The sequence below is a fragment of the Sorex fumeus genome, unplaced genomic scaffold (assembly GCF_029834395.1).
Source record: "Sorex fumeus unplaced genomic scaffold, SorFum_2.1 ptg000047l, whole genome shotgun sequence".
Taxonomy (NCBI): domain Eukaryota; kingdom Metazoa; phylum Chordata; class Mammalia; order Eulipotyphla; family Soricidae; genus Sorex; species Sorex fumeus.
Window position 1 is genome coordinate 54,577,636 of NW_026606104.1, and position 143,521 is coordinate 54,721,156.

Here is a 143,521-nt window from a genome sequence, read left to right on the forward strand (position 1 = left end):
ATGTGATTTACAATACTACTGGTAGTGATAGGGCTTCATACATACAATGTTCCAGCATTGCACTTTCCACCTTCAACCTACACCCCCAACCATGGAATCCTAGTTCTTTAGACCAGTTTTCAGGTACCCTTGACTTTGGTCACTTGTTTCCTTACCATGTTTCTTTACATCTCATTCTGTCCATGTCCCTCTCCTGACTGACTGGACTCAGCATGATACTCTCCAGATCCACCCACGTAGCAGCAATTCCCTCTCTTTCTTTCTCTCTCTCTTTTTTTCTCTCTTTCATTCTCTCTCTCTCTCTCTCTCTCTCTCTTTCTGTTTTGAAGCCACAGCTGGTGGCACTTGGGGCTTACCCTGGCTCAGCATTCAGGGGTCACTCATGGCAGGGCTTCGCAGATCATATGGTGTACCAGAAATTGAACTGTATCGACACATGCAAGGCAAGTGACCTATCAACTGTACTATCTCTTTTTTGTCCCCCACCCCCCACTTTTGGGGGGTTTTGGCCACACCTGGAGAAGCTCAAGGGTCATTCCTGCACTCAGAAATTACTCTTAATGGTGCTCTGGGACCATATGGGATGCCGAGGATTGAACTTGGGTCAGTTATGTGCAAGGCAAGTGCCCTATCCACTCTATTATATAGTTCAAGCCCCGAATTTCCTTAACTTAAACAATTTTATTTGACCAAAACTAACAAACACAAACCAGAGGAAATTGTTACATATACACAATGGAATACTACTCAACTATAAGGAAAAAAATCCTGAATTCTGTTTCAACTTGGCTGGAACTGGAGGGTGTCATGCTGAGTCAGAAGGAGAAAGATAATCCTAAATGATCTCCCTCACGCAGAGTGTAAAGCAAGCGAGCAACGAAACAGGCGATAGCTGCTGCAAACAGCCAGACAATCTGAGATTCTGCCAAGACAATTGAAAACTGCAGCTGCAGAGGGGGCACGGGGAAGGAAGAACCTGGAGACAGTGGGGGTAGGGCTTGTAGTGCATTTGTAGAGGCAGAAAACAGCCCCTTTAACACTAAAAAGTCATGACAGCTCGATAAAAATATAAATAAGTTAAATGGCTCTGAAGTGGCAACACTACCAATGTCCATCAACTGTCAATAGATAAACAAAAGGTGGTGCGGTACGTCCATACAGTAGAATCTACCCGCCAATATAATGGGACGGACTATTGACACAATAGAGCTCAAAGCTTTGATGTTAAGGGCCCAGGGGATGGCTCAGTGGAAGAAGTGCCCACCTTGAAACTTTGAGGCCACTGTTAGGTGCCTGGCACGGTCCCAGCGGCTCTGCTGTCTGAGGCCGTCAGCGCCAATGGTCACAGAGTGTCCGCACAGCCAGGTGTGCTGAGTAGCACAACCAAAGTGTGGTGACACAGTAGCCAAAGAATGTGAGTTAAGTATGTGTCTAAGCCCTGCTCCCCCTTACAAAACAATGGGAAGCAAAGGGGACGGGATAACCCTGTGGTGAGTGGAAGAAACCACATACAGTTGCTGTGTATTGTATGATTCCATTCTGGTGAATTGTCCCGAAAAGACAGATGGAGGAAGACAGAAGGGAGAAGAAAGGGCTCCAGGGGCAAGGGTGGGTGGTGTCTGGGATAAACAGCAGTGAGCTGTTGTGGCCCTCCTTTCTCTTCAGGAAGAAGGAAATATCCAAAATAACATGAGGTGATGGTCACACATAGCTCTGTAATTTTACCAAAAAGACGTTCAACTGTACACTTTGACTCAGGCGCACTTTTTGGAGTATAAATAATACCTCAATAAAGTATTAAGATATTTTGTTAAAAAAGGGATGGAGAGAGAGTACAGTGAGTAAGGTGCTTGCCATATGCCAAGTCAGGTTCAATCCCCACTACCACAAATGGCCACTGTGAGCACCACCAGGGGTCATTCCTGAGGACAGAGACAGGAATAGCTTTTGGGCACTGCTGGGACTGGTCAAACTCCCTTTCTCCACAAACAAACAAACTCAAACAAAGCAGGAAGGAAGCAATACAGATAAGCCTTTCTTTGCAATGAAAAAATTTGTTTCTTTGATTTTCATGTATGAAATTCTCAGAATCTTATATATGCAAGATACGAGCTTTCCATATCCGTAGGCCTTTGGGGGCAAGGGAATGATAAATCAAGTGTAAGAGATGGGTGAGCTTCTTTCTTTGCCACAGGGACCATGAGTTCATTTATCTTAAGTGAGCGTTGTAACTTAAATAACTGCAGTAGCAAACAGTTGACCCCTGTCAGTCACGAGGCCAGGGCCTGCCAGCTCAAATGGAGGGTCTGGCGTCTGTTGACTGGCCAGGCTGTACCCACGTCTGTCCAAGCACTTCTCCTGTATTATCTCTGTGCCTCCTCACAGCATTCCATAGAGGTGGTGTTATTGGCATCCGCATGAAATAGATGTGGGCCCCAGAGGAGGGAGGCGGCCTTGGCACAGCTGAGACCCGGATTCCTCCGGGCCTCCCGGGCGCTGGGCCGCTCGTGTCCACCAGGGGGCAGCGCGGAGCCGGGCACGCCGAGCCGGGCTCCACCTTCTCCCGAGTCGCGTCTTCGCGGCCCTTTGTGGTCCCGGGGCCGGCGATCGACCGGGGTCCGGCCCGCTCCCCTCCCGCCACCGAAATGAGCAGCGCGGGAGGGCGGGTGACCGAGCCCGGCACTCGGACGTCCCGGAGGCTTGGCCGCTGCCCCGCGGCGGGGGACCCGGGCGCCTGCAGCCTGCGCCGAGGCGGGGCCGTGTCAGCCGTGGCCCCGCCCCCTGCGGGCCCTTCCCGGGAAGGACCGTTCCCTGGGGGCGTGTGTGTGCGTGTGTGTGTGTGTGTGTGTGTGTGTGTGTGTGTGTGTGTGTCTCGCGGGGACGGGGGTGTTCAGGAAGGACAGTGGGGGCTGCTGCTGCTGCTCTTCTCACCAGGGTGTGTGTGTGTGTCTGTGTGTGTGTGTCTCTCGCGGGGAGGGGGTGTTCAGGATGGACAGGGGGGCTGCTGCTGCTGCCCTTCTCACCAGGGTGTGTGTGTGTGTCTGTGTGTCTGTGTGTGTGTCGCGGGGAGGGGGGTGTTCAGGAAGGACAGTGGGGGCTGCTGCTGCTGCTCTTCTCACCAGGGTGTGTGTGTGTGTCTGTGTGTGTGTGTCTCTCGCGGGGAGGGGGGTGTTCAGGATGGACAGGGGGGCTGCTGCTGCTGCCCTTCTCACCAGGGTGTGTGTGTGTGTGTGTCTGTGTGTGTCTGTGTCTGTGTCTATGTGCCTCGCAGGGAGGGGGTATCTCACCAGGGTGTGTGTCTATGTCTGTATGTGTGTGTGTGTGTGTGTGTGTGTGTCTCTCTCGCGCCGGGAGGGGGTTGTTCAGGAAGGACAGTGGGGGCTGCTGCTGCTGCCCTTCTCACCAGGGTGTGTGTGTGTGTGTGTGTGTCTGTGTGTCTGTGTGTGTCTGTGTCTGTGTCTATGTGCCTCGCGGGGAGGGGGTGTCTCACCAGGGTGTGTGTCTGTGTCTGTATGTATGTGTGTGTGTGTGTGTGTGTGTCTCACGGGGAGGGGGGCGTTCAGGAAGGACAGTGGGGGCTGCTGCTGCCCTTCTCACCAGGAACGAGAAGTCTACTACCTGGCAGCCTGGGCAGTCCTGGGTCTCTCCTGCCCATCCCAGAGGAGGACATGCATTTTTGGAGCCCACGGGCACAACATAGAGGGGCAGAGTGTGGCGGGACTGAGAGTGGAGGGGGAGAGCATGGAGGGTCTGAAATAGGAGGTTTTGTGAGTGGAGGGGCAGAGAGAGGAGGCGCTGAGAGGAAGGTCTGAGCGTGGGGGTGCTGGGGACCCAGGGACCCTGAGCCCACACCTGCCTCGGGCCAGCCTCTTCCCTTGAGAGATTCTTTTATCATCCCCCTCACCACATGGGTGTGCGGAGTGCCTTGTGGAGCCCCTGTGGCAGTGGGTGACAGGGAGAGGCCCGAGTAGAAAATGAGGCCCCCCAGGCCCAGAGCCCACAGGTAACTTAGTCTGGACACTGAACCAGGAGTCCTGGGTGCAAATTCAGGGTCCCCTCAGCCTGCCCAGGGTCTGCGTGGCTCCCACACAGAATCACACATGTCTGTCTCAGCACTCATGGGACAGTGCTCCCTTCACCATGGCTGTTAGGTCCCTATGGCCTGGGCGCTCTCTCAGGAGTTACTCAGGGCCAGAGGCTTCTGCCTGGGAAGCCAGTCCCCACGACTGCTTCTGGAACCACCCTGGGGCCCCTCCTGAAGCCTTGCACTACCATTGCCTGGGCTGGGGGAGCAGGGACCCCTCCAGAGAGAACTCCTTTGTCCAGCGTGAGGGGGGTCCAGATCAGGAGGATGGTGGGCCTAGGGCTTGGGGACACTGGCCACGGTTTGGACAATCCAGCCAGGAGCACACAGGCTGGTCTGGGCAGGCTCCACTCAGCACCACAGGGGTCCCCCAAAGAAACAGATTCTTTGACAGTATCATCTCGGGCACCGCAGGGACTGGCAGCGGCCACCACGGCAGGTGTTGGGGGCCTGGGGCTGGAGCCCATGTGGACAAGACAGCGCAGTGTGGTGGTCTCTCTCGCCCAGCTCACGCCCCCATGGTCTTGCTCCTAAGAAGAAGGGAAGGAAGGACACAGTCAGCCCCCTGCCCCGCGCTTATCCCGGTGCCCCCTCAGGAGGTTGAGCTCTCTTGAGGAGTAAGATACTCCTTGATCAGAGGCTGTGAGACCCACACAACAGGCGGTACCAGAGTCTTCTCTGCGTTGCATCTCTCAAGTCCCCTCTAAGGATAAAGTCCCCCAATGCCTGACTGCAGCCACATTCGTTTCCAGACTGTTCTCCCTTCTACTCCTGACAAGCTGTTGGAGTAGGCGGGACGGCCAGCCCGGGGCCTCCAGCTGCGAAGCACCTGTCTGGGGCGCCGCAGGGGTGCAGGGTGACCGTGTGCAACAGAAGTGGGGTTTGGCAGCCTGCAGAGCTCCGGGTGGGATGAGGGGCCGCTGTGGGACAGTGAGGGGTGAGGTATGGTTCGGCCCGTGCGGTCTGGCACAGACACTGGATTCCTCAGCCAGGGTGCTATGGGCCCAGTGGCGGCCAGTCGTGGCGGGAGGACGCCTTTGTAGCAGGTATTTTCTCAACGGGCGGCCCGGGCTGCCTGCCAGGGCCCAGGGCGCGGCAGGCAGGGCCCTGGCCTCCCGCCCCACGGGCAGCTTTGCCGCCAAGCCTGGCCGCCTGGCTGGGCAACTCCTTCCCGCGCTCCCTCGGCCAGGCCCAGTCACTGGGTGCGGGTCCACTGCCAGCCCAGGGCTCTTGTCCCCGCCCCAACGCACACTCAGGGATCCTCTCCCAGACATTGACAGAGGCCGTTTTCCACCTTTGCCAAAGTAGCAATTTGAAGCTCAGGGAAGTGTGAAGAGTGGCATGTGAGATGTGGGTTCTGTCTCCACCATAAGCCCCGCACGACTGCGCACACGTGCCTCAGTTTCTTCTTCCTCTGAAAAAAGTTGTGCCTCCCACAGAGGAACATCAGAGGAGCCAACAAGTTCTTACCTGTGGAGCGCTTGGCACGAACTCTGGCCCATGGTCACAGTGTGGAGGCATTGGCTGGAGCCCATAGTGGCCTTGGTGGGGACAGAAGCTGTTCATCCAGGCTCTTGGCTGCCCTGGACAGGAAGCAGGCAGGCAGGCTGGAGCAGAAAAGAGGGTGATTTAACACTTAGCATGAGTGACGTCACTTGAAACCCAGGATGGGGGGCAACCAGGCCTCAAGAGGAAAAAGAATCAACATCTCAAACGCCAGGGAGCTCAGCACTGTGCCCATCGCTCCACCCTCTATAAATCCAGCCAGATGTTATGGTCCTGGCATAGTGATACATGTTATGCATCACTGTTCCACACACACAAAAAAGTTTCAGAGCATTAAAAAAAGTTGAAGTGGGGGGTGGGGTATGGGGACGGGGGCAGGCTCTGAAGATTCAGGAAGCTTCTCCCGGTCTAGGGCTCACTATCTCCCACTTCTCTGATTAATCATGGCCGTCTTACAGCCCTCAACCAGCCAGGATATGGACAGACCTCAGAGCCACACTGATGGGTGGGAATCTCTGACTCCCAGCAGCAAAATCAAAGGCATGAGGGCCACAGAAATAGCACAGGGGTGAAGGCGCTGGCCTTGCACATGGCAGACCCAGGTTTGATTCTTGGCCTGTGGTCCCCGAGCCCTGTCAGGAGTGATCCCAGAGCACAGGAGTTAGCCCTGAATACCTTTGGACATGGCCCAAAACAAAAACAAAAGCTCACAGATGTTAGGTTGCCCACTGTCCATTGGAGGATCATGGACCAAGCACCCCTCAGGTATGACTGAGGAGGACTCCAGGAGGGCCCAGTTCTGCGGGCATTCTGGGGCTCAGAGATGGACATGTGTCAGGGCCTTTTCCTGACACAGGGTGTACAGGGGCTGAGACCTGCCTTCTTGTCCTGGACTGGCATCAGGAAGTTCCCCTGCCCCTGATGGTTCTGTTCACTCAGAGCTGCTCCAGGCCTTCATCTCTGCCCTGCAGCCACTCACGCATCTGTCTTCCTCAGAAGATTGTGACGGTCCTTTCTCCTTCCACTACAGCAGGAGTCTTCCATGCACCGGCCACGTGTTCAGACCCTGAGGAGCCCAGCTTGGTTCAAGCTGCCGTCACAAGGCCCTTGGTGTGGTTTGGCCTGTGGATTGGTCTCGCTGTTCAGCCTCTGTTCAGGTGCAGGTGCCGAGAACTTTCTTCCCCACATCACTGATACTCGGGGGGCAAGAGCTTAGTCTTTGCTTTAGGAATTTCTGAAATATGAAAAGAGCAGGTGCCCTCGGGCAGTGGCATGGGCGGGACGTGGCTTGTACAGGCGTGTGCTGTGTGGTTCAGGGGAGCAACAGTGATTGACAAGAGGCCAGTGCAGTGGCGAGGCCCGGCACCATCACTCACTGCCTCAGGCCAGGGACGGGAAGCACACGTGGTGGACAGACGCTGCCTCTGCTTCCATCTCAGCCTGTTCTGGGGTCCTGCAGATCAACTCCGATCCCATAGGGTGTTTGCCTTGCATGAAGCCGACCCAGAGTGATCCCCAGCAGCCTACATGGTCTCCCGAGCCTGTCAGGAATAATTCCTGAGTGCAGAGTCAGTAGTAAGTCCTAGCACTGCTGGCTGTGGAACCCCAAACAAGCAAACCAAAAAATTCAATGGCCCCGAATAGCCTGGCCGGGTGCAGGGAAGACTAGAACCCCCTCTCTATACTCTCTTGTCCCCCACTAAGGCATAAAATGATGCGCTGCTTCCTTCAGGAACATCTGGAAGCCTCTCAAAAGCCCTTCTCTCAAAAAGCTTGCCAGTTAGCTTTCAAAACTCTCTCCTGGGGTGTCTACATCACAATCCAGTTTGGAAGCGGAAAAGAGAAACAGCCTCACTCATGTCCCTTCTCTTTACATTCTTGCTGGGAAGAAAAAAAAAAAGGATTGTTTCCTGTCCCTTCATGGTTGGTGCAGCGGTCACAGGGGCTGCATCACAACTCCCTGGGCCCCTGCACGTTTTGACTGCGGTGCTCACGAGATCACGCACTCCCTGCAGTGCTCATGGGGTCCTGGAGGTCACAAGTGTGCTCACCGGCATTTTCTCTGTCAGTCGAGGAGCATGAGGTCTGTGGCAGTGCTGGTCAGGGGCTGCTGCCAGTTGGTAGAACCTCCTGGCCATGGTGGTACTCACCCACCTTTCAGTGGTGGTGCTTGTTGGGGGCTGGAAGTCTCTGTGGTGCTTGCATGTCCACTGTCCACTGTCCTCCCGTTGTTCATCGATTGGCTCGAGCGGGCCCAGTAACGTCTCCATTGGAGACTTTGTTGTTACTGTGTCTGGCATATCGAATACGTCACGGGGAGCTTGCCAGGCTCTGCCGTGCGGGCGAGATACTCTCGGTAGCTTGCCGGGCTCTCCGAGAGGGGCGGAGGAATCGAACTCGGGTTGGCCATGTTGGCTGCGTGCAAGGCAGACGCCCTACCGCTGTGCTATCGCATGCACCAGACTAAATTGTAGCTGAGACCAGTTGTGGCAGTGGGAATCCCAGACGGCAGAGCTGCCAGGATCGAACAGCAGAGCTGGTAGATTCTCGCTCAGTACATGTGACAGTTCTGGGGATCGAACTCTTGCCCATGTAGCTTGCAGGGAAGACACTGACTGAGCCATTTCCACAGGCTCCGTAAATACTATTTTTTAAATCTGGTCATACCTGGTGGTGCTTATGGGGCCATGTCCATGGGTGCTCAGGGGTCATGTAGAACCAGGGACAAAAGCTGGGCCCCCATAGCAAAGCATGTGTTCTAGCTCTTCGAGTCAGTTCCCTGACCCCATAACTATTAACTTGGAGACTGGGGTTAAGCTACACCTGGTGGTACTCAGGAGTTACTCCTAGTTCTGTGCTCAGGGTAGCTCCTGGCAGTGCTTGAGAGAGTATGTGGTACTGGGGACCTAATCTAGTTAGGCACATGTAAAGTGTTTTAACTCTTGTAGTATTTGTTCCCTCCCAGCCCCATAAATACTAATTAATGGGAGAAGTGTGACTGCTTTTATCTGGGTCACATACAAGGAAGTGTGGAGAAGAAATGTACAAATATTAGTATTTCAAAATGTTTTCCTTCTGGGGCTGGAGAGATAGTACAAAGGTAAGGTGCTTGCCTTGCATGCGGCAGACCTGGGTTCAATCTCTGGCACCCCCATCTGGTCCCTCAGGAGTGATCCCTGAACTCAGAGCCTGGCCTGACCACTTGGTATGCTCTGTCCACCAAAAAAAAAAAATGTTTCCCTTACACCACATTAACAAATCATTATCATTGTAGAGATAATGTGCTAGAGCCCTGGTTCAGATCTGCAGTGTTCAGACAGCACGTGGTGAGAGGAGACATCAGGGAGGCCTGTGCAGAGGAGGTGGCACTGAGCTAGCTTTGGAGGAAGAGCAGGAATCTCCATGAAATGGGGCCTAGGGGAGAGCATGCCAAGGAGCATCTGGAGGACTGGAAGAATGTAACGGAAGAAAAACTGTGGCAAGCTGTCCTCATGTTTTAAAAATATTACCTCAATCATTCCAATAATTTTTTGAGGGTCAAAATGCTAAAAAGCTGAAAACAAGGCAGTGTGGGTAAGTTGATGGGTCAAGAATTCACATTTGGAAATAAATTAATTAAATTAAAAATAAAACAAAATGGTAAATGGAATTATCAAAAAATAGTTCAGTCAAATAAAATTTGTGAAAATCATTAAAAAAAAAAAAAAGAATTCACATTTGGAAAGGATGGACCTGGGATTGAAGCCAGAGAAGTTTGGCCTCAAAACTCTGGGGCCTAGGGGCTGGAACGATAGCACAGCAGGTAGGGCATTTGCCTTGCGTGCGGCCAACCTGGGTTCAATTTCCAGCATCCCATATGGTCCCTCGAACACCGCCAGGAGTAATTCCTGAGTGAAGAGCCAGGAGTAACCTCTGTGCATCACCGGTGTGACCCAAAAAGCAAAAAAAAAAAAAAAAAAAAAAAAAAAAACCCTCTGGGGCCTGTTTCTCTGCCTTGAGGAACCAACTGCTGCTTTGGAATGACTGGTGGGGACTCGTCGGAGGACAGAGTAGGAGGGCCACAGAAGGTCTTGTCCACCATCAGACAGGAGGCAAGCTTTTAATGGAGAGACACAGAGAGGCAATTAGGAGAACGGGCTGGAAGGGGAGGCCAGGCAGGGACCTGGAGCTGCTAGGCTCCAGGAATGTTACCTGGGTAGGATGGGGTGACAGATACCTGTATCCTCATCACTCAGCCGTGGAAATTAGCTTGTATTTAAAAAAGGGGGGCTTAGCAGATGGAATTAAGGATCTGGCTATGGGGAGACTGCTGTGGATTATCTGGGTGGGCCAGACTAAGTCAAAAGAGAGTGTCCTGAGGGGAAGATAGGAGCTCACTACAGAAGGAAAGTGCTGTAACACCAAGACAGATTGAAGGGATGCAGCCTCCACAGAGAGGGGAGAAATGATTTTCTCCTGGAGCCTCTGAGAGAAACCAGCCCTGATGACACCTTATTTTTCTTGGTGGGGGGCCATACCCTGCATACTCAGTGCTTACTTCTGGCTTTGTGCTTGGGGATCACTCCTGGTGGGGGACTCAGATCAGATCATAAGATCAGGGCACCGTGGGTGCTGAGGATCGAGCCCAGGATGGATGAGTGAAAGGCAAGTGTCCTACCCACTGTACTATCACTCTAGCCCCGGCACCTTATTTTTTTTTCACCTTGACTTTAATTTCATAAAATGCATTTCAGACTTCTGACTTTCACAACTACCAGGTAATAAGCTTATGCTATCCTGTTGTTGTTTTTCTTCTTTTTTTCATTTATGGGTGACACCCAGCAGTGCTCAGGGTCTAGTCCCAGCTTAGTGCTCAGGGGTACCTCCTCGTGGTGCGTGAGGAGACTATATGGTGCCAGGGGTAGAACCTGGGCTTCCTGAGTGCAAAGCATGTGCTCAGCCCACTGAGTGATCTCTCTGGAACGAGCTTGTGTTGTTAACTGGTTGGCTGTGTGTGTGTGTGTGTGTGTGTGTGTGTGTGTGTGTGTTTGGGCTACAACTGTCAGTGTTCAGGTCTTATTCCTGGCTCAGCACTCAGGAATTACTCCAGAGTGGTACTCAGAATATCATACAGGATGCCGGGAATAGAACCCGGGTCGGTTGCATGCAAGGCAAACGCCCTACTAGTTGTACTATCGCTTCAGCCTCGCTTGTGTTGTTTTAGGCCTCTAAATTTGTAGTTATTGAACATGCCAATGATAGGAAACAAAGATCATTAAGATATAGGGACCCGATAGCTAGGAAGCTGAAGAAATGAGGGTGGTCATGGAAAGATTTGGGGCTGGGGGAAGGTTAGGGATAAGATCTCCCCCATGCACACTCCTATTTGGTGGTCCTAGAGATTGAACTCAGATCTCATGCATGCAAGGCATGCACTTTGCCACCAAGCCACAGTGAGATCATTTCAATTTTTATTTGGGGAAGTTTTGAGGTCACACCTGGTGGTGCTCAGGGAACACTACTAGTGGTCTGCAGGAAACCATATGTGGTGCTGGGGATCAGCTGGAGTCAGCGGTGTGCAAGACAAGTGCTTAATCCATGTGCTCTCTTCAGCCTCCAGTGCAATCATCTCCATCAGGACTGAGGGGAGTGAGGGACAGGGAGAGAGCAGTGTCTTCCACTCTGCACACAGCGAGTTCCAAGTGCCCGTGGCCCCAGGAGCCCTGTGTGAAGTGTCAGGAATTGGGAGGCACCTGTTATGGGGCTCTGGCATGAAGGGGAAGACTTTGTGCAGGCTGTTTCCTTCCCAAGCGCACATGCTGGGGCATGGGGTGCAGGGCCTCTCCAGCACGTAAGCTCTGCACGAGTGGCCGACTTCCTCCAGATGGCGGAACCCAAAGTGACTGTTCCAAGGAGGCTGGTGTTGCCTCTCCAGTGCCAGGCCCTCACAGCGCAGCCCACACGACAGAGGTTCGAGTGTTGGGCTCTGCAGAGCGGCTGCTGGGTGAGGTCCACTGGCTCCTGAAGGGCCCTGCTACATCCTGGGGCCACGAGAGGGTGTGATGTAACGTAGGGGAGCCCATTTCACGCAGAGGTGCTTCGAGGGGCCCAGGTGTTTTTGACAGCGATAGAAATATCTACAGAATTTCCCAGGGCTCACTGGACACTGTGACACAGGCTAGCAAATGCATGGCGGGGGGCGGGGGCGCAGATCACAGAGCACTTCAGAGGAAGCCTGATCTAAGAAGGTGCGTCACTCAGAGGAGGTGAGGAGCCCCGGAGGCCAACGCCATCCGGGAGACAGAGCCAGACAGGGCACCCCAACACCCTCCCCCTGGAACCCGCTCCCCTTGCTTTTAGGCCCAGGAAGTACAAAGGTCTGAACCAGACCCAAGGTGAGTGGACGGATCTATTTTTTCTCTTCTGTAGAAAGCCAAAAGGAAAGAGGTGTGCCAATAGGACAAACAAAATGAACAAGAACAAGATGCTTGTTTATTATCCAAATACAGAAGCACAGAAGTGTGAAACGGGAGCCTATTCAGAAAGGACTTAAAATGAACCCATATGGATATAAGGAAACCTCAGGGGTTGGTGATCTGGCCATGGAATAAAAGAAATGCAAATTCATCTATCTTAAGATAACACAGTGGTGAAGTTACGGGTGTTTCATTGTATGACCAGGACTTAAACCCGAAAGCTTTGTAACTGCTCTCACAGTGATTCAATAAATAAAATTATAAAAAATGAAAAAAAAAGTAAGGTGGAGTTTATGCCCAATTCAATCAGCCTAATCAGTTACTGAATAAATAGCAGTACTCCTACATTTAAAAAAAAAAAAAAAGCTAACACACGGGGGTATGGTGCTGCCAGCAGGTCAATCTGTACCTGTGAGGCGAGTGCATCAGAAGCCTGATGGTGCCTTCAGACTTTCAGACACCCCAAAATTGCTGCTGTGCCTTTGGCCAGACACCAAAAACTTGGGGCAAAGTTTAGCAAGAAAGTAAACGGCCAAAAGTTAGGTATGTGGGAGACACACCCACAAACTACCTCTGGCTCAGCTATATAATTGGAGGCATGGCCTCTCTGGTTCCTGATTGAACTGTTTAATGGCCATGATCCCAGATACTCAGAAACAAATCTCGAAACTCAGTGGCTTTTGGCAGAAATGCGTCCGGACCACGCAGTAGGTTACCGGTGCTGAGCCACCCCAGGTTTTGTGCCTTGGCCTGTTCCCCCTGGCGGCCAGGTGACCACCATCCTCCAGAGGCCACTGGACAGTCAGGTTTGGGACCACAGTGACAAGACACGTGGGGCCTCATGGGATGGGGATGGAGCTGGTCCTTTCCTCCCCACCCCAACGAGACCTCGAGTCGCCACCCACAAACGGCCTCTCTGGCTCCTGATCAAGCTGCTTAACAGCCATGATCCCAGAGACTCAGAAACAAATCTCGAAACCAAGCAGCTTTTGGCAGAAATATGTCCGGACCCCATAGTGGTTATTGTCTCCAGGCCACACCAGGGGGGAAGGAGTGCTGTCCCTCCACCTGCTCCCCCTTGCCGGCTCGGTGGCCGCCATCCGACAGAGGCCATTGGACAGTCAGGTTTGGGCCTTCAGTGAGGAGACACGTGGGGCCTCATGGGATTGGGGTGGAGCCGGCCCTTTCCTCCTCACCCCAATGAGACCCCAAGTCATCGCCCACGAATGGCCTCTCTGGCTCCTGATCAAGCTGCTTAACGGCCATGATCCAAGAGATTCAGAAACAAATCTCAAAACCCAGTGGCTTTTGGCAGAAATGCGTCCGGACCCGCAGTAGGTTACTGTCGTCAGGCCACCCGGGGGGGAAAGGGTGTTGTCCCTCTGCCTGCTCCCCCTAGGCGGCTCGGTGGCTGCCATCCTCCAGAGGCCATTGGATGTACAATGGGTACAGGTGAAGGTACGGATGTTTCATTGTATGACTGATACTTAAGCCCGAAAGCTTTGTAACTGCTCTCACGGTGATTCAATAAATAAAATTATAAAAAAAAAAAAGTGAAAAAAAATTAAGGTGGAGTTTATGCCCAATTCAATCAGCGAATCAGTGGCTGAATAAATAGTGGTACTCCTACATAAAAAAAATAACAGAATAGGCCCATAAAACTAGAAAGAAAATTAAAAAGCTGCTAAGGCAGCCTTAAGTGGGGGTTCAAGGGCAGCTGCAGGGGTTTCCAGGCTGTGGATAGGTGCCCTGACACAAGTGCAGGGAGCATGGATTCTGGGCTGAACACAGAAATAGAGTTCAGGACTGGGCCAGAGTAGAGTGGCCAGACTGGTTCGATTCCCAGGACCCCATAGGTTCCCTGAGACCCACCAGGAGTAATGCCTCAGCACAGAGCCAGGAGTAAGCCCTGAGCATCGCTGGGTGTGGCCCCCAAATAAAAACAGACAAATGAATACAAACAAACAAACAAACAAAAATAGACTTCAGGGAGTTGTATGAGGTGCCAGGGATTGAACCCAGGTCACCCCGGGCAAGACAAGCCTTGATCCACTGTACTATCTCCCTGACCCCATGACCATCTATCTTTGAACTTCTAAACTTCAGCCACAGAGAGACAGCTCAAGAGACTAGGGTGCAGACTTTGCATGCAAGAGGTTCAGGTTCAATCCTTATCACCAGAGTCCTCTGAGCACCACCAAGAGTGACTCCACAAGCACCAAGCCAGAAATTGCCCCAAGAGCACTGTGTGGTCCCCAAACAAGAGCAATGATTATTGCTCTTCCCTGTCTCCTTTTAATCTTTATTTTTTTCTCGCAGTGCCAGGGATGAAACCCCAGGCCTCATCCTGCCACCCCGCTCCCCTGCCACCTCACCTCCTCACGCATGCGCGCGCGCACACATACACATGCATGCATGCACAGACACATACATACACACACGCACACACACTAAAAAAAACTTTAAAAATAAAAGAAAATTAAAGCTGGGTAGGCGACATAGCTCAAACGTACGTGGCCCTGCCACTGAGCCAAGGCTCCAGCTCCTCTCTCGGTCCTTTCCCTTTACTAGTTTGTTCTACATCCTGGGGGACCAGCCGCTCTGTTTTCTTGACTCAACGGGCCTACTGTGTCCACCATGGCTGCATTGCTTCCTCCCACTCGTTAAGTTTTTATGATTCGACGGTCACATTTCCATTTTACTCCTTCTCTCAGACTATCGCATTTGCAGGGCTGCTGGTTCCAAGTTCTTTACACATCATCTTATCAGAGCCCAGTGAAGCACACATCATTTACTGCCTAGATGTTCTTCTCCTCTTTGCAGTAGGCCTTTTTCCCTGAGGTAAGTCAGTACATCAAGGAGACACTGGATCATCTTCTGTACGACTGTCAATTCTTCTCACGCTGATGGAGGAAAGTCTTCACCATGACTGACCAACCTGGTTTGTCTTCACCATGAATGGCCAACCTGGTTTGCTGATTGAGGGGTCCACAGGGTGTGGGGCTCCCACTGCCAACACCAAGAAAGTCACAGTGCCCAGAAGGTGGGAGGTCACCCTACTTCTGGTGGTAGTCAGTGTTAAAGATGATGTATCATTCTACTCCAACCATTTGAGCTATGTCCACTACCCAGCTTCAATTCCATTTTAAAAGATTGTTTTTGTGTGTGCATGTATACGAGTGTGTGTGTGTATGTCTGTGTATGTGTGTGTGTGTGCGAGGAAGTGGCAGGGGAGCGGGGTGGCAGTATATCTTACTGCTCAGGGCTTACTCCTGTGCTCAAGTTCACTCCTGCAGAGGCTCACAGGATGTTCACTCCTGCAGAGGCTCAAATGATGCCAGGGAATGAACACAGGCCATCCGCATACAAGGCAAGTGGCTTATGCCCTGCACTATTTCTCTCCAGTGCCCAGCTTCTAAGTTCTTATTTGTTTAGGGGCCAGATCCGGTGTTCTCTGGGCTTACTCCTGGCTCTGCACTCCGGGATCACTCCTTGCGGGGCTGAGGCGACCATACTGGGTGCTGGGGAATCAAACTTGGGTTGACTGTGTACAAGGCAAGCACCCTACCTATTGCATGACCTCTCTGGCCCCTGGCTTCCGATTTCTAATAGTAACAAACATCTCTTACTGAGTTGATCACTAACACCCTCCCCACTGAAATCCAGTCTCTCGCTCCTGACTGCCAACTGCCTGCCGACCCTCCTCCTCATCTCTGTGAGGCCAGGCTCCAGGATTGCCCCTCAATACCCCTCAGTTTCTGGTGCAATCTCCTGTTCCACAGTTTCCCACAGGCCCCAAGCTTCTCTCCTGCCACATTTCCTCACTACAGCCCTGCTCAAGTGACCTCATATGCCACAGCTTCAAATACCATCAATGCTGATGACTTCGAGATTCCTATCGTGGGCCCAGAACTCTCTCTGGGTTCAACTGGAATATCCGGTTCCTTCTCTACATTTCCCATTAAGATTCTCAGCAGACATTTCAGTCTCAACGAGTTCCCCGCCAACCCTTTCTCCTCCTTCAGCCCATGCTGCTCTTCCTCCAGTGCCCCCCGACACGTCCAAAGGAACTTACCGTCCAACTGTGTGAGTGAAAGCTATGACCCTTCATCTTTGGTGGTTACACCTGGCAGCTGCTGGGAGTGGGGGTCGGGGGCACTGGATGCTGGAAAATAAACTAGCATCTTGTTCCCCAAAACTCAGAGCTAGCTCCCTGAAGCCTGAGCCTTATTCCTGACCTCTCCCTCTCTCACCACCGGTATTAACCAAAGTCCTATTAAATATTCAGCTGACCCCTGCCCTTGGAGCCATCTCCCGCCAATTCAGTTTCCTTCCTCATTGCACCAGAGTGATCTCTCTAGTAAACACATCTGAGGCGGCTGTCTCCGGGTTAATGGTTTCCAGGGCCCTCTGTGGCCTGCTTCCTGCAGCCCTCTCCAGTCCTTTCCCTAACACTCCCTGCTTGCTTCCCTCCTATAACTTTTTCCTGGCGTTTGCTTACACGGCTTCTCTGAAAGCCTTCCCAGACTAGGTCAGGTACAACAGTGCCGGTTCTCTGAACATTTCTATTAAAGCATCATCACGTTTATGAGCACGAAGACCCGAGCTCTTTGAAGACATGAACTGTCTTGTTCACTAATGTATCTCTAGTATCTAAAGCAGCGAGTAGTAAGTATTCATTAAGTCCGTTGAATAAATTAACAAACAGACTTTCCTAATTATAAAGCTCTTATCTGGCTCCCAAAGTCCTCTACTTGCCTTCATGTTAGTCCAGGTCAAGTTCTGTTCCTGAAGCAAAACAGAGCTTCAGCATGAAGCAGGAGAGAGAATAAGAGTCCGAAGCCAGGAGACCAAGGCTTCCCTGCTCTTCTTTGTGCTATCAGAGGGGAGTGGTTTGAGGTCTCTGGGCCTCTCCAACTAGCTAACCTAGATGAGTGATTCTCAAAGCATGTCTGTCTCACAGGGATCAAATGATCTGTCCAGATCCCAAATCACTCCGTTTCTCCATTTATTATAGAATGAAGTTCAACTTTATACAGGAAGAACAAGAAACCCAGGACTAAAACAAGTGTGAAACAGAACTGATGCCTGCAGAATTCTCCACGCCCCTGATGGGCTGCCACTGAAAGCCGTGCACTATTCATCAGGAAGGGCAGTTCTGAAAAGCATGGGAAGATTCCAACACAAAGTTTGAAGAGCCTGGATAAACACTTCTGTCAAAAGTCAGTAACACCATTGGTTGTTTTTATTTCTAGGCCACCCTGATGGTGCTCATGGCTTATTCCTGTGCTCTGGATCCCTGTAGTGCGAGGAACCAAGCCAGGATTGGCCTCGTGCATGGCAAAGTATATTACCACCTGTACTACCTCTCTGGCCCTCTCTGCAACTCTACTTCATTATGCAAATCCAGTGAGACAGGCATTTTTGAATCCATAACAGTGGCATAAAGACCTTTATTCCCTCAATTCCTTCACATATGTATGATTTATGTTTTGGGGTTGCATCCTATGTGTTCAGGCTCAGGGACTATTCCTGCCTCTGTGTTCAGGAGTAACCCCTGGTGGTTCTCAGGGGTCCATATGTGGTAGTGGGAATTCAAATCAGGGAAAGGCAAAGGTGTAAGGGGATTCAAAACATTCAAGGCAAGTGCCTTCCTGCCTGTCCTCTTCCCCAGCCCTGTCTCCATGCCTGTAATTCTCCTTCTCTGTTGGCTCATCACCCAACATTTGGTGACTCAAGTGAATCCCAGATTCACTGGCCCAGAGATCTTGCTTGAGACAGAAATGATTTATTCAGGGCCAAAGAGATAGGACAATGGTGCACTTGCCTTGCACACGGTCAACCCTGGTTCAATTCCCGGCATCCCATATGGTCCCTTGAACACGGCCAGAATAATTCCTGAGTACAGAGCTAGTGTGACAAAAACAAACAAACAAACAAACAAACAAAAAAAACCCACACTTTTCCAGACTGGAGAGATAGTACAGCAGGCACTTGCCTTGTGTGCGCCTACTGGGGTTGATTCTCAGCATCCGGTATGGTTTCCCGAGCCCTGTAGCAGAGTGGTGGTACAATGGACTTGTAGTCAGTCAGAAGCAGCTTCAAATTTGAGGTCAGCAAACATCTAGTGCCTTTACTGCAGGGATAAAACAGTTAATAACGGACAAAAATTCCTGCCCGCAAAGAGTTTCTTTTCAGTACTCAGCACAGTCTCCTCTGTGCCAATCACCACTGTGAATATTTATGCCTGCTTATGAAAGGGGAATTATAAATCACTATATCCCTTTGTTCAAACGAATTCATCATCTTAAGATATGCGTGTGCTGAACACAGAATGCCTGAACACACAGCAGGCACTCACTGAGGAGCAGCCGTGAGACGTGCTTGCCATGCAGTCAGGCCTGGCCAGAAGCAGCCTCCGAACCGCTGATGCTGCCCCTCCAAGTCCCACGTTAGTCGTAACATAGGTCTCGTATCCCAGCAGGACTGACTCTCCAATGGGAGCAAGGGATAATTACAGGTGACATTCTCTGTGGCCAAGTAATGAGGAAAGGGCCGTGGGGTATAAGAGCATAGACTCTGGGAAGGGACGTGGCTCAGTGGCAGAGCTTACACCTTTGCATGTGTGAGGTCCTAGGTTCAATCCTTGGCATGACCAAAACAAACAAACAAAATACAGATTTTGAAGCCACTCACTTAGTTTTAAACCTCAGTTTGGCCTCAGGAAAATCACTTATTGTTTTCCTTGATTTCCTTAATTGTAAAACAGAGACTATGACACTGCCTCAGAGGGAAACTGTGAGAATCGAGTACTTAGAACACAACCAGCATACAGCACCTAGACTCCATGGGTACTTGCTGCTATCACACGCACACTCTTATAGAAGCACCTAAGGCAGAGAAGCAAAACCTCCCTATAGGCTGGGCAAGTAGCTTAAGGGACCTATATGGGATCTAGGCCCTGATGGATATGCAGCTCCCTGAGTTGGGGAGAAAGGGCTTTTAAATAAAATTTTTTTTTTTTTGCTTTTTGGGTCACAACCGGCAATGCTCAGGGGTTACTCCTGGCTCTGCACTCAGGAACTACTGGCTGTGCACAGGGGACCATATGAGATGCTGGGGATTGAACCCAGGTCTGCCATGTGCAAGGCAAACACCTTACCCACTGTACTGCTCTGGCCCCGAGGGAGCATTTTAGATGCAGAAAATGATTCAAGGAAATGAGAGAACCCATGGAAAAAAATCATATGTATTAAAAAAGTGACTAAAAACAAGGTGAGTGGCAGATAAAGGCTGAGACACTGGTTTTGGCTATCAGCCTGAGAGTCAACAAACTAGACCATTTGAAGTTCAAGTCCACTCTGCTAACTTTTGGGAATTGATACCATACCATAAATCAACATTTTTATAGCACTGGTAATTTTCCCCCAATGAAACAATGCCATAAATAGTATTTAGGGATACTTCAGTGCCAAGGGCTATGTGCTTCCAAAAGCAACTCATGAATCCTCCTGATGCAGTAAGAGATTACTCCATCTTACACACGAATGCAGGGTGCTTGGCATCTCACACCCAGGTTCACAGAGAGCCTATCAGGTAGGGAAGGGTCCCATTCCAAGTCTAAACTTTGTTTGTTCCCCCCCCCCCCCCGAAAAAATGAAGTCTGGAGATAGGTTTAGCCATTGGTTCAGTTATTACAGAGCCACCAAAATCTCTCTGATCTTTCCTGCCTGCCATGTTCAGTGTTTGCCCACTTGGCCCTAGGGCCACACCGTCCTTCCGTTTCATGCGTCCTATAAGGCTTGTATTCTTATCTTAAAATCTCCCCAGCCAAGATCTTTACTTTTAGAAATATTTCCAAGGTCAGCTCTACACCACTCACTGATTTCACAGATGCGGAAAATGATCTGCCGCGAGCAAGCAATCAGAACTAATTAAACCAGCCAGGAAGTCCGTATTCTTCCCATGATCAGAATTCAGTGGAGCCTGCAAGTTGTCCACCAAAGTCTGTTCTCCCATTCTTTCTTGGCTCAGGGCTTAACTCCATTTCTCAGCCTGCTCTGCAGGTAGGCGTGGCTGCATGACTAAGTTCTTGCCAAGGAAAGTGAGCAGTAGCTTGCATGCCACTGCAGGGCTGAGGCCTTGAGGCCAGGGGTGTGCCACCTCCTTTTTTTCCCTTCCCACTGACTGGAGCCAGCGATGACCTGGCTTCAACCATGAAGAGGCCCGAGAGGCAACACGATATAAGGAAACTATGCCCCTAAATGACCGCCTGGAGCAGAGCTGTCCCAAAGTTAACTCCCCTGAGCTGCTAAGTTAGACAGGAACAAAGGTCTTTGTTCTTTAAGCCACTACACTGTTGAGTTTCTTTGTCACAACAGCTCACCCTTTTACCCTAACCATTACAACCACCCAGATGCCTTTGTAGGTGTTCTGAAGTGCTTGATAAATGGCCAGTTAGCCATCTCTGTCTGTACAAAACAGCCCTGACTGCCCAAATCAGTGATAATCACATAACAAAATTCCTTCCCATGGCTGCCACCCCCAGAGTTCTTCAACCTGGTAAAAGGCTACTTAAATGATTAAAGCAGATTTTCTATGTAGATTTAGTTGATGTTTTCATACAATTAATTCAACAAATAATTTGACTCTTTTTTGGTGGTGGTGGTAGAAACATTCCCTCTGTGCTCAGGGCTTACTCCTGGCTCTATGCTTAGGGATCATTCCTGGTGGGGCTTGGGGGACCATATGGGGGTGCTCGGGATCAAATCCAGGTCAGTCGTGTACAAGGCAACCAATTACTCTCTGTGCTATTGCTCTGGCCCCAAATATTTGACCTTCTAGATGCTGAAATCTATGTAGACATATTAGTCATTGTTTTATAGTGCCTTTAAAAAAATGTGCTGCAAGTTTTAAGCAGCAAAAATCCTGTTGGATGTGGAACAGAAGCTAAGCATATAAATGACTGAGAATTACTAAGGATCGAACTATGTAAAATCATAAAAGAACTGTTTTCTTGCTTAGCCCTAAAAATCAAAATAGTTTAAAAACTGAAAACCCAGGTTTCTTTTCAACATATTCCTTATCCACTTAAAACAGCACTGTCTGACCTTATCAAAGTACTTAAAATATTATCAAGGTTTTTACTCCATGTGCCTAATTTATCTCAGTGAAACAGAAAACTTGACAGAGGAAGGTGACCTTAACTGCTCACTCACAGGGACCCAAGCCCCATGGATGGCAAGCTAGGCAACAGAGACACTAAATACCTCAACGAAAGGCTCTGCCCACCGAGCTGATGCCGAGGCCAGTGTCCGAATCCCATCCTCAGCCTCTCTCCAGGTTGGGCAAATAGCCCATAGTGTCTCTGGTCCTTCCCCGCTCTCAAATGAGATTTATGAGGTTTAGTAGTGAGGTAAGGGAGTTGTCCTGGTTTTGCCACGCTGGGTTGACTATGGAACACTCACTTCAGTGACTCAATTTCCCTATCTGTACAAGGCCTTTGCATCTTGGCCAGGGTTGTGGCTTGGTGCTAGAGCATTTGCCTTGTATGTGAGGCACTGGGCTTGACCCCCAGCACTGCAAAAAAGAATTCTTTCACCTCTACACGTCATTAGGAAGAACCACTTATTTTCCCTATGCTTTCCAGCCAAATCGGAGAGCAACAGGAAGAGAGAGGGCGGCCACTGAGGAGGCCCCAGACTCCCGCCATTCTTCTGTCCCTAGGCTCTACCTGCTGGGAGTGACAGAATTCCCGTTGCTCGCAGGATTTGCCATTCCTAAAAGTAGGAGACCTAATACAGCGCTTTAAACTTAGGAGGTGCTTCCTAAGTATTTAGGCCCTTTGATTTTTTTTTTCCTAAGATGCTCCTGATCTCCACCTGCCAGAGGATAGCAAAGTGTTCAAGAAGTTGCTGCTGCAGGAATTTCAGATGGAGGGATTAGAGGCTTTTGGGGGTTGGATTATTGAAACTAGTTTTTCCTGCTTATCCACTCAAACTTTTTTAAGCTTTAAAACATATTTAGCAACTTGAGTCAAGAGCATTTCAGAGACTCAGGTTCCTCCTAAAACCAGCCAGCTTAGCACAGTGCCCCATGGCTTGTACTCGTAAGTTGCCAGCCTCACTTCAGTTCCCACAATCCTTCTCCTAGCTGTGCCCTCTGCCAGCTGTTTCCCCACTAACTGAAATAGAAAGAGCATCTCCCTCCCAGGGATGAGTGAAGATAATGTCTATAAAACGCTTGGCTCGGTTTGATTCACAGAAATGTTCACCTCCAGGTCCTTTGGGAAGTCACATCTTTCCACGAGCTCCTGGGGTACTTTAGTAAACCAGTTGGGACAATTATATCATGGTTAATGTGAAGAGCAGGGGTAGATGCAATGAGAACGTATTCTTTAACCAGAGTGGGGAAATGTATTGTTGAGAACCTAATGAATTAAAGGAACTTAAAGTGCAATCAGACAAGAACCTAGAACTTCGACAGAGATACAAGGAGTCCGCTCAGCAGTCAAGAGGAGAAGTCAACTCTGCTGGCCTTATCCCTGCCCAGCACAAAGCTGGACTACCTCCTCCACATAGGTCAGTATCCTGGAAACTCAGGTGAGTGAACCACGGGCAGGCAAAGACCTGACAGAAGTGACGAGGGGAATTCGAGCACACCTAGCTATTGCCAACATTTCAGATACAGACAGTAGGGTCTACGCCATTATTTTTGGGGAAAGGGAAAAAAGAGCATGTATTTTCAAATGCCTGTTTTATCTTTGGCTTTGGGGTCACATCCACCAGTGTTCACTCCTGGTTCCACACTCAGGAATCACTCACGGAGGGTTTGGGGGACCATATGGGATGCCGGAGATTGAACCTGGATCAGTCATGTGCAAGGCAAGTCCCCTACCCACACTGTACTATTGCTCCAGCTCCCTCTACCTGCTTGATGTTGCTTGAACAAACTCGAGAGAGATACATAAGCAATCAGTGATTGTCAAAGGAGAGGAGAAGATGGAGAATTTTTCAATGAATGTTATTGGCGTTTGCCTTGCACGCAGCCAACATGGCCGACCCGAGTTCGATTCCTCCGCCCCTCCCGGAGAGCCCGGCAAGCTACCGAGAGTATCTCGCCCGCACGGCAGAGCCTGGCAAGCCACCCGTGATGTATTTGATATGCCAAACACAGTAACAACAAAGTCTCCAATGGAGACGTTACTGGGCCCGCTCGCGCAAATCGATAAACAACGGGAGGGCCTTTACCTTTTACCTTTACCAAGATTTCTTTAAGGTCCAACAGAAACACTCATACCCATGATCCCACTTCCTCCCTTCCAAAGTGAAACTCTACACAGATTTATTAACCATGATATTCTCTTACCTAAAACTGTTAGAGAATATAAACAATATTTACAAGCTCCTTCAAAAAAAAAACCCTATATCTTATCTTTGTATCCCTCTACCCTGGTCCAAGTAGTTCTATGTAGTCAATTCTGAACAAATAAATTGAGTAGGATCTGTTACTTAATTGGGACGAATTCCTGTTTGGAGTGATAAAAACTGGATTTAGCAGGGATGGCTATACAAAGTTGTATATTCAATTAGTGCTGCTGAATTTTACAGTTTAAAATGTTTAAATTTGGGACCAACGTGATAGTTCAGTGGGTAGGGTGCTTGCTTGCACATGGCCAACCCAGCACCTCATATGGTTCCCTGAGCCTGCCAAGAGTGATCCCTGAGCACAGAGCCAGGAATAAGCCCTGAGCACCACAGAGTGTGGACCAACATACCTCACACCCCACAAAGTTTAAATTTATGTTAGATATATATACATACATATACATACTTCACAAGCAGATCTCCAGAAAGAGGTTTCAATGGGAAACAACTTAAATCTCAGGTAAGAAGATCTCTAGACGTCTTCCAGAAATATAAGAGGTATAGGACTGGAGCGACAGTACAGCAGACAGGGTATTTGCTTTGCAAGCATCAGACCTAGGTCCAATCCCTGGCATCCCACTGGGTTCTGAGCAATACCAGGAGTGACTCCTCAGTGCAGAGGCAGGAGTATGGTCTGAGCACAGTCAGGTATGATCCCCAAAAAAGTCAAAACACACAAAAATTTTTAAAAAACTTTTTAAAGAAGAAAAAGAAACATAATAGGTACTCAGTAGGAATCTGGGAAAAACAAATGTATAGATAGTACAATCATATGAGAATGTCAAATCTATCATGTTTTACAAAAAGCTATCATGTTTACAACAGAGCATAATGCATATAAATGACATGAAAGAAATGATCTTTTTAAGGATTAGAGACGCTCTTGCAAACTTTTTTATTTGACTTCAATAAAAATTGTTTCTTAGTTCAACAGGAAGACAGCAGAAATCTTCATACACAAAAAGCTCAACAAATGCCAAAGGCTTTAGTTTTCAGTTCCATGTCACGACCACTTCTGATTCCTTCCCTGGGAATTTCCACCCAGTTGCTTGGTTCACTTAATCATCTCCCTGGAATCAGTCTTTTCTGGACACTTCGCAAATCCAGCACTCCATCACAATACATCAGCCATCTATAAATGGTGGATCGTTCAGTCAGGGAGTATTCCAGGTCTCATGCTCAAAGCCCAAAAGGCACTGGGGTATCTGATATGCAAAGTAGCAACCCCCCTTTTGAGCCATGTCACAGGCCCTAAGACTGTTTTTTGGCAAGAGGGTGCAGGGGAATCTACATCCCATGGTGCTCAGGGCTTACTCCTGGCGCTGTGCTCAAGTATTACTCTAGACACTCAGGAGTCTATATGGGGTGCTGGGATCAAACTCAGGTTGCCCACTTGCAAGTCAAATGCTCTGTCTGTTGTACTATCATTCTAGTCCCAAGACTTTTTTCTTTTCTTTTTTTTTTTTTTTTTTGGCATTTTGGGTCACACCCAACGATGCTCAGGGGTTATTCCTGACTCTGCACTCAGGAATTACTCCTGGTGGACCACATGGGATACCAGGGATTGAACACAGGTTGGCCAGGTGCAAGGCAAATGCCCAACCCACTGTGCTATCACTCTGGCCCCCAAGACTTCCTTTTTAAGGGCTATGGTAATCCTGTTTTTCATCCCCCGTCAAAGACCATCAATATAAGAAATTGTCGTGCTACTTAAAAAATTTAGGTAAAGGCCCTCCCGTTGATCGTCGATTTGCTCGAGCGGGCCCAGTAACGTCTCCATTGGAGACTTTGTTGTTACTGTGTCTGGCATATCGAATACTCTCGGTAGCTTGCCGGGCTCTCCGAGAGGGGCGGAGGAATCGAACTCGGGTCGGCCATGTTGGCTGCGTGCAAGGCAGACGCCCTACCCGCTGTGCTATCACTCCAGCCTGGCAAGCTACCGAGAGTATTCGATATGCCAAACACAGTAACAACAAAGTCTCCAATGGAGACGTTACTGGGCCCGCTCGAGCAAATCGACGATCAACGGGAGGGCCTTTACCTTTACCTTTACTTAAAAAATAGAATTTTGGGCCAGAGAGATAGCTCAAGGGGCTGAGTGCATGCTTTGCATGCAAAAGGCTAAGGTTCAACCCCAGGCACTTTATGGGCCCCAGAGATTCACTGGAAGTGACGTGGGAGCGCAGAAATTCAAATAGTTCCAAGTATCACCAGACTATGGGCCTGGAGACCAAAAATCAAACAAAGAATCTTAAAGGGTAAAAAGTAAATAAATAAATAAAACCCTTCTTAAACTTATTATTAGATACATTAGCCAGCCTTGTAAGGTGTACACCAGACTTGCTATTTCCAAGTCAAAGGACGTGAGACTTCTCAAAGCAAACCACTGCATGAAAGAAATGGTGGGAGGGGTTGGAGTGGTAGCACAGCGGGTAGGGCGTTTGCCTTGCACGCGGCTGACCTGGGCTCGATTCCCAGCATCCCATATGGTCCCCTGAGCACTGCCAGGGGTTATTTCCTGAGTGCAGAGCCAGGAGTAACTCTGTGCATCGCCGGTGTGACCCAAAAAGCCGCCCCCCCCAATTAAATAAAATAAAGCAATGTCCTTTAAAAAAAAAAAAAGAAAAGAAATGGTGGGAGTCTTCGGGACACCACCCCTGAACTCAGGGTGGAATTATTTTCCCTTCCTGAACTAGATCCAGCCATACTGCCTAGCCACTCAAACTGTCTCTTAAACACTGGCTTCCAGCTCTTCATCGTTCAGCCCTGGGGATCTCTTCTCCTTATGCTCGTTGTTACAGTCCGGGGAAATCGTTTTTATGGTGTTAACATCTGAGTCCAGTTTTCTTCTTTTCTTCTGCTGGTGCAAGTGAGATTTGGACTTTATATGTGCTGATAAGACAAATTAAACGGGGGGGGGGGGGGGGGGGAGAGGAAAACACAAAACAAAAACTCATTAAGAATTTCTACAAGCAATCCTAGAAACACATATAATTAACTTTATAATCCCTTTTATTTGTGAGAGGGTATGGGACACCTGAGGATTCCCAAGAGGTGCTCAGGGGGTCTGGGAGTCAATTCTGGAGATACAGGTAAGCGGCTCAATGTGAGGGCCTAAGACTCAGAACTGCTTGGGCCCTGCAGGCACCATGGTGATGCCTGAGGCTATAGTGCCAGGGACTGAACCAGGATCATCTGCATTGCAGGACCTGTGCTCTAACCCCTGCACTATTCTGTTTCCTCCTCTTTAACAACAGCAGGATCAACTAAGAATTAGGGGCCAGAGTAATAGTACAGTGGGTAAGGTGATTGCCTTGCATGCAGTCAATCTGACTTCAATCTCTGGCATCACATATGGACCTACAAGTCCACCAGCCAGCCCTCCTCAAAAGACAAAACAAGATGACTCATGAATTGTTATAGCTGCTTAACTATTTTGTTTGGAGCGATAGCACAGCGGGTAGGGCTTTTGCCTTGCATGTGGCTGACCCGGGTTTGATTCCTCTGCCCCTTTCAGAGAGCCCGGCAAGCTACCGAGAGTATCCCGCCTGCATGGCAAAGCCTGGAAGCTCCCCGTGACATATTCGATATGCCAAAAACAGTAACAAGTCTCACAATGGAGATGTTACTGGTGCCTACTTGAGCAAATCAATGAACAACAGGAGGACAGTGCTACAGTGTTTATTGTTTGGGGGCCACATCCAGCTGTGCTCAGGGCTTACTCCTACTCTGCGCTCACACATCACTCCTGGTGGGGCTAGGGGAACGACCATATGGGATGCCGGGAATCAAACCCATATTTTTAAGGGAAGAATTACTCTACCTTGCCAGTAAGCCAGAGTGGGTATCCACATATCACGTGGAGTATATTGGCTTTAGATCACTAATCCTCCTGATAGTCTTAAGGGCAGTACTTTTCAGGTTCTTCTACATGGGCAGAAACTGAAGTTCACAGAAATCTTACGTTTGCCCAAGGTCACACAGCAGGTAAGCTCTTTAGCTCACCTGCTGCTTCAATGAAGAGCAACATTTTCCAGAATCAAGAACCTAGACCCAATTTCCCAGCATAGGGCTTCCCATTACAGATACACTACAACTCGATCAGCTACAAAACCCCACAAACCCCAATCCTCACCTGGATTATAGGAAAGATGCCCAGCCTTGATGCAGGCCAGCAGCACCCAACACTGCCTTTCCCCACTTGCTCCTTGTCCACACAGGGACATCCACATGCCTGCCAGATAAGCCATTTGAAAGACTAACCCGCAAATGTCCCCTTCTCCAATCATGCAATGAAAATCTTATTTAGGAATACCTAAAAAGATGACTAAAAGAAATTCTCGTATGTATAAAAGAATTTTTTTTTAAAGCTTAGCACTGTAGCACTGTCCTCCCGTTGTTCATCGATTTGCTCGAGCAGGGACCAGTAACGTCTCCATTGTGAAACTTGTTATTACTGTTTTTGGTATATTGAATACGCCACAGGGAGCTTGCCAGGCTCTGCCGTGCAGGCAGGATACTCTGGGTAGCCTGCTAGGCTCTCCAAGAAGGACAGAGGAATCGAACCCGGGTCGGCAGCATGCAAGACAAACACCCTACCCGCTGTGTTATTTTTAAAGCTCAGAAGCAAGAATAAATAAGAAACAGGTTAGAAGTCAGAGAAAAGTTTGCTTTGGGGGAAAAGTCAGCTTTGTTCTATAGCTAGAGCCTAAGGCAAAAAAATGGGCTCTGGCCTGGCACGGGAGATGGGAGCAAGGAGCTGACAGATGGCACCATAGAGGCCTCACACAAGCCAGGCTCACAAAAGCTCACAAATGTTGCTTCTCTATGGCTAGCCCTGAAGGACAAATCGAACCACTAAGTTTCCTTTAGAAAAAAACAATCAGACGCTCTCTTTCTGTTCCCCTTTCATCATTATAAACCAGCAACAATCGAGGCTTCTTCTGCTGCTTGGGCAATCACAGCCATCCCCAGTCTGTGACAATGAACTTCATTTTACTAGAGTTTCCAATTAATAGAATTCATCATACTATTAGTTGATATGGGGAGAAAAATCTTCTTCCAAGAGAATCCCATGCAACACAGTCCTCCTGAACAGAAGGATGACACCACTGAGTAAACAGGCCTAGTGAGCCCAAAACGAAGGCGTTTATTATTATGATAGAAACTCCAGTCTCAGAAATTGAGGCCCTTTGGGCTCTGACTGGATGACATAGAAATACAACAGGGGTCTGCAGTGTGTGATCTCGAAGAGGCACATTCAATCTCCACTGCAGGGAGCCAAAAGCCCGAGGGCCTGGGCTGAGCCATGAGGTTATTCCCCGGCTGCCTTCTTCATGTCTGTCTTGTTTCAGTTTCCCTTAATGCTGCATCGGCCTGTTTCAGCACCACCACCTCTATAAGGCATTGCAGAAGTGACAAGAGCCCCTCCTTTTGAAGATCCTACGAACAAGGACCAACTGCACTTCTTGTTCCCTTCCAGCTAATTTGGTCACTTGGGTGAGCTGCCTGGATTCCTGTGCAATCCTACCTTACCCCCACTGAGGTCTTTAAAAAAAAAAAAAAAAAAAAAAAGGATGGCCAAGAAACTCCTATAGGGCAAAGGAACTCTGGAAAGTTAAACCTCTTCATATAAAATACACCCCACAGTATAAAATACCCACTGAAGCTAAAGCTAGAAACAATCAATCTTCCTCTGAAGTCAGAGTACAAAGACAGTTCTCCAGTTGGGAAAGTCCTCCATGAAAAGTGAGCAAGGCTCTAGGATCAATGTACTCAATCCCTTTACATGGAAGCAGATCATCATCCAACTCAGCAGAGACCTGAAATTTCACGCAGTCAGTGAAATTTCAATGTGACCCGCTCTTAAATATCCCCCAACCTGCAGTCTTACCTGCCCACTCTCGGTCCCCAATAATGATTCGATCACAAAGTTCACACACATGGTGACTTCTCTTGTTCTCTATTTCAGTACATGACACCTTCACCGGAGTGGCTTCAGGCTTGTGGCCCTAAAAGGACAAGAGGGAAATGGAGAAGCATTCAATGGAGAGACTAAACACCATTCTCTGATACAAAAGGGATTAAGATTTTCCCACGATTCATCTTCTCATCCCAGAGAGCAGGTGGGCTCGAGCAGTTTAGCAACCTTTCTAAAAAGCAGAAATGAAGCCTTTGGGGATCTAAAAGCTGTCAACATTCTGTCTCTATCCCATGGCAGAAGAAGGCTTGGTTCCCAAGGTGCCAGGAAAGGAAGTTCTTCAAAAGCCAGGAAACAGTCCCATAATTAATAATCACCTGGATAAAACTTTGCACAATTTCAAGAGCAGGTTCAAGAACAGACTCCTCCCACTTCGAAGCATCAGAAACTTCTAAGCCATATACCGGGGGAACATTGGAACCAGGTCCTAATAATGACAAAGAAAAGTTGTGAGAAATCAGGTCCAAGACCCAATACATTCTGCTCACAGGACTCCAAAACTCTCAAAAATTTAAGAAACTCAAGTTATCATTCTGACCATGCCATTTGTCCTAACCTGAAAAATGAACCAAACAGCAACTACAATCCAAGATAGATCTAGAAAGTTAACTGGTCTGCAGCCAACAAATCTAGGAGTAGAATCTGGAGACTCTGGTACAAGATATTCCAGGTTGGTTGGAAAAACAGAACAGAAAAGCGGCTCTAAGGGCTACAATATAAAGAGAACACACTAGAGGAAGAAAAGCTAACAGCTGGCAAGTGTCTGTAATGTATTACAGTGATGCTGCTCTCTGGTAAGAGTTTACAGCTTTCCTGAGACACAGACCTGGTCCAGGCTTGTATATATCTCTCAGCAGACTGGGCATTCATGAAACTCATGGATCCCATCGGGTATGGGCTGAGGCCATTAACAGTCACGCCAATGATTCTGAGAATTCTAAGGAAGTCTTGGGATTTAGTCATCTGAGCCTCTTCTTTTAGAAAACAGTCCTACAGGACTATTTGAGAAAACATCCCCTACTCAACGCTTCTGGAGAGGAGACTACTTGTAGACAGGAATGCAGCTCTGAGCATTTTATCCACCAGAGCTGACTGTGCACAAAGCAAACTGCCTTCATGGTTTAAAGGCAAAGAGCATCGCCCCATGGAGAAGAACTTCAAAGTCTCAGGATGCCAACAGCTAGCAGGTGCTGGCCTTTTGAATGTGCCAACCACAAATAAGAGTCTTCATACGCTGGACTGGGCCGCACCTGCCACCACATGGAAAGGTGAGACTAGGAGAGTGCAGGCAGCATCCACAGCACACCTGGCCTTGGCGAAGCTCTGCACCTGTTTCCAGGCCACTCTATATTTTCCTTTCCCCTCTAAGTCCTTTGTTGGGCTTCTGTGCCCTGTCTAAGCACCTTTCAACAAGTTCTCGGCTCCCAGCTGCTATTTCTGGCTTGGGTCCAAGACCAAGATGGGGTGGGGAAGTCCCTCTGGCGACTTGCCAGAACCATATCCAAGCCAACCAACTCTGGCCAATCACATACAGCTCCTGATTTCCAGGGCAGCTGTGCCTTTCACTCTAGCACCAGGACTGTGCCGGCAGACACATGAGTAAGGAATGGGCATATGATGCACTGTGTCACTCACTCCCCCATCTCAGAGATGGGGGAGTCTCACATCATCACAAAAAACATCTTTTGTTACAGACTGCCTGTTTGCCCCAGGGGGCAGAGAAGCATTACAAGTATGCAGTGGGGAAGTTCACTTTCAGCAGACTCAAAGACCTCTAACAGGACGTGCAGAGACAGCAGGCTGAGAAGTGTCAGAAAGAGTCCCTTGGCACCAAAAATGAGCTGGCGTGTTCTGGCCAAGGGTGGAATTGGAAAGAACTCAGGGCTCAGCAAAAACGGTGTGGGTGGTCAAGGCCAAAGCCACGAGCAGGGCTGGCAGCCTCAGCTGTCCTGTGTCACTAAAACACAAGTCTAAGGGTAAAAGGTGACATGGAAGTGAGTCAAAAACTAAGTGGTCATATTCCAGAAGTGTCCACAGGTATGACTCCCTGGACTCAAGTTCTGTAACCAAAGAACAATGAGCAAAAATAAAAGGCCCCAGATAAAAACTAGGGTCTTACTCAGGCTTAATACTCTTTAACCATCTTTTGGTTCAAAACCACACAATTTTTAAAAAATTTTTACTAGTGAAACACCGTGAGGTACAGTTTAGACTTAGAAATTTTTGTGCTTGGATTTCAATTATACAATGATCAAATACCCATCCCTCCACCAGTGCCCATTTTCCACCACCACGGGTCCCAGTATCCCTCCCACCCCCCATCCCACCCTGCCTCTGTGGCAGGGCATTCCCTTGTTCTCTCTCTCCTTTTGGGTGTTGAAAACCACACAATTTTTAAACTAAAACCCCAAACTAATGCTGTCTAAAATTAAAACTTCAAAGGTAACAAAATAGTGTGGTTAAAAAGGAGAGTATTGGGGCCATAGTAATAGTACAGTGGGAACGGCATTTGCCATGCATGCGGATGATCCGGATTCAATCCTCAGCATCACATTCTGATCCTGAGCTTTGCCAGGAGTGATCCCTGAGCACAGAGCCAGGAGTCAGACCAGAACACCCCCGGGTGTGGCGCAAAAGCAAAAATAAAAATAAATAAGTAAAGCATATTTAAAAATAAATAAGTAAAGTGTTGACTTTGGAGTCAGGATTGCATTTTTTCCTTGGCTCGGAGACTTCCAGCAAGCCATTTAACCGAAATCTCTATCACATACATGTGCAGGAAAAGAGGAACACCCGTCTTGAGGGCACAACAGTATATGTGTTGCACCAAAGTTTAGTGCGCAAAATGCTGTAGAGTGAAGTAAGTAAAAATATCCTTCCCTTTTCCTTACAAGTGCTGCTATTCAAATAGAATTAAAATGGATACATCTGTGCCAAGGTGATAGTACCATGAGGAGGGCACCTGCCTTACACATGGCCAACCCAGATTCAATCCCAGAGAACCACATATGGTCCCGAGCCTTGCCAGGAATGATCCCCGAGCACAGCTGGGTATAGCCCCCAAACAAAAACAAAACAAAACAGCTGTTACATCTGAAGAACCAGCTTCTAACCTCCAAGAGGATGCTGAGAGAAGCAGAAGGTGATGCAGAGGAAATGATGGTCTTGTCTTTCTCTATTACTTCTCTGGTCCAAGAATCATGTTGCTTTTATTTTGTCATACTCTCCCCATCCCTTCTCTCTGTCATTGCTTTGATGACTGGGGTCACATATACCTAGTGCTGGCAGCAATGCACACTTGAGTTGTGGGACTTGCATACATGCTTGCCAGGGATCACAAACAGGACTGCACTTGGCACATGAAGTGGCGCACAGTACTGAATTTTCAGTCTTACACCTGCAATGTAGGCACTCGAAACCACTGAGCTCCCCTGAACCCCCCCAAGAACCAAATTACAAAGTCTTCCTATAGAAACTAGACTTCTTTCTGGGCGAGCAGGAAGGAAAATCAATCCTGAGCACCAAATCTGCAGAGAGAATGTTAATATTCTGCTCTACTTATTTGCAATCAGCACCACATAGTCAAGACATATGGCAGATTCCCTATAGGGATTTGTTTTCAGAGACGTCACAGAAAACATACCTGGACAATCATTTATGCAACAGACCTTTCCTCTGGTCAGTTCCACCCAAATCTCAAAAACACACCAGGAATTCAGGTTTATTTTTAGTAGGATGTAGGATATATTTATATTTTACTAAAAATAGGGGCCAGAGAGATATTATAGTGGGTAAGGCTTTTGCCTTGCATGCAGGAAACATGGATTTTATCCCCAGCATCCCATATGATTCCCTAAACACCAGCAGGAGTGATCCCTGAGTGCAGAGTCAGGAGTAACCCCTAAGCATTGCCGGTGTGGCCCCAAAACAAGAATAACAAAACTTTAGAGGCAGAGTGATAGTATAGTGGGTAGGGCATTTGCCTTGCACATAGCCAACCTGGGCTTGATTCTCAGCATCCCATATGGTCGTCTGAGCACTGCCAGATTAATTCCTGAGTGCAGAGCCAAGAGTAGCCCCTGATCATCACCAATGTGGACCAAAACCAAAAAATTAATTAGTAAAAAAAAAAAAAATAAAGAGACTAAAGAATATGGAAAGCATGAGACTTACTGGCCAAAAACCGATTTTTAACCCACTGGTTCTGCTTCCTGGCATATCTCTTTGTCACTTGTTTGAGAGTCTCAATGCCTAAAAGATAAAAAGATGTGAGTATACACTTCTCACCCTGTTAAAAGGAAGGCCCTCCCAGCCCCACAGATCAGAAAATAAGTGACAGGAGCACACTTGTGGACATTGAGTAGGCAAAAAGTTCAATTCTGAGTTCTGAAGGCCCTCTGGGGCTCTTCCCATCTCAGCTGTTCCTCAGATCATACCGGCAGGGTGATGTCACCCACGGATGCCCATCCGAGGCTAGGTTAAATAGAGAAATCCACACCTTTCTTTAGGAGCTGGTTACTAGTCTCTGGTGTGCATTTTCCCTCAGTGATCAGGTACTCGTGAAATTCCTTGAAGCCAATTGACTGGAAGATACCATGTTGATAGTCCTGGCTGGAAACAGGAGAGCATCAGCAGATGAGCCACTGCATCTGAGAGCTACCAGGGGCCTTGGAGATGATCTTGCTGAGCCATTTCCTCTCCGATGAGGACACTAAAATCCTTAGCAGTCACTGCCTCTCTGAAATCTATATTCCACCACCCCATCAGAAACAAGGTTACTTCCCTAAAAAATTAACTCCTGAGAGGCCAGAGGGATAGCTAACTTAGAGGCAATCAGGATCCTGAGTTCAGGTTTTTTTAAATTATTTTTGTGGACCATAAGCTCAGGGCTTGTGCTCAGGGTCACTCCTGATGGTGCTCAGGGAACTATATGCGGTAGCAGTGTGCAAAACAAACACCTTAAATTCTCTGCTACCTCTCTGTCTGGACCTGATTTCAAACTCCTGCACCACATGGCACCAGAGCACCACTGAGACGCATCCTCAGGTCCTAGCACAGGTGGTCAGGTTATGCTAGGAAAGGCCCTTCACCCTATGAGCACCACTTGAGGGGGGAAGAAAAATAGCTCCTGGAAAAATACAGCTTATTAGCAAACTTTATAACAACTACATCAAACCTTTTCCCAGCAAGCCTGGCCAACCCCAAGGACAAATTCCAAAGTCAATACTATGTTATTCTGACCACAAGAAAGGGATGAAGAGTAGTTCAGAGTAATAGCTAAAATCTCACCTATTTTCTGCAACTTTCTTCTGATTATAGCGTCTGTGGAAATCTCTGAGTTCATCCAAAAGCCCAGCAGCAAGCATCTGATCCACCCTTTTATCCAGGCGCTCATCTAAAACTTGAATCACATTAATCCATCAATGAGCAAGGCTGTCTTGGGTGCTAAAAAGGGGATTTGTTCAAATGGAAAAAAGGGTTCAGAGATCAAAATTGTATTTCATATATAACTTAACTGTGCTATCTTACCTTTAAATTAATTTTGGATTAAATGCTGTATATGAATGGGGAACTTTAACCCCCAGTCATCCCAGATATATTTTGAACTACCAAGCAGACAAAGGGGCAAAGAGCAAACAGTCACGACCAAATGGTGTCATCTGCTGTCCACAGGTGTAAAAAGCTGGAAAGCACCATCACAACCACTGCAATATACTGGTCAAACAGATTCACTGCGAATCAGATACTGTTTTTAATGAACTGTAGCAGTCATTTTTTATTTACAAAAGTCATTATTACCTGCTTCCACATCTCTACCATTGGTATTTCTCAGTCTAAAATGAGATTTCTTCCTACTTTCCCCAAAACTTAGCAATTACAAAGGACTCTCCGTGTGTCCAGCACATCCTGAGCTCCCTGTGCTTATTACCCATCTATCATTCTCACTTCCCCAATGCCCGAGTTGCTGCAGCTGTTGCAATGAGCAAAGTCACACCATTTGGGCCAAAGCGCTTGCAGTGTGCTTGTCTAGGCACACTCATACGTTCGGCTGTAGCTCACTGGAGATGGCATATCTTGACTGGAACGTGCACGCACGTAGCTGGTGCTCACACACACACCTGACGGTGCACAACTCCTACACTGTGCTATGATGGGAGAGGCCCAGAGAGCGGCAGGGACCACCCTTGGTTCAGTAGGCAATACCAGGGATTGAGCTCATAACTCCACGCAGATGAAACAGGCTTTCACTGACCATCAATGAAGCTATGGGGTTTGTGCTATTACCAGGATCTCCGTATTACAGAAGAGAAAATTCAAAGTTAAACTAATTTGCCTTAAAACTCACCCAGAGGGCACTAAGAGATAGCAGAGGGGTAAGGCACTTGCCTTGCATGTTGGCCAACCCCGGGTAGCCTCCCCTGGGACTCCAGAAGCCCAAAGCACAGCCAGGTTTAGCTCCCCAACCCCACCCAAAAAAACCCTTACATAGAATGAGGTCTGAGAGCTCAAAGGGCTAGAGCACAGGCCTTACATGCTAAGACCCCGTCACCTCACGGTCCCCCAAGTACTGTGAGGGTGGCTCTGGTGATTCCCAGCATCCCTGAGGCTATTGTAGCCCCTATCATGGAACCAAACACTCAACCACTGGGCCCAAAACTGGAGGGCCCCTCTAAAACAAAAGCATCTCACAGAAGATGGTAGAACAGGAATCCGAATCGAGCCCTGGCACAAAGAACATGTTCTTACCTGGTACACTCTAACTGCCTATTCATACAGAAACCTCTTCATTTTGGCCAGTTAGAGCGCCCAAAGGGCTACATATGCTTCACATGCAGCAACCCTGGGTGAAATCTCCAACCCGGAAGGGTCCCCTGAGCACAGCCAGATGTGGCACCAAAACAAAAGTGACCAAAAACCCCTCCATATCTTGCCAGACCTGACTCCCAGGTTCTTTTACCAATGGGTTCCTGAGTTCCCAGAGAATTCCCATCATTCTTCTTGGGGGCCATAAAGAACTTTCTACTCCTGTTATTTACCTTAGTTTTTTTTTTTTTTTTTGGCGCGTCTAAGAGGAGACACTGTTGGAAAAGGGATGTGACTCAAGTAGTAGAGCATATGCCTAGCATGTGAGACTTCCCAGCCCCTGCTGGCTATAGCCCTGGTCACTCAGGTACCACCAAGAATGTTACTCCACCCCAAAAATTAAATAAATGAAACAAAATGGAAAGGGGGGAAGGAAGGGGGAGGGAGAGGGGCAGGGACAGAGAGGGAGGGAGAGAGGAAGGAGGGAAGGACAGAAAAGGAGAGAGAGGGAGCGGGGAGAGGGTGGAGGGGGAAGAGAGAGAGAGAGAGAGAGAGAGAGAGAGAGAGAGAGAGAAAGCGAGCACATGCGCTCATATCCATCCCCCAAATCCAAGTATTGCACAAAATACTTGGCAGTTTACTAAATCTTTTTTTTGGGGGGTGGGGTGTGGGAGAGAAGCCCTCTGCAATGCTCAGGGCTTACTCCTGACTCTGCATTCAGGAATCATTCCTGGCGGTGCTCAGGGGACCATATGGGATGCTGGGAATTGATGCTGCATCGTCTGCACGCAAGACAAGTGCCGTATCTGCTGTACTACTGCTATGGCACCATCACGAAATCTTACTAATGAATACTGAAAAGTTATTACCATCACACGGTGTTACTGTAATTTAGCAAAAACAAACCATTGCGTTAGTTACTGCTTTACAGGCTTACTGCTTCTAGAATAATTAGTGGTGCAGTCTCCAGCCAACACCTCCTCAGAGTGGCTTATTTCCCCTTCTCCTTTGGTCCCTTTCCGGAAGGCAACCTCTTGTCCATCCCATCTCATCCCACACAAGGCGTTTCATCCCAATGTGAGATTTCCTCCCTCTCCAGAAAGGTCTATGGGAATGGCACCGCCTCTAACTAAATCAGTGAAAAAGGATAATGTGTAAAAGCAAATACTTGTTCAGTACTTATTATGAGCTACTTTTGGTTCTAAGCTTTTTCTATAAGAGGGCTCTATTCCTATGAGTCCTATCTCTAACAGACTCTAGGGCATCAGAGGGCTTTTACCTTTCTGGTCAGCATGAAGCCAGAGGATGCAAGGGTTAGGGAACCTCAGAGGGCCTCCAAGAGGACCGCCACCTTCCTCTGCATGTTGGCGATGAAGAAACTCACTATGAGAAATTCCCGTTTCTTCAAATACTTGCAAGCTCCTAGGTCATTTAAAAGAGGAGGGAGAACACTCATAAAAAGCATTAGAAAATGTTAATTCTCACATTAAACAAAAAAGAGAGGCTTTTATAGAATGCCTTGTTCTTGTTTTCACTACACAAGCCCCTGAAGGTCTGAGGATACAGGATCAGTCCAATCCTAGAGTTACTCAGAAGAGCCCTAAAGAAAACGTTAGAGGAGCCAGAGAGATAGCCCACTGAGAAGGGTTCTTGCTTTGCTTGCAGCCAACCCAGGTTCAATGCTTAGCCCCATATGGACCTCGGAGCCCTGCCAAGAGTGACTCCTGAGCAAAGAGAGACGCATAAGCCCTACGCACAGCAAGGTGTGAACCCAAAAATACAAACAAAAGGAAAAAGAAAAAAGACAATGATTTATATAGCAAGAAATATTACTATTCTTCCCAAGATAACTTTTTCTAAATCAGTTAAACATGCTCAGAAACAGGTTTCTTCTACACGAATAGAATAGGACTGACTCACTTTCAGGTAAGCAGGAAAGAGTTTGTTTGGGACACTGTTACAAGCCAACAAGTCTAGTCTCGCTGGAATGCCTTTCCCACAGTACAAAAGTATGTTGTCTATCCAGTTCACCAACTTTCCTTTTAAACACATCTAAAATTAATAAAGAATGCTCTGACTAATTTGGTACTCTAGCAGCCGAAAGATCGCTGAAGAAAAAACTCACACACTTATTCTTAAGCCACATCCACTCTCCTATCTACTATGCTATGCAGCACCAGGTAATTTAATTCCTAAATCTATACTCTACCACTCTGGGTGATTGCAGCTTATCAGCTTGAAAGTGATCTTTCTCTTCCTGACCCAATTCCACTTCCTGAAACCCTAACACCAGAGTAGAGAGCTCTTGTCTTTCTCCATCACTGGCCACTCAGAGGGGACTAGGAGCGAAGAATGTAGCAACAGACATCTCACTTATCTAAAGGTTAGAAGACAACCTCAAACTAAAAGAAAATTGAAAAAAAATTGCCCAATCTTCTCGAAGATTCTTACAGAGTTCTTACTTAGAATCTAATGACATACTAAGATACCATTCTCAGCTCATTTCTTATGTGACAAAATAGGGTGATAAGAAATGAGGTATAATAAGGCAAGAGAAATTGTACAATGGATAAGGAACTTGCCTTGCACAGCTGAACTGGATTCAATCCTGCATGGCTCCTGGAGCCCACCAGGAGTGATCCCTGAATGCAGAGCCAGGAGGAAACCCTGGGCACTGCTGGGTGTGCCCCCAAACAAAAACAGTATTGAAAAGTGACCAAGGGGCTGGAGCGATAACACAAAGGGTAGGCCGTTTGCCTTGCATAGGGCTGACCCGGGTTCGATTCCCAGCATCCCAGATGATCCCCTGAGCACCGCCAGGAGTAATTCCTGAGTGCGGAACCAGGAGTGACCCCTGTGCACTGCCGGGTGTGACCCAAAAAGCAAAAAAAAAAAAAAAAAAAACCTAAAAAGTGACCACTTGTGTCTCTCACTGTGATTCAATATTAAAAAAAAAAAATTGATCATGGCATTCTTCCACTGGGCTGGAGCGATAGCACAGCGGGTAGGGCGTTTGCCTTGCAAGCAGCCAACATGGCCAACCCAAGTTTGATTCCTCCGCCCCTCTCGGAGAACCCGGCAAGCTACCGAGAGTATCTCGCCAGCACGGCAAAGCCTGGCAAGCTCCCGGTGACGTCTTTGATATGCCAAAGACAAGTCTCACAATGGAGACATTACTGGGCCTGCGCGAGCAAATCGATGAACAACAGGAGAACAGTGCTTACAGTGCTTATTCTTCCATTAAAAAGAAAAAAAAAACAGCAAAAAAAAACCCATCTTTTTCTTTGGCAGGGGTGAAGAGAGGATTGTGGGGGTTACATCCAGATGTGCTCAAGGACTGCTCCTGGTTCTGTACTCAGGGAACACTCCTGAAGGGGCTTCGGCATGTCGGGAACTGAACACCAGTCAGCCACATGCAACACAGGTGCCCTAGCCTCTGTACTATATCCCCAGCCCCTGATAAACCTGTTGAAAGATTTCCACTAAAATATTTGAAATAAACATTTGGATACTTCAAAGTATAAATTTTGCTTATCTAGACTATGTATCTTCACCATCCTAAAGGAGGAAAAATAACAACTGAGACACTGCAACTGTCTGTGGAACACCAAAGGCAACTATGACTTTAAAAAAAAATATTCTTTAGTATTAAATTTCACTTAAGGGCAAGGAGAAAGTACAAATAGAAAAAGGCTTCTAGGTCGGGGACAGCAGTAAAATCAAGGGTTAAGGAAGACTAATCTAGAAGAGTCCCTGGAATGGAATTATTTCACAATCTCTATCAATTCCAGATGTTAATGCCATTCGTAGAGCAGGTCCTTCGTTAGATTCTGTTCTCTGTCTGAGTATGACTCCCCCCCACCGACAACAGAAAATAAACAAGAGGCAGCATTTTCAAAACAACCAAAGATGTGACCTTATGAGTTCATTCACCAACTTTCTCTTCCCTTCAAGGAAGGGAATGCTAAAGGTGAGCTGATCTATGAGACAGTTTGTAAAATCTGCCTCCCACTGGGAAAGCTGCTGGAGAGGAACTCAGCATTGCACAATCAATTATGAAACCCAAATCATAATGTAAACTGCCTGCATGCCAGAAGAAATTTATATGAAAACTGTTATACAAGCAAAGATCAAATAGAAAATGAGGCAAGATTACATAGGCCCTAGGGAAAACTGTATTGTATTATGCATTTTAAAAGTAACAACAAAGTAGGGTGCAACTATTTACCAAGGGAGTTGGGCTGAGGCAATAATTCAGGGCCTACCAACCTGCTAAACTAGAACACATCCATCTCCACTAATTGCTATTATCAAACCTCTCGTCGTTCAAGCACTCTGAAGAACTGACGACCCTGTAACCTCACTGGATCTCAGGGCTGGTGGGCCCCGGCTCTCTTACCTGGCTACTTTGCGCTTATCATGGGGGTGCAGCTTTGCAGCCATTTCTGGATCCACCTGACTCAGGCGTTTGTAGAGTACGTGACTATCCTCCTTTTCAAGCTCTACTTTCCGGTCAATCACTTTCTCGGCGCCCGTCTCCCGAGGCTGTTAGTGAATGTTTAGAAGTGATTTAAAATTAATAATTCAACTTCGAGACAGTATATATATGCCAGACACTTTGCTTAGTGATGGTAATAGAGAATAGAATGTACCAGGTCTTGCTATATAGTGAGACAGGTCATAAATAGAAAAGCCCAATATACCATGTTAGTACCATGAGGCCATAGCAAAGAGGAAGGAGGACTTACCCCTAAGGAAGTACTCAGGTACTGCGCTTCCTTGTTAGATGCAAATGCAGGTAACAAGGAGAACATATCTACAAGACTAACTTACCTAAGAGCCTAGGTACCTCAGCAAGAGATACCAGGGTGGACCAGAATTGCTACATTACAGTTTACAAACTTCTACCTTATGCAATAGCATCTCTGTAAGTAAGGTTAGTGCTGGACAGCCCCTTAAAATATAGACTGTTAGAGCCAGGAAATGCTGAATCAGACTAATGTACTGTTAACTTACATGAAGATGCTAATTAATTCACAGAGAACTATCTTTCCCACGCACAGAGCCTGCCCTAAGGCCAGCCTAGAGGAGCACCCTTCACATACAGACACGGCATTTGCTTCAGAATATTAAGGAGGAAAATTACAGTTGCTGAGTATAAGAAACAGGCAAGAATCAACCTTCCTCCTTCTCAAATTAGTTGACAAGAAAGAGGAACCGCATTTCCTCAGAGCATTACAAGTGAATTAAACATACCTTAGTGTCGACAAGGACTTTCCAGAGCAGAGACTCAATGTAATAATTTGTTCCTCCCACGACAATAGGAATTTTGTCTCGGGCAAATATGTCTTCAATGTGGACATTAAGGAAGACATCACAATACCTAATATCAAGACCAATTCTGGGACTGGACAAGCAATACACCAGGTAAGGTTCTTTATTTCAGCTGACCCAGGTTCCATCTCTGATATCCCTCCATGGTCCCTTGAGCACCACTGGGAGTAATTCCTGAGTGCCGAGCCAGAAGTAACCACTGAGCATCCCCAGGTATAACCCGAAAACAAAAACCATTTTTTTAAAAAAAAAAAAAAAACAAAGAATACAATACTCACTTGAGAAGGTATTAGCAAAACAACAACAACAACAATAACCAAAACCCAAGTTTAGTTGAGAAACAGGAAAAAGAATTCAGAAACTAATATGAATTAAAACTAGTTTTCACAGTTCACCCTGAATCCTTAGAGTCACTTTTATCAGTTCTGGATAAGCTTGCAGAAAGCAAAGACAAATGCATGATGGTAATTCTTTCCCTTTCTAGAATTTCCTAGTGTTTTTTTTTTTCCCCTAATAAAATTCAAAGCTTGCTTGGTATTCCAAGTCAGTTTAGCAAGGTCAAATCCAAAAGATGATCACAGAATGAAGTGTTGGCTACTCAGAAAGTCAAGAAACATCTACTGCCTGACTCTGCCCCCTCCTACGGCAAAATACAAGCTGGCTTCTAGGTTTAAACTCAGGCAGTCTCCACCATTATGGAGTAGTAGTGCACATTTCAAATCCTGACATTTCAACACACTGACCGAGAAGCACTGGTTCTGGAAACAGATTTTTAATTACTAGCTCCAACTTTAGGACAAGGTATTAAAACTTGAAGTTTCCGTTTTTTTCGCCTGTAAAAGTGTGTGTGTGTGTGTGTGTGTGTGTGTGTGTGTCTCCAATTCCCCGAAGTGCTATGGGCCAACAAGCTACGCTCTTTGTTGTTGCTGTTTTGTTTTTGCTGTGCCTGGGATCAAATCCAGGGACTCATAACTGCGCGGTATGTGCTCTGCTGTTAAGTATCCTGGTCGAAGAATACTTCATATATTAAGTGTATTAACCATTTTCCTTTCCGAGGTAACAAATGTTTTCCACCAGGCTTACTCTTTTAAAATTTTATAGTGAGGTATTTTCTCTGAGTTAGCAATTTTGGGGTGACATGCAGCAATGTTCAGGGGTCATTCCCAGAGGCATTTGGGGGATGGTGTGGTACCAGGCGGCACATCCAGGCTTTTCACACCTAACGCGTGCTTGTTCTTGCCCTTTGAATAATCTCCCTGGCCCCCACTATTTGTTTACTCTTTTACTTTTTGACGGTTCCGAAAAGTGCTCAGGAGGCCTGGGGGTCCAACCCAGCAATTCATGGCTAACAGGACCACTGGCCCAATGATGCAGTGCTACTCTGGGTCAGCGGTGCGGGGGATGAGGTATGTCGGGCTGGAGGTGCTCGGAGCCTCTAAGGGTCACAACTAGTAGTGCTCATTGCTCCAAAGGCTGCACCTGAGGATGTTCAGGGGACCATGTGATGCTGGGGATCAATCTAAGGTTGGCTGCATGCAAGACATGTACCTTAACTCCCGTACAAACCAGTTCACATATTTTCCTTTTCAAAAAATGAAATATTCAACATATCACAGATGACAGATTTATGACACAAAATAAGAGAATTTAGATGTGTACGCACACAGAGCTGATGACCAAGGTGGCTATTTCAAAACAATGTAGTAAAATTATCCCTGGGACAGTTAATTGTCCAGGAATAAAATAAAACCAGGTTCTTGTTATATAAAACAAATGCTAGATAATTTTACAGTTAAGAGTTTAAGAAAACTTTCAAACAAATGTGATTATACATAGTTGATTCAGGTATGATTTTTAAATAGGAACAGACTTTAAAGACAGTCTCTGATTTGGTTTGGTGGGAATGTGGCTCACATTGGACTGGAGCGATAGGATAGCAGGTAGGGCATTTGCCTTGCACGCGGCTGACCTGGCTGGCCCAGGTTCGATTCCTCCGCCCCTCTTGCAAAGCCTGGCAAGTTACCAAGAGTATCTCACCCGCATGGCAAAGCCTGGCAAGCTACCCGTGATATATTCGATATGCCAAACACAGTAACAAGAAGTCTCACAATGGAGACATTACTGGGACTGCTCGAGCAAACCGATGAACGGGAGGACAGTGCTACAGTGGTTCACATGAAGAGCACTTGGCCTTGTATTTGTGAAGCTCTGGGCCCAATTCCCAGCACTGCAAAACCAAAACAAGACTAAAAGACAACACTAAAAGATTTCCAGAATCATTATTCTCCTGAATCGTTATTCTCCACCAAAACAGTCTTCTCAAATTTTAGAGCATGTGAGCCACCTGGGGCTCTTGTTAAATGCAGACCGTTTCACCAATTAGAATTGATGCTGAACCTGAGTAGCAAGAATACTATCTTTCAATCTATAGATTTTACTGGGGATGCTCTCTGTCGGGAGTTAAGTCTGCACAAAAGTGTCACCAAGAAAATAAGTTTCTAAGTTTGGGCTGCCACGAATCCCACAAACCTAGTTGCTACCTTTCCTAAGGATATCAAAGCAGCTGCCTTGTTCCTGAAGTCCACCACTGTGTAATTTGTCACAAGAGGATCCACAAAGCTGATCATATGGTGCCGGCACAGGTTCTGCTCTTGGGCTGAAACCTTATTGGTGATGATGTCTAGACCTTCATAAACCTAAGAAAAAGGAAAATCAACATTAGAGAGTGATCTGCCTCCAAAGACCATGCTCAATGAGTTCCAACAATGCTCTGCTCCTCCTCCCAGTCAAATACCTGAATAACGAAAGTGCCAGTGTAGAGGTATTCTAATCAACACATAGCCAGAGCCACAAAACCCAAAGAGGCATGGAAACAGACAGTCCTGGGGCCAGAGAGACAGCAGTGGGTAAGGTGCTTGCCTTGCAAGCAGCTGACCTAGGTTCAATCCCCAGCACCCCGTATGGTCTCCCAAGTCTGCCAGGAATGATCCCTGAGCACAAAGTCAGGAAGACATAAGCCCAGAGCACTACCAGTGTGGCCCAAAAATTAAAAAAGGAAACACAGAAGTCCTAATGAAATTGTGGCTACTGGCTCAGACTTAAATGACAAAAAGGGAATTAAATGTTCCAGAGAACTAGTTCAGCAAGAATAAATGAAGGTTCTTTAGGCTGAAACTTTAAAGCATTTAAAAACGAGCAGGTTGTTTGCTTATTCTACTTATCACAAATCCAGAAATCCAGAAAAGTAACATTCTTCATTGCTCCTAATTCTACTTCAAATGTTTGAATATTTCGTGGATTTAAATGGCTCTGGACAGTTTTATAATTTGTATAAGATTGGCTCCATTTGTGGAGAAGTAGCCTATCCTATAAAGATATATTATAAAACACACATATACACTTTGAAGTCAGAACCTCTAATACAACTGTACTCTGGCAAAAACACTGTGATCTATCTAAATTACTGCTTCAGGGGGTCAGCACATACAATCTAAATACTCAAAGGCAATATCCTGTCTGTAAGCTCTTGATCTGCCAATTCAACTAAAAAGTTCAAGCATACTTTTTCTAAATGCGAGGTAGGCCTCAGATGGAGAACAGATCTGAAAATACCAGTTTGAAAATAGGGATGAATGCTTTGAGATTAAATGTTCTCTCTGTAATCACTGATTCTACAAGGAACACTGAATGAACAAATAATAAGTTCCATAGAGCCCACAAAGATGTTAAAAGCATTTTTTATCTCACGTTTCCCTTTACTTATATGGGTGTCAAATAAGTAGAGTACAGTATAATGGTTAGGAGAATGGACCCTGGCGCCAGGCTGCCTCAGATCAATTCCTAGCTCTGCCACTTACACACATTTTTTTAGAATAGGGAATAGGGAGTCACTAACCTCTGTATCTCAATTCCTCATCAGTATAAAAGTGAACAATAATGCATATTTCATAGGGTTGTTGTGCATATTAAATGAGTTAATACATGCAAAGTACTTAGGTTTTTCATAGGAGGGTTGGGGCGATGGTTTGGGTTACACTTGGTGCCCAGTGGTCACTCTAGGTAGTGGTGACATGATCATATGTAGTGCAGGGATGGAACCAGGATCTGCTGCACACGAGTGAAATGCTTAGCCCCTATACTATCTCTGCACCCCCCCCCCCCCTTTAACTTTATCCTGGAACACAGCAAATGCTACAGAAGGGTCAGTCTATCACCATCTACAACATAACCACTTCACTGCTTTCACAGGCATACGAGGAGAACGAGAAATAAATTTAAAAGAAAAAAAAAAGTTGCCTGCCACAGAGGCCGGCGGGGTGAGGGGTAGGGCAGGGGGTGGGGCAGGAGAGAAACTAGGGCCTATTGGTGGTGGGAAACGTGCACCGGTGAAGGGATGAATGTTCGAACATCACATGCCTGAAACCCAATCATGAACGACTTTGTAACTGTGTGCATCACTGTGATTCAATTAAAAAATTAGAATAAAGTCTCTACTTTTCTATGCTGGACTAGAGCGATAAGCACAGCAGGTAGGGCGTTTGCCTTGCACGTGGCCAACATAGCCCACCCGAGTTCGATTTCTCTGCCCCTCTCGGAGAGCCTGACAAGCTACCGAGAGTATCTCGCCCTTACGGCAAAGCCTGGCAAGCTCCCCGTGATGTATTCGATATGCCAAACACAGTAACAAGTAAACAGGGCGTTAGCCCCACACATGGCCAACCCAGTCCAATCCCCAGAATCCCACATGGTCCTTGGGCACTGCCAGGAGTAATTCTGAGCACAGTAAGGAGTACTATGAGCACAGCAGGTAGGGCGTTTGCCTTGCACGCGGCCAACAGGGCCCACCCGAATCCTTGAGCATCGCCAGGTGTAGTCCAAGAACCAAAGGAAAAAGAAAACTAAAAGAGGGGCTGAAAAGAAAGTACAGCGATGGTCACCTGGGTCCGACCCCTGGCATTCCATAAGGTGCCCTAAGCACCTCCAGGAGTGATCCTTGAGCATCGCCAGTGGCACATAAACAGGGAGGGAGGGCAGGTGGGAGGGCAGGCAGGTTGGCTAAAAGGGTGTGGGGTTGCAACAGGGATAGCTCAAAGGGTGAGCATACATTGTGAGGGGCAGGCGGCCAGTCTCCTGGTCCCCTGAGCACTGCCAAGAATGATCCCCCACACTAAGTTGGGAGTAGCTCCCAAGGTACTAGATGTGGAACAAAAAAAAATTTTCTAAAAAGGAAAGAAAACTAAAGGGAGAGGGTTAACAGTTGTATGTTCCTCTACCTCTTTTCCCTCAGTCTTTAGTTCTCTCTTTGTAACTTAAAATCCCCAATGTTAAAAGAATTTACACAGCAACAATTTGATTATTACTTAGAGCATTTCTGAACTCTTTCAGTGGACTGACTCTCTCCCTCTCTCCACCCGCTCATCATACCCATGCTGAGGGCTTACTCCTGGCCCTGTGCTCAGGGGATGACTTCTAGCAGTGCTCAGGGTACCATACCCAGTGCCAGGGATTGAACCAGGGCTGGCCTCATGCAAGGCAAAAGTCCTACTTGTTGTATTCTATCTCCAAGCCTGGATTCTCAACTTAATTAAAATAAGCATTAAGGAAATGCACAGTACAAGCTTGCAAGCTAGAGTTTGTAGCCCCCATTTCCCAAAAAGCCAAAATGTAAACATCTGCTAGCATGTGCACAAGCACACTCTACCAGCGATCCAAGAGTAGTCAGGCCTTCGGATGGACCCTCCATAGCCCCTTTATAAAGGCAACCACAAATCACACAAAACATAATCCCTTTTTTAAAAATAAGGAGAGAAATAAGCTTATCTATTAAAGGTGATGGACTGTACTGTTTATGGCATATTCAAATGTTCAAAATATCACAGAAGAGTATTAGTGACTTAAAGCAGTTATTAATGATAGAGTTAACAAATCCAGAAAGTATCGCCAACTTTTGATTTGTTAACCATTTGCTTTTTTTGTTGTTGTTGTTGCTGTTTCGTCTTGGGGCCACATTTGGCAGTGCTCAGGGGTTACTCCTGGCTCTGCACTCAAGGATCATTCCTGGCAGGCTCTAGGGACCATATGGAGTGCTGGGGATTAAACCCAGTTGGGTTTAAGACGAATGCCCTAGCCTCTGTACTACTGTTCTGGTCTACCATTTGCTTTCTAATGTCATCAAATTCAAAGAAAATGAAACACAAATATCAGTATTGGGGCCAGAGCGCTAATACTATTGGGTGTTAAAAAAAAATGAAAGTTTTTTTTTTTTTAAAGAAATTGAAGGGGCTGGAACGATAGCACAGCAGGTAGGGCGTTTTGCCTTGCACATGGCTGACCCGGGTTCGATCCCCAGTATCCCATATGGTCCCCCAAGCACCGCCAGAAGTAATTCCTGAGTGCATGAACCAGGAATAAGTGAATCACCAGGTGTGACCCAAAAAGAAAAAAGAAAAAAAAAAGAAAGGAAAAAAAGAAATTGAGCTGACAAAAGGCTATGTCTGTATTGATGATGCTTCATACTTTTACTGTTTGGGGTTTTTTTGTTTGTTATTTGTTTTAAAGGCTGAAGACTAAACTGGAGGCCTGTTTAGTGGTGCCAGGTATGCACCCTACCAAGCCATATCCCTGACTCTCTTTTCTCTCTTTCACTGACCAAACCCAGCTGTGCTTGGGGAGACCAGATGGTGCGAGAGATCACATCACATGTGCTAAGTATGTATTCTAGCCCTTTGAGCCATCTCCCTGACCCCCAGGCATCTCACTTTTCTTTTAGTATGACTTCTTTTGATAGTTATATATGTGAGTTATAATGTTTACAAACAACTGTCTGATCACATCTATTTCTGTATATTTTTTCATTTAACCCATAAATTTTTAACATGAAGGCAGTTATATATATATAAATACATAAATGTATAAATACATCTACATCATGCATTGCATGATGACAAGGATGATGTTGAAAACATACGTGTTTTTTAGAATGCAAGAGTGTGTGTGTGGGGGGGGGTTGGACCACACTCAGTGATGCTCAGGGGTTACTCTTAGAGATGCACACTTCTTTCTGGCAGTGCTCAGGGGACCATGGGATGCTGGGGATCGAACCCAGGTCAGCCTTGTGTAAGGCAAGCGCCCTACCCACTGTACTATCTCTCCAGCCCCAAAAAAAGAGCTATTTTAGCATTCTTTTGGGGGAGGGGAAGCCACCCAGCAGTGCTAACAGACCACGTAGTGCTAGAAATGGAGCCTGGGGCTTCGACATGGAAACATGTTCAAATCCTTTGAGACGCTTCCCCAGTCTGTCACAAAAGTTATGAATACGGAATCAAAGACTGGGCAATGGTACAAATAAAATTTACATGAGTACCATTCATTTTTAGTCACACTAAAATGTGTTTTATTTTCTGCTTTTAACAATAGAAAAGAAAGCACGATTGGATGATTGGTGTTTCTGATAACGAGGTAGTGAAAATAGACCATAATTATAACTACAAGACTGGAAAACTATTTTTGCTTTTGGCCACACCCAGCTACACTCGGAGCTTACTCCTGGCTCTACGCTCTCCCTAGAAGGGTTCAGAGTACCATATGTAGTGCCAGGGATTAAACCTGGGTTCTTGGTGTGCTAAGCAAGCACCTCAACTCCTAATCAGCTAGGAAATGAAAACAACACAAATGTCCGAAGACAGATAAGAATAGTGTGGTATAAGTTATGCACAATGGAGTACTATGCAGCCACAAGAAAAAATGAAATCAACATAAAAATGTTAAAAAATGTTAAAAAAACCAAGTTTTTTATAACTTGGATGGAACTATCAGGTATCATGTGGTGTGATATAAGTTGGAGATACAATATCAGATATCTCATTTGTGGAATGTAAAGAAATCAAGCAAAAGGGAAAAACGTTATCCCTCTCTTTTGGCTCCTTCCCTTTCAAGGAACAAAACTTCACTTGTGGATGTCATCTCCTTTCCAATCCAAGTTAGAACCTGTAGTCCTGCAATCATTTTCTTGCCTCCGTGGGTACACCTGCCTTGAAAACCGCTCTCTGAATCAACATGACCAGTCACATTTCTGCTGACTAGTTGCCCCCACTTCTCCACAAGTACATTATTCAAGAGATCACTAATTAATCCTGACTGCCAAATGAAAAGCTTTGTTATTTTTCTACTAAGCTCTTGAAGCATATCATGGAAAAAGCATCCATCTACTACTACTGAGCTTTCTCCCCTTCCTAAGTCATTATCCCTAGGCTTTTAGTGGCAACATTCTCGGAGTTCGGAATTTTTCTCTCTCACTAGTCCTTTATCAGTTTTCTTTACCGAGGCCAGCCACTGATCTACCGGCAATATCTGACAATCTTTACAGCAAATACTGCCATCTTAATATTATAAAGTTTTTGGTGATATCCTTGATACTACAACCATTTTTACGTTGATAATCCCAAATCCATACCTCCATATCTGTGTCACTTTTTTCTTTCCTCCCGTTGTTCATAGATTTGCTCGAGTGGGCCCAGTAACGTCTCCATTGGAGTCTTTGTTGTTACTGTGTTTGGCATATCGAATACATCATGGGTAGCTTGCCGGGCTCTCCGAGAGGGGCGGAGGAATCGAACTCGGGTCGGTCATATTGTCTGCGTGCAAGGCAAACGCCCTACCGCTGTGCTATCGCTCCAGCCCCACTTTTTATTGAAAGACATGAGAAATGTAGAGATGTATGTGGGAGAGGGAAAGAGAGAATGGGGGAGAAGGAGGATAGGAGGGAGGGAGAGGGTGGTGTGTTCCAGAGAACAAGGGCTTCTCCAGAGTGGAAAAAGCCCATACCTGCATTCTAGATCTCTCTGATGCCTAACAAAAGGCATGCAATAAAGTGAAGTGATTAATAGTAAGAATTATGAAGTCAGAATGACTGGCTCTGCTGCTTAGTCATTGTGTAACCTCGGACCACTAATCTAGTCTATCTGGGCCTCAGCTTCCTTCGATTTCCTGAGGATAACCTTCAAAGGGTTACTGTGAGAATTAAACATATATGTGACACTTGAAACAGGCCTGCCCCACAGGAAACAGTAAATGACTATTAGCCAACCAGCCATTTTCTTTACCATCATCCCCAAAAGCACTGGAAACATGCTTTGTCCCAAACTGAACTCCTTACATCCCCAAGCTGTCCTTGGGGAGCCACCTAGACCTTTCCCAAACTGGGTTAACACTGAAGGGGAAGGGGTGGTGACAGCCTACGGTGCAACTCCGGGGGCTTACTACTGGCTTGCTTAAAGAAGACAGACGGGGAGGTGAGGAGTAATTTCTCCTCTGAAAAGAGGGAGGTCGGCCGAACAAATTTCAGAAACTCTGACCTATATAATCAAACTGAAATTCTTGAAATGATCCTCGTATCTCTCCATTTCCAAAATTCTAATTTTTTTAACCACTCCCAAATTTATCTCAGAACTCACCACTGACATCACTGCCCTTACACTCACTAACTGAAGAGTCTATGAATTTACAACTAACCTATTCCATCAACAACCTCATTGATCTGTCCATCTTCCAAAACAACTATTCCAATTTATAGCCACACTGCAGCCAGTAATCTTTCTAAAATGAAAGACTTTTTCATCTGGCCTCCAACCTTGAGCACTGCCTCTAAATGATAGCCTGCTTTGAGATCTCCGCTATCCTTCCCTATCTGTGCTCCCGCAATATCATAGAACTTGCTATACAGAGTTCTTGAACATATCTTGCAGACTAGTCTGAAGGGGGAAAGTGCCTATTTTGGGGGTGGGGGCTATACAACCAGCAGTGCTCAGACCTTACTCTGGCTTTGAGCTCAGGGTTTATTCCTGGAGGGGGCTCAGGAAACAAAACATGGTTGGGTGCATAAAAATAAGCTCCTTACCTGTTTTATTACTGCCCAGCCTCAGGAATTGTCTATTTACCACTAGTCCTAGAATAAGGCACATTGGATATATTCAAGGAATACTCTGCTTGAGGCAGAGTGCCAAATCCAATGCTAAGAGTTTCACACTCTATGAAATTATGCCGCCCTCATTTTTACCAGTGAGGTAACAGTAATTCAGACATAAGGGGAAACTTGCACAAAGGCATACAGCTAGTTAGATAGAAGCAGATTTTGAATCCATGTCTTTTACCACTTTTGATTGATTTAGATATATTTTACCTTTGGATATCTAAAAGACATACTGTAATCGCTGAAGCGCTCCAATGTCTGAAGAGTATGTATAAGTCAGGGAGAGGCAGGGTAGTATAATTGAGCCAGAATGCCCTACTTCAAATCCTGCCTCTATTAACCCTAATTTGGCAGGTTATTTATACCTCTAATTTTCTTTTCCTCAAGTTTCCTTATCTATAAAACGGAGGGGGGTGGGGGAGGAACGATATTGGGCCAGAAAGATAGCACAACAGCAGGGCACCTGCCTTGCATGTAACTGACTCAGGTCCAATTCTGGCACCCCATATGATCCCCTGAGCCCACCAGGAAGAATACTGAGAGCAGAGCCAGAAGGAAGTCCTGAGCACCACTGGTGTGGTGCCCCACCCTCAAAAAAATCTTTAAGAAATAGCTGCTATATTATTTTCAGGATTAAGTCTGAGGATTAGGGTTAATATACCTAAAATGTTTATACATTTATATAGTGCACCAGGCAGACGGTAAACACTACATTCAGGGCCTGATTTTATGTGTATTCAATCAGTGACAGCTAAACAAGAGCTTCTTGGCTTTTCTGAGGTGAGATCCCTGGATAGGATTTGAATGAGAACCACAAAATAAGGAGAGTTGAAAGGAGCTCTAGACACAGTCTGCCACTGCCAGTCACTGATCTGATCCAATTTCTTCTTCCTAACATAGCCAAAGAGGAAACTGAAGTTCACAAAGGCAGCAACTTGTCAAAGTAACACATAAAATGGATTAGTGGCAGAGGTGGCATTATACAGTAACCTGATTTTCCTAGGAGAAACAGTCTACCAGGCTAAATGAACACCTTACAGACTAAATCAGGAGAGGCTAGGGGCTAGGGCAAGTATCAAAGTGCAGGAGTGACTGCATTCCGGGTGGGAGCCCCATGTTTGATCCCCAGCGCCGCATGATCCCCTGGGCACTGCAAAGAGAAACCCCTTTCCCACTACCCAAAGCACCAAGTGTGGCCCAAAAACCAAAACCAAACAAATTAAGAGACAAATTACAGGCACCTGAAGATAGGCACAACATCTAAATCTAACGAAGGTATTTACTGGATATTTTAAGCCTAGGCATCAGTACTTTATTTTTCTTTTTAGTTTTGGGATTATACCCAAGGGTGCTCAGGGCTTGCTTCTGAAAGAATGCCTGCAATACATGAAAGAGTAAACTTGAAAACCAGAGTCAGGGAGAGCATGCAGACAAAGAGGACCAGCAGATATGGATTTGCTTGGCACATAGCCAACATGAGTTCATCTCTAGTACCTATTTGGTTCCCAGAGTCCCACTAAGAGCGAGCGCTAAATTCAGAGCCAGGAGTAAGCCCTGAGCACCATTGGGTGTGGCCCAAGATCCAAAAATAAATACCCATAAATACAAACTATTTTATACTTAAGTGGGTACAACCTAGGTATGAACAGGAAACCCAAAAAAGGAAAACACAAACAGCAGATAAATAAAGACTGGAAACAACAGTAACCTTCCAAATGGAATTAACATGACATTCATTTCTTGTTTATTAGACTAACAGTGGAAAGACTCATAGTACAGAATTAGTAGGGCAAAGTGAAACAGACATACCACCAACACAAACTTCTGTGAAAGCAACATGATAAAAAAGTAGCAAAATGTAACACTGCTTGAAAACAACACAAAAATTTAATATGAGAAAAGGACTGGATTAGGCCTTTCCTCAAATATCTATAAATGGCCAACAAATACATAAAAGAATGGCAACACTATTAGTTATTATGGAAGAATAAATCAAAACTACAATAATATGTCCACCCAAAAGGACGGCATGAACTTTTACAATTCTTCAAAAACTGAACATGAGGCTGGGCCGGATAGATGGTGCAGCAGGTAGAATGAACTTGGGCTTAATCCCCTGCACTGCCCAGTTTCCCAGAGCACCATTAGGAGTAACCAAGAAGCTCAGAGTTGTGACAGCCTCCATGCATCATCAGATGTGACCCAAAAATAAAAAGAGTGAAGTAGGACAGTGGGTAGGGTACTTGCCTTACATGTGGCCAACCTGGGTTCAATCCCCAAGACCCTATATGGTCTCCCGAGTCTGCCAGGAGCAATTCCTGAGCATTACAAGGTGTGACCCAAAAACAAAACAGAAAACAACAACAAACACAGTGTTTTCTTTTTTGGGGTGATAGAAATATTCCGAAGCTAGATAGAAGTAGCTATGCGTGGGTAGCAAGGAATAGGGTTGAATATCCTTACACACACCTCAAGTCTATGATCATATAAGGGAGCAAAAAATGTGAAATGGAGCAAGGAAAGCCTTTTAACAAATAATGCTGGCAAAACTGGACAACTACGTGCAAAAAAATGGGCTCAGACCTCTACCTAACACCATGCACAAAAGTCAGACCAAAGTGGATTAAAGACCTCAACATCAGACCAGAATCCATAAGGTAGCACTGTAGCACTGTCCTCCTGTTGTTCATAGATTTGCTCAAGCAGGCACCAATAACGTTTCAAAACAAACTGTGAGACTTGTTGACTGTTCTTGGCATATCAAATACGTCATGGGTAGCTTGCCAGGCTCTGCCGTGCGGGGGAGTTACTCTCGGTAGCTTGCTGGGCTCTCCAAGAGGGGCGGAGGAATCAAACCCGGGTTGGCTGCGTGCAAGGCAAACGCTCTAGCCGCTGTCCTATTGCTCCAGCCCATCCATAAGGTACATGGAAGAAAGGGTCGGCAAAACCCTTCCCAACACTGAAACTAAAGGTATCGTCAAGGACGAAATGCCATTGACCAAGCAAGTGGAAACCAAGATAAACAAATGGGATTATTTTAAACTAAGAAGCTTCTGCACTTCATGAGAAACAGTGACCAAAATAGTCTACAGCTGTATTTAATTTTTAATTGTTTTAAGGTTTCTGTTACTTCCTTGATCATTTCTTTGTATGTATCTCATGAATTCTGGTATATGGCATTTTATGTTTTATATTTCAGAAATTCTCCTATTTCAATGTATAGTAATGGGGGAATAAAATTTTTAAGTTTAAATTTTTAACATTTTATTTGGGGGACCACACTGAGCAGTACTCAGGGGCTCCTGCTGAAATAGTACTCAGGGGTAACTCCTGTAGATACTTGGGGACCATGTTTTCTATTAGAAGGTATTTCTGTATCTCGCTTGCATTTCATAATTTTTGCTACTAACAGTGGTTGCTATATACCTCAATGCATAGTTTACCTTCAGTGTAAATTATGGCTTTTAGCATTAAAATATCAGTTTGTCACATTTAATCCTTTTTAAAGCTTTGTTTCTTTGATGTCAATATTGCTGTAACTGCGTTCTCATTATTTACACTGCGTAATAAACTGTTGCTTACCTCTTTAAAAAAATATACAGTCTACAGAATGGGAAAGGATACTCAACCAATACCCCTCGGACAAGGGGTTAATATCAAGGATACACAAGGCACTGACTGGTTGAACTCTACAAGAAAAAAACACCCAACCCTATCAGAAAATGGGGCGATGAAATAAAGAGAAACTTCCCCAAAGAAGAAATCCGAATGGCCAAAAGGCACATGAAAAACTGCTCTTCATCACTAATCATCAAAGAGATGCATGCAGATCAAAACAACAATGATATATCACCTCACACCACAGAGACTGGCCCACATCCAAAAAAACAAAAGCAACCAGTGTTGGTGTGTATGTGGGGAGAAGGGTACTCTCCTGCATGGCTGGTGGGAATATCGCCTGTCCAGTCTTTTTGGAAAACAATATGGACATTTCTCAAAAAAGTAGAAATTGAGCTCCCACTTGACCCAGAAATACCATTCCTGGGAATATATCCTGGATGACATCTGCACTTGTATGTTTATTGCAGCATTATTTACAATAGCCAGACTCTGAAGAAAAAAAAAACCCGAGTGCCCGAGAGCAGATGAAACAGTTTAAAGAAGCTGTGGTATATCTAGTAAAGTAAAGGCCCTCCCGTTGATCGTCGATTTGCTCGAGCGGGCCCAGTAACATCTCCATTGGAGACTGTTGTTACTGTGTCTGGCATATCGAATACTCTCGGTAGCTTGCCGGGCTCTCCGAGAGGGGCGGAGGAATCGAACTCGGGTCGGTCATGTTGGCCGCTTGTAAGGTGAACGCCCTACCCGCTGTGCTATTGCTCCAGCCCCGTGGTATATCTACACAATGAAATACTATGCAGCTGTTAGAAAAGATGAAACCACGAAATTTGCATATAAGTGGATCAATATGGAGTATCATGCTAAGTGAAATCAATGAGAAAGATCAGGACAGACGCAGAATGACTGCACCCATTTGTAGAATATAAAGTAAAATAATAAGAGAATAACACCCAAGGATAGTAGAGATAAGGGTCCGGAGGATCAACCCATGGCTTGGAAGCCGATCTCATGTGCTAGGGGGAAAAGGCAGGTCTGAAGGAGAGACTATGTAAATGATGGCTAGAGGGATTGCTCGTGATGGTAGATGTGTGCTAAAAGTAGATGTGGACCAAACATGATGGCTGCTTGGTGTCCATATTGCAAACCATAACACCCAAAAGGAGAGAAAGAGGGAATGTGTCTGTCACAGAGGCAGGGGGAGGGAAGGGATGGGGGTGGTGGTGGGAGGGACACTGGGAACACTGATGGTGAAGAAAGAGCACTGGTGGAGGGATGGGTACTCGAACATTTGTAAGTCTGTAACTACCTCACGGTGATTCACTAAAATTAAAAAAAAAGTGGTAGCTGTGCACACTTTGAATGTAGGAAATGTAACTGGAAAATGGTTCATTTTAAGTAGTTGTTGGGGAGCCAGAAAGATACACCTGTGGGGCTGGAGAGATAGCACAGCGGGTAGGGCATTTGCCTTGCATGCGGCCGACCCGGGTTCAATTCTTAGCATCCCATATGGTCCTCTGAGCACCGCCAGGAGTAATTCCTGAGCCAGGAGTAACCCCGTGCAACGCCGGGTGTGACCCCAAAAAGCAAAAAAAAAAAAAAAAACAACAACAAAAAAACACTTCTGGGTATGACCCAAAACATTAAAAAAAAAGTAAAATTAAATGGCTAGGAGGTAGAGTAAAAAGACTTTTTTTGCATGTGGGAGCCCTGGATTCCACCTCTGGCACCACATCCCCAAAGCAACACACCAGAGTAACAGCATCCCACAAATCATGCATGACCCTTCCCCACAAAAGGCTAAGTGTATCCTCTAGCAAAACTCTTAAAAGCTGGAAGAGGACCAGAGAGTACAGCAAGCAAGGCCCTGCACGCAGCCGACTCGGATTTGATCCCTGGCACCAGAATGGCCCCCTGAGCTCGCCAGGAGTGATCCCTAAGCAGAAAACTAGGAGTAAGCCCTGAGTACTGTTGGGTGTGGCACCTCCTCCCCCACTTCCTCAGCCTCCTCCTGAAATGAAAGCTCTTGCTCTATGAAACACACACTAAATGAAGAGAGGCCACAGTGTAGGAGAAAGTATTTGTGAATAACAAATCTGATAAAGGACTGGTATACAGAATATATAAAGAATTCTTGACATTCAACAATAAGATAAACACCCCTCTCCCCATGGACAAAAACTCTGACAGACATTTCCCCCAAGACGCACAGATGGCAAATAAGCATATGAAAAGGTGCTCCACATCATTAGCTTTAGGGATATGTAAATTCACAACCCAGAGATACCAGTACACACCTATTAGAATTGCTAAAAGAAAAAAAACAAAAAAGACAGTGACAATACAGAATGCCAGTGAGAACACAGAACAGACATTCGCATTCACTGCTGCCAGAAATGTAAACCTACACAGCCATTTAGTAATATAGTTTAGAGGCTTCCGATAGCCTTAACAGTCAGTCAGTCTAAATACCATAAATTTACCAAAACAAACAACAAACAAACACTGTCCTCCCGTTATTCGTCAATTTGCTGGAGCGGGCCCAGTAACGTCTCCATTTTGAGACTCTTGTTACTGTGTTTGGCATATCGAATAGGTCACGGGGAGCTTGGCAGGCTTTGCCATGCGGGAGAGACACTCTCGGTAGCTTGCCGGGCTCAACCCAAAATTCTCAGATAGTCGTCCAAGGGAAATGAAAATTTAAATTCATGTGAAATAGTGTTTATAAATGTTTACATTAGTTCTGTTTGGTTACTGATAAAAACTGAAAACCCAGATGTCCTTTAATGGGACAAACTATGGCACATCCACACAAAAGAATAATGCTCGGCAATAAAGATTAGTGGACTACCATAACAACATGGAAGAATTTAAAATGAGTTCAGCTTTGTGGAAAAAGTGAAAACCTAAAGACTGCATATTGTATGAGTCCATGTGTACTGAAATTCTGCAAACTACGGAGACGTGAAACAGACCAGAGGTTGCTAAAGGTTGAGATGCTGAAGGAGATGCAAAGGCCACACCAGAGAATTTTTAACTTGTGTGTGTGGTGCTGGGGATGGAACCCAGGTTCTCATACATGCAAGGCCAAGTGCTCTACAGCTAAATTACACCTTGGCCCTAAGGCAATTTTTAGAGTGAAGAATTTCAGTATAGTATTGTGGTGGCCAACACCCTTCTAGGTGATCACCCAAACCCACAGAACCGCAAAAAAACAGTGCACTTTAATTGTGAACAAATTCAGAAACGAAAATCAGTCCTTCTGGGGCAGACTCAAGAGAATGCAGACTGCCAAGAACTGAATTACATTACAAAGATATAAGAAATTCTGTGGGAGTGATAGTAACGGGGGGGAAGGAAGCTTGCCAGTAGATCCCAGCACCACATATGGTTCCCCAAGCCCACCAGGAGTGATTCCTGAGAGCAGGGCCAGGAATAAGTCCCAAGCATTACCCAGTGTGACCCAAAAACCTATATTAAAAAGACATACCGGGGCCAGAGTGATAATAGAGAGGGTAGGGAGTTTGCCTTGCACGTGGCCAACACGGTTTGATCCCCAGGATTCCATATGGTACTCCAAGCACCACCAGGAATAATTCCTGAGTGCAGAGCCAGGACTAACCCCTGAGCATCACTGGGTATGACCCAAAAAACAAAACAAAACAAAAAAAAAGACATAACCACAATGGAAAAAAATGGGGGGGATGGGGGGGCAGGGAAGCTTCCCCATTCTAATGGGACAGGTCTGCATCTCCACCTGAGATGTATACTCTTGGCTCTCCCCTCCGGAGAAGCATGTGCTGTTGTTTTATTTTGGTGTGTGTGTGTGTGTGTGTGTTTGCAACCCTTGGGGGGGAGAAAATCCTTGCTTGACTAAACTTTTGCGCAGGTGCAGGGGGGGCATGGGGTAGCACACCTGGCGGTGCTTGGGATTTATTTATGGCTCTGCACTAAGGGATCACTGAGTGGGGCTTGGAATGACCATATGGAGGTTCACTGAATCAAATCCAGGTTAGCCACATGCAAAGCAAGCATCTTATCTGCTGTCCTAGCATGCATTCTCTCTTAAATGTGTTACTCGCTCTTTTCTTCTTCAGTCTCTAAATAAAACTTTTTACTTAGGGGGAGTATCCCGCCCGCACGGCAGAGCCTGGCAAGCTCCCCGTGGCGTATTCAATATGCCAAAAACAGTAACAAGTCTCACAACGGAGACGTTACTTGGTGCCCGCCCGAGCAAATCGATGAACAACAGGAGGACAGTGCTACAGTGCGACTTTAGGGGCTAGAGAGACAGTACACAGCAAGTAAGGCACTTGCCTTCCACGTGGCGGATCCAAGCTAGATCCCCAGCATCCCATCTGGTGCCCCAAGCATCTCCAGGACTGATTCCTGAGTGCAGAGCTAGAAGTAACACCTGAACATCAGCATCACTGGGTGTTGCCCCTAGAACAAAAATCTGCTTTACTTAAATAACAAAAGGGGGGCAGACCTAGGAAATTTGCAAAACACTCCGATACTAGGGCTGTATATTGTAAAGCTAAAACCAACAGAAAGAAGCATACACAAATAGGTGTTAATTGCTGAAACTACAGCTTGCCAGTGAAAGAATACACTATAGACAATGAGAGCAGAATTTCTTACAAATAAGCAAGGCGACAGACTAATGAAACCTGTGGTACCAGAGCAGAGTCAACACTGATATAAATCATGTTTATTTCGATACATATACAAGGAAATACAAAAATTAATATGGAGGGTAGAAGAGGCAATACAGAAGCCTTGCATGTGGCCACTTTAGCAGACCCTGGATCCAACCCTGGCACCACCTAAGGTCTCTAGGTGTGTCTCCCCCCCCCAAAAAAAAAAGAATACATTTGTGCACACAGTCAGACATTACTACATATTTCAGTGAAGAGCACACAACATTTAAAATGGTGGTTTTGAGGGAGCAGAGAGATAGTACAGCAGGTAAGGTGATTGCCATGCATGTGGTCAACCCGGTTTGATCCCTGGCATCCCATATGGTTTCCTCAGCCCCCGTCAGCACAACCAGAATAGATTTCTGAGTGCAGAGCCCGGAGTAATCCCTGAGCATTGCTGGATGTGACCTAAAGCAAAAAACAAAGTGGCTTTGGAAAAAAAAATTTTTTTAAAAGAAGCCAAAGTCTTAGTACAGAGGGGAGGGTGTTTATCTGACCTGAGTTCAATCCCCGCACCCAATATTGTCCCTGGAGCCCTGCCAGGTGTGATCCCTAAGCACAGAGCCCAGAGTAAGCCCTGAGCATCAGTGTGGCCCAAAAACAAAAAAACTAAATCAAACAAGCAACGGTCTTGGCTTGCTCTTCAAGTCTGTGTTCAAGGGAAAATATGTAGTTCCTCTCTCTCCCCTCACATTTTTATAAATTTCAATAAAAACTACCTTGCTTCCAGCCAGAAAAATATAGGAAGCAGAACAGTGGATCTCAGGGCTGGAGTAAGGAGAAATGGGGAATGGTTTTGTTTTTTAATGAGAATAAAGTAAGTTTTACAAGAGATTTAAAAAGATGTGTAGCAGCAGGTTAAGGTGCCTGCTTTGCACATGGCCAACCTGGGTTTGATTCCTGGTCCACCCATGGTCCTCCAAGCACATTCAGGTTTGGTCTTGAGCAGAGTCAGAGTTAAGCCCGGAGCACAACCAGGTCTGCCACTAATAAAAATAAATAAACAAAAAATTGAGGCAGGAGTGACCGATCCAGATTCAATCTGAGGAACCTCACATGGCCCATCAGGAGTGGTTCCTGGGTACTGCTGCATGTGGCCCAAACACAAAAATAAACAAAACAAAGAATAGTAATGATGGTTATGTTATGAACATATTTAATATGACTGCACTATACACAGGAAATAGTTAAGGTGGTAAACTTCATGTTGTATGTTATTTCTCACCAATACAAAAGTGAGGACTGGAAAAATAGACTAAGCACATGAATTGCACGCAGGAGACCCAAGTCTGATCCCTGGCACCACATGGTCCCCTAAGAATTGACAGAAGCAATCCCCAGCAAGAGGCTAGAAGTAAATCCTGAGTACCAGTGATGAGTATATTATAAACATGTGCATAAATATGCAGACAATGTCTGAAAGGATATGCATAAAAATTTTTAAAATAAGTATGCTAAAACTGTAGTGATACTTCCTTTGTTCTTCTCTGGGTGTCAGGACTTTTTCAGTAAGCATTCGTGGAGCCCAGGGATAGCTAATTCAGGGTAGAGAGCAGCCCCTGCTTTTCAGGCATCAAGCTACAAATTCAACCTTCTCACAGCCCCACACACCCCAGGAGATTTCAGCAGTACTGTGGCCAGTGATCCCCAGCACCCTCGACAAAGTGTGTAACAGTCTTGCGTTCACTCCTGGCACCATAAAATGAAAAAGAAAAAGCATGTGTGTGTGGAAGGGAGATGACACCAGCAAATCAACCTGTACTGGCAGGGGAAGTGCATCATCAGCCTGATGGTGCCTAAAGCTTCCTGATATTCCCAAATCGCTGCTGTGCCTCTGGCTGGACCCCAACAACTCAGGACCAAGTTTCCCGAGAAATTAAATGGCAAAAACTTAGGTAGGGGGGAGCCACGCCCACAAACCACCTCTGGCTCAGCTATACAAGCTCACTTATCAGCCTCGCTTCAGAGACCCATAAATAAATCTTGAAAGAGATCAAAAGCCACAGTTAATCTCAGTCCCGCGCAAGGCTAAACAGACCAGAGTAAACTGGAAGAGGGCAGGTCAGCCTAGTGCCCACTCAAGCAGAGCCGCCAGCAGCCACTTGCTCCCACAATCCAAAATTGCTGCCATGCCCCAAGCTGGACAGACCTCAATGGGATATATAATCTCCTCATAATTCAGATATGCGGGTTTTGTGAGTGAAATCTCCAAGCTTTCTTGGGTTTGGGATGGGTTACCTCCCCCCACCTCCCTGTACTTTCAGAAGCCCTAGCAGTTATGTCCACACCCCAAAGCTTCCACTCAGTTAAAAAAGCTACTCCAGCCTTACCTTCCCGATAAAAATACTGAATGCCCAGAACAAATACGATGATCTCTTAGTACCTGCACTGCAAACCATAATGCACAAAAAGAGAAAGAGAAAGAAGAAAAGAGCCTACCACAGAGGCAGGCTTGGGGGAGTAGGGGACTGGGGGATGATGGGAGGGAAATGGGGAACACTGGCGGTGGGAAAGGTATACACTGGCGTTGGCTCATTGTATGACTGAAACCCAATCATAAACAGCTTTGTAATGGTCTATCTCACAGATATTCAGTTAAAAATATTTTTTAAAAATAGCATGCCTGGGGCTGGAGCGATAGCACAGCGGGTAGGGCATCTGCCTTGCAAGCGGTCACACGCGGCCGACCCAGGTTTGATTTCCAGCATTCCATGAGTACAGAGCCAGGAGTAACCCCTGAGCATCGCCAGGTGTGACCCAAAAACCAAAAACAAAACAAAACAACCAAAAAAAATATAGCATGCCTTCTCGTTTCCCAAACACATAAATCTATGTTCTCATCATTTTTACTCATCATGCTTCCAATTCATTAAACAAAAACCTACAGATTCTGTCACCAAAATATGAATGCAGTTACTTCTCTCCCCACCCCCAGAGTCCAACTTCAATCCCTCAGACAGGCTAGAGGAACAGAACCTTAAACAACTTATTCCCTTCTACCTCCATTCTCCACCTACTATGAGTTTCCTTATGAAGTAGATTCATTATCACTTCCTGGTTTGAAATCCCAAACCTCATACATAGCATGACTTACAAAGTAAGCCCGGAGCTCAATCACCCACCACTACTATTTCTTCCCAGGTCTCTATTTTCAGTTTAACCTCTCAACACTGTCCCCCTTACAATCCATGACAGAGAACCGCTTGTTCCTTCTTGAAAACATACCATGTATTTTACTCCTTTTTCAATTTGCCCTACTGTTTTTTGTTACTTATTTGTTTTGGAACCACACCAAGTAATGCTTAGGGGTTCTGTGCTCAGAAATTACACCTAAAAAAAGGTAAAGGTAAAGGTAAAGGCCCTCCCGTTGATCGTCGATTTGCTCGAGCGGGCCCAGTAACGTCTCCATTGGAGACTTTGTTGTTACTGTGTCTGGCATATCGAATACTCTCGGTAGCTTGCCGGGCTCTCCGAGAGGGGCGGAGGAATCGAACTCGGGTCGGCCATGTTGGCCGCTTGTAAGGCGAACGCCCTACCGCTGTGCTATCGAAATTACGCCTGTGTTTGGGGGAACCATAGGAAATGCTGGGGATTGAACGCTGGTTGTCTGTGAACAAGGCAAACATGCTACCCACTGTATTATCACTCTGGCCCTGTGCCCTACTGCTCTTTTATGAGGAATAGTTTTTCTTCCATGTCTCATAAAATGTATACAGTGGCAAAGATGAAGAGAATAAAAAAAATTAATGGGAAAATAGGAGGTAGAAGGAAAAGCAGAATAGGTGGAGATGTAGATGCAAAAAGTAATTTTGGAGGGCAGAATACATATACAGTGGGTAGGGCACTTGCCTTACATGTGGCTGATGCAGGTCCGATCCCCAACCCCACATGATCCCAGAACCTGCTAGCAGTTACCCCTGAGTACAGAGCCAGAGCCAAGAGTAAGCCCTGAGCTCAACTGGTGTGTTCCCGTCCCCCCCCACCACCAAAAAAAAAAAATTATTTTTTGGTAGCGGCAGGAAAATAATAGTGTCTACTTTATAAGACTGTGATAAAGGTAACAAATGAGAAAAGATCTCAAACTCTTGGAGGAAACAGGGGGGGTTTGGACCCACATCTGACAGTGCTGAGGGCTTATTTCTGGCTCTGTGCTCAGGGGTCACTCCTAATGTTGCTCAGGAAACCATATTTGGGATTGAAGCTGGGGCTAACCGCATGCAAAGCAAACACCTTAGTTTAGTCACTTTACTACCACTCCAGCTCCTCTGATTGAAAAATATCTGCAGAATTCAATATACAAGAAAACCAAAAGTTTTAAGTCAGTTAAAAGTTAAGTCAGTCTAGAGCACTGCTTCCCAACCTAGGGCCAAATAGCCCCTTGAGGGCCCCCAGGATATTCCAAGGGGGCCACAGGTTTAAAAAAAAAATCACATACAGGGCCACAGTGGATAGGATGTTTGCTCTACATGCAGCAGACCCAGGTTTGATCCCTGGCATCCTATATGGTCCCCAGAGCACCACCGGGAGTAATTCCTGAGTGCAGAGCCAGGAGTAATCTGAGACCGTTGGGATGGCTTCAAAACAAAGCCCCCCCCCCCCAAGAAACTCATAAATGAGGAGGCCACAGCACAAGACCAGGGGGCAGGACAAGAGGAACCACAAGAAGAAAACATGGTTGGAAAGAAGCTACAACCATACCAAAGGTGGAGAAGCACTGCTGTAAAGTATATCCAGAGCTCAGAGTTATACATAGCAAGTAACACACTCCTCTGTGAAGTGCAGGTGCTTCTGTGTCTGCCCAGTCACTGAAGACCCGGGCAGCAGCTCCTCCTCAATACCTGTGCTATCCTTAACCTATGGGTTCTCATTCTGCCAGTCATCACTTCTCCTTTTTTACACCACATGGGAAGTTGGACTCCAAAGTTCTTCCCATAGTTGAACAAAAAGTGAATATATAAGTATGACCTAAGCAAGCTTAACACTGAAGCCAAAGGAAAATTAAATTTACTTACAGGGACCCAGGAGAGTCAGTATTTGAGATTTCCTGGGGTCCAGGGAGATAGTACAACAGGCAAAGCAGTTGCCTCGCACAAGATCAACCTGGATTTGATCTCTGGCATCTCACGTGGTCCCTGAGCCTACCAGAATTGATTCCTGAGTGCAAAGTCAGCCCTTAGCCCTAAGCACCACTGGGTCCGGCCCACAAGCAAACAAACAAACAAAAAAAGTGATTTCTGGGCCCAGAGTTGATAGTACAGCAGGCAGGAAGTTTGCCTTGTACCGGGCAAAGTTGGATCCCATATGGGGACCATACAGCACTCCTGAGCACCATCAGGAGTGATCCCTGAGATCAAAGTTGGGACTAAGCCCTGAGCACCACCAGGTGGGGCCGGAAATTTTTTTTTTTTTAAGATTTCCTTCTTAGCCTGATGATAATGAATCCTTTTCAAGGACTGTCTGTCAAAAGGAGCAGTTTCCTGACAGCTCCTCCCCCTCTCTCCTGGTAGCAAGTCTCAGTGATGCCCTAGGAAGCCACTGTGCTCCATTATTCCAACTCTCCTTTCACATCCTTCCCTCCTCCCCCGTCATGCACCCAAGATCTCCCCTGAGCACTGTGGCCAAAAAATACTGCTTCTAAATTATGCTTCAGAGAAAACAAAAAGAATGCATAACACCACATCTATTAGATGACACACTGCCAAAAGTCGTTTGCTGCTCTTGTAGGTTTAGACAAACACAAAGGGAACTGTATGACTACTGCTTCCTCACAGGCCTTGAAGAACTAAGGCTAGAGATACTTCCTCTCTGTAAACCCAAATAGAACACTTTGTGCATTTTCTCTTGGCATATAGTTGGTAGTTTGTATTTCCAGACAGTCATTGTACATCTTTTGGCAAGTGCCTTCAAGTTTCTCAGTACAATGTTTCATCCAGTCACTGAAGGCAATGCATTGTACCTTGAATTTACAAGCCAAGAAATAGACTGAAAAGAAGAGTCAGTATCATTTTCCTGCAATATATCAGACACCACAGAAGAGTCAGAAGACCCAGATCCAATTCCCAGGTGTGTAGTGTATTGCAGTATGATCTCTAGTCTGTTTTTTAATGTTTCTGTACCTTAGTTTTTCCATCCTGGAAAGCAGAGATTGTATTACCTGTCCTTCACTGTACTTAGACTGTTATGCTAACTACGGGTTGGAGCGATACACAGTAGATAGGGCGTTTGCCTTGCACGCAGCCGACCCGGGTTTGATTCCTCCAACCCTCTCGGAGAGCCTGGCAAGCTACTGAGAGTATCTCGCCAGCACAGAAAAGCCTGGCAAGCTCCCCGTAATATATTCGATATGCTAAAAACAGTAACAAGTCTCACAATTTGTTGTGAGACATTACTGGTGCCCGCATGCCTGCTCAAGCAAATCCATGAGTGCTACAGTACGACATGCTAACTACATTTATGTATCTATCCCTGTGACATGGGGATCAAATAAGCTACAAAATTAAGGATAAATGTCACTTTTGTCAGATAAGCCATGCAAAGATTCATAACAGTCTCTGAGTGGCCCTGGTAAAACTGAAGTCCTCCTGCATGCAATGCATGTGCTTCACCATTTGAGCTATCTATCTCCCCAGCCCCTGCCAAGTTATTGTTGTTACTGTTGTTGTTTGGGGGGGTTGCGAGGGAAGAGGAGGAATTTTGTGAACCATACTTGTGGTACTTGGCAGTGCTGGGAGATCTCATGGTGCTGGGGATCAAACCACGGTTGTCTGTTTGCAAGGTAAGTTCCCTCTCCCCTGGACTATCTCTCTGGTTCTGCCCTAGGGTTTTATACCTCTCAGCGATGCATCACAAGGTCACCACTCAATACTATGCTTCACAGAGAGCACAATGATTTGCGATATGAATCCTAAAATATATTTTCTTTTACTATTTTTTTCCTTTCAGTTTTTGGGCTGCATCCAGCAGTGCTCAGAGCTTAGGCTCTGAGCTCAGGGATGACTCCTGGCTATGCTCAGGGGATCGCCTGCGATGCCAGGGATCAAACCTGGGTTGGCTATGTGAAAGGCAAAAGTCCTACCAGCTACACTATCTCTTCAGCCTCTAAAATGCATTTTATAAACTGCTCAAAAGCTGGCACACTTCTGTGAAAAAGTATAGCATGCAAGATAAACACTTTTTCTGATAGGGTAACATTTAGCGGTGCTCAGGGCTTACTCCTGGCTCTGCAATTACTCCTAGAAGTGCTCAGGGAACCATATGAAATGCTGGGAATTGAACACAGGTGACCTGCAAGCAAGGCAATGCCTTACCCACTGTACTTCTATCCAACCACAAGAAACACTTTTTAATAACCTCACAGCTGCTACCTCATTTAAAAGAGATGATTGGCTTTGGGTAATGGAAAGGGCAACTGGATCTGGAAAGTTAAGAGAATTAGGTTAAATTATAGGTCTACTACATACTATAAAATATTGAACCTGGGGCTGGAGCGATAGCACAGCAGGTAGGGTTTGCCTTGCACATGGCTGACCCGGGTTCGATTCCCAGCATCCCACATGGTCCCCCGAACACCTCCAGGGGTAATTTCTGAGTGCAGAACAGGAGTAACCCCTGTGCATCACCAGGTGTGACCCAAAAACCAAACAAAAAAATTGTTGAACCTGTTTCCTAACTATAAAAAGATCAGATCAGAAAGAAGGGAGAAAAGAGAAAGGGATATGAATAAATAAGCAATAAAATGATTTTGGTTTTGTGCCACACCCGGTGTTACTCAGCCCAGGTCAGCTGCAAGCAAGATAAGCACTCTAGCCACTGTGCCCCTAAAAAAAATTGTAAGTTATTTTTTGCTCTGGCCAGTGCTGTCAGCCGGATGGGGTTGGTGTCACAGTGCTCATACTGCCTGGAAGTTCCACAGGCACTGGCCAGAACAGAAGTGACACAAGCAGTACAAAAGAGCTCATTACACTGAGAGGGGCTAGGTGGGGGAGTGACGGGGGTGGCTGGAGAGACAGTACTGGGGTAAGGCACTTGCCTGGCACATGGCTGACCCAGGTTCAACTCCCTACATTCCATGATACCCTGAACAACACCGGGAATAACTTCTGAGAACAGAGCCAGGAGTAACCCCTAAACATTGCTGGGTGTGGCCCAAATGAAAGAAGGGAGAGGAAGAGGAGGAGGGAAAGAGGGGAGGGGAGAGGGGGGAGGAAGGCAGCAAGCCAAGCCAGCAAGAAAGCACACTTGAGCCTGGTTCTGAAGGCCACCCCTTTCCCTCTGCGCTTCCCATGCAGAGGTGATTGTGCTAGAGGAAGTTGGAACTGAGGCCAAACAGCCAAATTTTGTTATTAGGGAGTGTGTCTAAGTAAAAAAAAAGTCTCGACTTTTTTTGGTAGGTATTTGGGCACACCTGATGGTGCTCAGGGATCACTCCTGGCAGGACTCAGAGGACAGTATGTGGTGCTGGAGATGAAGCCTGGGGGTCAGTCACATGTAGGCAAGTGCCCTATCTGCTGTACTATCACTCTGGCCCAAAATTCACAACTTTTATACCCAATAATGGCTGCTTGAATTTTATTTAAGAAAATGAAGAAGTTCTGGTAGCTGGACTTGGTCACAAAGGTCATGCCATTAGTGACATTCCCAGAGTACACTTTAAAGATGTCAAAGTAGCATACATCTTTCTTTTGGCCATATACAAAGGCAAGAAGGAAACACAAAGATCGTAATTTTTGATGATGAAAGCACAGTAATAAACTTCCATATATTCAGAAAAAAAGTCTTCAAAAGGATCATATCTACCTTCTTAGGTTACCCTGAGGCTAAGAAAGCATATATAAGGATATTATAAACAGTACTATATTAATATAGTTGTAGTTATGGCAGTATTCTGTGAACTTACTCAAAACTTAAAGTGTTCTTTTAAGAAGCTTATGATTCAACATTAAGAGTATTATGGGGGGGGGGCTGGAGTGATAGCACAACAGGTAGGGTTTGCCTTGCACACGGCTGATCCGGGTTCGATTCCCAGCATCCCATATGGTCCCCCAAGCACCGCCAGGGGTAATTCCTGAGTTCAGAGCCAGGAGAAACCCCTGTGCATCACCGGGTGTGATCCAAAAAGCAAAGAAAAAAAAAAAGCATCATCAGGGAGTGGAAGATGGATAGAGTGTGGCAGGTAGGGCACTTGCCTGGCACAAAGAGGTGAATCAGGTTCGAATCTCTGGCACCATAAATGCCACTCACTTCCAAATGTCACCCACCCCCAACCATCCCCAGCACATCCAGGAATGATCTCTAAGCACAGTACTAGGAGTAAGACCCAGGCGGTGCCACCAGGTGTGGCCAAAAATATATATATATATATATCACTTGGGGGGAGGGCAGAGAAGTAATTCAGGGGTAAGGGATTTGTCTTGCAAGCAGTTCAACCTGGGTTTGATCCCCAGTACTATATATGGTCCTCCAGAGAAAAGCCAAGAAGTACCCTAAGCACAGAGCCAGCAGAAGCCCAGGAGCACCACTGGAAGAGACTCAAAACACCTGTCCCACCAAAAAAAAAAAAAGTATGAGCACATATGGGAGCTGAAGAATGTAAAAAGGGCAGGGTGCTTGCCTTGGATGCCGTCGACCCAGGTTCAATCCCCAGCACCTTACATAGTTCTCCTAAGCACTGCCAAAAGTGATCTCTGAGATCAAGGAATAAGCCCTGAATGCTGCAGGCACAAAAAGCAAAACAAAAAACCCAAAGAATATTTGGGGGAGCTGGAGGGACTGAGCACATGCTTTGCATGCAGGAGGCCTAGGTTTGATTCCTGGTCCTGCATATGGTTCCCAGAACAGTTAAGTAAACAGCTATGAAGTAGTATTTCTGAGAAATAATAGCTAAATACAACCCTTATTGCCAGAACCCACTAACTTACTAGAAACTAAATAGACCAGAGAGATAGTAGAGGAGACAGGGTACTTGTCTTACATGCAGACAATGCCAGTTCAATCCCCGGCACGGCCTATGGTCCCACAAGCACTGCCAGCATTCATTTGAGCAGACAGCCAAAAGTGGCCTCTGAGTACCACTGGTTGTGGCCCAAATCCCCCTCACAAAACATAATAATAAAATTAACATGATTTATGAGAACAATTTTCTGGGGCTCGAGAGACAGCTCTAGTAAGGTACTTGCCTTTCACGCAGCTGACATGGTTTAGATCCCCAGCACCCTGTATGGTCCCCCAAGCCCTGTCAGGAGTGATCCCCAAGCACAGAGCAGGAAGTAAACCCTAAGCACAGCAGATGTTGCCTAAAAATAAAATAAACAAACAACACTTCTTTCTAGAACCGTGTGTAGGAAAGGGAAAAAGTGGAAAACAGAGCAATGGTTGTCATTTTGAATAGGAGGGTCAGAGAAGGTCTTGGGTAGCACTGTCCTCCCACTGTTCATTGATTTGCTCGAGTGGGCATCAGTAACGTCTCCATTGTGAGACTTGTTGTTACTGTTTTTGGCATATCAAATACGCCACAGGGAGCTTGCCAGGCTCTGCCATGTTGGTGGGATACTCTCAGTAGTTTGCCGGGCTCTCCGAGAGGGGCAAAGGAATCGAACCCGGGTCAGCCGTGTGCAAGGCAAACGCCCTACCTGCTGTGCTATCGCACCAGTGAAGGTCTTAAAAGGTGAAATCTAGGGACAGACTGATAGAACAAGTAGGGTTTTAGTCTTGAACGTGGCCAACTGGGGTTGGATCCCCGTTAACCCATATGGGCCCCGAGTCTACCAGCAGGGATTCTTCAGCAGAGCCTGGGATAAGCCATGAGCACAGCCAGGTGTGGCCCCTCAAAATTACGTGAAATCGGAGTTAAAACCCTGAAGGAAAAGAGAAAGGGAGTCACATGGTTCTCAGGAAAGGTTCTTCCAGGTAGAGATAATGGGGTGCCTTTTGCTGCATTCACCACACATCTACTGGACTCTCCCGGTAATATGCTACTGCCATTCCCAGAGTCCCAATTCCCAGGCACACAACCCAAAATCCCCAGTCACATGGACTGTATTCTGTCTTTTCCCCAGTGACCAACTCACACTAAGAGCCTCTGCTCTCAATATGTTACAGTTTTCTCTTCCCTTCCACTCCTACCAACCAACCACCCATACCCACCCAGAATTATTTTTTTTGGCATTATGATATTTATTATTTATTTATTGAATCACTGTGGGAAAAGTTACAAAGCTTTGAGGTTTAAATCTTGGTCATGCAATCATCAAATACATTTTCCTTCACCAGTACTTATTTTTCACCACCAAGAACCCCAATATATCCCCCTTCCAGCCCTTCCAATGCCTGTGAGGCAGATGAATTCTAGTTAACACTATCTACTTTGATTAGATTCATTGTTTCGACAAAAGATGCACCATTGGGGGTATGGTGCCGCCAGCAGGTCAATCTGTACCTGTGAGGCGAGTGCATCAGCAGCCTCATGGCACCTTCAGGCTTCCAGATACCCCAAAATTGCTGCTGTGCCTTTGGCCAGACCCCAAAAACTTGGGGCAAAGTTTACCAAGAAAGTAAACGGCCAAAAGTTAGGTATGTGGGAAACACACCCACAAACCACCTCCGGCTCAGCTATATAATTGGAGGCAAGGCCTCTTTGGTTCCTGATTGAACTGCTTAATGGACATGATCCCAGAGACTCAGAAACGAATCTAAGAACCCAGTGGCTTTAGGTGGAAATGCGTCTGGTCTCTGCAGTAGGCTACCGGTGCTGGGCCAACCCAGGTGGGAATAGGTTTCGTGCCTTGGCCTGTTCCCCCTGGCGGCCCAATGGCCGCCATCCGTCTGAGGCCACTGGATAGTCACATTTGGGCCCCCAGTGACGAGACACACAGGGCCTCACGGGATGAGGGTGGAGCCGGGCTTGTCCTCCCCACCCCAACGGGATCCCAAGTCATCGCCCACAAACGGCCTCTCTGGCTCCTGATCAAGCTGCTTAACGGCCATGATCCCAGAGACTCAGAAACAAATCTCAAAACCCAGTGGCGTTTGGCAGAAATGCACCCGGACTCCACAGTACGTTACTGTCGCCGGGCCACCCCAGGGAGGAAAGGGTGTTGTCCCTCCGCCTGCTCCCTCTTGGCGACTTGGTGGCTGTCATCCTCCAGAGGCCATTGGACAGTCAGGCTTGGGTCCGCAGTGATGAAACTTGTTGGGTCTCACGGGATGGGGGGGGGAGGTGGAGCCGGGCCTGTCCTCCCACCCTAACGAGACCCCAAGTCATCGCCCACAAACAGCCTCTCTAGCTCCTCATCAAGCTGCTCAACGGCCTTGATCCCAGAGACTCAGAAACAAATCTCGAAACTCAGCGGCTTTTGTCAGAAATGTGCCCGGACCCCGCAGTAGGTTACTGTCGCCGGGCCACCCCAGGGGGGAATGGGTGCTGTCCCTTCGCCTGCTCCCTCTTGGCGACTTGGTGGCTGTCATCCTCCAGAGGCCATTGGACAGTCAGGCTTGGGCCCGCAGTGACGAAACTTGTTGGGTCTCACGGGATGGGGGGGAGGTGGAGCCGGGCCTGTCTTCCCCACCCCAATGAGACCCCAAGTCATCGCCCACGAACGGCCTCTTTGGCTCCTCATCAAGCTGCTCAACGGCCATGATCCCAGAGACTCAGGAGCAGATCTCTAAACCCAGTGGCTTTTGGCAGAAATCCCTCCAGATTTAAGTGTTAAAATTTCAGAATTTCAAAACCACATGGCCCTACTGCAGCCACACGACATCATATGTTATTCATAACCAGCAATAGAACACAAATTGTCTATTGTTGCCTTTTCAGCAGATCTGAGTGTTGGGGTAAAATCTTAAATAATGGTGGGTCTGGTGTCGAAATAGTGAATGTGATCAAAGTAGAGAGAGAGTAATGTAGAAATCATCTGCCCCACAGGCAGGGGGAGGGTGTGGGATGGGGGTATACTGGGATTTTTGGTGGTGGAAAATGAGCACTGGTGAAGGTACGGGTGTTTCATTGTATGACTGAGACTTAGACCCAAAAGCTTTGTAACTGCTCTCACGGTGATTCAATAAATAAAATTATAAAAAATGGAAAAAGAAAAAAAAGTAAGATGGAGTTCATGCACAATTCAATCAGCTAATCAGTGGCTGAATAAATAGCAGTACTCCTACAAAAAAAAAAAAGATGCACCATTATTATTTAGAGTTTATACCCCAAAATCAGACCTGCTGAAAAGGCATTGCGAAATAATTTGTTTTCTACAGTTGGTTATAAGAACCAAATGATGTCGCACGGCCTAAATAGTGGTCGCGCAATTTTGGATTTCTGATATTTTACCTATTAAGCCTGGAAGTATTTCTGCCAGAGTCAGATAATTATAAGATTGGTTTTTGTGGCTCTGGAGCCATGGCCGTGCGGGAGAGCCACTCGTGGGGAGCAACTCATGACCTCGGTAGGGCGTGACGGACAAGCCGGGAATGCCCCCCTTCCCATGAAGTTCAGTTGCCCCGTCACGACCGGCTCATATCTGGCTTTCCAAAAACCTCCAAGGCGGCCGCCATCTTGCTGTCCAGAGGGAAAAAGGCGGAAAGGAGCAACACCCTTTCCCTCCTGGGCAGGCATGGTGGCGTGGATTAATGCATAGTCCATTCACTTTTCTGCCGCAAGCTGCCGGGCTCTGCATTAAGTCCTTGTGCTTTCAGAGCCACGGCCGTGCCGGAGAGCCGCTCGCGGGGGGGTGGGGGCACCCAGAATTATAAACATCGAAGAACGGTAAGCCTAAAATGGACCCGAGGTATTACCAGTGTCACTCCGTATCACTCAAGTCTCAGAAGTCTTAAGTCTGACTTATTACTATGCCATATTCAGATTTTCTGGTATGCCTTCCGACTCCACCCCAAAATTCTATTCATGAATGCATCAAACGAACGCCCTTACACCTCCCCTGCTCGAGATTCATCCCCTGCTGAACTTTCACTATCCTCTTCACACACCATGTCCACCACACCTTTAAAATGCTCATGTTCTTTCCATATAATACCCTCTATCAAAACTTCACATCTTTCGAGGCTTCACACAGAAAGTCTTCCATAACTATACCAACTACTATGTTCTCTCTTCTCACAAAACCTATCAATCACTGTTTCTCTCCTCCTCATCCTGTCCACCTTGCAGGCAAACACTTATTAACCTCAGTTCAAACACTTATTAACTCTTTGGTCCACGTGCAGCTGGTGACACTACTGGAGTCAGGGATTATTCAAGGTTTTGTTCCTCCAAAAGGGTCTTGCAAAAAGATAACACCTACCGTGCCCGTGGCCCTTACTCTTTATGTGTCATGTGTTACATAAGTGCCTTCCATCCTTCATCTCATTTACTCAATAAACCTGTATTAGAAAGTATCTTACAATTTTACAGAAGAAACAAAGGGGCAAAGAGATTACTTGGTAGCAGAACCTCTCAGAAAAGACAAGAGAAAGGAGATTTCAACCCAAGTTTGTGTGGGGCTGAAAAGACAGTATAGTGGATGAGGCACTTGCCCTGCATGTGACTTACCAAGTTGGATACCTCTTGCTACAAAGGGTGTCCCCTATCCCTGTCCTGTCCTGTCCAGTCCCCCCAGCACTGCCATGCATGAACCTTGAGGGCAGAGGCAAAAGTTAAGTCCTGAGCATGGCCAGGTGTGGCCAAAAACAAAAAGCAAGTAAACAAAACAAATGTTGTGTGTTTGACTGATGCTGATGGACTGAGAAACGTAAATCTTGGCCAGAGGTTTATGGGCGCAGCGGAGGTCCGCCCCTCCCTGCAGAGTATCCATCAGGTGCGAGGTTCACAAGCAGGCATTAAGCATCTCCCTGGCTCAGCGAAAACTAGACCCTCTGTAACAAAGAGCCTTGACATTCTTCCATCAGAGATTCATCCCAAAGGTCACCACTTCCCTCCCTCCCTACACACCTCATCCCCCCCCCCCACCCTCCTCCGCACAAAAGCTCAGCGCCCCATGGAGCACAAGCCCCCAACTCGCCACTGAAATATTCAGGTGCAATCCTCTCCAACTCGCAGACTGAAAATCGGCCGGATGGGGAAAAAGAAAAAAAAAAAAACCTCCGCGTCCGCAAGCCACCTGTGCCCTCTCCGTCAGTCACGCCAGCCACCCTGCTCTTCCCTGGAACTCTTAGGAGCTCCCGGGCTCCTCGAGCAGCCCCTGCCAGGGAGGTGGCATTTTCTGCCCTGCCAAGAGCCCGAATGAATGACCGAGTGCAGGTCACGTGGTGATGGCCAATTTGGGACTAGGCTCCGTCCTGGCTCCGTTCTCGCGGCAGCCGCTCATCATCAGCTGTGACCGATTTTCTCCGGTTCCGCTGAGCCACTCCACCTGGGAGGCGGTTGGGGGGGAGGGGGGTGTCACACTAGGGACACTCTCAAGGGTCACTCCTGGCTCTGCACTCAGGAATTACTCCCGGCGGGGCGGGGGGTTCCAAATCGGGGGTACCCGAGGATGGGACCTGGGTCCACCCCGTGCGAGGCAAGCACCCGACGACCCGCTGGACTAGGTCTCCGGCCCCCCAGCCACTCGAAAAGCGAAGCCCTGGGATAATTGTCACCGCCAAGAGACTGGCGGGACGCCTCATCTGACCGCTTTCAGGGGTCACTTACCATCCTCCTCGCTCCCTCGCTCGGCGACACGGAGAAGCCGCCCCGCGACGCGAATCCCTCGCGGCGCCCACGGAGCTCCCCGCACCGGCGTCCGCCTCGAAGGCGGGGCCCGGAGGGGGGCACGCGGCCGGACGGCGGGCGCCGAGCGGGCCCGGGTCGCCTTCGCCCAGCCTCCGGCCCCCGAGCCTCGGGCTTCGCCACGCCAAGGGGTCTCCACGCGGCCAAAGGTCGGCGCGCGGCCTCCCCGGCTCCCAGGCCGGGCTCCGCCGCGCAGGCTTACCTGCATGGAGTCAGCGCTGACGATCTCGCCGCCGAGCCGCTGCCCCAGCTGCAGCGCCAGCGTGGATTTGCCGGTGCCCGTGGCCCCGAGAACCACGACCAGGGGCAGCGTCCGCGGCAGGCCCCGGAGCCCGGAGCCCACGGTAACCGCTCGCGCCGCCGCTGCCGCCGCCATCTTAAAGCCGTCTGCGCCTGCGCCGAAGCAGCTGTCCCCATAGCAACCGCCGGCGCGCCTGCGCAGAACCTGGGCTCCAAGGGGAGGCCTGGAAAGCCTGAGGCTGCGGCGGAAGCCCGAGCTGCGAGCTGGGGACGCGCCCGGCGCGCCTCGCTGCAGTTGGAACCCTCCGCCGCTGTCTCCCCTCCTAAATCCCAGCTGAACTAGATCCAGACCTATTATTCTTTCCTCTATGCCCCTCCGCCCCGTTCTTTTTCTTCAGAACATTCATTTTCAGTCTGTTTTGACGAACCGCTTGTCTTTTGTCTGATTTTCACAATGGGCTGTTCTGTTCGAGCAAGGAGCAGATTCTGCCCCCAGATTAGCGCTGTAACTCCCCCGCTTCCCTGGAACCTCCGAAGAAATAGACGCTAATAATCGTTCGGGAAGAGAGTGGAATGGTTTGCTTTTCTAGTGCTGGGTCCGTAATTTCAGTAGTGTTTTCTAGAATTTTTATATCAGTCCTGCTCTAGTGGTTTGATTGTGTTGTTGTTGTTGTTTCGTTGTTTGGTTGGTTGGTTGGTTTGGTGTTTGTTGGATGTTTGGGACACAGCCGGTGCTCCGGGCTGACACCTGGCTCCTCGTGAGTGCCTGGGATCCAACTTGGGTTGACTACACGGCAGGCACCCTACCCTCTGTAGTGTTTGTAGTGTTGCCTCTCTAGTGTTTTCATCCCACAACAGTGTCTAAGATATACAATCTAGGGAGCTGGAGTGATAGCACAGCGGGTAGGGTGTTTGCCTTGCAGGCGGCCAACCCAGGTTCCATTCCCAGCATCCCATATGGTACCCGGAGCACCGCCAGGAGTAATTCCTGAGTGCATGAGCCAGGAGTAACCCCCGTGCATCGCTGGGTGTGACCCAAAAAGCAAAAAAAAAAAAAAAAAGATACAATCTAAGGAGGAATAGAGCTTTCCCTCCCCTTGGTGAAAAGATGCTAGAGGTAGGATAAGAACGAGAGAAGCAAGTCAACAACCCACTAAATCTAGTGGGGAAAGAGGAGAAAGCAAAAAGGGTTAAAGAGGGACTGGGAAAGTTAGGATGACAGAACCAAAGTTCAAGAGATTCCACAACCTTCAAGAAAGGTTGAAAGAAATATGGGGGCCAGGGAAGTAGTTCAAAGGGCTAATGTGCATGCTTCCATGAGTAACCTCCCAGAACCAAACCAGACTACAGAAATTTGGGGACCAGAAAATGTGACTCAAAAACAAAGTGTGTTCCTCACTTGCATGAGGTCTGGATTCCTTCCCTAGCACTATCAAAAGAAAAACTTAAAGTAGAGGACAGGGAATTAGATGGACCTGGGTTCAAATCTCAATTCTCCCACTATCAGCTGCATTGACCCCACACAACGTTAGCTCTTAGTCTTGATTCTCCTTTCTTTAACTACCTCTCAGGATCACCGTAGCAGAGAAAATGAAGTAATGTCTGAAAAGTACCCGCTGCAATGCCCTAGCACATTGGTTGAACACTTTGTATTATTATAATAATACCCCATCTGCCTTACTAAGGAGGTAAGAGCAGCAGCACAAGGGCAGAGACATTTCCAGTAAAGTGTACAAATGCCTAAATACCTCCTCCACTAACCCCTTGTTAGCCAACCTAACAGTTCTAATTGCTTTCTCCTGAGATTATTTGACTCTGCCTAACTCTCAGGACATACCATTAGGATCCCTAGGGCAGAGGAGTCACACCTGGCCCTTGAAAACGTATATATGCTAGGCCTCCCTGGAACAGCTGCCAAAACATTTCTCAATCATTTGGATCACCATCGGTATAACGACCACTCTTGTAGATTCAGCTTAAATCTTAGAGCGACTAGTATTGTTTAGAGAACACCAGATCCCAGATCTGCACCCCCACCCCCCCCAGTACTTCCTTTTCTCAATTCGGCCTGCTTTGATCAAAAGCCTTGTTCGCTCCAATTTGTGGTACCCGCCTGGGGCTGGGTTTTAAATCGAGATGTGTGGCCACATATTGGCAGACACACTCACATGATGGTTGTTAACTGTAGAGCCTTTGCCTGGAGACTATCAGAGGGTACGGTTACCATGACAACCCCCAGAAAGATGGCAGGCCAGAGAAATGATGCAAATAAAGCTAAAGGGAGGCTAATTTCACAATGACAATCTGAGCATGACAGAGTATGCACACTCACAGATGGGAGAGCACTGTCCAAGGCATGACCAGGTGACTGTTACTACAGAGAGAAAGAGAGGAGAGGGCGTGGAATTTACCACTGAGAGACCAAAAAAAAGGAAAGGCTGGTTACCAAGGCAACTGGGGAGAAAGGAATGAAAAAATGGAGCTTCACCACAGCAGCAGAAAATTGCTTCTAGCCAAGCAACACGGGGCTGTTGCTATAGAAACAAAGAGAACAGGGATCCTGTAGACCATGGGGAGAATTATCACTGAAACGCTGAGCAGGAAAGACTCCTAAATCAGAATGAAGCCTGTGGTCCAAAACAAATGAGGAGTAGTGAAAAAAATATGGTACCATTTCCATTCATCGTAATTCTACCATCCAACCAAAAAAAGAATGGAAACATGTTTTTTTAAGTACTTAAAGCCATCTTGTTTTTCTCCACAATGATCTTCTGAACTCTAAATTATACTGAGAGTTGTTCCTGAGAGATCATCTGTAACTTGAAATTTTAATTGGAGAGATTAAGTTCAAGGGAAATTTGGAAAATTGAAGTATATGACTAAAAGTGGTTCTAAAAACAATAACGACAAAGCAACAACAGCCTACATAAAATCCTCTAGTGGGAAGCTTTGCAGGGTAGTAGGGAGATAAAAAGTGACAGGGAGTCGGGAAAGATATTTGTGGTCATGCCAAGGCATTAGTCCTAACCTCTTCTTCCCCTTCTGGAAGGCCAGACAGGAAGTGGTTCCATCTATTCTGAAAGACAAAGAACAAAAGTCTCTCACACAGGTATTTGTATATATTGGGGTCTGAGAGGTATAGCAGGTAGGACGTTTGCCTTGCGCATGGCCAGTCTGGGTTCCATCCCCTGCACCACATATAGTTTCCCCAAGTCCCGCCAGGAGTGGTCCCTAAGTGTCACCATGTGTGGCCCAAAAATAAAAACAAAACATCAGCAAAAATATATTTATGTCTTGAATAATGTTTATGTCTAGAAATGGGCTTATAGTCCACCCCAGAATTCTCTACTGCTCATAAAGCATTTTGGGTAGGGCCAAGGATGCAGGTAAGTGGCAAAGTAATGGTTTATGTGCATGAAACATGGGTTTGATACCCAGCATTGAAATATATATGTAATATATAATATATAGATACATATCTATACACAGAGAGTATTTGGCAGTAGGTGGGTTAAAGAAACCCTAGAGGTAGTCCCTCAAGCACTGTGGACTACATACTCAAGCCCAAGAAAGCTCATTTATTTATTTTATTTTATTTTTTGGTTTTAGGGTCATGTCTGGAGGCGCTTAGGGGTCTCCCCAGGTCTGTGTTCAAGGTCTTTCCTGAGGTACTTGAGGGACCACATGTCACTGGGGATCAAACCAGGCCTCCTTCATGCAAAGCTTGTGCTCAATCTGTTGAGCTATATCAGTCTTTCCCAAGAAATTCTAGATTAAAAGGCAAACACGCTGGCATAGGTTCAGTCTCAAACAGCATGTTTTTGTTTTGTTTTGTTTTATTTTGGGGGGGTGTGTCACACCTGGTCACTTGATCACTTGATCACTTGACATCCCGTCACTCATCGATTTGCTCGAGCAGGCACCGGTAACGTCTCCATTTGTCCCTGTCGCGTGCTAGTGTAGCCCAATGGCGTCTGCTCGTTAGTGTCACACTTGGTAGTATTTATAAATTACCTCATCTCAGGACTGCTTTTTGCAGTGGTTGGGGAACCATGTGGTACTGAGTGAGGCTCAAGCCCAGTGGACAAGAATGCAAAACAGTGACAAGAGCAATAGCATAGCGGATAAGGTGCTTGCCTTATATGCGGCAGACCATGGTTCGATCCTCCACATCCCATATGATCCCTGAGCAGTGCCAGGAGCGATTCCTTAGTGCAGAGCCAGAAGTAACTCCTGAGCGCTGTTGGGTGTGGCCCAAAGACAAAAACAAACCAAAAAAAAACAAGAATGCAAAATAATCATTAGCCCTTTGAGCCAAATCTCCAGCTTATAACAGCATATTTGAGGCATAGGGGGTTGTTAGACCATACTCAGCAGTTCTCAGGGGTTAGGGGTTATTACTGGCTGGGGGTTGGGGATTGCTTCTGGTGGTACTGGGGATTGAACTGGAGTTGGCTGCGTGAAAGACAAGCATCTTATTCATGTTATTATCTCTTTTACTCCATAGCACTTTATTTTAAAACAGTGCACATGGGGCCTGTGAGCCAATCCTGGCAATTCTTGCCAACCAGTTTGAAGGCTCCATATGAACCAGAATTTCCTGCCCCCGCGCTAGGCTATCTTCACCAGGGCCCCTCAGAAGGGGGTGGATTGAGTGTCCCTCCCCTCCCCAAGCAGAATCCTGGCAGCCGAAAACCTCCAGAACCCAGCCACAGCCATGCTCAAGGCCACTCTCCACATGCTTGGATGAGCCTTCTCCCAAAGAACTGGCAGAAGAACTCAGGTATGCAGGACCTGTGGCTGAGATCACCAAGCCTGCTCAGATCGAGGCTGGGCCTCCTCCACCCAGACTCCCCAGTTTTCCAGTAGCTCAGCAGTCACACCCACAAACTGCCTCCGGTACCATGTAACCTCATCAATGGCCAAGATCTAAGACTATAAAACGAAGCTCCTGGAAGAGAGCAACGTCCCTCTCCATCCCACTCGGAGAGCCTGGCAAGCTACTGAGAATATCCCGTCCACACAGTAGAGCCTGGCAAGCTACCCGTGGCGTATTCAATATGCCCAAAGTAGTAACAATAATGGGCCTCATTCCCCTGACCCTGAAAGAGCCTCCAATATGGCAGCATTGGGAAGGACAAGTAGGGAGTGGCTGCTAAAATCTCAGGGCTGGGATGAATGGAGACGTTACTGGTGCCTGCTCAAGCAAATCGATGAACAACGGGATGACAATGATACAGTGATATGAACCAGAGGTGGTGGTGATACCTGGGCTCTGCAGTACTAAAGATGAGCCAGGCCACCCCATTGGTGCTCAGGGACCCCCCAGAACCATACCTGTCAGTGCTTGGGGGACCATGTTATGCTGGGGATCAAATAGGGTCAGGTACATCATGTTCCCTAATCCTTAAACTACATCTCCCTCGTCCAACATTGACCTTCTTTGTTTTTGTGCCATACCTGGAGGTGCTCAGAGCTTAGTCCTGGCTCTGTGCTAAGGGATCACTCCAGATGGGGCTCAAGGGATCGTACGGGGTGCCAGGGTTCAAATCCAGGTCTGCTGTGTGTGAGGCAGTGCCTTACCTATTGTACTGTTGCTCTGGCTCCCAGTGACTAGCATCTTAGAGAAAAAGATGCGTTAGGGGCTGATGAGATAGTACAGCAAGCAGTGTATTTGCCTAGTACTTTTTCTGGACTAGATCCACCTTAATCCAGGATGACCTTATTTTAACTTGACTGCATCTGCAAGGACCCATTTCCAAATAAAGCCATATTCACAGACTCTAGGCCGACACTAATATGTGGAAACAATATTCAACCCAGTACAGTGCTTATGAGTAATCATAACACCTTTAACTGTTTTGATATCCCTTTGGCATTGCTGTTTCCCTTGATATTCAGCCAATCCAAATTTGAGAGCATCAGAATTATTCAGAACAAGTCAGGGGAGGAAGAGGGTAGAGCTCACCACGTGATAGGGTCTATATTATACCCAAGGTTAAGTTACAGGGTTTACTCCTGAGGACACCACAATGTCATTGGGTGAAAAGGGCCTGAGTTCCAACAGGGGTCCCTGAAACCTGCAAAATCAAAGTGGGGTAGGTGCAGGGGGAAAAGCTGTGGAACCCTTGGAAGTCCTTCCCAGTTTTAATCTCCTGGCTATTTCAAACCCTCTTTTCTACTGGCCCCTTGCCCATTCTCTTTCTCTTGGTTTGGCATTTGGGGCCGTCCTCATTTTGCATCATAATGATTTTTTTTTTTTGCCTTTTTGGGTCACACCCAGCGATGCTCAGGAGTTACTCCTGGCTCTGCACTCAGGAATCACTCCTGCTGGTGCTCGGGGGACCATATGGGATGGCGGGGATCGAACCTAGGTCGGCTGAGTGCAATGCAAACGCCCTCCTCTACTATCAATTTGACCCTCTAATGATTCTCAAATCAGTATCCTAATCCCAACCCTTGACCCTACCCCCCCAAAAAGTTACAATGAGACACTTTTAACTTCCTGTTGGGTGCTCCATTTTGATGACCCCATTACCTCAATAGCACTATGTCCCAAACCACAGTCAGTTTCTTTCCCTGACTTCTCTATTTCAAAGAATCACAGAGGATGTTTGCTATTGAAAGGATACTCTTAGAAATCTAGTGCATCCTTTCTTGCTTTGTAAAATAGAGATCCCTCAGCCAGCAAATCGGACCAGATTCCTCTCCTCTCTCCAGATTCCACATAGGTCTCCAAGTCCCCTCTTGCCCACGGCTATGACTTTGGCCTAGCACACCATCCTCCTCCTCCCACTTGGCCAAACGCTACTGGCATTTCTAGTTCCAGTTAACGTGACAATAACCCCAATAAGAACTTTCATGGTGACTCCAGACAAAGTGCTCTCTTCCCCTTCTGAGGCTTAGAATCCTCTTGTGAGACATATATCACTTAATTTTGTCATCTTGTTTGCACGCACATAAACTTCCATAAGGAACCATAGTTTCTCTATCAATCTTATTACGTGGCAGCCACTATTATTCTAAGTGCTTCCCATAGAAGAACTCATTCAATCCTCACAACAGTCCTATTAAGTGAATATTTTTATTTTCTACATTTTATTTTTTAATTTTATCTATTTGGAATAGATTGGGATCACACCTGGTGTTACTGGGGTGATTCCTGATTCTGTGCTCAGGAGTCACTACTGGCAGTGCTCAGGGGACCACCAGTGATGCTGGAGATCAACCCAGGATGAGCCTTATGCAGAGCAATAAAGCTTTCCTTCCCAGTTGCACTCAGTGGACCCAGTGCTAGGGAATCAAACCAGCTTCCTGCATGTAAAGCATGAACTCAGGCTGTTGAGCGGTCTCCCTAGCTCCTCCTATTCTCTCCACTTAGGGAAGGAGACGTCTAGGACTCAGGGAGGTTCAATGATTTGCAAATAATTCTAAGTCCCTGTTTTTTGTTTGTTAGCTTAGTTCTTGCCTGTCTTCCTTCCTCCCTCCCTTCCTTCCTTCCTTTCTTTTTTGGTGGGGGGGTGGGGGTGAGGCCACACCTGGCTATGCTCAGGGGTTACTTCTGGCTCTGCACTCGGGAAGTATTCCTGGCAGTGCTCAGGGAATCATATGGGATGCCAGCTGTAGCACCTGGGTGCAAGGCAAACATCCTATCCTCTGTTAGCTTACTTGCTTTTCATGGTGCCCGGATTGAACTCAGGGCCTCATGCAAGGCATGCAAGATATGTACTGTGTCATTGAATTCTATCCTGTTCTTTTTCTTTTCATTTATTTATTTATTTATTTAGCTTTTTGGGTCCCACCTGACAATACACAGGGGTTACTCCTGGCTCTGCATTCAGGAATTACTCCTGGTGGTGCTCAGGGGACCATATGAGTTGCTGGGAATCGAACCCGGGTCGGCCGCGTGCAAGGCAAATGCCCTACCCGCTGTGCTATCTCCAGCCCCCTCTTTTTCTTTTATTTTGGCAGTAGTGGTGGTATGGGGGAATGAGAGGAGTTTGGGTCACACCCTATAGTGTTCAGGGGATATTCCCAGCTCAGTGCTTGGGGGTCATTCCTGGTAGTGCTTGGGGGATCATGTGGTGCCAGGCTGAAACCTGGACCTCCCACATGCAAAACATACTCAAGCCCTTTGAGCTATTTCCCCAGCTAGTCCCCCAGTCCCTGTTCTTGTTCATTATTTTTTGCCATCTGTAACACCTTCTGTGAATATTTTTATATCTCTGCATGCCCTGGCTCCAACCCCTTATTCCATTGCTTTCCTAAATGTGGTCTCAGGATTCTACTTCCTGCTTTCTTATTAGCAATGTAGATTCCTGGTCTGGAATAATAGTTTTCTGGGCGGTGGACAGTGGTAGTTCTATCTCGCTATTTATATTTTTTGGTTTTTTTTTGGCCACACCCAGCAATACTCAGGTGTTACTCCAGGCGGTGCTCCGGGAACTATCTGGAATGCTGAAGTTTGAATCTGGGTCAGTCGCATGCAAGGCAAGCACCCTACCTTTTATACTAATCCAGAACCAGATTATATTTTGGTGTTGTTGTTTTGGGTGTGAGGGAGGCACAGTCGTTGTGCTTAGCGCTTACTTAAAACTTAAGCTCTAAGCTCATGAATCATTTCTAGAACTGGGGATCCAACTGGGGTTAGCCAAGTGTAAGGTAAGTGTCTTAACCCCGTACTATCTCTCCTGCTCTTGGGTAGATTCTTTTGGCTTTTTGGGTCACAGCCGGCGATGCACAGGGGTTACTCCTGGCTCATGCACTCAGGAATTACTCCTGGCGGTGCTTGGGGGACCATATGGGATGCTGGGAATCGAACCCAGGGTGGCCGCGTGCAAGGCAGACGCCCTACCCGCTGTGGTATCGCTCCAGGTAGATTCTAAAGATCCTTTAAGGCTTGAAAACTTACTCCTTGGTTAAACCAAAAATGGGAATTTGAGAGTATAAGGACTAAATGGTGTCATTTGAGGGCATTGCCTGCCCAGTGAGGAAAAAGAGCCTAGCAGGCGTGAGCATCCCAGGTGCACAGCTTCTGCCTGACACCATCCTGTGCTGCTGACATTAGTCAGGTTCAGCTCTTTGCTGTCTTTTCCTCTTCAGCCTCTGTCTCCCAAAAGCCTGGCTACTCTTTCCTGATGATTTACCGCCTCCTGAGGCATCATGTGAAAGCAGGCTACTTCAGGTATTGCTGAAGGGAACGGTCCTTCTTTCTCAGTCATTTCCAGCGCCTTTCAAAGATGATGAAGCCACTGACTATGGCTGGTGTGGTTTGTTCTCTGATTTGAAGAACAGGAATTGAGGGGCTGGAGCAATGGTACGGTGGGTAGGGCTCTTGCCTTACATGCACCAGACCAGAGTTCAATCCTGGAACCCCACGTAATCCTCTAGGAGTGATCCCTCAGCACAGAGCCAAGAGTAAGCCCTGAGCATGGCCAAGTGTGGCCCCCAAACCAAAAAATAAACATCAAAAATAAAGAACAGTAATTATTTGTTGAGCATTTACTATTTCTTACAACAACTCAATGCAGTAGAATCTCCTTTTTTCCCCCCTGTATTACAGATGAGAATACTGAGCAGTAAAAGGTTTAAGATTGTCCCAAGGTCAGGCAGCTAGAAAACGCAGGGCCCAGATTTGGAACTGACATGGGTTGGGGGTGGGAGATCATTTAATCATATCGCTGCCCACAAGTGAAAAGACAGCCCACCATTTCCTGGGCATGAATTGCATTCCTGGCACTGAAACTAATTATTAAGTAACTCACCTGATTATAGACTTTCAGAACATTTTTACATTTCTTCACCAAAAGGATGACAACACAAATACTATTGATATTCATGTTACCAATTCCATTGAATAGCTGATCTCTCTAGCAAGAGTAGTTCTAAATAAAGACATTAGCAAGCGCTGCCCACTGGACTGAAGGTGCAAGTGCCCAGACCCCAACACATCAGCCCACAGAACTTTTACTGACACTCGGCCCCCTTCCCTGCACGCCCCCGCACACCTGCCCCAGTCACCCAATCATCAATCGTCTCCCAACTGGTTTTTCTTGTCCTTGTAAAGGAACCTTCCTTTTCCTTACATCAACTTCTAGATCAACAAAATCATCCCCAGAGACACCAAAAGTGAATATTCCAGAATGCCCTGGCCCAGGGGCACTGCAGACAAACGCAGCACACCTAAGAGGGTTCATTCTCTCTCAGACCCTGAACCGGGCTACCCAGCAGTCATCAGCATGCACATTACTATGTGGCAGAATTGGCTTCTCCTTTTCTCACTGCGTGGTCTCAGCGCCCCACGCCCTTGGCGTCCCCGGCCGGAGATGGCTCACACACAGTCTCTTAGGTGTGCTATTCAGAGACAAACCTAATTTGTAGAAATTGTTCTCTGAAATCCAGGAATAAACCCCTGGCTATTTTCAGACAAAGATAGAGGTAGGGAGTCTGTGGAGACAGCGAGGAAGGAGCTTAAAATACTTCGCATTCCAGAAACACCCTCCCTTCCCCCCAAGAAGATGGCTTTCTTCCCCTCCTTTCTCAGCTGTCCGACTCAAAGGAGCTGAGGCTCCGAGTCAGGCAGCTGGTTCCAGCTTTGTGGCCTTAGACAAATGACTTCAATGGATCCAGCTTCACTTTGCTCATCTGTGAAATGGGGCTGACAGCACCCTGTGCTCCAAGTTATTGTGCAAATATTGCTTTAGGGGCTAGAGCAATAGTACAGCTGAGTACTTGGCTTGCAGGAGCCCCCTTCTCCCCTTCATTCTTCCCTTTTCTCTTTCTTAACTTTTTAAAGGCCACACCCCTCTGTGCTCTGGGCTTATACCTGCCTCTAAGCTCAGCGATCACTACTGGTGGGGCTGGGGCAGCAACAGGACAGCCGGCCATATGGGATGCTGAGGATGGAACCTGGGGTCTGATGCAAGGAAGGCACGTGCCCTCCCCCCTCCCCACTGTATTATCACTCTGCGCCCACCCCCTCAACCCAGGTTCTCTCCCCAGCACCCCGCATCCTACATGATCCCCCCAACCCCACCTGGAGTGATTTCAGAGCTGAGCCAGGAATAAGCCTTGAGCACTGCCAGGTGTGGCCCAAACACAGAGGGAGGGAGAGAGACAGAGAGAGAGAGAGAGAGAGAGAGAGAGAGAGAGAGAGAGAGAGAGAGAGAGAGAGAGAGAATACCGCTTTAGGCCTATACTAGGAGTCTATACTAGTAAGTGTTTATGAATTCCTTTAAAGTCTGGTGAAGGGAGAGAAGTCTCTTTTGTCAAATTACTCAAAATAGGATGATGGGACTGAGGAAAGAGCTCAAAGAGCTGATAGGCTCATAGAGTGCTTTGCATGCAGGAGGCTTGTGTTCGATTCCTGGCACCTCATGTTCCCCGACCACTGCTGGGAGGAACCAACAACAGAGCCAGAATAACCCCTGAGCACTGCCGGTTGTAACCCCAAACAACATACACACACAAAAGAAGGCTAAGGGCCAGGAGATAGCTGAAGTCATAGAGTTCATCCATCATATACAAGGTGCTGAGTTCAATCCCTGGCACCGCATGGTCCCTGGAGCACCACCAGGTAGAGCACTATTAGGCATGACCTGGTGGCCCCCAGCACCACTGAGCAGGAGCAGTATTGCATCTAGGGCCAGGCACAAAGCATAAGGCTTGGGGCTGGAGCAATAGCACAGCGGGTAGGGCGTTTGCCTTGCACGCGGTCGACCCGGGTTCGGTTCCCAGCATCCCATATGGTCCCCTGAGCACCGCCAAGGGTAATTCCTGAGCGCAGAGCCAGGAGTAACCCCTGTGCATTGCCGGGTGTGACCCAAAAAGCAAAACAAAAACAAAAACAAAGCATAAGGCTTGCACTGCCAGGCTGGGTATCTCCAGGAACGGTTCCCAGGCTGCTGAGAAGGACCTCCTACCCAAAGGGGAAAATAAGGAATGAGGGAGGGATTGGGATATATGCATATTGCCCTAGATTCAATTCCTGGTACCAAAACAAATACTAAAACGATGAATCCTAGGACAGAGTGACTCAAACTAAAAGAGGAAAATGGATTTTCAAGAGAAGACTCAGTAGGGAGACTAACACCCAAGAATAGCCGAGATAAGTACCAGGTGGTACACTCCATGGCTTGGAAGCCAGCCGCACATGTTGGGGGAGAAAGGCAGCTCAGAAAGATACGGGAGCACCTAGTAAAGGGTGTTGGGAGGATCCACCCAGGATGAGAGATGCATGCTGAAAGTAGACTATAGACCAAACATGATTGCCACTCAATGCCTCTTTTGCAAACCATAGCACCCAAAAGGAGAGAGAGAGAGAACAAAAGGCAATGCCTTGCCCCAGGGGTGGGGTGGGGTGGGGTGGGGTGGGGAGGGATGCGGGGAGCATCGGAGGTGGGGAATGGGCACTGGTGGAGGGATGGGTACTCAATCATTACATAACTGAAACCCAAGCACAAAAATTTGTAAGTCTACAACTGTACCTCATGGGGTTTCATTAATAAAAATTAAAAAAAAAAAAGACTCAGTAGTTAGCTACTGTTTTGTTTTGTTTTTGGACCATGCCCAACAGTGCTCAGTGGCTATTCCTAGATCTGTGCTTTGGGGTCATTCCTAGTGGTGGTCAGAAGGATCATGTGGTATTAGGGATTGAACCCAGCAAGTTCTGAGTATTTTTGTTTTCCTGGGCCACACCCAGTTATGCTCAGAGCTTACTCCTGGCTTTGCACTCAGAAATTACTCCTGGCAGTGCTCAGGGGACCATATGGAATATTGGGGTTCAAATCCTGGTCAGCTGCATGCAAACCAAGTGCCTTACACACTGCACAATCTTTCTGGTCTCTTAAATTAACATTTTTTTTCTTTGCTTTTTGGGTCACGCCCAGTGATGCACAGGGGTTACTCCTGGCTCTGCAGTCAGGAATCACCCCTGGCAGTGCTTAGGGGACCATATGGGATGGTGGGAATCGAACCTGGGTTGGCCGCGTGCAAGGCAAACACCCTACCCGCTGTGCTATTGCTCCAGCCCCCTTTAATTAACACTTTTTTTTGGCTACACCCAGAGGAGCTTAGGGGTTACTCTTAGTACTCGAAGGACCCTGTGGTGCTGGGGATTGAACCCAGAGGCTGACTTTTGGTTTTGGGTCATGCCTGTCAGTGCTTTCACTAATCCCAGCTCTGTGCTCAGGGTTCATTCCTAGTGGGGCCTGGAGAACCATATGCAGTGCTGGGAATTGAACCAAGGTCTGCCTGCAAGGCAGGCACCTTCACCTTTTTACGATCTCTCTGGCTCCAACCAGGCCTGTTTTATCAGCTGTTCCTGAACTGGGTTTAACTGACAGAACTCATGGAGGGTGAGTGGAGAGTTTGCTGACAGGAAACTGCACTTCAGAGTCTGAGCTTGTTGTGGGACTGAGTAGGAAGCTGTTTGGACTCCAGAAGTAAGTGGCAGAGATGGCTTACTTCCCGGGCTGGGATCAGGACACTCTGTAAATGGCAGGAAGCTAACTTTTTTATTGTGAAGGGCACTAAGGAAGCCACAATCTGGGGGAGGGAGCCAGGCAGTGCTGGGGTGCAAAGGGAAGGGCTTGTGCCTTGTATGCATGGGTCCCAGGATTCCAAGCAGGTAAAGGGTAGAAACTCATGCTCCTCCACCTCCACGCCCCCCCCCTCCCCCGTCAGCACTCATACATGCTGGTTACTCCCAGGTAGGTGGTGAAGACCTCTAGCTCTGAAACCTGGCGAATACTAACTCATTTACTCATGTGACGGTGGGCAGTTTTCACTCCTAGCACCCTGGCATGTGGTTGGTGGGGCACAGCATACAGGAGCAAGCCTGGCGTTTTATCAGAAAGTTTGGTGAGTCCTCTCCTCTTGCACTTATGGCAAGTTTGTAGAGAACTATGGATGGGAGAGGGAGGTTTCATTTCCTTTCACTGATAGAAAAATTATATATACTATGACATACATTCTACTAAGGCATTTTTTGCTTTTTGGGTCACACCTGGCGATGCACAGGGGTTACTCCTGTTCTGCACTCAGAAATTATCCCTGGAGGTGCTCAGGGGACCATATGGGATGCTGGGAATCGAACCCGGCTTGGCTGCGTGAAAGGCAAACGCTCTACCTGCTGTGCTATTGCTCCAGCCCCTAAGTTTTTTTTTAAGAGACTGATTTTTTTACCATACCCAGCAGTGCTGGTGGGATTTGGGGTGTTACTCCCTGCTCTGTGCTCAGAACTTGATTCTGGGGGGTAGAGCAATAGCACAGCGGGTAGGGCGTTCGCCTTGCACGCAGCTGATCCGGGTTCAATTCCCAGCATCCCATATGGTCCCCTGAGCACTGCCAGGAGTAATTCCTGAGTGCAGAGCCAGGAGCAGCCCCTGTGCATCACTGGGTGTGACCCAAAAACAAAACAAAACAAAACAAAAAAGAAATTGATTCTGGCTGTGTTGGGGGACCAGAAAATGAATCAGGGCTGGCTGCATGCTGGGTAAGTGTCTTCACTCTTACACACTTTCTCTTCAGCCCTCTTAGAGAATTTATTTTTGGATCACACTCATCAGACTCTGTTCTGACTCATGGCTCTGAGCTCATGCATCACACCTGGCAGTGCTCAGAGTATCACATGTGGTACAGGGACTGAACCAGGGTTGGCCACATGCAAGGCAGTGCTTTAATCCCTGTACTGTCTCTTCGGCCTGCTAGAACTAAAAAAAATCTCAGGGGCCAGAGTGACAGTACAGTGGGTAGGATGCTTGCCTTGAATACAACTGACCTGGGTTTAATCCCTGGCATCTCATATGGTCCTCTGAGCCCAACTATGAGTGATCCCTGAGCACAGAACCATGAATAAGTCCTGAACTTGAACTATCAGATGTGGCCCAAAAACAAAAATAAAAATTCAGCACAGGGTTAAGATGCAGAAATCAAGGTTTGCGTGTATGTTGGGGGAACAGTAAGGACGGGGGGGGGGGGGCGGGCAGGAGATATCACAGCAATTAAGGCACAAAACAGGCACACACCCAGCTGAGGGTTTAATTCCTGCAACTATTAGTCCCATGAGCTCAGCCCTGGAGGTACCCAAGCAATGCAGGCTGTGGCAACTGGATCCCCAGCACCTCAAAGCTTGAGCAATATTATATCCTTGGGTCCTTGCACTAAACCCCTGGCACAGTGGCTGAGAACTGCTGGCGAAGAACCTCCCACCGGCCCCCCCAAAAAAAAAACCAGAATAAGCTTGTCCAGGGATATAGTTCAGCACTAAAGCACTTGACTTGCATGTGAGACCCTGGATCCAATCCCTGGCACTATACATGAACTATTAGGTTTTAAAACCTTCTCCTTCATTTAGTACTAGCCAAATTCCTGTGAATTAACATTTATCCCCATTTTACAGATAAAGAAAACAGGGCTCAGAAAAGTAAAGCTAAAAGACACAAAGCAAGTGGTAGAACCGGGATTGCAAGCCTTCTAAAGTACAAATTCAGCACTCTTTGCAATTCATACGAGAATTTCAAGTTCACCAAGTCCTGAGCCTACATTGTTTGGACATGTCTGAAATGGCATTTCAGGAACCCAAAGTGGATGACCAGGTTAGAAACATGGTTAGATGAATGCAACCCTTTGCAGCGCTTGTGGCTGCTCTGAAATAATTGTCCTTGGTTCATGGGGGCACAGGTGCCATAGGCTGCCCCGCTCTGACATGTTTAAGAAATCTTTTATTGGAAGATATCCCAGAAGGCAACATTTTAAAATCAGGCAATCAATAATCACAACTAAATACAAAATTTCAGGTAAACTCGCCTTTCAAAATAAACCAAACTCTTGCAACAGGAGAAGTGCCCAAGAGTTTTTTTCTTGTACAAAAAACAATTAACACCACTTTGCAAAAGGCATACAAAAATACAGTATAAAAAAACCAAAAAGACTGCTCCCAGCAAAATCCCCACCAGCAGCTTACAAAACACAAGCTATTCAGGCCAGGCAGCAGTGACTACATCATCCCACTTGTTCTCCAAAGAGAGTTCCAGAAGTCAAGTGGCTCCTGAAAACCATGCTCGAGAAGGTAGAAGGATCTTTCCAAACTTCCTGTGAGGTTTGCCGAGTCCAAGAAGCAACCTCAGAAACAGACAACGTGCATCAAAATAGCAGCTGGCTGGCCACAGATGGTAGCGCGCAGACCTACCATCACCGCTGACTGACTTTCAACCCCCAGTTGGCAGGCATCTGCCCCCCTGCACAGACTTCTGGAGGGTCACTCCTTCACCCAAACCAGGCCGAGGGGCTCTTGAGGTTGCCCCCATAACACCAGTTGTGTTGGATGCCTTTCCCGGATTGGAAGCTGCAGCTGGAATCCACTTGGAGGTGCCAAGTTCAGCTGGGGCAAAATCCATCATGGTCCACTAAGTAGAAGGTCCTGGAAGCGCCTTCCAACTCTGCTGGGCAGCAAGGCCACCTTCTGGAGTCCTGGATGAGGCCCAGTGGCTCTCCTACGAAGCACTTCAGAAAGACCCACATTTTGCTCATGGGGCTGGATGCCTGTCAGGCTGGTAGCACCCAAAGATGACTGTTGGGTCAGTCAGCTCCTTGGCATTGCAGGGGGTTGGGATTACGACGACGATGTTCTGGGAGAACATCTGACTTATGAAATGGACCAATCAGAGATGCAGATGAGGAAGAGGAAGCGGCACAGTCCTCTCCCCTGAGGTGCCTGACACGTGCCTGCCTGGAGAAAAGATTCCAAGATGGGTCTTAAGGGCCCTTCAGAAAAAAAGCTGGGCAGGAAACAAGATCGATCACCAGGCAGGATGGCAAGCCTTTCCCTCTGGCCACAGGCTGGGACTCATTTCCCCGGGCCTTGGGGAACTCTTTCTGACCTTTGGGGAAGGGGTGCTATGTTGAGTCCACTGTAGAACAAAAGGAAACAAAACGGTTCCTTGTGGGACAGAAATGCTCTCTCAGAGGAAAGAGCCCCCAAAATGGAGCGGCCCGGCTCTGCGTTCTCAAGGTCGTGGCTCTGAGAGGGGAGGAGGGGCAGCCTAACACCACTATATATATATATATACATATATATATATATATATAATGTTTCCAACTCCTCAGCTACTGTAAAGTGTCCGACAGTGAGGTAATGGTCCATGTTGATCAAGTTTGCGAGCTTGTCTTCACCCAAGACAGCTCGTGTGTCTCCTGGAAAAAGGAGCCTCAGGGAGAGCATCCAGGCCCAGCTGTCCTAGCATCACCCCAGAGACACCACCGGGAGGCTCCTTCCCGGCCCTGGAGTGTGCGATTTCACAGGCGGGCTGCGGCCCCCGAACAACGTCCACCACCTGTTGCATAGCATCTGTCAGGCTTGTCTTCGGGCTGAGAGCATGCGCCGAGGCTGGGGAGGCAGACCCCAAGTCTGCCTTGGCAGACCTCAGTCAGCTGCCAACTGGGAAGCCACCGGCGCCTAAGAAGACACCGACTGCCTTGCTGGCTGTCAGGGTTCGCCAGCATGCAGAGGCCCTCACGGTGTGCATTACGGCTGCCCCGTATCCCCGAAGGGCTGCATTCCGGGAACCAAAATGTGCAAATTACTAAGGGGAAGGTTGAAAATGAAACCCGGGTCTTTGTGAGATGGAGCAGTCAGGCTTCGGGTCAGTCAGTAGCCACTGAGGTACGCGAGTCTTTTCTGCAGTTGCTGCTGTCGGCATCGGAGCTGCCTTTTCTCCGATGCCATCCTCTTCTCGGCCCCCACCAGGGCCTGCAGGTACTCCAAGGCCTTGCTCAGGATCACAACTTTGGGGGCCTTGGAGCAGCTAGCCAGCGTGGGAACCTGGTCCCGCAGGGCCAAGAACCTGGAGCGGAGGTCGTTCCGGCGTTTGCGCTCCAGAAAGTTGTGATTCTTCCTCTTGGTCACGTCCTCCGTGTCGGAGCTGACAGGTTTGGGGTGGCAGGTCGGAGGAGCCTCGCTTTCTAGTGGCGGGGGACTCACAATCTCTTCGTCCGCTTCTTCCTTTTCCTGGGGCTCTTCTTTCTCCACAGCCTCCTCCTCCTCCTCCTCCTCTTCCTCCTCCTCTTCCTCCGGCGGGGCCCTCTCTGGGGCCGGGGTCTGGGAGGAGGAGTTTTCCGGGGGAAAGCGGGCGGCGTAGTTGTGCTGCTGCTGGTGGATGGAGATGTGGAAGTGTTTCATGCAGGGGTCTAACGGGTCGGCACGCACCGTGATGGTGACTGGCTTGCGAACACCCAGGGACTGTCTCTTCTCCACGGTCACCACGTCAATTTCTTCCCCCTCTGGCCAAGAAGAGAGAGCAAGAAAAGAAGCACATCCCATGAGAAACACAAACTCAGCACTCGATGTGGGGTGGGGAGCGGGGGGAGGGGGGACTTGGGAAAGGAGGTGACATTTTCCCAATCTGACATAAATAAATCGAAGCCAGGAGCCGGACAGCGGATGCATTTGTAACGGGGCTATAGCCAGGGTGAAGGAAAGGAAGGGAAATAAGCAAGAAGGAAAATATTCTCCAATTTCCTTTTGTACAGCCAGGCTTAGATAAGAACAAAAGGCAGACCCAAGCCAGCAGCCCCCGTCTGAACAGGCTCTCCCCTCCCCCACCAAAGGGATGGAGAGAAAGAGCTATTGGCCTGGGACAAAGTTTAGCTATAAAGATCTTCTCCAGTCGGGCTCTTTCATGCCCCATCAGAATTGTAAATGAGGGGTCTGTGGGCAGAGCTGCCCTTTGTTCCTGCCCAGCACAGCCTGCACTTGGGGAATTGTTACTTTTCACAAGTTATAAATCCTATTATTCCCCCACCTCTCTATTCTGCCACTCCTTTCAGCTAGAGATTCAGAGAAGGGAAGGCTACAACCCATCCTTCCTGACCCCCAGAGGAGAGGGAGACCCTTTCCCGTAGGAGCATTTTGCTCCCGGGTTCAATAGGTTTCTAAAGTCATCCATCATTTATAGGTCGCTTGCCCCACCCCCTTCCCTGGACTAGCCGAGGGTGGGATCTGGATTTTCTGGTAGGCAAAACGCAGCAACTTCACAAAGGTACCAGCGAGAGCGTTTCCAAGCTACCTGTGCTGAGCGCAGGAACTGAGCAGCCGGGATAGGTTCTGGGCAAAGGCCAAAACCCCAGAGGCCTAAAGCTACCTGGATGTGCCCACACCATTCCCTGGCTTGGAAGGTCTCTCAGGTTACCTCAACCAGGAGAGAGGCATGGGGGGGGGGGGGGAAATCTTCCTGTTTCACACAATTTGCAGCATCCTCCCTCCCCCAGATAAAGGCAACCTTTATGCATTTCAGTCTGACAACAGAGGAGCTCAGTTCTTTGGTCTCCTTTGCATATCAGGATGCTTGAGCGCCTTTGTCAGGAAGCCTTCCATTGTGTGGACAATCGCATTATTTCTCCATTAATAAAACCTGACCATTCAGCCCTCCTGGCCCCAAAGCTTGCGATTGGCCGGCTATGCAGTGTTTGGAATGCAGTTTCACCCAGCCCCTAGCCTCTATTGGCTGAACCTTGCCGTCAGTCACTCTCCCCACCCCCCTCATTGTTTGCAATCTGTTGCATTTTGTTCTGGGCCATGTGGCCTGTGAGTGAACCAGGAGCTTGCAAACAGGTTCGGGTTAAAGGGCAGGTCAGAAAATGAACAGTGGTTTCCTCACATCCCAAAACTTTAATATTTGTGTTAGAGCTCACGATTGGGAAGTCTTTGCTGAAGAAAGAAATAACAGAAGACACTATTCTCCTTTTCAGAGTGATGGCTAACTGGCTAACTCTCCTCAGACAAGGAACTGCCCTCTCTGATTGACAACCAAGTCCAACCCCCCGCGTGCAAAGGGAGAAACTGAGACACACACCAGACAAACTGACACACATCCTTTTCAGGATATTCTGGGTCTCAAATGAAGCTCTCTATACTGCTAAAACAATGTTCTTTCCTCTCTACCACTTCTTGAGTCTTGGCAGAAATACACCTGTATGGGTTTCTTGATATTAAAAGTTCCCATTCCAGCCATTAAACACAAGTTAATGATGTAAAAGAAGCAGGTAGATTAAAAAACAACAACAAAAAACCCTTAACAGAATGAACCAGCAAAGAAAAAGTGATTTTAAATTTTTCTTATTATCCTTACTTCCCCCTCAAGTACATGACCACATGCATAACCCATCCCAAGTTTCTGCTCACACTGTCCTATAAATTAAGAATTCTTAAGAGCTACAGTGAATGTCCTCTGTATTGCTTTACTTGATGCGAGCCTCAGTCTGTTTCTTATAAAAGAACTCTCTGCAGTGCCTCGGAGTAGAATAGTCCAAGAGGTGAGGCTAAGAACTGGAAGTCTGCTCTCAGTGAGCTTCCCCTGGGTTCAGGGACGGACAGGGGAGCCTGAGCTTTGTAGAACTGGCACGAGCACCTAGCCCAGAAGTATAGGCGCCCCTGAATATTTGTTGACTACAAGGAAGAAGCTAAGGCTCTCTGATCAATTGGGAGGGAGCTTAAGGGTCACCTTCGTACCTTAGGTCCAAGCAACAAGGTATGGTGTAACCCTCCTCAGATAAGCTTCCATGAAGACCCTTTAGACACCCAGATAGAAGCGTCTGGGGCAGGGAGGGCTTGGGAAAGGCGGTCGATGACTAGCTAAGAGGAAGCTGGGGTTTATTTCTGGTGAGCTGCTACTTCCAAGCCTCAATATGTCCATCTGTGAGTGGGAACGCTGGTTCATTCCTCCACTCCCTGTCTGAGTGTGGATGCACAAGTGGGAAAAGATGGGAGGTGCCAAGGAAGGACTTACTGGCACATCAGGTAAAGCGGGCAGGAGACCAGGTTTTAAAAGAACAGCTTTGGTTTGTGCACAGAAAGACTCCTCGGCTTCTTCGCTTCCCAGGGGAGAGTGAGTTTCCCAGGGAAAGAGGGACGGATGAAGCAAGCCTGGGGTGACCTTCCAGGGACCCCTTCGGCCTCCCCAGGAGGAAATCCCCTGCACTCAGGTCCCAGCTCAGCCCTCTCTCTCCGGGCAGGCGGGCGAGCGCCAAGCCTCTCCCAGTCTCCCTAGTCCCCTGGGGCTCCAGTCCTCATCAAAGGGACGCTGGCTCCCACGCCACTTCTCCGAATTGTTTACTAACACACCCACGTGCCAGACAGACACCGCTGGGGGCTACACCGGCAGCTCCGGCCCGAGGAGGGGGGAGGTGATGAGAGGCTGCCGAAGACCCAGCGCTTGACCTCCGCCGGTGGCAAGGCTCCGGCCACCCACGGGGCGATCCTTACCCGAGTCGCTGGGGCTCTCGGACCCCGAGCACGCCTGGGTCTTGGGCTCGCCCAGAGCGCACGGGGCGGCGGGCGCCGGGGCGCCGGCTTCGAGGCTGGGCGCGCAGTCCGCGGCGGCGGGCGCTTTGGGTGGGTTCCCCCGAGGCGCGCCGGCGGCGAAGCGGTCGCTCACGGCTCGCTCCAGCCGTTCCCGAGCCGAGAAGCCGCTCCACATGCAGTCGCGGCGGATGATGGAGGCGTAGTTCCTGCCCCAGGCTTTGCAGTGGCCCCGGGGTTCCGCCTCGTCCCCGGCACCCCCTCCGGGCCACGGCTCCGGGGGACCGATTCCAGGGGCCGGGTCTCCGGCGCCGGCACCCGAGCCCCAGGGCGGCGACGTGGGGGGCGACGGCACCAGCTCGAATTTCTTCCAGATGTCCTCGCTGGGCGCCGTGGAGCGGTAGAAATCCTCCCCGCATTCATAGTCGTAGAAATAGTGCTGGTACGAGTCGAAGTCCATGTCCGTTCCCTGCGGGAGGGAGAGGGAACGGGCAAGCCTCGGGGGCGGGCTCGGGGAGGCAGGCGGCCCCGGGGTCCCCCGGCCCGGCCGGGCGCTGCGATCTCGACCCTCCCCGGCCGCCCGGCTCGGAGCCCGCGCCCTGCGCTCGCGTCTGTCTGCGGGAGCCCGACCCCGGGTCAGCGCGGCCCGGGAAGTGGCTCACCGAGCGCCGACTGGGCTGCGGGGAGCGAGTTCAAAGCAAACTTTGCCAGCGCCGCCCGGAGCGCAGCTCCCGGGGCCTGGCCGGGCCCGGCGGGGGCGCGCTGTGCCCAGAAGGCAGCCTGCCGTCCGTCCCCCGGGGACCCGCGCCCGTCCCCCGGCCGCCGGCAGCCTCACCTCGCTCTGGCCGCCCGCCACCTGGAGCGGTCCGGCTCCCCGCGGGCTCGGGGCAGCCCGGCCGCCCGCACACAGGCACATGCGCGCCGCCGAGCGCGCGCCCCGCACTCAGGAGCGCGCCCCGCCCGCGCGCGCGCCCCCCTTCGCTCGCGCACGGCGGCCCGGACGCTCCCGGGATCGGCGCGGGCGCGCGAGATGCAGGCGCATTGTTTCCCGGCCGCCTTATATCTCGTCCCGCGCCCGGGGGTCCGGGGCTGGGGGCGGGCCCTGCGGGACAAGCCCCGCCCCGCCCCGCCCCCTCCCGGCCGCCGACAGGTGGGGGCGACGGCGTCCCCGCCTCACCTCTCGGAGCTGCTCGCCTGCTCCGTTGCAGCCCTTCGGTTTCCCTCCGAATCAATTGCACGCCGGAGGACGCCGGGCAGGCGGCGAGCTGCTGCAGCCCGGCGGGTCCTGGCGGGGGCGCGACTCTTGAGCGAGGCCCCGACAGTCCCCCGCGGGCGCGACCGAAGCCGCGCCCCCAAGCCCGCTCTGGGCCGGGGCTCAGGGCGACTCCCCTGACCCGCCCCAAGAGTCTACTTCCCGGGGCTCGCCCGCCGAGTTCAGGTGCGTCGGCCCGGGTGCGGGAGCCGGGGGACGGGCGCACCTCCGCCGCGCCACCTGGCGGCGCCGAGCCCTGCGTGGAGGCCGGGCCAGGGCTCCCCTTCGGCACCGTTAGCTGGTTTCTGCAGCGTGGTGGGCCAATCCCGAGCGGCAGAGGAGGCCAGATTCAGGAACCCGAGCGTGGAACTTACCCACGACGAGCCCCGCAGTCTCATCTGTAAAAGCAAGGGACGGTGATATAAAAGCAATCACGGGATCGTTGCCGGGAATTAAGAGCAAGGAGCTAGGTCTGGAAGATGATGAGCTGCACAGGCAGCCCCTGGCGTGGATGTTTAGGTTAGGAGACCTTTTATTCTGGGGCCAGGTCGGGACGCACACTCCCCCCCCCCCCCCACACACACACAGTTTAGGTTTAAAAATATTTGTTTTGAGACTGGAGAGAGAGTATAGTGGGTAGGGCGCTTGCCTTGCATACATCCGACCGGGTTTTGATCCCCGGTGGTGTCCCACAGAGTCGCTCCCCTGAGCACCGGGAGGAGTAGTTTCTGAGCCAGGAGGAATCTGTGAACATCGCCGGATCTGGCCTCCACAACAAAAACAAAAACAAAACAAAGAAGTGAAAGAAAATAAGGGCCGGAGAGATAGGACAGCAGGTAAGGTGACCCAGGTTCATCGTGGGCATCCCAAACGTTTCCGGGTTCCTTGTGGGCACTCTAAATGGTTCCCGGGTTCGATAGTCAGCATCCCGTATGGTACCCCGGGCATTCAAGGAGTAATTCCTGAATGCAGAGCCAGGAGTAATACCTAAACATCCCTGGGGGTGACCCACAAACAAACCCAAAATTTTAAAAATAAAATGTTTTTTGGGGGGACCACATTTGGTAGTGCATAGGGCGTACTCCTGTCTTTATGCACGGGGATCACTCCTGATCAGGGCTCAGGGGGTCATATCTGGGTCTTATCCCTTAACTCTCTTTCCAGCTCTGGGACTGTGTGTGTGTGTCTTTCTGAGTCACAGCAGGTGCTCAGGGCGTACTCCTGACTGCATTGCTTAGAGATCTCTCCCGGAGGAAGCTTAGGGGACCATATGTAGTGCTAGGAATGAACCCCAGCCAATCCCTGTGCTGGGAAAGATCCTTACCCACTGAGCTATCTCTCTGGGACCTGTAAGAGCTCTTTTGGAAAAGAGGGAAAGAATAGGGACTTGGAGTTCAAAAAATTTAACTCTTTGAGCTTTGCAATGCTAGTTGTGGGGTCAAGCCACCTGAAACTCCTGCTTACTTATCCTACAAGAGGCACCGTTGCCTGCATCTGCAATTCTGGCCACATGACAGAGGCTGTAGTCTTTGCATTGTCTTCTGTGAAGATAACTTGTGTGGATGAGAAAAAGTTAAATTACACAGGCATTTTGTTTAGGTCAAAACAAAAGTAAACTGGGATGTCAGCATTACGTCTAGAATGTTCTTGGCATTCAAGGTCTGAATCCTGCCTTAGCCTCAATGCCTGCTGTTTTTTTTTTTTTCTCCCACCCCTGTGGTTTAGGAACAAACCATTCACTGTTGCCATCCCAGGAGAAGGAATTGTGATGTGCAAGCAGCTGGGTGTGGCTGGAGCATGGGACTCGACTGTGAGTTTAGATGGAACAGGAGAACATGACACCTTCAGTTTTTAGTATGTTGTGTCTGCAGTGCCTGTGGGACATCTTTAAAGGCAGAACTAGCGGTTTTGTTTCGGGCCACACCTGGCACTGTTCTGGGATTACTCCTAGTTCCTGGGTCAGGGATCCCACTGTGTTCAGGGACCATATGAAGTGCTAGAGATCGAACCTGGGACAACTGCCTACAAGGCAAAGACTCTTCCCGCCGAACTATCGCTCTGGTCCCTCAGCTCTTACTGACTTTGTACCCCTAGTACCTAGACACTTCTGATAGGTTTCTAGATTTAAACTTAACCAGCAAACCAGATCCTAATGATTTGGGTTTTTTATAGTGTTTGGGCCACACCCGGCTGTGCTTTGGGCTGTGTCTTGGCTCTGTGCTCAGGGATCACTCTCAGCGATGCTCAGAGGATCATATGGGATGTCAGGAATTGAACCTGGGTTGGCAGCATGTAAGACAAGTACTTCACCTGATGATGTACTACCATTCTGGCCCAAATATTTATTTATTTTTGCTTGTTTTTAGGACATACTTGGTAATGCTCAGGGGTTACTCCTGGCTATGCATTAAGGAATTACTCCTGTCAGTGCTGGGGACCATTTCGGATACTTGGGACCAAACCTGATTTGGCCACATGCAAGGCAGTTGCCCTCCCCACTGTACTATCTCTTCAGCCCCCCAGACACTAATGAGATAACCTATGTACACCACTTTGTGCCAGGGATGTGACACGTACTTAATGTGAGACCCTGGGTTCAGTCCTTGACACTGCAAAAAGAGAGAAAAAAAGAAAAAACAAAAGCAAAAGAAAGATCCCATGGGACCAGAGATACAGTACTAGAGTTAAGTATAGCCTTGCCTATGGCCAACCCCAATTAGATTTCTGGCATCACATAGTCATGCAAGCACTATCTGATCCTCCAGTACTGCTAAGTTTAGCTCAAGGCCCCCAAGCACTGCTGGGGTGCCCCAGATAATCTCTGACACGTAGGGCCTGAGTAACATTGCATCCTCTGCATCCTCTAGTCCTTGCATTAAATCACCAATTCCCATGAACCTCTGAGCACTGCTTGGGAGGCAAAAAAAAAAAAAAGAAAAGGAAGAACTAAGGTTAAGATTAAGTTGTCCATAGGGCCATAGGGCCAGAGATATGGTGCCACACATGGCTTCCCAAGTACTGTTAGGAGTCTCTCGTGAGCACAGAGCCAGGAATAGCCCCTAAGCACTTGCTTGAATAGTTCCTGCCCCCGCCCTCATATAGGTTAAGTTGTCTTCTCAGATTTAGGTTTCCCCTTCACAGTTTTGATTTTGGTTTTTGGGCCACACCCAGTGGTGCTCAGGGCTTACTTCCAGCATGGTGCTCAGGAGTCCCTCTTAGCAGTACTCTGGGGACCAGGTAGTTTTGGGGATCAAATATGGGCCTTCTGCATTAGGAGCAGTACTGCATCCTCAGTTGCCCCAAGGGCCCCTTTAGCACCTTTAGGAGAGACACCCCCCCCCAAAAAAAAGAAACAAACTCCGAACTCCAGTATGTAAAATCACTTAATCACTTAACTTCCCGTTAATCGTCGATTTGCTTGAGCGGGCGTCAGTAACGTCTCCACTTGTCCCTGTCGCGTGCCAGTGTAGCCCAATGGCATCTGTTCACTCTAGGAACATGAAGAGCTTCAAACCGATCGTTCATGATCTTGATGAAGAAGTCTGACCATCTGGTAGGTGGGCGGCCACGCGGTCTTTTGACATCCCGTGGAATCCAGTCGGCAACAGCTCTAGTCCAGCGGTTGTCTTTAAATCTCATTATGTGACCAGCCCATCTGATTTTTGACACCTTGGCAAATGAGACAGCGTCCCTGATTCTTGATCGTCGACGGATGTCAGAACTCCGGATTCTTTCTCTCATTTGAGTGAAACGCGATATTCCAAGCATAGCTCTTTCAGTTCTTCTTTGGGAGACCTGAATAGCGTTCTCATCCTGTTTGCGTAGGGCCCAGGTCTCTGAGGCGTATGTTAATGCAGGAAGAACAGTGGAATCAAAGAGATGTGCCCGGAGCCGGAGGTTCTTCGTCCTCTGTCCTCTTAGCTATTTCTTCGACGCTCTTGAAGGCGTTCCAAGCCGCTCTCTTCCTCCTGCGCAGCTCGGGTGCCAGGTCATTTGTCATGTTGACTTCTCGACCTAGGTACACATAGCTGTTGCATTCGGAGATGGTCGTTCTGTTGAGAGTGAAAGGGGAGTCAGGAACGAGGCTGTTTCTCATAAACATTGTCTTCGTAAGATTCAGCTGTAGTCCGACCTTTCCATATTCACGGTCAAAGTCGGCCAGCATTTGTGCCGCTTGGCTGATGTTTGGTGTTATTAGAACGATGTCATCAGCAAAGCAGAGGTGGTGTAGTTGCCGACCATCTATCTTCACTCCCATGCTTTCCCATTCCAGTCGTCGCATGATGTTCTCGAGGGTGGCACTGAAGAGTTTTGGTGAAATGGTATCACCCTGCCGAACCCCTCTCTTGATATGGATGATTACTTCTTTGTAGAATGGTGAGATCCTGGTAGTGAATCCGCAATACAGCTCACGGAGGATTCTGATGTATTGGGCTTGAATGCCCTGATTGGCTAGGGTTTCCATGACCGCTTCCGTCTCAACAGAATCAAAGGCCTTCTTTAAATCAATGAACGTTAGACAGAGCGGCATCTTGAACTCCCGAGAAACCTCAATGAGCTTGGTTACATGTAAAATATGTAATAAAACTGTCTCCCCAGCCCCACCTTTCACACTTCTGTTTAAAATTGTTTATTATCTGTTGCTCATCAGACAGCAAGCTCACGGAGGGCAGGAACAGATGTCTGCCTTGTTGACCACTGCAAAGGCAGAGGCAGGAACAGCACACCGCTTTGTAAGAGTGTTACCTATTTGACTAGATACAAACCTCTACTGTTATTGTTGTTTTTGCAAATAAAGGATTGAATGGTAGCCTCATACTTAAGCAAAGGAAATGCACTACTGCTAAGTGATCTTCCAGACCCAGCTCTACTGTTTTGGTGTTTTATTTTGCTTTTGAGCCATACCCAGCAGTAGTACTCAGAGGCTGCTCCTGACTGTTCCCCCAGGGTCTTTCTCTGCTGGGGAGAACTAATGGTGTTCACTCCCTACTCCCCAGGGGACAAGCCTGTGCTAGGGTCAGAACCTGGAGCTTCTGCATGCAAAGCATGTGCATATTTATCCCTTTGAGCTGGTTTCCCAGCCCCTACTTTACTCTGATACCAACCTCCCTGCAGTTACTGTCAACCCAATCTAAACTGAAAGTACTTAGGTACTAATATACTAAAGTATATTAGGTACTAATATCCCAAAGACGCTTGGCTGCCACAAGCCAGTTATAGAGGGCCCATGGTCCAGAGGGCAGGAGGCTTGCTGTGTATGTGGCCAACTCGGGTTCGATCCTGCCACCACTGCGCCTGACCCCCAGACATAACTTCATGGTAGGGTGTTTGCCTTGCACGCAGCCGGACCAGCGGATCTGAGTTCAATTTCTCCACCCCTCTTGGAGAGCCCGGCAAGCTACCAAGAGTATCTCGCCCGCACAGCAAAGCCTGGCAAGCTACTCATGACGTATTTATATGCCAAACACAGTAACAAGTCTCACAATGGAGATGCTACTGGTGCCTGTTTGAGCAAATCTATGAACAACAGGAGGACAGTACTACAGGACAGCGCTTACTAAAGACAGAAGGTAACAGTCAGAAACTGAGATCAAGGAGAATTGTCAACGCAGTCACCTGTGTCCATCCTGACATTTTTCTGGAGACAAAGATGCTGGCTCAGAAAGAGATGGAAGAGGCATCATTTCTGGAACCTCCCAGCCTCGCTCCACCTGAGCCGTCACGGCTCATCAAGCAACCTGTTGCATACTGCTTTGTTCCCCTGCAGAGAGCACTCAGCGGCCAGCAAGACTAGCCAGTCGACTTCAAAGTGAGCCTTGCTTCCCCTTATAAATTTATGAATTGGCATCTGATTTGAAATATCTGCCTCAGGAGTCTGCTTGATGCGTTCTGTTCTACAGAGATGCAGCCCTATTTAGGGCTAACCGTTCTGATTTCTGAGGTAGTGTCGGGACCCAGGATGGTGATGAATTCACCGAGGTAACTAATGCTACCCTGGGGACATTCAATTTTCCAGCAGACTTTGGTTTCCTTCGGCTATTTTGTTCCTTTTGGAGGGTGGGGCTTGGGGGAGAGTTTGGGCTACACCTGGCAGTGCTTAGGGCTTTCTTCTGGCTCTCTGCTCAGGTCCCTAGTGGTTCTCCAGGGACCATAGCGGGTGCTGGGGGTGGAATCTAGGTTGTTTGCAATGCAAGAAAAAAACGCCCTATTCGCTGTACCTACCATCTCTCCAAGCATTTTTTTTTTAAGGCTGGGATGGGAATCAAAGGGGGTATAGTGTATGCTTTCTCCAGGTTTGGTCCCTAGTACCACATGGTCCCCCAGGACCTCCAGTAGTGACTCCTGAGTACTGTGCTGAGAGTAGTTCCTAAGCGCCTCAGGGTGTGTTCCCCAGATCAAAAATAAAGAACATTTAGGGCTGGAGAGATAGCACAGCGGGTAGGACGTTTGCCTTGCACGCGGCCGACCCAGGTTCGATTCCCAGCATCCCATATGGTCCCCTGAGCACTGCCAGGAGTAACTCCTGAGTGCAGAGCCAGGAGTAACCCCTGTGCATCGCCAGGTGTGACCCAAAAAGCAAATAAAATAAAATAAAAAAAATAAAGCGTGCAAGGCAAATGCTTTAAAAAAAAATAAAGAACATTTAAAGGCTGTCAGACTGCAGAGAGTACAGGAGGTAAGATGTTTACCTTGTACACAGTCTAGGCTGGTTTGTTCCTTGGCATGTGATCCCCTGAGCACCACCAGGGATCATTCATAGCCACAAAGCCAGGGATAGCCTCTGAGCAATTCTGGGTGTGATCCCAAACCCTCCAAACCTAAAATTAAAAAAAAAAAATTAAAAAGTCTTCTGCCATGCCCTCACCACTCTATTCCCATTCTTCAAGTGGCAATTACTTAAAAAAGATTTTTTTTAATTGGAGGCATCGTGATGTACAATACTGTTAATGATGGGGTTTCACGCATGTAATGCTCCAACACCATACTTTCCTCCAGAGTGTTTGCTTCCCTCCATTCTTGTCTGTTTTTCCTTCTCAACCCACTCACCCCTGTCCTTCCACCATGAGTATCTTTCTACTTTTTTGGGGGGCCTCACATCCGGCAATGTTCAGGAGTTACCTCTCCTCTGCACTCAGGAATCACTCCTGACAGTGCTTGGGGGACTTTATCAGGTGCGGGAGATCGAATCCGGGTCAGCCATATGCAAGGCGAGTGTTCTACCCGCTGTATTATTGCTCCAGCCTCTACTTATAGTTTTGGCCAGTAGAGCTATCTAAGTTTTCCTGATTAATTATTTTTTCTATAGGGAACATTGCTTAAGGAGACTCCTCCCGTAATCTGGGGGCTTTCCTGCACTCTCCCCTTTTCTTTCTATTCTCATCAATAAAATATTTTTCTGAATCAGACCATTCAATATTTGGTTCTGCTTCTACCTGCTTGAAGATAAGAAGCTGAGCACACTGTGACCTTCGGCCCCAAGACTTCATGTTTCTGCTGTCATGGGTTTGCCCTGACACAGACCCTAAAACAGATGGGGCAGTCTGGGGAAAGCCTGCCCCAGGCTGTAAACTCCATCTTGCGAATTCTCCTCCTTGAAGATTCACTTGCGTCTGGACCTGATGATGCAACTCCTTTCTTTCACTTTTTTACTTTATGGCACATTCTCTATCTTGGAGTTTTGTTTGTGTGCGGCTTACCCAGGTTTGAACCCCAGCATTATATGTGGTCCCCTGAGTTCTCCAGGAGAGACTCCTGAGCACAGATCTAGGAGTAATCCTGGAGCATTGCCAGGTGTGACCCAAAGTCCTAAAAAAAAAATTACTTTAAACAAAATTTCTATAAACATCTCACAATATTGGGAGGTGATACTGATACACCAGGGCAGAGCTAGGGGACCCCAGGGCCACTCACATTGATGTTGAGCCAGGCACTTTGGTGCTTGGAAGATACCAGGACCTGGCTCACCCAATAGAATCTGGTGGATAATGATGTCATGATCAAACTTGGAGCCTTACACACGCTAGGTATGTGTCCTATCCCTTTGAGCTATATCTCTGACCCCAGAAAATGCACTTTTTGTAATTCCTTTCTTCTTTCTTGGCTACGCTTGACAATTCTCGGGGCTACTCCTGGCTCTGTGCGCAGGGATCATTCCCAATAGTGCTGGGGATATCATACATTGTCCTGGATATCAGATTGGGTCAGCCACATGCAACGTAGATATTGTGATACCTGTGCTGTCTCTCTGGCCCCTGGATTTCCCTTCTTATCTCCATATACTTAATCTTCTCTACTTTCTTAATAGGATTGTAGTTCAATTTTATTTTTCTCTTTATTAAGATTTTTTTCTTAACTTTTTGGGCCACACCCAGCAGTGCTCAAGACTTATTCCTGGCTCTGTGATCACTCCTAGCTGTGCTCACTATCTATCTGGCCCCTATAGTTCAATTTGAAAATAAATATTCAATATTATGTTTTTGTGGTATGTGAACGAAGTTCTTTGACTGCATTTCCAGCCTTATAATTGTTGAGTTAAATTGTTTTCTTTTCTTTTGCTTTGATTTTTGTTGTTTGTTGGCTTATTTGTTTGGAAGCCATACCTGACAACAAAACAAACACTGTCCTCCCATTGTTCATCGATTTGCTCGAGCAGGCCCAGTAACATCTCTATTTTTGAGACTTGTTGTTACTGTGTTTGGCATATTGAATACGTCATAGGTAGCTTGCCAGGCTTTGCCGCGCTGGCGAGATACTCTTGGTAGCTTGCCGGGCTCTCCGAGAGGCCGGGCTCTCTGATAGTGTTCAGGAATTGCTCCTGGCTCTGTACTCAGGGCTCGTTCCTGGCTGTGCTCAGGAGTCCACAGAGCCAGTGCCAGGGATTAATCCTCTGAGTGTAAGGCAAGAACCTTATCCCTGTGCTCTCTGCTTTGGCTTTGATGTCTTTGTATCTCTAACGAATTTCTGCCCTGCATTTGCCCCAGAGCTACAAGTTCATTTATTGTGGTCAAATAGTGTCAGGTAATCACACTATAACTTCCTTTTTTTAAAAAAAAAGAAAACACAAACATCCTTCTTGGAGCCCTTTTTCTTCCTGTTCTACTGTGAATGTGTTGTTCTCTAGGTTACTTCCTGATTGTTCTGTAGCTTCCCTTCCCCATGCTCCTGGAAATTCCCTTTGCTTTTGTCCTATGTTGGTTCCTCTGCTTTCTGGAGCAACCTGAAAGAAGCTGAGAGCTGTTACTGCTTCTCTCTCTCTCTCTCTCTCTCCCCCCCTCCCTTCCTCCACTCCCACTCTCCCTCTCTCTCTTTCTCTCTCTCCTAGTTTTTGGGCCATACCTGGCTGTGCTTGGTGGGCTGATCCTGATTTGGTGCTTGGGGATCACTCCTGGGGGTGCTCAAGATGATTGAGATGTAGGAACTGGAACCCAGGTCCTCACAGGTAAGGCAAATGCTCTACCGCCAAGTCACATCTCCATCCCATCTCTGTGGCTTGTTTTTTGATTTAGTTCCTCATGGAGGCAGAGCACAACCTCTAGCAGATGTCTGAGAAAGGACGCTACATGGGCAGGAGGAGTGTGTTGTGTGTGTGTGTGTGTGTGTGTGTGTATGTGTGTACAAAGATTCTGTATTTCTGAAATTGTCTTTATTTTCATATCACTGGAGCGATAGCACAGTGGTAGGGCGTTCACCTTACAAGCGGCCAACAAGGCCGACCCGAGTTCGATTCCTCCGCCCCTCTCGGAGAGCCCGGCAAGCTACCGAGAGTATTCGATATGCCAGACACAGTAACAACAAAGTCTCCAATGGAGACGTTACTGGGCCCGCTCGAGCAAATCGACGATCAACGGGAGGGCCTTTACCTTTACCTTATTATGCTCTCCCCTCTGGTTAATAGTCTGGTTGGGTATAGAATACTCTACTATAAAGCTCTCTCAGAACTTGATTTTACTCCTTTGATTTTTTTTTTTTTTTGTCTACCTGATTGTCACTGTCACTGTCCTCCCGTTGTTCATCGATTTGTTCGAGCGGGCCCAGTAACGTCTCCCTTGGAGAATTTGTTGTTACTGTGTTTGGCATATTGAATATATCACGGGTAGCTTGCCAGGCTCTGCCGTGCAGGCAAGATACTCTCGGTAGCTTGCCTGGCTCTCCGAGAGGGGCGGAGGAATCGAACTCGGGTTGGGCAGGTTGGCTGTGTGCAAGGCAAACGCCCTACCACTGTGCTATTGCTCCAGCCCTACCTTATTGTACTCCTGGATTATTGCCTGCAGAGCTCAGTGCCTGCCTGCATGCATGTGCCCCCCTCTGAGTTCTCTCCTGGGCCCCTCTTTCAGAATTTTCAAGCTTTTGCTTCCTGCTTTTCAGAAACATATCTTGCTGTTGCAAAGAATATAAGTTAGAATTGGGAAGATAATACAGAGGTTAAGACACTTGCTTTACAATGGACCAGCTCTGACTTGCTCCTAGCACCACCAGGTGTGACCCCAAACAAAACAAGAACAAATTGATTTGATTCGCTCTCTAAACATTTCCACCTGACTTGTTTCTGTCTTGGGAATTTTTAGGATATGCTCTTAATTGATGGCATTCTCACTTTTCTATCTTTTCTGTGCCGTGAGCCTTCGTGTGGGTCTGTGATATCCTAAAGAATTTGCCTGCCTCTTGTTTGTGGTCCTGAGGAGGCATTTTCTAAATCTTTAGCATTTCCTGCGTAAGAATTCTTTATTATATACGGGGGGAGAGGGAGATTATTCATGCAGATGAGACCATTCACTGGGGGCCCCTACATAGTTTTTTTAAAAATTATTATTATTATGGAGGGGGCTGAAAATCAAATTCAGGGTCTCACATATGCAAGGCAAGTGAACTTCTGCTGAGATACATCCCCAGACCTTGAGCCTCTAGTGTTTAAGATGACTCAGGACGGAGTTGGTCAAGCCAGAAAAACCAGCCATGTGATTAGAGGACTGGGATTTGAGCCAAGTGATGTCAGCTGACATCTATCAAGGGGGAAAGATACAGAAGATTGAGTTGAATCATGTGCACAGTATCAATTGGCCATTCCTACATTTGACCGAACTGGGTTTGGATCCCCAGAATTGCACATGGTCCTCTAGGCACCCGCGGGAATGATCCCTAAACGCAGAGTCAGGAATAAACCCTGAGCACGGTTGGGCTCCCAAACAAAAGAAAAACAAAAGAATCTACTGTAGAATCTAAGATCATGTGCATTTGCTTCAATCATTATACAGTAGCTCTTACATTTAAGTGTTCCATGAGTTTGAATTGTAGCACTATAGGACTGTCGTCCAGTTGTTCATCAGTTTGCTGGAGTGGGCACCAGTAACGTCTCACAACAAATTGTGAGACTTGTTGTTACTGTGTTTGGCATGTTGACTACGTCACAGGTAGCTTGCCAGGTTTTGCTGTGCGGGTGAGATACTCTCAGTAGCTTGCCGGGCTCTCGGAGAGGGGTGGAGGAATCAAACCTGGGTCTGCAGTGTGCAAGGCAAATGCCCTACACGCTGTGCTATCACTCCAGTTTTTGAATAAGGTAAAGGTTCATTTCTCACTTTAATTTTTATTTGCCTTTTGGGCAACCCCTGGCAGTGCTCAGGAGCTCCTCTCAACTCTGTGCTGGGCGTTGCTCCCTGCAATGCTCAGGGTATTGAACTTGCCTGTGAAGTATGCACTCAATCATTGAGCTATCTCTCCAGCCTTCAATTACCATTAAACCATTTAAAAAATTATTATTGTATGCATTATTAATATTACACATAGCACATATGTTTATCTATAATTATATATAGGTTAGATACATACATAATTTGGGGGGTTGGTTTCTCAGGAATTCTTCCTGGTTCTGTGCCCAGGGATCACAATTGGTAGGGCTTGGGGGGACTGTGTGGGGTGCAGTGATTAAACCTGGATCAGCTGTGTGCAAGGCAAAACCCTACCTGCTGTACTGTTGCTCCGGCCCCTATACAATTCATTTTATTTATTTATAGTGATAGCATAGCGGTAGGGTGTTTGCCTTGCGCGCAGCCAGCCCGGCTGAGCCGGGTTCGATTCCTCCGCCCCTCTCGGAGAGCCCGGCAAGCTACCTAGAGTATCTCGTCTGCACGGCAAAGCCTGACAAGCTACCCGTGACGTATTCAACATGCCAAACACAGTAACAAGTCTCAAAATGGAAATGTTACTGGGCCCGCTCGAGCAAATCGATGAACAACCGGAGGACAGTGTTTATTTGTTTGTGTTTTATTTATCTATTTATTTATTTGTTTTTTTGGGCCACACCTGGCAATGCGCAGGGGTTACTCCTGGCTCTTCACTCAGGAATTACTCCTGGCAGTGCTCAGGGGACCATATGGGATGCTGGGAATCAAACCCGGGTCAGCCGCATGCAAGGCAAATGCCCTACCCACTGTACTATCGATCCAAGCTCTATGTGATTTATTTTCATTGAAATACAATTAGAGCTGTTACCGACTGGATTCCACGGGATGTCAAAAGACCGCGTGGCCGCCCACCTACCAGATGGTCAGACTTCTTCGTCAAGATCATGAACGATCGGTTTGAGGCCCTTCATGTTCCCGGAGCGAACAGATGCCATTGGGCTACACTAGCACGCGACAGGGACAAATGGAGACGTTACTGGCGCCCGCTCGAGCAAATCGACAACTAACGGGAAGTTAAGTGATTAAGTGATTAAGTGAAATACAATTGATACCCCTTCTCTCTCTCTCTCTCTCTCTCTCTCTCTCTCTCTCTCTCTCTCTCTCTCTCTCTCTCTCTCTTTCTGGTACAACCAACTCCAGAACATTTTTATCACCCTGACGAAGAAAACCTTTATCCATTAAGCAGTCATTCACTTCTGTTGTTTAACTCCTCCTTCCTTCCTTCCTTCCTTCCTTCCTTCCTTCCTTCCTTCCTCCCTCCCTCCCTCCCTCCCTCCTTCCCTCCCTCCCTCCCTCCCTCCTTCTTTTCGTCCCTCTCTTCCTTCTTTCCTTCCTTTTCCTTTCCTTTGAAAACCAATTCATCTGGGGGACCAGAGCGACAGCAGAGTGGGTGAGGCACTTGCATACCACTAACCTTGGTTCGGTCTCTGACACCCCATATTGTCACCTGAGCCCTACCAGGAGTGATTCCCTAAGCACAGAGCCAGGAGTAAACCCTGAGCACAGTCTAGTGTGGCCCCCAAGGAAAACAGAAACAAATGAAAAAGCCCGCACTTTTATTTATTTGTTTATTCTATTTTTTTCTCATCCACTTATTTTAGTAGAATTTCAGGAATGCAGGGAGATGGCATCACAGTTCATGGTTAGCCGGAATCTATTGTTTCTTTGAAACTGCAACAAATCTCACTTTCATTAGGAAGATTCCTGAGCCAGGTGGTAGGGGAGGGCTTTCTGGAGGAGGGAAATTTGATCTAAGCCTTAAAGAAGTCTAGGATTCCAGTGGAAGTTAAGGAGATGAGGACTGGCCAGGATAAGAAGGCAGAAGGGAGAAAGGAAGGAAGGAAGGAAGGGAGAAGGTAAGAAGGAAGAAGAGAGGAGGACTTTTGGCCCCTGCACCAGACGAACTCAGATTAAAATCTGTTTTCTTATCCTACATCTGTGACTCTGTTCCCTGTGCTTGAGTTTCACTGCAAAGCAGTCCTATCCTCGGAACCCGAAAGAATGCAGTCTTGCCTTGAACGCAGAAGGAACAGCATTCTAGAGCTGTCAGAGCTCACTCTACAGCCACCCCAAAGAAGGGGCAGGCCTCGTGAGACAAAAACAACTTCAAGAGCAAAGAAAAAGGCTGCGTACAAAACTTTTTTGTTTGCAAGATGTTTCACACTAAGTCTGCTTGTACTGACTCTTGGTTTTCTCCTCTGTAAGGTGGTTACCCTATCTATCAGTGTTATTGGAAAACGAAATTATACACAGTTTACAGAATGCTCATCAAAGTGTCTGGCCCAGAGGAGAATTTGGGGCTACGGAGGGGAGCTCCCCAGTGGTTCTCTGGTGATTTTGCGCCTTGAAACTTGGGTCATTCAGTGCTTCACCCATTTGAGAAAAATTTTTCTTTAGATATTAGTTTCTTCTCTTTTTTTTTGTTTGAACATTTCTGGTAAACAGTATGAATGAAGATTCCACCGAGGCCTTGAATGCCAGGGTAAGGATTTAGAACTAATGTTGACAGGCCAGAGCAGTAGTACAGTGGGTAGGATTAGGATCCATCCCTTGCTTGTGGCTGACTTGGGCTCAATTCCTGGCATCCCATATGGTCCCTCAAGCACCACCAGGAGTAATTCCTGAGTGCAGAGCCAGGAGTAACCCCTGAATTTCACTGGGTATGGCCCCCCAAACGGGGGCTAGGGGATGGGGGGGCGGGAAGACTGATTCTGCAAACGAGGGATAATTACAGGAGGTGAATGGAGGAGCGAGAACTTGACCTGCGCTTTGGAAAGATTGGGGGTCAGGTGTAACTGAGGAGGTCTGCTCCCAGCAGTGTGGCAGCCTGATTATTTTTCCATCTGTATGAGAAAGAGACATCAACAGTTCCCAGAGGTCATTCTTTCTCCAGGGGCCTTGGATTGTGTGAAAGTTGTACTCAGACAGGGTCTTGCGGTTACTCTTAGAGAGAAACATGATTGGGGCCGTTCCCAAAGTGGAAGAGCTGATGGAGCCAGGCTGAACTGCCTCCTAAGGGATAAAGCAGGAGGAGTGTTGAGTTGGAGAACACACAATAATGATGGAAGCCCAGCCTAGCCCTTCCAGGAGGTAGAATTACAGCAAGTGCCTTGTTCCCGTGGACAGCAGTGAAAGCCTGCCTTAAGATCCTTTCTCCCTGTGCAAGGATGAATCTCCCCACACCCCTCTGGGTTCTGAACTCTGGGCTCAGGTGGAGCCTGAGAATCACCTGGAATGACTCTTTTGTCCACTAGAGGGAAACCCAAGCTAGGGAGATAGGGAGGTGCTGGCGGCATGGGCTGGAGGAAGCGAAGGCTTTGAGCACCTCTGATCCTAGTGACTAGTGCTGGGCTTGCCTTGAAGGCTGACAGCGGAGTGTGGTATTTCTGGGACTCATGGGAGCCAGTTGTTAAATATGGTTCTAAGAAATGAAATTAGTGCTGGAGTGATAGTACAGCAGGCAGAGCACTTGCCTTGCATGTTGCAGACCCGGGTTCAATCCCTAGCACCCCAAATTTCCCACGATCCCTGCCAGGAGTGATGCCTGAGTGCAGAGCCAGGAGTTGGCCCTGAGCACCACTGGGTGCAGCACACCCCCTAAAACAAAACCAAAACCAAAACCAAAACCAAAAAAAGAATGAAATTATGTTCAGCTAAAGAACTCAAGGGGGGGCTGGAGTGATAGCACAGTGAGTAGGGTGTTTGCCTTGCACATGGCCCGACCTGGGTTCAATTCTCAGCATCCCAGATGGTCCCCCAAGCATGGCCAGGAGTAATTCCTGAGTGCATGAACCCTGTGCATCGCTGGGCGTGACCCAAAAAGAAAAAAAAGAGAACTCAAGGGGCTGTGTACATGTTTTGCAGGCAGAAGGCCTTAGGTTTTATCCCAGGCACTGTGTAATCCCCTTAGCATCACTAGGAACAAGTAAAGAATTGAGAGTGGACCCCCAAATCTAAAAAGAAATGAATACAGTTATGTAGGCTTACCTTAAATTACATTAAAAACAAAGGCAACAAAGATGATACTTGTCACTCTGTAGTTATTTAAAATGACTATAATCTAATAATCCTGTAGATATTCTATCTACTCTCTTGTTATTATATATCTATTCCGTCGCTTATGATGAAGTACTATATAAAGGTTTGCTACCACTCAACACCAGTTTTAGTAGCTTACAACAGGCTATGGTGGAACGGAGACTCCATGGAGACTCACCAATGCTACAAAGCAGGGTTTACTCTCCATCCTGTGCTGGGTTAAATATCTGTTCAGGACACCATTGCATAGGTCTTCACCACCACAGGTCTTTGGGGGAAGATAGGGGATTTTCCAGAATTCTTGCCAATATAACCACATTCAGAGAGGAGGAAGCACTTCAATTAGGCAAATGAAGATGGGGGTGATACTGTGGAAGTAGCATTGTTGTATTAAATAGAATCACACTTTGTAAACCCAATACCTTAATTGGCTTTCTTAGATGGTTCATGGCTCAAGCAGTAGCCCATTTAGCAAATAGGAACCCCAAAAGCTACAGAAAGAGACAATATTTTTTGGTTTTGTTTTAGGGTTTTTGTTTGTTTTGGCTTTTTGGGTCACACCCAACGATGCTTAGAAGTTACTCCTAGCTATACAGTTAGGAATTACTCCTGGTGTTGCTCAGGGGACTATATGGGATGCCTGGGATTGAACCCGGGTTGGCCACGTGCAAGACAAATGCTCTGTACTATCGCTGGCCCTTGTTTTTTTCTTTTTTTCATTTTTGAACCACACCTGGTGGTGCTCAGGGCTCTGTGCTCAGGGATTACTCTAAGCAGGCTCTGGGGACCATGCTGGGGGTTGAACCTAGATTATCCTTGTGCAAGGCAAGTACCTGCCCACTGTATTATCTCTCCAGTCCCCACAAGTTTTTATTTTCCCCTCCCCATCCCTCTGTTGATGTGATGCAGGGGGGTTACACACACACTTGGTTGTGGGGCTTAGCAGGGTCACACATCTGGTTGGGGTGTTTGTATATACCTGACTTCGTGAGGCCAGGGGTGGCACTGGGATCTCGGACAGCACAGAACTGCCAGGATTGAATTTGGACCATGCAGCAGCCCTGGGGACAGAATCCATGATTTATGCCTGTTAACAAGCACATTACCACTGACCTATGAGCCCCTAATAAATTTTGAAAGGCAGGGCAAGAAAGTCAGAGAAAAGAAAAAAAGATTATTTCAGATTTAGATAATCTACCTGTAGGGGGCTCAAAGGGGCTCCGTGGCAGGTGACCTCATTAGTGTGCTAACCAGAATGAGTCCAGCTGACCAGTGAAGATTACCTTGGGGAAGGTTGAAATGCAATCTTCCAACTGCAACCTGAAACTGCAGTTTAGGTATTAAGTCTGTTTTTTTTTTTTTTTTGCTTTCTGGGGCTTTCTGGGTCACACCTGGTGATGCACAGGGGTTACTCCTGGCTCTGCACTCAGGGGTTACTCCTGGCAGTGCTCAGGGGACCATATGGGATACTGAGAATCGAACCTGGGTCGGCTGCGTGCAAGGCAAACGCCTTACCCGCTGTGCTATTGCTCCAGCCCCTAAGTATAGTTTTGATGAAGTGGTCTTAACAAAAGTGACTCCATGTTGGCCCTGTTGTGTTTTTTTTAGTATGTCTCGGGTCAAAATATTAGAGTAGCCACATAAGCAACAAGCAAAGCCCTGCAGTCAGAGAGAAGAGTGTGTCTTGCCGCTCTCCAGATGTGCACTAGCCCCTCTTGACTCCCATGTCCTAATGGGTAAAACAGATATGAGAATGGACTCAGACATCTCATAGCAATATTTTGGACAATAGGCCACATATACATCAGTGATTCCCAAATTCCTGTGCCTCTTGATTTTAAGGTCATCATGCTTTCTCACCGGGAACTACGGCAAACATATCTCTCGATAATAGTGGTTTTCCTTGTGCTTAGTTGACCTCTAATTGCTTTGTTCATCATGGTCCCCAAGGGGACTAAGTCCACTGCTGATGTTGCCAGTAAAAGGTCATGTTGAATTATTGACCTGGAAAGGAAATTAAAAGTGATTAAGGATTACAAAAATGGGAAATCAGTGGGGGTTACTGTTCGCCAGTCAGGCATGTCCATTCCACTATATCCACCATTCTGAACAAGAATAAAGTGACATAGGTTATTAAGGGATCTGTTTCATTGGAAGCAATCAGACTAACAAGTCCCTTCTCATTTTCAGTGAGAAGGGACTTTGTCAGTTTGGGATCGTGAATCTTCTAATTTGGATTGAAAACCAACACAAACACATCCCATTCAGTACCACATTTATTGTGACCAAAGCAAAAAAATTTGTTTGCAGTGTTCCAGGAAAAAACCTAGACCAGGGGCTGGAGCCATAGTACAGTCGGTAGGGCTTTTGCCTTGTACGCAGCTGATCCAGGTTCGATCCCCAGCATCCCATATGGTCCCCTGAGCTCTGCCAGAAGTAATTCCTGCGTGCAGAGCAAGAAGTAAGCCCTGAGCATCACTGGGTGTGAAAAAAAGTTGGACCGATTCTGGTGTTGAATTCTGCAGGCTCTGGGTGGTTTAAATATTTCAAGAATTCTTATATAAGGTGATGTGAATGGTCACTCATTTTCAGTAAAGGAAGCTGCTTTTATTTTATTTTTAGTTGGGGTCTACCAGGTGGTGCTGAGGACCTCTGGGGTGATACCCAGCAGTGCTTGGGAAGCTACACAGGGCTAAGGATAGAACTCAGGATCTTGTGCCTTTCAGGCACACACTCCAGCCCTCTGTGCTATCTTCCAGTTCCCTAAGTACATTGTATTGTATTACATTATTTTTCATTCAGGCATGCTGGGGATCAAACCTAGAGCCTAACACTGCAAAGCAGTGTTTTATCACTCAGCAACATCCCTGGTTCCTGGCTCAGATTTTTCATTGCTTCTTTGTTGTTGTTTTTGTTTTAGAGTCACACCTGGTGATGCTCAGAGGTTACTTCTGTCTCTGCACTCAGAAATTATTCATGGTGGCACTCAGGGGCCCCATACGGGATGCTGGGAACCTCCAGCCCATCCTTTTAAATTTATTATTTTTATTTTTTGCTTCTTGGGTCATACTTGGTGATGCTCAGGGTTTACTCCTGGATCTGCACTCAGGAACTACTCCTGGCGGTGCTCAGGGGATCATATGGGCTGCTAGGGATTGAACCCAGGTCAGCTGTGTGCAAGGCAAACCCCCTACCCACTGTACTATAGCTCCAGCCCCTCCAGCTCATTCTTTTTCTTTTTTTAATCAGCCAGTTATTTTTTACACATATTTATTATTGGATTGAAAAATACATGTAAGCGATAATGACTTTAACCTAGTACTTTTATTTCACAAGAACCTGCTTAAAAATGACACCGTGACAGCAATCACAGTTTGAAATCACAGACAGAAATCAAATTCTTTTATTTTTTTCTTATGGACTATAACGAGTGGTGCTTGGGGACTACTCCTAGCAGTGATTGAGGAACCATGCAGTGTTAGGGGAATCAACCCAGGGCTTCCATGTGCAAAACATGTGCTCCAGCCTTTTGAGATATCTCCCTGGCTCCCCTAGGCTAAAATTTGTTTGATTTGCTTATTTTTTCCTTTTAGGGGGCTGCATTTGACAGTGCTCAGGGGATTCAACCATTGTCATAGGTGGTACCAGGATTTGAACCATTGTCATGGCCACAGCTGTGTGGCAGGCAAGTGCTAAAATTTTTATACTATCTCTCTTGCCCAACATACTTGGGTTGACTTCTTTATTGGGGGATAAGGGCAATTTGGGAGTCACACCCAGCAGTGCTCAGGCTCTGGGCTCATGTTTTGCTCCTGGCAGAGCTCAGAGGACCTTGGGGTACTGAAGATCAAACTTGGGTCTGGTACATGCCAGGCAAGCTGTTTCCCTATTGTATTATCTCTGGCCCCAAGGAAAAGTTGTTTGGTGAATAGTATCACTTTTGAAATTTTGATTTTATGGGCTGGAGCAATAGCACAATGGGTAGGGCATTTACCTTGCACATGGCTGATCCGGCCGACCCGGGTTCGATTCCTCCGCCCCTCTCGGAGAGCCCGGCAAGCTATAGAGAGTATCTCACCCACACGGCAAAACCTTGAAAGCTTCCTGTGGCGTATTCGATATGCCAAACACAGTAATAAGACTCACAATGGAGACATTACTGGTGCCCACTCGAGCAAATAGATGAACAATGGGAGGACAGTGCTACAGTGCAACAGTGCTTTTATGGGAATGCTCTTGGAATGTTTTCCTTTGTTGGTGCTCCTCACTCCAAAACCAAAGTGTTATTTCGCCCTCTAAACATACACTTTGAGGGGGTATAGTGCCGCCAGCAGGTCGATCTGTACCTGTGAGGCAAGTGCATCAGCAGCCTGATGGCGCCTTCAGACTTCCAGATACCTCAAAATTGCTGCTGTGCCTTTGGCCAGACCCCAAAACCTTGGGGCAAAGTTTACCAATAAAGTAAACGGCCAAAAGTTAGATATGTGGGAGACACACCCACAAACCACCTCCGGCTCAGCTATATAATTGGAGGCATGGCCTCTCTGGTTCCTGATTGAACTGCTTAATGGCCATGATCCCAGAGACTCAGAAACAAATCTCGAAATCCAGCGGCTTTTGGCAGAAATGCGTCCGGTCCCTGCAGTAGGTTACTGGTGCTGGGTCAACCCAGGGGGGAAAGGGTGTTGTCCCTCCGCCTGCTCCCCCTAGGCGACTTGGTGGCCACCATCCTGCAGAGGCCACTGGACAGTTCAGTTTGGGCCCTCAGTGACGAGACACGCAGGGCCTTGTGGGATGGGGGTGGAGCCGGCCTTTTCCTCCCCATCCCAACGAGACCCCTAGTCGCCACCCACGAATGGCCTTTCTGCTTAACTGGATCAAGCTGCTTAATTGGATCAAGCTGCTTAACGGCCATGATCCCAGAGACTCAAGAGCAAATCTCGGAACACAGCAGGTTTTGGCAGAAATCTCTCCAGATTTAAGTGTTAAAATTTAGGGATTTCAAAATTGCATGGCCACTACTGCAGCCACGTGACATCATATGTATTCATAACCAGCAATAGAAAACAAATTGTCTACGGTTGCCTTTTCAGCAGATCTGAGTGTTGGGGTAAAATCTCAAATAATAATGGTGGGTCTGGTATCAAAATATTGAATGTAATCAAAGTAGAGAGAGAGTAACGTGGAAATCATCTGCCCCACAGGTAGGGGGAGGGTGTGGGATGAGGGTATACTGGGGTTGTTGGAGGTGTAGAATGGGCACTGGTGAAGGTACGGGTGTTTCATTGTATGGGTGTTCGAGACTTGAACCCGAAAGCTTTGTAACTGCTCTCACGGTGATTCAATAAATAAAATTATAAAAAATGAAAAGAAAAAGTAAGGCGGAGTTCATGCCCAATTCAATCAGCTAATCAGTGGATGAATAAATAGCAGTACTCCTACATAAAAAAAAAATAAACATACACTTTGATCCAACCCATAGATCAAGAAGCTATAGCAGCTTTGAAGGTTTGCACCTTGAGAAAAACTTTCACCCAGGCAATCACAGCTAGCAAGGATGACATGGAGAAAACATTGATGCAATGTCAGAGTCTAGTCTTTGCCTCAAGAGCTTCACATGGGGGTGATGTCACCGAGGATCGTATGAGGAAAGAGATACCAGTTCAGCCAGATCAGAGGCTTTGTAGAGGATGAGAAGATTGCAAAAATCAAGAAGGTGGGCTGGAGTGATAGTATAGTGGGTAGGGTTTTTACCTTGTATATGGCTTATTTGGGTTGGATCCTCTGGGCTGGAGCAATAGCACAGTGGTAGGGTGTTTGCCTTGCATGCAGCCAACATGGCTGACCTGAGTTCGATTCCTCCGCCCCTCTTGGAGAGCCCGGCAAGCTACCGAGAGTAATCTCGCCCGCACGGCAGAGCCTGGCAAGCTCCCCGTGACGTATTCGATATGCCAAACACAGTAACAACAAAGTCTCCAATGGAAATGTTACTGGGCAAATCGAGCAAATCGATGAACAATGGGAGGACAGTGACAGTGACAGGGTTTGATCCCCAGTACCCCATAGGTATCCTGAGCCCTACCAGAAGTGATTCCTCAGTGTTGAGCCAGAAGTAAGCTCTGAGTGCAACCAGGTATGGTCACCCCCCTACCTGCCCCCGCCAAATCAGCAAAGTTGAGTTCGCATCAACTTCAACCCCTGAGTGCATGAGGAGGGGCCTGGAAGCTCCTAGATATGGTTCCTGAAGAATTGGCTCATAAGAACTTGTTGGACTTGGAATAGAAATGTGCAGCTGAAGAAGAGGCAAGAGAAAATTCAGGGAAGGAAAAAAAAACCCAAAGAAAATTCATAGTGAAGGGGCCAGAGAGAGAGAGAGAGAGAGAGTGAGAGAGAGAGAGAGAGAGAGAGAGAGAGAGAGAGTACAATGGGTAAGGCTCTTGCCTTGCATGTGACTGACCTGGATTTGATTGTGAGTACCACGTATGGTCCTCCAAGCACTGCTAGGAGCCAGGAGTAAGCCTTGAGCATCACCAGCTGTGGGCCCCAGAACAAAACAATATTCAGTGAGAAATACTACAGTAGGTAGGGCACTTGCCTTGCATGCAGTTGACCAAGGTTAAACACCCAGAATCCTATATGGTACCCTGAACCCTGCTTGGAATGATTCCTGTGTGCAGAGCCAGGAGTAACCCCTAGCACCACTGGGTGTGACCCCCCAAAATTTCATAGTGAGGGTATAGCACATACTTTTGAAAACTTCAACCAGCTACTTAAAAAGTTTGAAAACAATGGGATTAGAGAAATAATGAGATAAAAAGGAGGGTGGATTTTATTCCTTGCACCACATCGTTGCCTGAGCACTGCTACGAGTGACCCCCAAATACAGCAGGAAGTAGTCCCACATTGCTCTGTCCCCAAAACCACTGGAAGTGGCCCAAAATCCAAAAAATGAATTTGAAAAATGTACTTCAATACTAGGGCTGGAGTGATAGCACAGCGGTAGGGCGTTTGCCTTGCACGCAGCCAACATGACCTACCCGAGTTCGATTCCACCGCCCCTCTCGGAGAGCCCGGCAAGCTACCGAGAGTATCTCGCCTGCATGGCAGGGCCTGGCAAGCTACCCATGATGTATTCGATATGCCAAACACAGTAACAACAAAGTCTCCAATGGAGACGTTACTGGGCCTGCTCGAGCAAATCGATGAACAATGGGAGAACAGTGACAGTGACAGTGACAGTGACTTCAATACTAAAAGGTTTTCATTAAAAAAAAATAAATATTCTTGCTGTATTATCTACTTACAATCAAATCTGATGAGAAAGAAAAAAAAGCCAAGAAAACCACCATGAACATGTTTCAAAAATGAATGATACCTTCTCTGGATATACTTCAGAGAAGAAATTTTTATCACAGGAGATGAAAGCCTCATACAAGTTATTGCCCCTAAGGAGGACAGTTGGAGGAGGGCCAGGGACATGGCTCATCAGCACCTGGGAGGCCACACCTGTCTTCCTGTGAGGCCCTGGGTTCCACCCCCAGCATTGCCAAATAAAAAAAAGAAATAAAATAAAGACGTTGGGAGGAGAAGTGGAAGAAGACAGAGATATTGTTGACCATGACCCTATGAAGGTCTAGGCATGTGTGTGTGCGTGCGTGTGCGTGTGTGTGTGTGTGTGTGCGCGCACACACTCACACAAGTGCTCCATAGCTTTCAACAAAGTTAAGCTAAGTTTTCAAAATATACCTTAGTAAGCTAAGGTGAGTTTATTATAAAACAAGAATTTGTTTTTCTTTTTGGGCAACACCTGGTGCTGCTCAGTTGTTACTGCTGCCTCTGCACTCAGGAATTACTCCTGCCAATGGACCATAAGTGATACAAGGGACTGAACCGGGGTCAGCTGCATGCAAGGATAAACGCAAGGCAAATACTCTACCTGCTGTACTATTGCTCCGGCCCCAAGTGAAGAAAATTTTGTTTGTTTTTGTGCTTTGGGCCACACGCAGTGGTGTTTAGGGGTTATCTCTGGCTCTGTGCTCAGGAATAACTCCTGTGGTTGCCTGGGGGACCATGTGAAATGCTGAGGATCAAACCTGGGTTGGCCTCATTGAAGACAAGCACTTTACCTGCTGTACTATCACTCCAGCCCCAGGAAGAAATATTGAAATAGTTCTTGTAATATTGTAATAGGTTTTGTTTTTTAAAGTCACAGTAGTAGACAATACCATCCTGGGCTTTTGCTTTCACTCACCACAGTCCTAACTCACTCAACTCACCCAGAACAGCTGACCCTCCCGCGGGCACCAAGACTCCCTTCACAGTAAACATCCTGCACCGGTGAACCATTTCTTCTCTCTCTCTCTCTCTCTCTCTTTTTGTGAGGGGACGGGGACACAAGAGGTGGCCACATTTGGCAGTGGCTATATATGTTTATAGTGGTGCTCTGGGAACCATGTATGGTGCCAGGGTTCAAACCCAGGTTGGCCTCATACAAGGCAAGTTCCTTAACCCTTGTACTATCTCTCCAGCCTCAATTTCTTTTTCTTTTTTCTTTTTGGGTCACCCCCAGCAGTGCTCAGGGGTTATTCTCCTGCCCCTGCACTCAGGAATCACTCCTGGCAGTGCTTAAGGGATCATAAGTGATGCGGGGGCGGGGGGATGGGGGTGGGGACTCAACGCAGGTCGGCCACGTGCAAGGCAAGCACCTGTAATATCTCTGGCCTGGCTTCCATTTCTTATTTCTGACACACCCATTCATTATACCTTTTCTTAGTATCAGAATAGGTCTAGATATTTTTAGATACACAAATACTATTGTGTGGGGATTGCCTCTGTCCTCGGTAGAGCAATTCACAGCAGGGATTTGCAGCCTGAGTTAGAGCAGAGAGGTGTGTGCAGAGGTGCCGTCTGGGTGCACACTCTCCGACGTGCTTGTTTGCACAATGAAATAGCCTAACAGTGCATTTCTCAGACCTATTCTTGTCAGTAAATTACACAACAAGGTACTCACCATGCATCACTTTGGTGAAGATTAATGAGATGATCCATACAAAGCTCTCAGTTCCCAGCACCTGGGAGGTGTTCCATGATGCAGAAGCTGTTATTATTACACTGTAGAGGGGGAAGGATGAGGGCTGAAATGTCAGAGCCTGATCACCCTGATACCCTGTATATCAAGGAGTGGAAGGACCAGCAGACAACAACAAATCCATGGCAGGTGGCTAGCACAGCGCCAGGAAGTGAACTGAGACTGGAAATCCATCCCCTGGCCGGATTGACCGAATACTGACTGCCCAGCAAGGGGCGCGTCCTCTGTCTTCTCCCGGCTCTCCCAGACTCCTGGGCTGAGGCTTCGCGGGGTGGACCGGGGCAGGCGGGCAGCCAGACATCTCCGCAGGCGCAGGGGCTGCTCAGGAAGGGCTGACCGGGGTTGTCCAGAGCCTCAAAGGGGCGGAAGGGAGGGAGCGGCCGCACCTGCATTGTGCGAGCCTGGCTCCCTGCTGAGCGCTCCCAGACCCCAAGCTTGTGCTTGAAGTTCTTGGCATCCGCTGCTGCCGCTGGCTGCCATGGGGCGGGCAAGCCGCTTTCTGGAGAGGGGACTCAATGTGTACTTGGATTCACTTCTGCGCGCATTGTGTGTATGTGTGTGTGTGTGTGTGTGTGTGTGTGTGTGTGTGTGTATTTTGGGGGGTGGGTGTCTGTTTGGGGGCCACACCCAGAAACACTCAGGTCTTACTCCTGGCTCTGCACGCAGGGATCACACTCCTTGTGGTGCTCTGGGGAGTATAGGGAATACTGAGGCTCGAACCCTGTGCAAGGCAAGCGCCCTGCCTGCTGAATCATTCCACTCCCACAGCCAGACTTTCTCCAGCCGTGTTGCTTGCTGCTGCACCAAACAAGCCTCTTCTTCCCGGGGTCTTTGTGGGTGGCTCTGTCATCTGATGGCTGGGTTGGCATTCTGGCTCCTTCACTCCAGAACTGGGTCACTTGGGGCAGATTACTTAACCTCTGTGGGCCTCAGGGTGGAGTGCTGGATTTAAGGCACAGAGGTAGCGTCACTGTTTCACAGAGCATTGAATGAAGAGGCTTCCATGGGAAGCCTTTGGAACAGTGTCTGCAACTGGTAAGCGTTCATAAGCATAGGATTAAAAATTGTTTTTAGTGTTGCAAAAGACCATTTAGGAGTGAGGTGGAGGGTGTAGCCAGAGTTGAGAGACTGGAGCCTTGAACAATGGTTTTAAAGCCTTTAACAATGGATTAGCCACATGAAATTTCATCTAAAATTCTGATTTTGGCTTCTTTTGAAAAGACAAGCTGGGGAACTTGTTTCATAAACCACTGTTGGGCCTTATGCTAGAGGCAGTGCCTATTAAAATATTTTATAGTTTCATTTTATGCCTTTTACAAATGAATTTAATTGGTACACCAGAGGGGGAAAAACACCTAAAAATATATATATGCCTGAAAAACCTCTTGGGCAATTCTTCTCTTGCAAGGATCAGGCAGGCCAGTTTATTTTTCTTTTCTTTTATCTCCCTCTATTCCTCTAGGCCAGTTTTTTTTTTTGTTTTTTTTGTTTTTTTTTTTTTGCTTTTTGGGTCACACCTGGCGATGCACAGGGGTTACTCCTGGCTCTGCATTCAGGAGTTACTCCTGGCGGTGCTCAGGGGACCATATGGGATGCTGGGAATCGAACCCGGGTTGGCCGCGTTCAAGGCAAACGCCCTACTGCCTGTGCTATCTCTCCAGCCCCTAGGCCAGTTTATTTTGAAACGCCAGATATTGTACTTAAATTGTGAGTACTGATGCCCTGATTTTAAAAGGTTGCCTTCTGGGACATCTTCTAACAAAATATTTCTAAACGTGTCCTAATGGGGACAGTTTATGTCATTTGTGTCCTCTGACCCCAAGAAAATTTATCTGTAGGCCTCTAAGTTCTCACTTAGGTAAGAGGCCAAAGTTAGTGACTTCGTGGAAGAGGTGGGAACTTACTGGATGTGTAGATGGAGAAAAGCCGCTAAGAGGTGACAGGTTGTTTGGTCTATGGAACTGACAGGATGTCGGACACCAGAGAAAGGTGACAAGGTGGTGCTTAGGTTTTAGATCTGGAAGAATCGGGGGAGGTGGGCTCAACATGGAGCTGAAGGTCCCGAGAAAGACAGTGGATTGCTTCTGATCAGGTGGGATCAAGAGTCTGCCTTGGTCTTAACATCAGGAGCTCTCGGGGTCTGGTACCAGTGTTGGGCTGAAGATGCTCTGATGGGGGGCAGAGATGGCTCCATGGCCTGGAGCACATGCTTTACATATGAAAGACCCAGGTTAGATTTTCAGCACTGCTTGCTCCCCGCAAGTAACCACAGGAGTAGTTCTTGAGAGTGGAGCTGGGAGTAACCCCTCAGCATAGCTGACTGTGGCACCAAGAGAAAAAAGAGAAAAGAAGAAAAAAGAGAAAAGAAGAAAAAAGAAAGCTGCTCTGATGGTGACTCAAGGTCCATCACCCCATGGGATGTGGAGGAACAGGAGATCCATATGCACTCTGAGAACCCTCTGACCTGAAGGGTTCCAGAGGATAAAGGCAGTTGGTGGCATGCTAGAGAAGCCTGGTTGTCTGCTCTCTCCTTGGGTGGCTGAGCCTCTCTGCCACAGGCCTGGGGCCCCCCTAGTATCTCCCCGGGGATCAACCCACATAGTCAGATAACAAGCTCAAAGGGTTGAACACATACTTGGTCTGGCACTGTGTGGCCCCCCCAGCGCTGTTGAGAGTGAACCCTGAGCACCTCCAGTTGTGGGCCCCCAAACCAAACCCCACAAGCACCCCCAAATCTCGCTGAGAGAGGCAAGGAGAGGGATTCTAACGGGAGCCACTGTGGTGGCTCAATGAGGGGTGAGGTGAGGCAGATACCAGACAAGTCCAGAGGCTTCTTGCTGTCTGCCAGATTGCAGAGGTGGGGCGGGGGGGAATCTCTGGGACTTACTGGGAAGGATGGTGCAAAGGAAAGGTCCGGTAGGGCCCCACTGACTTGAGAGAGAGAGAGCAAACAGGTCACCAGGATAATCTCAGATGTGGGCATGTAGGAGGACAAAGGTTCCTAGAGCTGCCACATGGCTGGTCAACCTGTCCCAGCTGGAGACATGCAGACCAGGCTGGGAAGCAGCCTGTGCCTGTGAGGTGCTGGGAGCCGTAGCAACATAGCTGGTCATCTTGCTCAGGAGCAGAGAAGTAGTCCCAGAGACTGAGGTTTGAGACGAGCAAGGACTCTCAGGGGCAAATGCCGGCATACATGTTGGTCGAAACTTCACGACGATCTATGGAGGAATAAAAATGTTCCCCTCCTACAGAAGGGAAACAGGAGCTGATAAGCTTCAGTGAGAGGTGAGGCCACAGTTGGTGAGAGGCAGGATCATAGACAAGGCCGGAGCCCTGGTTCGTAGGTGATCATTGGAGGGATTCTCCTTCTGCCTGGTCTCAGCTTCCCTGAGACCTCTAGCATTTACTCTCCCTCACAATCAAAACAGGATTCTAGGGCCAGAGAGAAAGGTACTTGCTTTGCATGCGGCCAGCCCTGCTCATTCCTTGCACTGCATATGGTCCCCTGAGCACCACCAGGAGGGATTTTCGAGCGGAGACAAGAGCTAGGACTCAGCCCTGAGCACTGTTGGGTGTGGCCCAACTTCCCTTCCTCTCTCAAAAAAAAGGATCCTCGAATGCTGACACCCCCACTCTCTGTGGATCTTGCATCAGTCCCCTCCTTTCTGTTCAGGGGTTGCTGCCCTAGTTCGGGCCTCCTGGTTTATTGCCCTGCCATTACATCAGCCTCCCTCTGCTCTCTTATCTTCCAGTATCCTCCCACTTCCCCTCATTGGTGCCAGAGGACTTCCATTCAACCAAGCAGTGACCACTCCACTGTCCCAAACACCTCCCCACCATGCGCTTTGCCCTCTGGGTAAAGTCCAAGTTCCCCATCCGGTCATCAAGCCCTCCTACTACATTTGGGTGACCAGCTAAGCCGACTCCTGCGTGCTGTTCCACTGGTTTGCTCTGCCCAGTGGGTGGCTGGCTGCCCATTCCCTGAACAGGCATTGTGTCTCCCACCACCACCCACATCCAGTTCTGCCACTGAAGTTCTGGCCATCTCTGAAAGTCAGCTTCAAGGAGGGTCCTTCTGTCAGAACCTCATGTTCTTCCGATGAAAACAATTTGCGTTCCTTTCTCCTTCTCCAGTGAAGTGGACTGAGCTCCTGGCCGCCTCTCCCGGGGTGGTTCTGAAATGTGGAGTGGAAGTCCTGAAGCTCCGGCTCCCTCCCGCCGCGTCCCAGTGCTGGCTCCGGGTTCCGTTCTCTGCTTCGGTCTGGATCTGTGACGACAGCACAGCAGCAACAACACCAGCGCTGGGCTCCGTGCCAGCTCTGATTCTAACTCTGACCTGCTTCAAGCTTTCACTCCTGCGCTTGCTTGGTGCCAGCTTTGGCTCAAGAACCAGGACTGTACGAACTCTGACTCCAGCATCCAAACTTACAGCCTTACAACGGGTTTTCACTCTGCTCCTCAGCTTCCCCTGCCTGGGAAAAGTGACGTTTTCAACTTCAGGTCTTCCCAGTTAGGAGAGGGAGATAATTGGGACAGAACTGCAGGCTCTGCCCACCTCTGGGATTATTGTTTTGGGCAGAGTAAAACTAAGATGAGAACAGAGCTCTGGCCATGCCCCTATCTAGACTCACTTCTGCCCTGGAGTTCCTTTGTAGCAGTAGTTCTAAGGACTGAACTGTGGACACATGGTCCCAGGTTCAAAGCAAGGCTCTGCCTTTCACCTCCTGTGAGGGTAGAGGCTCTCTGGGCCCTCAGTGTTCCTGTCTATAAAATGGGATAACAGTGTGTGTGAGAGCGACAGGTGCCAATGCTGTGCAGCACAGGGTGCAGTGCTTGGCATGGAACAGATGCCAACAATTGTGAGGAATTTTCTTTTTGCCTTGTCCTGAATGCATTGGGTCAGCTCCTGTTGGCACTCTGCACCTGCTACAGTGGCCATTACATAAGGACTCACTGTCACTGTGGTCATTGGTGGGCCTGGCACAGCCTTGCCCCGGCCCTCTGGCTAGAACTGTTGTCCTTAGGGCATCTTTGGTCAGTGGGGGCAGAGCCAAGGAATCACATTGGCTCTGTTGTCCAGAACTTTTTGTTCCTGATGCCAGGAGCCAATGTGGTCCATAGGGGACTGGGGGAAAGGCTGGTCTCCCTTCTTTGCCATGGGCTAAGTATATGTACTTGTTCTGGGGAGTAGGGGTGCGTCCTTCTTTCCTCCAGCTGCCTCTCTATGGCTCTGTTCCATCCAAGCTTGGGGAACAAGGGTTCCTATGTGTAAGGAACCTCAGGGCCCCTTTTCTCAAACGCAGAAATCAACATGGGTGGGGGGTGGTCAGGGCATGATGTAGGTGAGAGGATGTGTGGGTGTGACTGTGTCTGTGGCATGGTGTGGTGAGTACAGGTTTGTCAGAATATCCTGGGAGTTTGCAGGCAGCATGTCAATATTTCTTCATGCCATGGGTAGTTGGAGGGTGGTACCTCTATGTTGTGTGGTGTGACTCCATGTGTGAATACTGAGCCTGTGGAGATGGTCTAAGCAACGAGCCCATGGGGCTGTATGTGACATCTTTCATGACCTGTTTTTCTGTTTGGCGACCATGGTACTCAGGGTCTACTCCTGGCTCTGTGCTCAGGGGTTGCTCCAGGTAGCGGTCAGGGGTAGTGTGGGAGGATGGACATGTCCTCCTGCATGCAAAGCAGGGGCTCAGCTCTCTGAGCTGCCTCCCTGGCCCTCTTGTGTGAAATCAGACAAGGGAGGTGTGAGCTGGACAGCTCTATTAGATGGTGGGCGGGGCTAGCCAACTGGGGATTCCCGGCTGACCTGTGACGTGGTTAGGACCAGGGTCATGGTACAGTGGCTTCAGGAGCCCGACAGGGCCGTCGCAGTAGAGAAGGCCAGACTCAAGGAGGCTGGATCTGTTTTCCAGAAGGAGATGCTCCTCCCCATCAGCTGGCTGCTTAGCCCTGGCCCTGGAGTCTGCAGACATGGCAGGGAAATAAACACAACCTTTGGAAGCCCTGTCTGGGGAGGACATGCCAGCTGTAGCTTGTGCAGGCATTGAGCTACCTTTTACCAGCACAGGAGGCTGGTGAGGTCAACTGTTTTTCTGTCACTAGATTTCCTCAAACCTGGAGGTTGGCTCCAAGCATTCAGCGCTTCCACCAAGGGGAGTCAGATCCGATGCACAGCAGAGTCTCTGGAACTCCAGGTTCAGATGGAGAGCTGGGCTCTTGTTTGTTTGTTTGTTTTAGATCCACACCTGGAGGTGCTTGGGGCTCCCTCCTGGCTTGTGAGGGTGGGGGGCAATTGGGATGTGGTAGGGTTGAACCTGGGTCAGTCACATGCCTTCCCCACTGTACTATCGTTTCAGCCTGGGTTGGGGCCTTCTAAAGCCGAGCCATTCCCAGGCTGCTGCTTTCTGTCAGGAGCTTCATTCCCAGGCTCCTTCTTCCTCCTGCTTCACCTCTAGGTGTGCCTGTTCCCACGAGACGGACCTTGCCTCTCCCTCAGAATGACTCCTCAGACCGTCTGACCATGTCTGTGTCATCATTCCCCACATGATGGAGACACCTCTCCCTGCACCCCTTTTAAATTTTTCTTTATAATTCTTTTGGCAAACCCAGGGGGTGCTATTCCAGGGGGTCGCTCCTATGAATGCTTGGGGACCGTACAGTGCCAGAGATTGAACCTGGGGCTGTCCACAAGCAAGGTAAGCACCATAACCTCTGACTATCTCTGGCCCTATGGCTGTCCCTTAATATCCACGGTCCTGCTTCCCCTTAGTCTTGGAGTCCTGATTTTCAGCTGAATACAGGCTTGGCAGGAGTAAAAGCTGTATTTCCTAGAATTCTTCCCAGCTAGATGTGACTCTGGACTGAAGTGGCCAGAAGGGTTTTTGCAATTTCCAGGAAGTATAATTAAAGGGAAACTGTGTCATTTTTTTTGCACACCTTCCTCCTAGGGACTGACTGGCATGCAAATACGATGACTAGAACTTGAAGTGCAAACTACACAATGAACTAGAAGGTAAGCAGGACTGGAAGACGAAAAGTGCAGAGCACGGCACTGAGTTTCAGGGAGTCATACCGACTCTGAAGTGTTATTTCTAGATTTTTGACTGGTTACAAGGACTGTGATTTGGGGTTTTCTGTCCGCAACAGCTAAACCCAAGCCTACTTGATCTACTTTTCTTGAACCAGCCAGGTCTATTCTTGTCCACTCTCTGCCAACACACTATACTCTAATTGCTGAGTTCCATCTTGCTCACCAGGCTGTGAGCTTACTAGGGCAGGGTCCATGGGGCAAAAAGAAGTTTTATTAACCATCATGTGAAAAACAGCCAGGCATCCAGATTTGGGCAAAGCTGTGATTGGGAAGTTGTTGGTATACATAATGGTGATTGAAGAGGTGGAGAAGTACAGAGGGTGAAAGGAAGAGGCGCTTAGAGCATTGAATGAAATGCCCAGAAGTCAAAGCTCTAGATGAGGCTGGGCAAAACCAGGAAGCTGGCAGGAACTGGGCAGAAAGGACTGCAGATCCGTGAAATCAGGGACCCCAGGTGGTGCCATGGTTTCCCACGGCTACTCACTGTCTATGGCATCAGGCCGTGAGAGGAGTCTGTGAGGTCTGACTCACTAGGAGGGCCAGGGAAAGTGTTGGCAAGAGAAATGCCAGCCCCACACCTGGGGAGACTGAGTGAAACCAGGAAAGGTTGCTAGGTCGGGAGAGAATGAAAGGGGTGGAGGGATGGGAGGCCCCATGATGAAGAAAAACAGGTGATGTACAAATGCAGACGTAAGAGGACAGAACATTTGACATTTTTTTTCCAGGGTGTAACCAGTCCAAGTACTGTTGTTCTGAGTCTGCAGGACCCCAACCTTTCCCGGAATCCTCCTGGAGAGCTTCTGGAACCCCAAGGGCTTCACCCTTACCCAAGAATCTGCTACTGATACCCCTCTCCATTTCCTCTACTGCTCAAGATTTTGGTGGCATGAGTGGATTCTTGTCAACACCACGGCCACTGAAATTCCATGGGGGCTAATGTGACTGTGGGCCTCCTCCTGGCTCTGTGTCCACACTGAGGGGGAGCAGGAGTCTGGAACTCAGGGCCCTGGAGGCCAGGATGGCTGGGTTCCCATCCTGGCTCTGCTACTCGCAAACTCCGGGACCCTGAGCAAGTTGGGGAACCTTCTCTAGACCTCAGTTTTCTTATCTTCAGAGGGGAGGATCAGAAAAATTCTGCCCCACTCTAGGTGTGAAGTGAAAAAGAGAAAAAGCACAGAAACTATAGTAGAGCATCTGGCCAGAGAATGAGTGATTAACCTATGCTGGCAATTAGGGCTTTTATTATCATTCTTCTTGCATTCCTTAACTATTTAATAAACTGGCTCCAGGCAGAGCCCACAGGTGCCCAGGGCTCCAGTCAGAATGTGTTTCCTGATCTTTCCCAACACTTAGCATGTTCCCTCACACATGGAACTCTGCCTGCTTGCACTCTTCACCAGCTAGCAATTACCTGGGTACCCTTTGGGGACTTGCTTACACTTCCCTGCTGGCTCCTTTGGGTTGGCCTCTGACCAGATCTGTCACAAAGGACCCCTGTCCGCTGTTTCCAGTTGTGCAACATGGCACCCGGAGCCTGTATCTCTGCTTCTCTGTGATTGCTTTTATTGGACACATTTTGCAGTGATTTATGTACCTGTTGGTCTCTCCCTCTAGACTCTGAACTCCTGAAGGCTTCACGTGCACTCACGTGGGTGAATGAAGAGATTCTGCCCTGGGACCTGCCGCCAGTGGCTCCCGAACTCACATGCCACGTGTCTAGGACTGAGCATAGCTCAGAAGTTCCCAGCTCCGTGTGTCTCAGCTGAGGCTCTTCCAGGACAAAGAGAGCTGTAAGGGAACATGCAATGGCCAATGTCAGAGACAGGGGCCCAGGCCTGGAGAATGAGTGAACTTAGGAAAGTGAAAAATCTCACATTTCTGGGTTACTCTGCTAGCGGGTAGGAAGAAATCCCAGCTCTCCACTTCACCTGACTCATCTGGTCCAGAGTGAAGGAAAAAAAATTTCAATCATTTCAAAGCTCTTTCAAGTGACATTTTTGTTTGCTTTTGTTTTGGGGAGATTCCTGGAGGCATCTGGGGGCTACTTGTGGCTCTGTGTTCAGGGGTCATTCCTGGCAGCTATCTCTGCAGCCACAAAGGGATTCTAGATTCAACAGGAACCTTCCCTGGTTGATGCATGTTTCCAGGCCATTCATGCATTCATTCATTCATCATCCTGTTATTCGTCGATTGCCTTGAGCAGGCCCCAGTAACGTCTCTTTCATCCTAGCCCTGAGATTATATTCAAGGCTCTTTAGGAGAATGAGACCCATCATTGTTACTGGTATTTGGCATATTGGGTACGCCACGGGGAGTTTGCCAAACTCTGCCATTTATTTATTTAACGGCCAACATGGCCGACCCGAGTTCGATTCCTCCGCCCCTCTCGGAAAGCCCGGCAAGCTACCGAGAGTATTCGATATGCCAGACACAGTAACAACAAAGTCTCCAATGGAGACGTTACTGGGCCCGCTCGAGCAAATCGACGATCAACGGGAGGGCCTTTACCTTTACCTTTACCTTACTTGTTTGGAGGCCATGCACAGTGGTGTTCAGGGCTTATTCCTGGCTCTGCGCCCAGAGATCACTTCTGGCAGAGGTTGGGGACCACCAGGGGTGCTTGGGAATGAACCAGGGATGGCTGTGTGCAAGGCAAACCCCTTATTTGCTGTAATATCTCTCCAGTCCTGGAGCCCCCCCCCCCCTTTCTTTTTCAGAGTAGGTTGAAGTTAAGTCAGAAGTAAGAAGATGTTCCCAGAGCAACTACTAATCTTTCTCACAGTAGGGAAGGACCAGATTATGGGAGCGATTAGGAAGCTGTCACTCTTCCTCGACAAGGACGGTATCGCTGCTGAGAATAACCGCTCATCTTTTGTCGGTGACTGTGTCATGCTTTTGTGTTTTTGTCCCTTCCAACAGTGCAAGGGACCATGTTGGGGACTGGGGCAAGGGGTCACCTGCGAGTGTCTGGGGGCCTGTGTTGCCGGGGGTCAGGCCCAGGGCCTTGTGTGTAAGGTGTGTGCTCCACTACTTAAGCCGCATCCCACCCAGCCCAGTTTCTGATTTATTGTCATCCTCACAAAAGCCAAATCTGAACAGTGAGGAGGAGGCATAGCTCAGCACTTCTCATTGGCATAATTATTATTAATATTATTTATTATTTTAGTTTGGGGGCCATACCCAGCAGTTCTCTGGCTTTACTCTGATCCCATATTCAGAGGTCACTCCTGGCATGTGTTGGGGGACCATTTGTGGTGTTAGGGGACCATATGCCTGCAAGGCAAGCACTTTAACCCCTGTACTACCTCTTTAGTCAAATATTTTCCTACTTTTCTTATTTTTTTTGAACCATCCCAGTGGTGCTACGGAGCTACTCCCAGCTCTGTGTCCAGGGATGCTTTCCAGTCGTGCTTGGAGTACCATGCAGTGCCATGAATGAAACCCAGGCCTCCCACATGCAAGGCATGCTCTCAGCCTATAGAGTTCTCTTGAGCCCTGGCAGAAAGATTTGAAAGAGACTAGACAAAAAGAGTCAAAATGGCTCAGCTTCCCCCAGGCTGATTGGCTGGAGTTCATTTCCTCCCTATTCTCCTATTCTGTCCTACTGTGGTATTCTATGCCAAAAATCTCAGACTTTGGGGAATATTCTGCTAAGTAGCTTGTAGGGATGTAGGGGGAGGTTTCAGGCCGGGACCCTGATGGAGATTCAGCCTGGTGCATAACTGAAAGGTGGTCTCTTTCTGTGGGTTTCTGAGGGAAGAAAGATCTGAGGCTGAAAAATCAAGTTATTCCAAAGGAAGCCTCCTGTTCATAGGTTTGGGTTGTTTGTCCCATGGGCAGTCATGTGACATAAGACAATTAAAAATGATTTCTTCAAGTTCTATTTCCCACAAGCATTCCTGCCCCTGCACTGAAGTCTGTGGCATGTGTGTGGGCCTGGCATTCATGGTGCTGGAGGGGGCGAACGAGGGGTTGGAGCAAGAGAAGGAAGTGGAGCCAAGTTAGAGAATCTTCTGGAAAGGAGCCTGAGGGAGCAGCAAGCACAGAGTGAACTGTGGAGGAATTCTGCTGGGTTGAAGGTTCTGGAGCAGACATATGGAAGAAGAGGACTTCTCCAGAAGAGGAGTAAAATGTGCATTGGTCCATTTTGCAATGTTTTGTTTATTTATTTATTTATTTATTTATGTGGGGGGTGGGTGGGTGGAGGCAGGTGTGGCACACATGATGGTGCTGTGTGTGTGTGGGGGGGGGGAGGGTGGATCATTGATACTCCTAATTCTGAGCTCAGGGGTTGACTCAAAAGTGCTCTGGAGTTCATGCAGGACAGCCATCCAACTAGGCCCCCTCCCACATGCAAAGCAAGCACTCAACATAGGGAGCTATCTCTCTGGCCCCTGGAATGGTCTATTTCAAAGGAAAAGGTAGTCAGAAGAAGAGTTTCAGCAAATTATCTCATACGCGGACTTCAGGCTTCAGATTAGCACCTGAGTTGTCCAGAGGATGAATAGTGAGGTGGGGGAGTTGGGGTGGGAGCCGCTCAAACTCTGATTGCTACTGGTCCTCACATCTCCTCCCAGGACCCAGACTGTACTCCTGCTCCCTGCTTTCTGGGAAGGCTTGGATAACAAGCAGGATGGATACTGGCCACGTGAAGACACTCCTATGAGCTGCTTACCATGCCCTTACCTTTTACTTCTTTGCAGTGGCCAGGAAAGCTACAACCTCTTCACTGTTGACCCTCTTTGCCATGAAGAGAGGAAAAGCTGCAAGTCTCCAAGAAGAGGAGGGAGATGCGAGGAGAGGCTTAAAAATTCAATGCTGGGACCAGAGCAATAGTATAGTGGGCAGGGTGTTAGCCTTGCAGCAGTCAACCCAGATTCAATCCCTGGCATCCAATATTGAGCCCCAGAATCATCAGGAACAATTCCTGAGTGCTGAACCAGTAGTAACCCATGAGTATTGGTGGGTGTGCCCCCCCCCCCCCCAAATGCAGCCAACCTCAGTTTGATCCTTGGCACCACAAGGAGTGATTCCTGAGAACAGAACCAGGAATAAGCCTTGAGCATTACTGGTGTAGTCCCCCCTCTCCCTGTCCCACTAAACCCATACATAAATAAATACACTAATTAAAAAAAAATTGGTGCTGGGCTGGAGTGATAGCACAGCGGGTAGGGTGTTTGCCTTGCACGCAGCCAACATGACCAACACAGGTTCAATTCCCAGCACCCCATATGGTCCCCTGAGCACCGCCAGGAGCAATTCCTGAGTGCATGAGCCAGGAGTAACCCCTGAGCATCGCTGGGTGTGACCCAAAAAGCAAAAAAAAAAAAATTGGTGCTAAGGGGCAAGAAAGATAGTTGAATGGTCTGGAGCTCATGGTTTGCATGAGGGAGCCCTGGGTTCAATAACCCACACTGCACCATTGCCAGCACTGCCAGAAGTGGCCTGAGTACTGAGCTGTGCGAGGAACGGTCCCCAGTGAAACCCCCTAATAAAACAAAACAAATGGAAAAGAGAATTTGTTATTCTTCCTTCTCAACATAAGCCAAGCACCTAGAATTCAGAGGACACAGCTTAGCACTTCAGGTCTAGAACTCAACCCAGCCCCAAGTCCAGCCCAGAGTTTAGAACCCAAAGCCCAAACAAACCCATCCCCAGCTAAACTTCAGCCCAGAATTGAGAACCCAGAGTACAACAAAGTCGAGCCAGAGCAAAGAATAGGGCTCAGAACTTGGATCTAACTGTTCAGCTTACAGCCTCGAACCCAGAGTTCAAGGGCCCAAAGCTTAAAACTCGATGCAGATGAAAGCTAAGACCATAGTCTAGAGCCCATAGCAGAATCTGGCTCAGAATTTATTCAAAAGACTAGGTTAGCCCAGACCCATGTTAGCTCCAGAACACAGAGGGCAACCGAATAGGGTGGCCTAGAACCTCATAGTCAGGTCAGAGCCTATAAGCTTCTTTGTGCACCTTCTAATGGCACCCTAAAGAGAGAGGTCAAGGCTGCAAGCCTAGAACTCCAGATGGCAATGCTGCTCCTGGCAGCAGACAAGGAGCTGGCGTTGCTGGGGGTGAAGGTGTGTTCTAGTCTTCCCAATCTTGGCCTGAAAAGTAAGTCCCGGGGACTCCTACTAGACAAAACATAGCCTGGGTTTTCTCTTAACCAATGCCCCTCAGAATTCCAACTGAATGATAAATGCAGCCCCAGGGCGCTGTGTGATCTTATACAAACCCCTTCCTCTCTCTCGTCACACTTTTAGAAAGGCAATCAGGAAGTGCTTTATTTAGTGTTTTATTCAGAAATACAGGGGAAGGGAATACATTCCTTTCGTCTTTTATTTGCCAAATGTCTACTGAACACATATAATAGGTAGGCTTTACTGGGAGGGGTGAACTTCTTTTTGTTTATTTTTGGGCCACACCTGGTGATGCTCAGGGGTTATTCCTGGCTCTGACTCAGGATTTACTCCTGTCAGTACTCAGGGGACCATATGGGATGCTGGGGATTGAACAAGGGTCAGCTGCGTGCAAAGCAAGTGCCTTACCAGCTCAGCTCCGACCCTAGATGAGTCTTTAAAAAAAAATCCAGATGTTATTGGATCAGAAGGGACTGGCTAGGGCAGTGGTATTTTTAACCATTTTTTTTTTTGCCAGTTTGGCAAAATGTAGCCTGCCCACACGGCAGAGTCCGGCAAACTCCCTGTGGCGTACCCAATATGCCAAATACCAGTAACAATGATGGGTCTCATTCTCCTAAAGAGCCTTGAATATAATCTCAGGGCTAGGATGAAGGAGACGTTACTGGGTCTGCTCGAGGCAATCGACGAATAACAGGATGATTTGTGATTGTGATTTTTTTTTTTTTAAGTATCAGCGGACTTGACACCTTCTATGGACAGGTGGTTGAAAACCATTGAATGAGGGTCTGGTTTAACAGTTCCCAAGAGATGCTAGGAGGGTATAAGGAGGGTGGGGAGGTGGCATTTTTATAAAATATAGGTGTCTGCATTTACTTGTCTGTTTAGAACTATTTATTTCTGTTTTGGTTTGCAACTTTACCTGGTTGTTCTTGGCTAGATGTCCAATTACTAGACCATCTGGGGACCTTCTGTAGTGTTGGGGATAGAACCTGGAACCGGTCAGCCACATGCAGCACCTTGCCCTGGACTGTCTCTCAGCCCCCAGAAAGCTTTGAGTATCTCCCTTCCCATCCTCTTTAATGGCTCTCCCATCTTCAAAGACTCTTTCCATCTTCTCTGCTTCTCAACTGACCTATTTCCTGTGGGACAGACACCAAACAAGCTGAAGCAATTTTCAGAGCAGCCATCCTCTCTGTAACTTCCCTCTGGCAGTGCTCCCTTTGTCTGGTGTCACCTTTTTCTTAGGAGGGCTTCCTTTTCTTTCAGGGTTCAAGTCCTCCCTCACCTCCTCTGGGAAGCCCTCCTCTCAAACGGAATCAGGTATTCTCAAGCCTGTCCACATGGAAACATTGTCATTACACCTTTGTCCCACCATCTCAATAGCTCTGCTCATGTTTTTCTCCCCATGCTTACATGTGACCATGATCCCCCTAAAGACAAGATCCTCCCTGTCTCATTCATCTCTGTATTGCTGGATGGGCCCGGAATAAGCTTAGAGAATGAACCCCCTTTTTGTTTGTTTTTGGGCCACACCTGGGGGTGCTCAAGGCTTACTCTTGGCTCAACACTCAGGAATCCCTCCTGGTGAGCTTGGGGGGGGCCATATGAGATGCTGGGTCAGTTGGGTCAGCTGCGTGCAAGGCAAGAGCCCTAACTTGCTGCACTATCCTCCAGCCCCACCTTTCAATCTTTGAGGCCCCAAGTCTCCTTCTCTTGCCCCCATTCCTTAAGGTTCCTTTTCATTTTTCCCCCCTTGGTTTTAGGTTCTTTTGGCTTCTTGACCACTCTCAGCTATGCTCATGGTTTACTCCTGGCTCTGTATTCAGGGGTCACCTTTGGCTGGCTAAGGAGGCCAGGTGGGGAGCTGGGGATTGAACCTGAGTCAACCAGGTGTGAGGCAAGTACCCTACCTGCTATACCATCTTTATGGCCCCAAGGTTTTAAGTTTTTTAATTCCAGAGCACAAATTCATTTTTCTATGGTTTAGTAATCGGACATCTAGCCAAGCAAGCATAAGGACACAGGACCAAAAAAAAAAAAAAGTGTTTGTAGAGAGTCAGTTGAGGGGCTGGTTGTGGACACTTATACTGTATCACCTGATCTGTCGACAGCCAGTGCAAGGTATCACCCCACATCAGAGAGATGGGGCTCAGTGACATGACCTGCCTCACAGCTGTCTCACAGTTGAGACAGACTTGGATCCAAATCCAGTCGAGCCTGCCTCCAGACCCATGCTCTTAAAGGGCCCTGGCTGCGTCTTATCTCTTGCTGTTAATCAGCATGAGATCACAGGGTTACCACAAGTCAAAAGGCACCAGGCAACTTCTCTGGGCCCCTGTGGAAGTGCGAAAGAGCCATTGCGTAGCACAGAGTTGCCCCATCTGCTTAGTGTTCAGAGGCGAAAGGAAGACCCAGGGGCTGCTGGAAGCGGGGTTTGGGAGCTTCCCAAAGCTGCTTCTGCTCTGCCACACTGGCCTGAGTGAAGCAAGTCAGTCCATTGAGTCTTCCAGCTCTGAGCAGGTCCAGGGCAGCAGATGAAGGCAGGGCCTCCATGCAGGAATGTGGGGCGAGCATGAGGAGAGCAGGGCAGAGTCCTGGCCAGCTGGAAGGGAACGGTATTGCTCAGGCACTGGTCCATTCCACCCTTGGAGGCCAGGTGCTGGCTCGTCCCCAGAGAGCACCTCACCTGATCCTGTGGACCTTGAGGCCTCCAGCAATGTGGTCCAAACACTGGGGCCACCTGGGAGTTACAGCATGGCTTCAGGTGGCACGACTGCTCCCTGAGTAACACGCTTAGCGCGGCCAGCTTCTCCCACTTGTCATTCTTCAGTCTTCTCGGCAGAGTTTTCCAGGGAATGGGGCCTTTGCAGTTCTGGGAAGCTCTTGAGCTGGGGCAGAGAGCTCTGGGGACATGGGAGTGGATGGGTGGTGGTGCTACTAGGTCCTAAGGACTCTCTGGGCACTCTCCATGCCCTCATCCTTCTGATAGCTGAGCCTCAGATGTCAAGCCCATCACTGGCTGGGAGAGGGGTCTCTTGGGCTGCAGAGCCTTGATCCCTACCATCACACCCTATGAGAGGCCTAGAGGCCTCTCCTGCCTTCAGCTTCCTAGACCAACACCCAGACAGGAACTGGCAGCTTCAGGTGACTTCAAGGGCTCTTCACTACTTGTTCCTGAAGAGCCTCTCTGGGGAACCAGAGAGCACCTCCTTCCTACTTTCTCCCCGCCTCCTCTCCACCAGGCAAACAGGGGCTCCATCGGGAAGCGGCTGGCATAGCCCCACATAGCAGCTCTTCCAGGAACGCTGTTGTGCCAGGGCCTGCCCAGCCCTACCTCTTCAGCGTGCCACTCCCTGACCCCAGCCTCAGGCCACCATCTTTTAGGACGCTGACTCACTGGTGGCTGTTGACCTACATACATGTCTTTGTGCAACATGTGTGCTTGTGTGTACATGTGTTTGGATCAAATCAAGGGTCTTGCACATGCAAGGCCACTGGTTTACCACTGAACAACATCCCTAGCCCATGCTACATATCTTTGATTTATTATGCTGATGATTTGGGGGCTGAGTAGATAGATATATATTTTATAAGCAGGACCTCCCAAGCAGTGCTCAGGGAGTCTGGCACCACTCCCAGTGATTCTTAGCCAGTGGGGGCTGCAGTTCAATGCTAGGGCCGAAGGATGTGGTGCTGCCTGAACTCCAGAGTACTAGGGGCTATGGGGGCCATCCTGTCAGTGCTCAGGGAACTCCAGGGCCACTCCTGGTAATGGTCAGGGGTCTCCAGTCCTTTACCTGGTGGTGCTTGGGATTGAACCTGGGTGGGGAGCATCAAGATCTTGTATGTGCCCTAACATGTCTACTATCTCCCTGGACCTTGCTTAAGTATGTTTTAACACAGGGGCGGAACTCCTTTTTTTTTTCTTCAGAAGTCAGAAGGTGGGTCTGGCTTGGCATGAAAGGATCTCACCACTGGCGATCAGACTGCAAACTTAGCAACACCAGCGTCAGGCAACACCTTCACTTAGCAACAGTTATCTGAGTATCAACACCCCAACAGCTCCACCTGGTAATGCTGTCCTGGCACTATCCCACAATGCTAGAAATATCACTTTGAGTCACCATGTACAAAGCTAGCCCCTAAGCCATTAACGTTTTCTCTTTCCTGACTTAAGTGGCCTTCCCCATGGCGAAGTTTTGCCCAGTAGAGTAGCAGTAGTAATAATACTTCCGAAATGTTCACTACGTTCCAAGCACTGTTTAAGCACCCGACTTAATCCAGCCTTTTAAGATAGGTAGAATAATCATGCCCATTTGACATATGGAAGACTGAGACATAAAGACTGAATCAGAAACGGAATCATCTGAGCAAGAGAACTGTAATGCTAGAAATGAGTTATGAAACCAGATAATCTCTCTGGGATCTTCACACTTAATTCTATTACTCTGCCCCCCCAAAAGTTCATGGTACATACCTGGCGGCCCCCTGAAAAGCCCTTCAATCATACACTAGGACAGATGAAGAAACTGGGGGAGCCCTGTGAGCCTCTTGGGCAGAGTAACAAGGAGAAGCGCTTCCATTCATTTGCCTGAGGCTGTAGGGCTGGCAAGACCAGGAGGGGTGAAGGATGAAGGGAGGAGGCCCCTCCCTATCCCTACCCGCCCCCCTTCCTGCAAGTGGCACTGTGTTTGCTCCTGGGGAGTCTGTCCTGGATGGAAGCAACATTGCTACAGGGAATGCTCCAGGCTCCTTAGACTCTTGGAGGGGATCAGGGTGTCCTTGGCCACAGGGGGCTGGAACCTCAGCAGAGCCCCTTGGGCTCCAGGCCTGGAGGTTGGGGGAGCACAGGGCAGGAAGGAGAGCAGCCAAGGAGGCCACTGGAGACACACCAGTGGTCAGGACTGCACGCCTGAGTGGCGTGTCTACAGTTGAGCTCTGGTTCAGATGGAGCTGAGTCAGCTCGGACTTTTTTGCAAGTCTTCACTGCCCCTCTCTCAGCCTCAGGTTCATCGTCCATAAAATGAGGTCGTCGTCGTCGTCCTCCTCCTCCTCATTCTCCTCCCATTTGGGGCCACACTCAGCTGTCCTCAGGGCTGATTTTTTACTCTGTTTCTAAGACATACTCCTGGCTGGATTCACATATGTGATGCTGGGGATTGAACCTGGGTCCACTGTGTAAAGTCTTGTACTAGTTCTGGCCCAATGTAGGTGAAACTTCTTGAAGACAATGTAAAAATCACAGTACTGAAATACAAAACAGAATGGTAAAAGTATTTTCTCTTCTTTAGGATTTTTTGTTTTTGGGTCTCACTCAGTGGTGCTTGAAGGACCATGTGCCAGGGATCAAGCCTGGGGTTCCAGCATGCAAAGCAGGCCCTAAAATTTATTCCCAGGGGCTGGTGCAATTGTACAATGGGTAGGGCGTTTGCCTTGCACATGGCCGACCCGGGTTCGATTCCCAGTATCCCATATGGTTCCCTGAGCACCGCCAGGAGTAATTCCTGAGTGTAAAGCCAGGAGTAACCCCTGTGTGCATCGCAAGGTGTAACCCAAAAAGAAAAAAAATTATGCACATTTGACATGTGGGAGAAATTTTAGTTGAGCTACCTCCAGGGTACCCTTTAAGATCTTTCCTTCTTTTGGTCATACCAAGTGATGCTCAGGGGTTGCTCCTAACTCTGCACTAAGGAATCACTCCTGGCAGTGCTCGGAGGACAATCCGGGATGCCAGGGATCGAACTCAGGTCAGCCGCATGCAAGGCAAATGCCCTGCCCACTCTACTATCACTCTGCTCCCTTCCTTCCTTCCTTCCTTCCTTCCTTCCTTCCTTCCTTCCTTCCTTCCTTCCATCCCTCCTTCTTCCTCCCTTCCTTCCCTATGTCTTTCCTTCCTTCCTTCCTTCCTTCCTTCCTTCCTTCCTTCCTTCTTTCCTTCCTTCCTTCTTCCTTCTTTCCTTTCTTTATTGAAGTAAGATAGTTCTTACTGAAAAAAACTAAGAAAGATGTGAGGAGAGAGAAAGAGAGCAGTAAGTATTCAAGAGAGAATACAGGCTCCTCCAGAGTAGAAAATGCAAGCAGAGACAGAGGCACGTGTTTAAGGGCGAGTAGTGGTTTGAAGAGCAAGTCCCCTTATGTTTTTTCTTCTTTTTTTCCCTAATAACAATTTCTTTTTGCTAGCTTACTTTGCTTCAAAAATACAGTATGGAATACATGTGACATACAAACTGCCTCATTGTTCGTGTTATTTTTATGTTCTCATCAATTGCCAGCTATTAGCAGCTCCGTTTGGGAGAGTCAAAAGTTCCGTTCCTATTTTCCACAGTGCAGGAGGGCTGGCACTCCTCACCACTGCGCCTTTCAAGAGTCAGCAGTAGGAAGTACTTAGCTCAGGGCTTGCCAACATACAGTGGGTGTTGGATAATTGGAAGCTGTGCATGAGCTTGGATACTAATTGAATTAGTGTCCTGATTTAGTTGATGGCATAGAAGGGTTTCTAGTGGTGAGTTAGGGGGCTCTGCTCTGACCAGTGATACAGATGGTGACATTGCAGTCATGAGAAACAGCATGGATCTGAATTGAGAGAGAGAGAGAGACAGAAAGAGAAAGAGAAAACAGTGACCAATAAATAGAACTAGCATTCAGAACCATTTCTACAGGCTGGAAGAAGCAAGACGACACTGTCCTTCTGTGAATTTCAAGACATTACACAAAGCAGAGGCCTGGGGGAGGCCTGACTTGACCTCAGCTTCGGTGAAAGGGATCTGAATGATTTAGTTGACCACAACCTGATGAGAACTAATCATGGGAGAGAAAGGCTCTGAAGCCCAGCAGTCTTAGGCTGCATTAACAATGTGTCCTGTCCTGACTGGGGGAAATAAAAGGCCTATTGTGCAGGCTTGGTCAGGCCATATCTGGAATCTTGCGTTGCTACACTGGCACATTGGAATCTGGCCAGGAGGGGGACCAGCCCAGCCTCAGCTCCAAAGCACTGGTGCTGAGCATTTTTTTTTGTGTGTGCATATTTTTTCTTTCACACGCCAAACAAACAAACAAACAAATCAGGTGATCATTATTAACCATCCTATTTTACACA

General features: G+C 47.9%; 2 protein-coding genes across 3 annotated transcripts; both read right to left on the bottom strand.

Moving 5' to 3' along the window:
- Positions 1 to 26,083: 26,083 nt before the first annotated feature.
- TRIT1 (tRNA isopentenyltransferase 1) lies at positions 26,084 to 75,972 on the bottom strand. The gene is made up of 11 exons (XM_056123027.1): positions 75,798 to 75,972; positions 44,145 to 44,285; positions 41,512 to 41,610; positions 40,655 to 40,800; positions 37,535 to 37,677; positions 34,741 to 34,852; positions 33,950 to 34,062; positions 33,625 to 33,702; positions 29,769 to 29,878; positions 29,365 to 29,482; positions 26,084 to 26,363 (listed from the first exon to the last, which is right to left on the bottom strand). Exons 1-11 carry the CDS (start codon positions 75,969 to 75,971, stop codon positions 26,203 to 26,205), a joined length of 1,395 nt encoding a protein of 464 aa, XP_055979002.1. The 5' UTR covers position 75,972; the 3' UTR covers positions 26,084 to 26,202.
- Positions 75,973 to 93,391: 17,419 nt separating this feature from the next.
- Positions 93,392 to 98,163, bottom strand: MYCL (MYCL proto-oncogene, bHLH transcription factor). Of its 2 annotated transcripts, none has more exons than XM_056123243.1 (3): positions 97,966 to 98,163; positions 97,095 to 97,569; positions 93,392 to 94,114 (listed from the first exon to the last, which is right to left on the bottom strand). In XM_056123243.1, exons 1-3 carry the CDS (start codon positions 98,044 to 98,046, stop codon positions 93,483 to 93,485), a joined length of 1,188 nt encoding a protein of 395 aa, XP_055979218.1. In that variant the 5' UTR covers positions 98,047 to 98,163; the 3' UTR covers positions 93,392 to 93,482. The 2 variants fall into 2 exon arrangements, with proteins under 2 accessions (XP_055979218.1, XP_055979217.1); XM_056123242.1 differs by having other exon boundaries at positions 97,095 to 97,599.
- Positions 98,164 to 143,521: the final 45,358 nt, after the last annotated feature.

What these genes read in the sequence shown, in the direction of transcription:
- TRIT1 (XM_056123027.1), bottom strand. Translation starts at nt 75,971, where the DNA reads ATGGCGGCGGCAGCGGCGGCGCGAGCGGTTACCGTGGGCTCCGGGCTC. An exon ending in TAACCAGCTCCTAAAGAAAG is followed by an intron (nt 33,703 to 33,949) that starts GTGTGGATTTCT and finishes TTTATCTTTTAG; the next exon opens with GCATTGAGACTCTCAAACAA. An exon ending in TTGTGCAAAGTTTTATCCAG is followed by an intron (nt 29,483 to 29,768) that starts GTGATTATTAAT and finishes TTGTCCTTTTAG; the next exon opens with GGCCACAAGCCTGAAGCCAC.
- MYCL (XM_056123242.1), bottom strand. Translation starts at nt 98,046, where the DNA reads ATGTGCCTGTGTGCGGGCGGCCGGGCTGCCCCGAGCCCGCGGGGAGCC. An exon ending in TGGCGGGCGGCCAGAGCGAG is followed by an intron (nt 97,600 to 97,965) that starts GTGAGGCTGCCG and finishes TCCCTCCCGCAG; the next exon opens with GGAACGGACATGGACTTCGA. An exon ending in CGAGAGCCCCAGCGACTCGG is followed by an intron (nt 94,115 to 97,094) that starts GTAAGGATCGCC and finishes CTTCTTGGCCAG; the next exon opens with AGGGGGAAGAAATTGACGTG.